At 33.8% G+C, this 112,701-nt stretch overlaps 6 protein-coding genes, 1 long non-coding RNA gene, 1 other non-coding gene and 1 pseudogene across 11 annotated transcripts in view; 5 read left to right on the top strand and 4 right to left on the bottom strand.

Moving 5' to 3' along the window:
- Positions 1-4,744: 4,744 nt before the first annotated feature.
- Positions 4,745-5,529, bottom strand: LOC122282432. The gene is made up of 3 exons (XM_043094385.1): positions 5,412-5,529; positions 5,092-5,296; positions 4,745-5,009 (listed from the first exon to the last, which is right to left on the bottom strand). Exons 1-3 carry the CDS (start codon positions 5,527-5,529, stop codon positions 4,745-4,747), a joined length of 588 nt encoding a protein of 195 aa, XP_042950319.1.
- A 195-nt stretch (positions 5,530-5,724) lies between these two features.
- LOC122282433 lies at positions 5,725-6,588 on the bottom strand. Its single transcript, XM_043094386.1, has one exon. The coding sequence runs from the start codon at positions 6,586-6,588 to the stop codon at positions 5,725-5,727; it is 864 nt and encodes a 287-aa protein (XP_042950320.1).
- Positions 6,589-19,055: 12,467 nt separating this feature from the next.
- LOC122281610 (BTB/POZ domain-containing protein POB1-like) lies at positions 19,056-23,977 on the top strand. 2 transcript variants are annotated; one of them, XM_043093268.1, is made up of 6 exons: positions 19,056-19,889; positions 21,821-21,942; positions 22,023-22,086; positions 22,201-22,480; positions 22,937-23,285; positions 23,319-23,977. In XM_043093268.1, the coding sequence occupies exons 1-6, from the start codon at positions 19,739-19,741 to the stop codon at positions 23,742-23,744; spliced, it is 1,392 nt and encodes a 463-aa protein (XP_042949202.1). In that variant the 5' UTR covers positions 19,056-19,738; the 3' UTR covers positions 23,745-23,977. The 2 variants fall into 2 exon arrangements, with proteins under 2 accessions (XP_042949202.1, XP_042949201.1); XM_043093267.1 differs by having other exon boundaries at positions 19,058-19,889; positions 22,937-23,977.
- Positions 23,978-34,294: 10,317 nt separating this feature from the next.
- On the top strand, positions 34,295-36,583 carry LOC122281611. Its single transcript, XR_006230266.1, has 2 exons — positions 34,295-35,716; positions 36,351-36,583. It is a non-coding gene; the product is annotated as an uncharacterized LOC122281611 (long non-coding RNA).
- Positions 36,584-40,793: 4,210 nt separating this feature from the next.
- LOC122282434 lies at positions 40,794-59,592 on the top strand (annotated as a pseudogene).
- Positions 50,911-51,018, bottom strand: LOC122283563. The gene has a single exon (XR_006230962.1). It is a non-coding gene; the product is annotated as a small nucleolar RNA R71 (small nucleolar RNA).
- Positions 59,593-81,299: 21,707 nt separating the features above from the next.
- LOC122281340 lies at positions 81,300-83,363 on the top strand. 3 transcript variants are annotated; one of them, XM_043092743.1, is made up of 7 exons: positions 81,300-81,656; positions 81,756-81,925; positions 82,035-82,137; positions 82,295-82,411; positions 82,667-82,669; positions 82,813-82,936; positions 83,007-83,363. In XM_043092743.1, exons 1-7 carry the CDS (start codon positions 81,372-81,374, stop codon positions 83,144-83,146), a joined length of 942 nt encoding a protein of 313 aa, XP_042948677.1. In that variant the 5' UTR covers positions 81,300-81,371; the 3' UTR covers positions 83,147-83,363. The 3 variants fall into 3 exon arrangements, with proteins under 3 accessions (XP_042948677.1, XP_042948678.1, XP_042948676.1); XM_043092742.1 differs by having other exon boundaries at positions 81,303-81,656; positions 82,499-82,669; XM_043092744.1 differs by lacking the exon at positions 82,667-82,669.
- Positions 83,364-84,262: 899 nt separating this feature from the next.
- On the bottom strand, positions 84,263-89,819 carry LOC122281338 (uncharacterized protein At5g41620). The gene is made up of 3 exons (XM_043092741.1): positions 89,213-89,819; positions 86,712-86,837; positions 84,263-86,066 (listed from the first exon to the last, which is right to left on the bottom strand). Exons 1-3 carry the CDS (start codon positions 89,597-89,599, stop codon positions 84,552-84,554), a joined length of 2,028 nt encoding a protein of 675 aa, XP_042948675.1. The 5' UTR covers positions 89,600-89,819; the 3' UTR covers positions 84,263-84,551.
- An 18,704-nt stretch (positions 89,820-108,523) lies between these two features.
- The window catches only part of LOC122280354 (cation/H(+) antiporter 18-like), a 6,141-nt gene continuing 1,963 nt past the window's right edge, over positions 108,524-112,701 (top strand). The window contains exons 1-3 of the mRNA XM_043091209.1: positions 108,524-108,728; positions 110,828-111,092; positions 112,145-112,701. The exon at positions 112,145-112,701 is cut by the window's right edge and continues 445 nt beyond it. Coding sequence (XP_042947143.1) covers positions 110,889-111,092; positions 112,145-112,701 — 761 coding nt within the window. The 5' untranslated portion in view covers positions 108,524-108,728; positions 110,828-110,888. The remainder of the gene's footprint in view (positions 108,729-110,827; positions 111,093-112,144) is intronic.

A 112,701-nucleotide genomic window follows, 5' to 3' on the forward strand; every position in this document is an offset into this window, starting at 1 on the left:
CCGAGCCAAGAAGGGTGAGCTTAGCCCAAAAGGAAGCAGCAAAGCAGCATGTGCAAGACATGGGTCTTGAGTCACGAGGCCTGACACCACTACTGGCCGACAACCCATGTACGCAGCACAGGGTCAGGGACAACCCTTGCCCCTGAACACCAACGACTGGATAGACTTGGAAGGTGGGCGCATCAGGCCGAGATCATGCCGCATTTAATGAGAGGTGGAGACAAGCATGCCAAGACATGAACCTTGGGTTGTCAGCAGTTGCCATGATCATGCATGGACGGAGTGGTGGAACCAGGAACTTTTATAAGGGCGTCAACTTTTTTATTGTGTGACATATTTATCTAAAATAAAAAAGGAACTAAAAATTTATTTATAAAATGCAACTATATATAAAATTAGATCTTAATAATTTGTTACATATACAAAGAAATAAAATTCTAAAAAACACAACTTAATATATGTTTCAAATTTCTGACGATAATGTTTCATAGAATAATACTAATCTATTATTATTTTTGTAATTAAATATTTAGAATTTATTTTCTTCATAGAAACTATCAAGTAATCTTTCAAATGTCATCTTCAATTCTAGTTTACAAGTTAGTTTGTTGCCCAGATGACTAACACAAGAGGGGGGTGAATTGAGTTGTATTAAAAAAATAACAATTATAAATCAAATATATAATATAAAGTATAAACAAAATATGAAATAACAATAAATATAAAGAGTAAGGATAAGAGAGAAGCAAACTCATAATGTTAATGAGGTTCGGCCCCACTGCCTACGTCCTCGCCTCAAGCTACCCCTTGAGGATTCCTAAATTCACTATTCAATCTCCTTCAGGTGGAGATAGAAACCTATTACACCTTTGAACAACACCGCTACAAAGGATCCATGTAGAACACCCTCTACACTTGCAATCACCTTACACGTGGTGATTCAACTATTTCCCGTGTAGAATACTTTCTACACACACAAAGGTTATACACACCCTTTTTCTGATATAAGAGCTGATAGTGGGTAGGTTATCAGAAAACACTCCTCAATGAGTGAAATAAGAACAATACAGCGCAAACTATATCTCTCAAAATCAACAAGGATTAAGGCTCAATGCTTAGAAAAGAGAGAATGAAAGCTTTGAATGAATGTTGTATGCTCTTGGTGTTGTAAATGTGAAGCTCTCAAATGATCTATTTATAGGCATATGAGACTTCATATTCAAATTTAAAAAGATTCACATGTCAAAGACAACATCATTCACTTTTTCAAAAAATTCAAATAAAAGGTTCTTCTTTTTCAATTGTCAAAGACAACATCATTCACTTTTTCAAAAAAATCAAACCTAATCTTTTACTTTTGGCATATGACAAAATGAGCACATTTTCCTTTTCAAAAAATTCAAACCTAATCTTTTACTTTTTGTATATGACAAAATGAGCACACTTTACTTTTCAAAATTTTCAAACAAAATCATCTACCGTTTGTATAAGTCTAAAAAAGCATCAATCACTTTTGAAAATATTCAAATAAAATATGCACATGTGAAAGATGACAATCAATCATCTTTAATATTTTCAAAGTTCAACCCTTTAATCAAGGCATGCACATGCAAAAGATAACAATCAATCATCTTTCAAAATTTTCAAATTTAATTTTCAAAAAAATTCATGCACATGTGGAAAATGTATTTTAATGCTTTATGATAAAATATTAATTTTGAGCATTAATCCTAATTTCGAATTTTAAGAGATTTACAACATTACTCTATAACTTTAATGTGAACTTGTTTCCTTCTTGTTCATGCTTGGTTCTTTGATGTGCTTGATTCCATTGTGTGAACAACTTGAGCTTGAAACTTCTTTATTCTTTGAATTCATTTGTTATCATCAAAATCCATGTGTAGATTTATAATCACATGAAACTTGAAACCTTGAGTTCAACAATCTCCCCCTTTTTGATGATGACAAATACTTGATAGAACTTGAAACCTGTATTAATACTTAAGCTCCCCCTGAAAATATGCGTTAGTTTTTCAAGCAAAAATATAAATATAATTCCAAACATATATAACAAGTTTAGCAATTTAAACAATCTTAATGTTTTAATCTAAAACTTCTCCCCCTTTTGGCATCATTAAAAAGGATCGGCAGCAAATAAATGGACTAAAAAAAATGATGCGTTTAATAGTCACTGTAGATAGTTGAAAAAGGAGCCGTCCGTGACCCGACAAATGCTGCAAAGACTCGAGGCCTAACTCTATGAATTTAGTGCGGTTAGAGATTTAAACAATCGTCTGATGTTGTTGAAAAATGTGATTGAAGGCTCTGAGTTGCTATAAAAAAATGATCATTTTCATCTATCGGATGCCAAAAAAATAATTGCTTCTTGACCTGAGTTCTGCTTTACCACAACGATAGAATGGCTGAGCAATTCTCTTCCACTAATGTTCCAGACTTGAATCAGGAACCCTTGACGCATCAATCATCAATCTTCTCTCCTGAGGCCGTCAATACCATGATAGGAGCAGTGAACCGTTTTTCTAGTAAGGCTGATTCTGAGATTATTGCAGAATCAAGAATGCTCAGTAGTCAATATGCTGCCTCTGTTACGATCTTGTCTCGAAGGTTAATGGCGAGGGTGAGTGAGATTGATCATCTTAACATGCAAATATCTGAGTTACGACAGAAGCTTGCTAATAAGGATAGTGAGAATAAAAGGCTAAAGCAAGAAAACCAAGAGTTGAAAAAATTTGTAGATTGGTATACTCATGATCTGCAACCACGAATAGAGGAGCTGGAACGAGAAAGGGTTCAGATACAAGGTCAACATCGGCAGATAACAGCAGAGGTTCATCGTTTACTAGAAAAATAGGGACAATCTACTGTTAATCACGTTGGGTTAGTAAGAAAACTTTTGACAATGTGTGTCCAGCATATCTTGTATTTCTTTTGACTAAATAAGATTTGAAGAGACAATAGTTTGTCTTATTCTTTATGCTATCTCTATAAAATCAGTCCTGAAGTTCATCTAATCCGCATTAAGTTTTCTTCTCATATCTATAACTCATATGCATTCCTTCAACATTCTCGTTTTAAGCCTTCTATTCTTTTCTCAATGGCTCATTCTTCTAACATTTCTCTAGATCCATCCATGAGGCATTCTGCATCTCAACCTCCTGTTCTTTCTGCAGCTGCCATTGGTGCCATGTTGCAGCAAGAAAATAATAATCTGACTAATAAGTCAGATTCTGATGCTATTTATGACTTGGTGAGTCTTGGGACTCGCTACTCTTCCTCTATTGTTGTTTTTTCTTAGCGGCTACAAGCTAAAAATCATGAAGTTGAAAAGCTCAAAGAACAAATTGTTGTACTTCAACGAATTGTTCAAGAGTCTCACACAAGGGAAGGAATCATTCGGCAGAAGAATAAATAGTTGAAATCTTTATTAGATTCTTCATTCCGCTTACCAATTCCCATGGATAAGAATGACATGATATTGTATGAAGAGAATGAGCGTCTCAAACATGAGGCTAAGAATCTCAAGTTTATGTAAAAGTATTAAAAAATCTATCTCTATTTTTATTGACTCTAGTCTATCTTTTAAGAGATATTCATAGCATGCATCATACTATTTCTCTTCTGATCATACATAATCTATCTTCTGGTAAAGGCTTTGTGAAAATATCTGCTAACTGATCGTGTGTGTTTGTGAATTCTAGTACTATATCGCCTTTCTGCACATGATCTCGAAGAAAATGATATCTTATTTCAATATGCTTAGTTCTAGAATGTTGTATTGGGTTCTTTGAAAGATTTATAGCACTTGTATTATCACATTTGATTGGAATGTGATTATACTTGAGTTTAAAATCTTCAAGTTGTTGCTTCATGTAGAGAACTTGAGCACAACAACTACCCGCAGCAACATATTCTGCCTCAGCAGTAGATAGTGCAACAGAATTTTGTTTTTTACTAAATCAGGAAACTAATGCATGACCTAAGAAATGGCATGCTCCACTAGTGCTTTTTCGATCTGTTTTACAGCCAGCATAATCTGCATCTGTGTAGCTAATTAGATCGAAAGATGTGTGCTTAGGATACCATAACCCTAGGTTAATTGTACCACTAAGATATCTAAAAATGCGCTTAACTGCAATTAAATGTGATTCTTTTGGAGATGATTGAAAGCGTGCATATAAGCACACACTAAACATAATATCTGGTCTACTGGCTGTTAAATATAATAAGCTACCAATCATACCTCGATATATCTTCGAGTCAACTGGCTTACCGGATTCATCTTTATCAAGTTTAGTTGATGGGCTCATTGGTGTTCCAATTTCCTTAGCATTTTCCATCCCAAACTTCTTCAGTAATTCCTTAATATATTTTGATTGATTGATGAATGTCCCACTTTTTGCTTGCTTAATTTGCAATCCGAGAAAGAATGTAAGTTCTCCCATCATGCTCATCTCAAATTCTTCCTGCATAGTCTTAGCCAAAGTTTTGAATACCGTACCGGAAGTCGTACCGGTCAAAGCATTGAAACGAAATATTTCGGTACCGGTACCGTTTCGTGTACCGTTTCGGAATAGTTTATACCTGAATAAATTATATATGTATAAACATTTACTATATTCCAAAATAACAACAAAATAAGTCATAAACTCAATACTTCTCAATACAAGTCTTAAGTTTTAAGATACAAATTAAATAAGTTCTTAATCCAACCATTAAAATAAAATCACTCATCCTCATCAAAAAGACAATAAGGAGCAAGATTCGACATGTTAATCAAGATATTTTCATCAACGTCACCACCGTCATCAACATCAATACCAATATTATCAACGTCTTCCTCATTTAGTGAGGTTAATGGCTCCTCAATACTTGCCCAATCCAAATCTTCTCCATCAAGAAGCTCCGATTCTTCACCCACCCATTCGTCCATCAAGTCAATGTTTTCAAGATTGATTGGATTTAAAGCATCTCTTCCATTTTTTATGCTCCTGTCAAAATAAAATCAAACATAATTGAAAATGTTATATTTATTTTCAAAAGTGAAAAATATTAGTATTAAAAAAAATTTACCTCTCTCGCAGCTTCAAGTTATAACGAACAAATACTAAGTCATTCAAACGTTTATGCACTAATCTATTTCTCTTCTTCGAATGAATAAAATCAAATGTGCTCCAGTTTCTCTCACATCCAGTTGCACTACAACATTGACTTAGTATTCGAACAGCAAACTTTTGAAGCGTTGGAACCTCACAACCAAATTGGGACCACCATGCAACTATAACAGTAATACAATTATAAATTATTAATTAAATGCAAGTAAAATAAAATGAGATAAAATTTAAAGTACAAAGTCACACTATTTAACAAATGATATTGATAAATGATAATACCTGGATTAAGCTTATCACGCTGGCGGATTGCTAAAGAATGTCCAAACTCACCTACTGAAGTCCTATACAAGTCAAGTTCTTCAATGATCTTGTCTTGATCATCAGGATCGAGTTCCATCTTCATAACACAACTATTGAAGCCTTTTACAACATCATTTTTATTTTTAAAGCTGGGGCTATAGAAAATTCCAGGGTTAAGAACACAACCCGCCGCATGTAATGGACTGTGAAGCTGCTTATCCCATCTAGAATCAATGATCCTGGTGAATGGACTGAATACACTGACTTTGTTATTGCATCTTGCTTTTATGTTCTATTTGGCTCTTTCCATTGCATCATACAAGTATCCCATTGCCGGCTTCTCATCCCCGTCAACAAGTCGTAGAACACGAACCAAAGGCTCACTAATTTTAACAATAAATTGATACTGAGCCCAAAACTCTTTATCTTCTAAAACAATCCCAGCTATCTCCTTCCCTATGTTGCTCTTAGAATAACTTGACCCCATCCATTTATCACACGTAAACATTTGTCTCAATTCTTTCTTAAATAAGAGCAAACATTGGATACTTAAAAAATTTGTCGCAAACCTTGTAACTGCAGGATGACACAAATCATGACCTTTGGTGAAATCTTGTCTCATCAATGCCAAAACCCAACCATGGTTATATATGAACTTTGTTATCTTTTTTGCCTTTTTTATAGTATCATCAATAATGGGAAAATATCTTGGATCACAAAAATTTTCCAACATCAAGTCTATGCAATGAGCTGCACAAGGGGACCAGTAGAAAGAGCCATACTTCTGCTGTAACTTTTTTCCTGCAGCTTTATAACTTGCATCATTGTCAGTAATGAACTGCACAAGATTCTCAACTCCAATTTCTTGAACAACCTCATCAAAGATCTTAAACAATGTTTCAGCATCTTTTCTAAGGCCAGATGTATCAACAGACTTCAAGAACATTGTACCTTTCGGACAATAAACTAGAAAGTTGATTATTGATTGTTGCTTCTGATTTGTCCAACCATCTGCCATTAGTGTACAACCGGTCTCAGTCCAAACCTTCTTAATTTGTTGCAAATAATTTTGAACCTCATTCACAGCCATCTTTAACAAATTTCCCCTCAACTCATATAAAGAAGGGCCCTTGAATCCTGGCCCAATGGCAGTCATGGCATCGATAGCTGGTTGATAAAACTTGAATTGAGCCGCATTGAAAGGCAGATTAGAATCATACCACTAGCGTGCTACAGCCATTTTTGCTTGTACAAGCATCTCATTCGAACACATAGAACTCTTAATCGAAGGTTGGGCCCCAGGAGTTGTTCTTGGCGCAAAAAATCTACTTAATCCCCCCACTGACTTTCCAGTTCCAGATTCTCTTGACTTCCCCTTACCTTTTGAAAGCTGAGACTGTTCCTCCATGCTATTACTATCATCAATATCATCAGATATTAAATCTATATCGCCTCCAATCTCTGAACTTATTTTTCTTTTCTTTTCTCTGTTTTTTTCATTTCATCAAGCAACTCCTTCATTTGCCATTTTACATCTTTAGATACCTTTTTACATGCTTCTACATTGCCTGGAATCCCAGCTAGATGATACTTCAATCGAGTGATCCCGCCACCTCTAATTACTTTATTACAATATAAACATTCAGTATTATTTCTTGCCCCTGGCACTACACGTGCATGGGCTCATGCTAGATCTTCTGATCTTACAGGAGCAAGTGTTGAAGATGCAGCACCGGTTGATTGACAACTAGACATTTTTATACTCCTATATAATAATTCATAATTCAACACTTATTTAAATTCAAGTGTTCAATACTTAATAAACTTATATCACATGAATGATCATTATACAATTAAAATTAACAATAAATTTATTGAATTCTCTACAATTCTCTACATTCCTAAAGAGCTGGCAAGAGATCACTTTATTTACAAGTCTAAAAAGATAGGACATGATTTATCATCATCGTGTAGCATATACTCCTAGCCTCCAATTAATATGCGAAAAATACATTTCATGCAAATAAATTGTTAGTTGTTACATAATGTTTAAGACTTTAAGTATCTGTCCTGCACCATAAAGATATTTTATGGCATTTCTATCAAAAAAAAAAATATATATATATATATATATATATATATGACATTTCTTTCAATGTAAGATTGATTCACTAAAAAAATGTTAGGCGAATATAGTATATACAGCATATACATATATTGCCTATATATATAAAATAAATTGAGAAAAAAGAAAAAAAAATATTCTGTGGGAGTAGAGAATCAAATATGGTTGATGATAATTACTAAACCATTAAATGTTATTTTTTTTTAATTTCTTATGCAGATTTAAATAAAAAAAATTCAAGAAGTTGAAAGATGAAATACCTTAAATTTAATCACGAAAGATCAAAAGGTGATGTCGGAATCCTGATTTTTGACATGCCACATCTTCATCAGTTTATCGTTTTTCTTCAGGAATTCGAAATTCCAAATGGCCAACCAAAACAAGTGAAAACCAGAAAATCAGAAATTCCCACTAAAGAAGTGCGTACTGCGTAGGCCAGGAAGAGGGAAAAAAAAGAAAAAAAAGAAAAGAAAGAAGAGCACACAGCAACGAGATCAAAGAAGAGAATAAAAGATTAAGATGATGAAATTGAAAATGACTTCAGTATTATACTAACCAGATGCAAGTGCGCGCGGCCAAAGAAAGAAGAAAAGAACCAATTCAACCAGATGTCAAAAAGTTGGGAATCTGGAGTGCGGCGGCAAAGAAAGATGAAAAGAACAAAAAAGTTGAAAAACCCTAAGTAGTAAATGGGATTAAATGACATAAATAACCCTGAACTTCTAATTAAATTACAAAAATGCCAAGACTATAAGAAATTAATCTGTACCGGACGGAATCTATATTTCGGCCGAAATTCTTTATACCGGTCGAAACAGTCCTGTACCGGCCGGTACACCCGGTATTTTTACCGGTATGAAATATACATTTTCCTGTACCGGTTTCATGACCAGTACGGCATATTCCGGCCGGTACGGTACGGTACCAAAAACACTGATCTTAGCAAAAACTTGACACATATTTTCATTAGTAGCACCGAATATTATATCATCAACATAAATCTGAATCAAAAGAATATCATCATTTTCATATTTAATGAAAAGAGTTGTGTCAATTTTTTCTCTTGAAAAATCCTTTTCAATCAAGAAACCACTAAATCTTTCGTACCAAGCTCTAGGAGCTTATTTAAGTCCATATAGTGCTTTTGTGAATTTGAAAACATGATTTGGGGAAATATGATTTTTAAAACCTGGAGGTTGCTCAACATATACCTCTTCATTTATAAAACCATTTAAGAAAGCACTTTTAACATCCATTTGAAAAAGTTTGAAATCTTTATAACAAGCACATGCAAGTAGCATTCGAATAGCTTCTAATCTTGCGACAGGTGCATATGTCTCATCATAATCGATTCCTTCTTCTTAATTAAAACCTTGGGCTACAAGTTGAGCCTTATTTCTAGTAATGACTCCGGACTCATCTTTCTTGTTTCTAAAAACCCATTTTGTTCCAATAATAGTATGATTTTTGGGTCTAGGAACAAGTGTCCAAATATCATTTCTTTCAAATTGATTCAACTCTTCTTGCATAGTTAGTGTAACAGCCCGCTAGAAATTCAATTGTGAAATTTCTATTAACTTTAAGAACCTCGTGAAAACCCCATAAGTTTTCACGAATCCATTAATCATATAGGTTTTTGTCTAATTACATAGTTAGTGTTATTATTTACTATGGTATCAGAAGTGTGTTTTTGATTATTGGAGATAGTTAGAAGTGTCAAAATGTATTATGGTTTGTGCCATTAGACTCGGAGGGTTATTTAAAGTCTTATGGCGCAATAACATTTTTTCATATTTTCGGTCAAAACGTCTGTTTAAAACTGTAGATATTATTGGATAAAAAGAAATATCTTGAGGTAATTTTCATGAATATTATTGGGTAAAAATATTTTGAGTTGATTTTTATAGATATTATTAGATAAAATATTATGAGATAATCTTTTATAGATATTTTGGGTAGGAGAAAACTACACTCAACTCTCAACTCCAGCCTCATCTCTTCCATATCTCATCCATAATTATCTCCAGCCACCTCTCCCCACGAAATTATCTAATTACACCTTCCAATAAAAGATTATCAAACACTCTCTCTCAGACAGCTTTTAGGAGGTCTTTTGCACGCCCATTTCGAAGCTGTTGTAAGTGTTTTATCATAAAGTCTCCTTCATATAAGTTGTTCCTTTTTTAGTCTAGTTTACATGGATATCTTATTTGCCCCATTTGAAGATCATTTGGTCAGTCAAATATTGTGTAAACTATAGAAAGGTCATTCTGGGAGATAAACTGAAGAATATGTTATAGTTTGGAGTTTTTGACCAAGCTAATGGATAGATATTGGTCTGAAATTTTTATGGAGTATTGTTAACATGTATATGTGACTATTGGTTGAGGATTTTTGCATGATTAAAGGTTTTGATGAAAGATTTTCTTAGATTTAGAAACTTAGAAACTGGAAGAAGAAAAACAGTTTCTGTTTTGAGAAAGTTTAACTCTTTGGTGGTCTAAACCTATTCTAATGACTTTGATAATTTTATTGGAGGATCCTAAACATCTTATATACATGTTATATTATTATTTTGAAGATATTTGATGTTAGTTTCAAAGATATGAAATTTTATGCAAAGAGATATTCAGATAAGCCAAAGTGTGGATATTCTTGGCTAAATTTATGTTTTGGTTAATTTCTAACCATGTGATCTTGAATTAGAAGCTTGTATATGTTTTAGGACATCTTTTTAAACCATGTAATGCTTTGGTTTGAAGATCATATATTTATAAGTCATAGATCAAGAGATTTATCAAAACTAGTTGAGGAAAAAGTTCCTGTTTTTGGACTAAGTGTAAAACCAAAAACTCCAAATGTTATTTTGTGATTTTGGTGACTTTAGTTTGATGATTTAAAGCATGGTTGATGTTAGGATGATATTATGAATATGTTAGAAGTAAGATTTGATTTTTGAAATTCTTGGAGATGTTTTGATTTAAGGTCAAAACTTGTGATTCAAGTGCTTGGATCTTTTTACAAAAAAATTTTGGTGTTGATTATTAGATTTTTCTAAATGGATGTTTTAAGTATGGTTTTGAACTTAGGATTGGAAGATTTTTGTTGCAAAATTTTGGTTTAAGCATGAGTTTTGAAGTTGGAAGGAATTGCAACAAAAATAAAGGGAAATGGCCTATAGATGTTTCGACCATAGTGTGTTCTTCATAGTTGTGTTTTGTTTTAAATTTTTCTGAGTTGATATTTAAGTTTAGGACAAAATTTACATGAGGAATGTAAATTTTGGAAACTTTTAGAGTTAGTATGCAAAATCCTTAAGTTATGGGTAAAACGGTCATTTTCCCACATGTAGAGAGTAAAATGAAAATTTTACTCTTTAAGTTAGTATTTTCCATATTTCAAATTATTAGTAATTTAGTTCTAACTTTTAGAATCACTAATTACAGTTCCTCGTGATCGCACTTGAAGTTTTATAAGAAACGCAGAGATCGAGGTAAGTTAGCTTTTAACTTACTAGCAGTCTACTGTGTATGTGTGCTAAGTAAAGGAACTATAGTGTATGTATGTATGTTATCATATATGTCATGCCATGCCAAGTTATCACGTAATTATCTATTATACAGAATTTATTCTGTCATCAATTTTTATCTGTTACATAATATATTCTGTCATGTATTACTGTACATTACAAGTACGTCATGCTAAGTATGCCATCTATTACATGTATGTCAAGTCATGTAATATTCACTGTTGCAAGTATGTCATGTTAAATATGTTGTCTATTATATGTTATGCCATGTTACGAAATGTTTCTATCTCAAGTTTGGTCATGTATTCTAAGTTATGTTCAAGTCACGTTATGTTACGTCAGGACTTCAGTCCTTTCGTATTCCAATCACATTTCATCTTGAGTACATTATGATGTGTAGAATACATGGGGCCACAACAACTGTGGAGTATGTATTTAACTACAATTGTGATGCGTAAAATACATGGGGCCACAACAACTGTGGAGTATGTACTTTTCATGTTAAGTCAAGTTTGTGTAGAATACATGGGGCCACAACAACTGTGGAGTATGTATTTTTAATGTTAAGTCAAGTTTGTGTAGAATACATGGGGCCACAACAACTGTGGAGTATGTATTTACATGTATAATACATGGGGCCACAACAACTGTGGAGTATGTATTTTTCATGTTAAGTCAAGTTTGCGTAGAATACATGGGGCCACAACAATTGTGGAGTATGTATTTACACGTAAAATACATGGGGCCACAACAACTGTGGAGTATGTATTTTTCATGTTAATTCAAGTTTCAGAGCAAGTTCATGCTAAGTCAAGTTTCAGATCAAATTCATGTCAAGTCAAGTTTAGTTCATGATTCAATTTAAGCTATGTCAATTATGCTATGTTGTACGCTAAGTTATACTTTAATTACTTATGAATTTGATTATGCATTTATGCTTTTACTGTCATACATGCATCATTAGTCTGTATGGAAGTTTTTTGTTAACTTGCTGAGATTTGTAATCAAATCTCACTGTGGTAGTCCCAACTACCATTCCCCCCGAATGGTAGATCTTGTTACAGGACCTGAAGGAAGATCAGGAGCTGACCAACTAGATACAGTCGACTGAACGACGGTGCGTCGTTAAGGTTAATATAGTAGTTAAATTACTACTTGTACGATGGAGTTGCATCTCCAGTACTTTTAGATCATAACTATTTTGGAATAGTTCTGTGATCTTAGTTATTCAATGTATCTTTATATATGAAGTATGTTTTAAGTATTTGGGATATTTTAATTTGGTGCATAGTATTGCTAAAGAAAAAAATTATCCGCTGCGAATATTGCATAATGTTAGATGCATGTTAGGATTATTGCATCTTATATGTCATGAACGGGGGCAGGTAACCTTGTGTTGCATGTCTCGACGCTTCAAATGTCCGTCCAATCCCAAACGGAATTTGGGGGCGTTACAGTTAGAATCCAAGATTATCAAGAAATGCATCATCAATATTTTTGGGTTCAATTTGAGATAGAAAAGCAGTATGATTGCAAATATTTCTAAGAGATGATCGAGTACTTACACCTTGTGAAGGTTCTCCCAAAATTTGTTCCACTGGATGATCTTTCACAAATTTCTACTATTTGGTTGCATCTTGTATTAAATTTTGATGATCTTTCCTGATGGCTCCATGTTGAACTTCCTCTATTGTTTTCTCTTTGTTGAGATTGAGACTTTCCGTATTATTTATACTTCATGTTTCTTCATCAATAGATTTCTTGGAGAGTGAAGAATTAGATTCATCAAATACTACATGCATAGATTCTTGTACAGTCAAAGTCTTTTTATTGAATACTCTATAGGCTTTACTATTAGTAGAATACTCGAGAAAGATACCTTCATCAGATTTTGCATCAAATTTGCCTGAATTATCCTTGTCATTCAAAATAAAACATTTGCATCCAAATACATGAAAGTAACCAATGTTGGGCTTTTTCTCATTCCAAAGCTCATAGGGAGTTTTATCTAATTTAGACCTTAGCATAACTCTATTTATAACATAACATGCAGTACTTACCGTTTCGGCCCAAAAATAACTAGGCAAGTTGTTCTCATTGAGCATTGTTCTTGCCATCTCTTGAAGAGATCAATTTTTCCTCTCTACTACCCCATTTTGTTGAGGAGTTCGAGGAGCAGAAAAATTATGCACAAAACCGTTTTCATCACAAAATGTTTCAATATTTTTATTAACAAACTCTTTTCTCCTATCACTTCGGATACTTGAAATAGTATAACCATTTTCATTTTGAATTCTCTTGCATAACTTGGTAAAGACATTATGTGCCTCATCTTTATGAGCAAGAAAGATGACCCAAGTATATTTAGAGAAATCATCAACAATAACAAATGCATAATATTTTCCTCCTAGACTTGCAACTCTATTTGGTCCAAAAAGATCCATGTGTATTAGTTGCAATGGTCTAGTAGTGGAAATATGTTTCTTAGTTTTAAAAGAAGTTTTTGTTTGTTTACCAAATTGACATGCATCACAAATTTTGTCTTTAAGAAAATACGTTTTTGGTAAACCTCTCACAAGATCATTTTTTGAAAGTTTGGAAATAAGTTCCATGTTGGCATGACCTAATCTTCTATGCCATAACCAACTAGTTTCATTTTGAACTGAAAAACAAATAGCATCTTGTGAGGTAATTTCTTCAAAATCAATTGTATAAACATTATTGTTTCTAAAAGCAATAAAACAAATATTACAATCATGATCATTCAAAATAATGCACTTATCCATTTTGAAAGTAACTGTAAATCCTTTATCACATAATTGACTTATGCTCAAAAGATTATGTTTTATACCTTCAACAAGTAGAATATCTTCAATTATAAGAGAAGATTCATTACCAATTTTACCTATTCCCACGATCTTCCCTTTCGAATTGTTTCCAAATGTCACGTGTCTTTCTTCTTTAGATTTAAGATCAAAGAACTTAGTCTTGTCTCCCGTCATGTGTCTTGAACATCCATTATCTAAAAACTATTTGTTTTTGCTTGTGGAAGACTTCATGCATACCTATAAAAACAATTAAAATGATTTTTCTTGGTACCCAAGTTCTTTGGGTCATTTATTTATTAGTATTAGAAGAAACAAGATTTTTAGGTACCCATATGGCCCTAATAGTTATTGTATGATTTCTTCTAATAGGACAAGTATGATAATTATGACTATTTCTATTACAAAAATTGCAAATAGCATGTGACATATATGAAAAACTTGAATGATTATAATAATATCCTTTTTTGACAAAATTATTTTTATGAAAAGAATTTTGAATATTAGTCTTTGATGTAGAATGATTATCAAATAAATTTTTATAAGGTTTGTATTTTTGTTTTGGCATATATCCCAAACCTGCCTTGTCAAAAACACATCTTTGACTACCAAGAAGTTTTTCAAAATTTCTTTTTCCATTCGTAAAGTTTTCAACAATATTTTCTAAATCGGTTTTCTTCTTATTCAATTCAAGATTTTCTTCTTTCAAAATGATACTTTCTTTTCTTAAAATTTCAATTTCGTTTGTTAAAGAAGAATTTTTCTTTTTCAAAGCAGTATACTTGGTACCCAATTTTTCAAATTCCTCATATACCTCTTCTAAAACATTTTGTAATTCTTCATATGAAGGATCTTCAATATTATCAAGATTTGTTACCTCAATGTCATCTTTAGTCATAAGACAAAGATTTGTTGATTCTTCATTGCTTGCTTCACTATCTGAACTACTTGAATCATCATCCCATGTAGCTTTCATTGCTTTCTTGCCCTTGTTTCGATCGTTCTTTAGCAGAGGACAATCTGGTTTGATATGACCAGGTTTATTGCATTTATAACAAATTAAAGTGTCATTTTTACCTGAATCTTTCTTGAAAAACTTTTTGAAAGATTTCCTTGGAGGAGTTCTATTTTTCTTCAAGAACCTCTGAATTCTTCTTGTTATCATCGCAACTTCTTCATCTTTATCCCCATTTTCCTCATCTTCATCACTTTCACTTTCATGAGCAACAGCTTTAAGTGCTATGCTCTTCTTCGGCTTTCCTTCTTCTTCTCCTCTTTTCAATGTGTACTCATGGGTGATAAGTGACCGATGAGTTCATTGACTTCGAGCTTCTTGAGGTCTCTAACTTCAAGAATCGCTGTCACTTTTGATTCCCATCGTTTTGGTAGAGAGTTGAGAATTTTTTTTACTATCTCCACCTTGGAATAAACTTTGCCAAGAGCTGTCAAGTTGTTTATGATGTTAGTAAAACGAGTGTGCATACTAGAAATAGATTCATCATCATTCATCTTAAACATTTCATATTCATGAGTAAGAATATAAATTTTTGATTCATTGACTTGCGAAGTTCCTTCATAAGTAACTTCCAAGTTATCCCAAATTTCTTTTGCCCTAGCACAAGTCATTATTCTATTAAACTCATTTCCATTGAGAGCATTAAATAATAAATTCATAACAGTTAAATTCAAAATATAAAGTCTATCGTCTTCACGATCAAACTCTTCTTCTTCCTTTTTGACCTTTACTCCATCAACCACTTTTGTTGGAATATAAGATCCATTTACAATACATTTCCAGATTTCTCGACCTTGAGCCTGAAGGAATATTCTCATTCTAACTTTCCAGAATGAGTAATTATCTCCACAAAAGAGTGGAGGCCGGCTGCTAGATTGACCTTCACCAAACAAAGCTGAAATGTTAGCCATAAAATCTTAACTCAAAAGATAGTTAGTCTTATAATAGAGTTCTTAGCTCTGATACCAATTGTTACCTAGATGACTAACACAAGAGGGGGGGTGAATTGAGTTGTATTAAAAAAATAACAATTATAAATCAAATATATAATATAAAATATAAACAAAATATGAAATAACAATAAATATAAAGAGTAAGGATAAGAGAGAAGCAAACTTAGTATGTTAACGAGGTTCGGCCCCACTGCCTACGTCCTCGCCTCAAGCTACCCCTTGAGGATTCCCAAATTCACTATTCAATCTCCTTCAGGTGGAGATAGAAACCTATTACACCTTTGAACAACACCGCTACAAAGGATCCGTGTAGAACACCCTCTACACTTGCAATCACCTTACACGTGGTGATTCAACTATTCCCCGTGTAGAATACTTTCTACACACACAAGGGTTATACACACATTTTTTCTGATACAAGAGCTGATAGTGGGTAGGTTATCAGAAAACACTCCTCAATGAGTGAAATAAGAATAATACAGCGCAAACTATATCTCTCAAAATGAACAAGGATTAAGGCTCAATGCTTAGATAAGAGAGAATGAAAACTTTGAATGAATGTTGTATACTCTTGGTGTTGCAAATGTGAAGCTCTCAAATGATCTATTTATAGGCATATGAGATTTCATATTCAAATTTAAAAAGATTCACATGTCAAAGACAACATCATTCACTTTTTCAAAAAATTCAAATAAAAGGTTCTTCTTTTTCAATTGTCAAAGACAATATCATTCACTTTTTCAAAAAAAATCAAACCTAATCTTTTACTTTTAGCATATGACAAAATGAGCACACTTTCCTTTTCAAAAAATTCAAACCTAATCTTTTACTTTTTGTATATGACAAAATGAGCACACTTTACTTTTCAAATTTTTCAAACAAAATCATCTACCTTTTGTATAAGTCTAAAAAAGCATCAATCACTTTTGAAAATATTCAAATAAAACATGCACATGTGAAAGATGACAATCAATCATCTTTAATATTTTCAAAGTTTAACCCTTTAATCAAGGCATGCACATGCAAAAGATGACAATCAATCATCTTTCAAAATTTTCAAATTTAATTTTCAAAAAAATTCATGCACATGTGGAAAATGTATTTTCATGCTTTATGATAAAATATTAATTTTGAGCATTAATCCTAATTTCGAATTTTAAGAGATTTACAACATTACTCTATAACTTTAATGTGAACTTATTTCCTTCTTGCTCATGCTTGATTCTTTGATGTGCTTGATTCCATTGTGTGAACAACTTGAGCTTGAAACTCTTTTATTCTTTGAATTCATTTGTTATCATCAAAATCCATGTGTAGATTTATAATCACATGAAACTTGAAACTTTGAGTTCAACATAGTTTATAAAGTTTCATGCAAAATCTAAATATTTTCATATGACATTAAGCATATAATGTTTTAATTGAGACATTAAATAATTTTTTTTATTCAAAGAAGTCTAGAGGATAAAATCTCTTAACTATTTTTCATGTAAATTTTTAACATTAAATAATTTTTCTTATATTTTCACTTTGAATTCTATATTAAGAAATCTAATATTGTATAACAAAAAAAAAAAAAAAAAACTTAGAGATCCATACTAATAAGTTTATTATTTTTTCTAAACTAAGTTTTAATTTAATTTTGATGAGACCACATCATTGAAAATAAATAATATATAGAAATTATACAAAATTTTGAAATTATAGGAAAAAAATAGAGAAAGACATTTCTAAATATATTGAGATTTTAGAAAATTTTAAAAAACATATAGGGATTGTAAGTTTTTTCAGGCAACTATTTGCTATATTTATAAAGTTATAAATAAAACATAAGATATATTTTGAATTTTTTATAGGCTTAGGAGGGGCCATGGCCCCCCTTAGAGTATCCACATTGGTCTATGCACATGTATATGCAAAGTCATATTTGTATAATATAAGCATAAATCCATCTACATTAGATTATGCATATTTAAATATTGCATATATATGAACAATACATTTACATGTTTGAAAATCTATTATTTACTCTCTAAAATATATTTTAATAATTCTTTCTCTCTCCTCCCGTTATTTTTCTACATATTTTACCTTTATATATTTTACTACATATTTTACTCATTCATTTTCTAAAAAATTTTTTACTCAAATATTTTATATATTTAAACATCAAACCCGTGCACCTCTCTCTCAAAGGTTCTGAATACATATATTAGATGTTAATGAAATTTATTTAGGTGCTAATTAGATGTATTAACCCAATACATAGAAATTATAAACTCTATTAAAAAAATAAAAAAATAAAAATAAAATAATAATATTTTATTATTATTTTATCTCAAATTTATATAAAATAATATGAAAGTTTTGCTTATATAAAAAATTTAAATCTCTAAAAAATGTAATTTTACATATATATATATATATATATATATATATATATACATAAACCAATATAGAAGCTCTACGACATAAGGTAGGTCCGTCCTAATTAAGACACAAGGTACGTCTGTCACTGCATGGTCGACCCGTCGCGTAGCAAAACATTAGAAGAGGGCACGATCTAAGTACGGAGCCACATCCCACGATCAACTTGCCAGATACCGCCCCTAATAGGTATCTATAGCCGCTCATGGGAGGACTCAACTTAACGTGCTTAGTTACACAATAAAATAGATAAATATTTTAAATAGTAATAAATAAAATATTATTATAATATAATTTTTAAATATTAATTTTATATTAAGATTTAAAGAAGTAAGATTATTTATTATATTTTATATTAAAATTTAAAAAAAATATAATGATAAATTGAGATGAAATGAAATTTTTTATTTTAGTTAATCAAACAAGGCCGCAACTTCCATTTCAGCTCCTCTAAATTCTTAGAATTCATCGACTTGAGAATGGTTCTAAATCCCCTCCAGAAAATGTATTAAAAAAAATATTTAATTATAAATACAACTATATATTAATATGTGTATTAATTTAATGTGATTGATCAAAAAGTAAATTTTATTAAAAATAGTGTTAATTTAAATTTTAAATATGAATGAATCGGTATTGATATGCAGATTAATATGAAATATTACTTTTATGTAATAAAATTAAAAATAAAAATAAAAAAGAGACTCGCAGCATGTACAGTCACGAGTTCTTCCTTCCTTCACTCAAGATTCTCTGCACTCTTCTCCGGTTCTTGACATTCTTGGACTCAAATTCAAGACGCAAGTCTGCTTCTCTCCCATAAAATCCCGTCAATATCTCTACGAATCCAAATCCACAAGACTCGTAACTTTTTTCTACCAGACAAGGTAAACAGTTTTCGTGATCTTCAGAGAAAACGTCCAAAATGAAAACACCTCTTTTCATTTATTTAAAGGGAATTAATACTATCTCATTTAAGACATTCTGGGATTTGATTTACTGGGATATGAATCCGGAATTTTCTATTACCATATTCAAGAAAGAAACTTCAACATCCCCCATTTAATATATATTTAAAATTATTAAAATTAACCGTATTTATTTTATATTCTAAAACCCATAAATTATTTACCCATCTCAATACTCAGAACTTGATATTACTTTTACAGTCTCATTTTGTTATGCTATTTATTACAATTTCACCATTAAAGTTCTGGACAGAATGAGAACTGAGAAAGTAACTACTTAAATGTCATTAAATTTTCTCTCTTTTTCCTCTGGACGTGTGAACTTAATGGATGTTTCAACCAATGAAGCAAAACTATTGTCAACACGTTTAGCATTGGTTTCTTTGAGTACTTTTCAATCGAGGGTTTTCTAGGGTCTGGGCGTGCGGGATTCGAACAAAGACCCGCTTGATTCCCGGACAATCATGGACGACTCGACGGGTGGGCTCGCCAACGGCTCCGGCACGAACTTCGCGTTCGCCTTTAACGACAGCAAATTCTCCGATCGCGTCCTGAGGATTGAGATTATTCGCGATTCTTCTGTGTCCACATGGGAGGATATTATGAAAGAGACTGGTATGCGAGTTTCTTTTATCTTTCTGGGATGTTCTGTGTGTGCATGTGGGTTAGTGGTTGTAAATTTATTGTTAATGCAAGTGGGTTCTGTTTGGTTGACGACTAAATGAAGGATTTTGAAAGAATATTTGGGTTTTTCCGTTTCCTGTGGTTAGGCTATTAGATGAATTTTGAGTTCTATTTTGTAGTTTATAGTTCCCCGAGAAATTTCTATTTCAATGTGTTTGGATATGACACTTACCACTTTAGATATCATTTTAGAGGATTATATGGTTCATGATTGTACTTTCATTTGATGCACACGATAAAACAATTGTATCGATGTTATGATGATGTTGCTATCGAGAGAAGACAGACTGCTGTTGTAAATGTGCAACATTAGCACGTGTATCCACTGCCATACAACGTTGTAGAGCCTTTGAGCCAATGGTATGCATGTTCAATACTGAAATGCGGTGGCTGGTGATAAGTTATGAGCAAGCAGTATCGCTGAACTGGGATGCATTTCCCATTATAATTTCATGCTTTGGCACACATGATTTTAACTGTGGGATTTATCTGAAGTTGTGATTGTGATTTCTACACAACAGACTAGTATTGTAAAATGGGCGGCATTTCCATTGGTGCCGCAGGTAATATCGAAGAACCTTCTAACCCATTGTATGCATTTTGAATTTAAAAATGCTGGGCTGGGGATTTAGTGAATGAACTAGGAGCCGAGCCTGATTTGGAATGAATACTCCATCATCATCATCATCTTCATCGTCATCATCATTATTTTAATCTTGGATGGATCAGATTGCCTTAGGGTCTGAATGCAGATGCTTTACTAAAAGTTTGATAATGTAGGGGCAGCATGCATGAGAACATGATGTTGTTGAAGTATTTTCTTTTTCTCTGTGACTTCAGTTGGTGGCATCTCTTTCATAGGCTTTGCATAGTTTTTGAAGGATACACTAGGCTTTAATGCTTTCTTGCCGGCTATTGGGATCATTATGCTTTTTATTCTATTGTGTTTGGGGTAAAAGGCTGCCAATGATCCTCCCTTCACTACCCCCGAATGTTGTAGTAACTGCATAATTTACCATGTTAGGAAGTTACATGCGTCTTACCACTGTATTGTGTTTGCTGACCTTATGAAGCTGGGTTGAAGAAGTGGTAGAAGAATATTGTTGTCCCAAGGAAAGCCCAAGCCACATCTGGGCTTATACTCCAAAAAGACTAGTCAAGATTTTTGTTGGAGTTCCTTAGAATCGTGATACAACCTATTTCCATATGAGGAACCTATGTGAAACTTGGCAATAAATGCACTTTTACATACTCAATCACCTTTATCAGACTTTAGCCATCCAATGTGGGACTTAGTGCCCATGCAATGGGAAGAGCTGGTTTTAAACTGTAACATGCCAAATACAGAGGATAGTTTGGGCTATGGAATTCAAGATGAGGAAGCAACGATTGCGGAATTACCTTCAGGTGTTGGGATTAATTGGAATCACCATGGTATATCTTGTATCTTCAATTATCAGTTTCTACCAGAACTTATCAAAAAAAAAAAAAATCATCAGTTTCTTTATTTCTATTTAAACTTGGGACCTTCTATTGGTGTAATATGGAGAACTGACCAGGATTATTGTGCATATCTCATTATTCCTCATACCCATTTTCTTCCTGTGTTATTTCTCATCAGAAAGAAAAAATCATTTGTGCTATTCCCTTTATCTAGAAATTATCTTTCCAATTTTATATAAGGAGAAGATGAAGTGGTGTTTATCTCCTACTTATTAGCTGCATGTAAATTTACATTTTTTTTTTTTTTTTCCATCAATTTGCATGCGTGTATGGTGGTACATATGCAGTAATTGCAGCAGCATGTAATATCGAATATAAATAGATAGTCTTTTGGTTTTCACTCTGTTAGATCCTTGTAGATGATGAAGCTGCACCTGGTAAGGATTCATTGTGGAGCATGGACCGTGCAACAGTTCTTAGAGTCAAAACCTTACACATAAGCTCTCCAATTTTAGCAGCAAAGAGTCCATTTTTTTATAAGGTGGAGGGAGTCTTTATCTGGTTTTGCTGCTTTTGTTCCTTTGATAATTTTTCTCACTCGTTGATTTGTGCCTCTTGTAGTTTCTTTCAAATGATGTTAGAGAGTCAGAGCAGCAACATGTAACTCTACAGATTCATGCATCTGGTAATCACACAACTTTCATTACGTTTTATTGTCTACTTGTGTGTATCAGCTTCTCCATATTACAAGTCAATACTAATTAATTACTGTTTCTTTCTTATTATGTCACTGGAGCAGAGGAAGCAGCCCTCATGGACCTTCTTAATTTCATGTACAGCAATACTTTGTCAACAACAACAGCTCCTGCACTGTTGGATGTGCTGATGGCTGCTAACAAATTTGAGGTTGAATCATGCTTGAGATATTGTAGCCGGTTATTAATGAACCTGCCAATGACTTGCGAGTCTGCATTGCTTTATTTAGATCTACCTTCTAGTGTTTCAATGGCTGATGGAGTTCAGCCATTGACTAATGCAGCAAAACAGTTTCTTGTTGTACGCTACAAAGACATAACCAAGTGAGTTTTTCCTGACATACTTTCTTTATGATTGCTTAATCCGTGAAGCTCCTCTCTGGTTTATATTAGGTTCATATGGTAAAATTTTGTTTGGGCCCATTATTACTTAGACTGTAAGACATATAATGTCTCTTTTCCTCTTTTCTTATTTTGTCAATGATTAGGATATTTGATCAGTCTTGTGAAATAGTGCCTGCATTTTATACAAGAGTAATGCTACTCACAATTCCTTTTACCATCATCCTCCCACTATCTTATGATGTGTTAATAAATGATTGAAAACTTTTTGTTATGTTCCACTTGTGTGCTAATCATTTAATGCTACATAAGGGATGCTAAGAGGATGATGATGAAAAATATAATTTTTCTTTATATAATATTCAAATTTCAGTTGTGGCGACTTAAATTCAAATCAAAGATATGAGAAAAAAGTGATTGTTTTGCTGCATGTTCCAGGTTTCGTGATGAGGTGCTAAACTTGCCCCTGGCTGGTATTGAGGCAGTATTGTCCAGTGATGATCTCCAAGTACCTTCAGAGGATGCTGTATATGAATTTGTGCTGCAATGGGCTCGAACTCATTACCCAAAACTTGAGAACCGAAGAGAGATCCTTGGCTCACGGCTTCGTCACCTCATTCGTTTTCCATACATGACCTCCCGAAAACTAAGGAAGGTTTCTACTTGCAATGACTTTGATCCTGCCCTGTTGACAAAACTTGTGCTTGAGGCTCTCTTTTTCAAGGCTGAGGCACCGCACCAGCAGCGCTCCCGTGCTGCAGAGGCCAGTGCCACCTGTCGGCAATATGTGGAGCGGGCATACAAATATCGCCCAATCAAGGTGGTCGAATTTCAACTGCCCCGTCAGCAATGTATTGTTTACCTGGACCTGAAGCGGGAGGAGTGTGAATGTCTGTTTCCAGCTGGTGTTGCTTACTCACTGCCTTTTCAACTGGGTGGGCGATGGTTTTTCTTGTCAGCCCACTGCAACTTGGACCAACGAGGCTTACACAGCTTTGGACTATTTTTGGTGATTCTAGAGAAGCGATCAGTTAGTTTTACAGTTGAGTATGAGTTTGCAGCGAGGTCCCAGCCAAATAAGGAGTTTGTAAGCAAGCACAAGGGAAATTGTAATTTCGCAGGAGGGAAGGCCGTCGGGTATCAAAATCTGTTTGGAATAACCTGGACGGCATTCATGGCTGATGACAGCCTCTATTTTATCAATGGTGTTGTCCATCTAAGAGCTGAGCTTACCATCAAGCAATGAGCCCTCTGCCCTTTAATTTTAGGTCTCATTTTGGCTGTTAATAGTTGCATTATCAGAATAATAAATGTTCGTTCCTTCTCAAATGTAATGTTTTCTTTGGAAGTCTGAAACGAATACGGCCAAATATACTCGCTGTAAAGAGACGTGGATGGGCCTACTCAAAGTAAATACTCATAGGGTAGTTCACCTTAGAAAAGCAACTATTTATTTTTGTTTCTTAGGATCCCCCCCAATATCCCTTGATATTATTAAATTTTTATTTTTGTTTTATTTTTAATCTTTATATATTTTAAAAAAAGGGACATATTCAAATGATATCTTGTCAAGCAAGGGGCATCGGCAAGGACATCTAATAAGATCTGGTTTGGATACAAGAGTGATCTTTAATAATTCATCTTCTCTAATTATCATAATTTTTTAAAATTTTTTTAAAATTTTAATAATATTTTATTCAACTTTCTATCTCAATTCATCAATTCATTGTCCGAATGACACTCAAGTCAGGATTTTCTGTTTTAAGAATCCATGAGTTTGTTTTCCTAAAGTCGACTCAACATTTTAGTGATTCATCACTTGGACAAAGTCATATTTGGGCATTGATAAAAATCGCACTCACAACATTTCAGATCGTTTCCAACATCACATCGGGTTGCGGCCGTTTATTAATTTAGGTTGTTTTTGTAAAGAGATTTCCATTCCCAAAACTTGGCTTTTACACTACATGACTTTCCATCCAAATGCCTCCTATTATATTTTGCATTTTTGTAATGTTCACTCATGGTGTGTTACGTTTTTTTTTTTGGATAGAAAGAGTAATTTTATTTCTCAACAAGTCTTACAACATCTCTTGGGATACAATTGATTGGATACAAAATATAATTTCTTCCATGTTTATAAGATCCTCTTGTAGAAATAAAGCTTCCCAAGCAAAAACATCAGCTGCTTTTATTGCAAGCCCTTCTAGTGTGTTTAAGAGACCAACTTGCAAAAGAGTTAAGCAAAGCTTTGGTGTCTTCTATTAACCAACCTGCTTGGCTCCAATCTGTATGTGCACTTGAAAGACTATTCACCACTTGTAAAGCATCTACTTCTAGAATGAGAAAATGAACGCCCATGTTTTTACAAAAGTTGGTTGCCATAATCACTGCTATAGACTCAGCCACTCTTGGAGAAACATCTACATCTCTAGGAGCACAAAGAGACCCAATCACCTGCCCTCCTTCATCTCGAATAATGACCCCAATGCCAATTTTTCCCATTTCCTTATTGATTGCAGTATCCCAATTAGCTTTAAAAACTAGTTCAGAAGGCTTCATCCACTTTTGTTGAACATGTGAATACTGCTGTTGTGGGGGACTGATGTGGGATTTGAGCATGTTGAAAAGAATTTCAATTCTCCTTAGCCTTGATCTGTATAGTTGAAGGATGATCAAACTTTTTGCCATGAATAACATCATTCATTCTCTGCCAAATTAGCCTTAATGCAATTGCTGCTATTTCAAGCTCCTCTAGCTGAAGAATAGTGCAAAGTCTGCTCCATATTTCTAGAAAAGAGGTGCTATGGAATACCATCTTTTGAATCTTTATACTGCATTGACTTCAAACATCCTTCGCTCCTTCACAACTCCAAAGAGCATGACCCACTATTTATGAAGATATCTTACAAATAGGACAAAGATCTTCCTCTACAATCTTTCTTCTACACAAGTTAGAAACTCTAAGTAGTGCATTTTTGCAAGCCCTCCATAAAAATATTTTAACTGCACTTTGGACATTCATCTTCCAAATTGTCTTCTACACTCATGTGTGTTATGTTTAGTAAAGCTTTGTTAGTTACAAGTCAGTATCTAAAGATCATAACCACATCATTTAACGTGCATGGGACCATTACAATTATTAAAAACAAAACAAAACAAAATACAGCACTCTTTTATACTTACCGATGTGACAAGTTTTTAAATAAGTGACATGTTTTGTATGTCAAATAAATATGATTAGAAATAGAATTTTTCTGTATTTTATTTTGTGTTCATGCTAACTATGTAGATAACCAAAACCTCATATTTTATATGGCACTTCGCTAATCTCAAGACTCGACTTAATAAATTAGAGGAATTCTGTAACTCTATTATCAAAGATTTGGCACGCCAAGATAATTCAATTCACTCAACCAATCGATGTTGAATGTTATTCTCCTCTAGTACTTTAAACTTCCAATGCACTCATCAACGTCTCGTCACCTGCATATATAGCCTTGATAATTTGGAGATCTTGATTCTTAACTCAGAAGGCCTAAGGCTATGCCCATTTTATAAAATAATTTTTATATAGTAACCATTTCTTGGTATTTTTCCGCCATAAATGAGAGTTTATTAATAAAATTAGAATACTGTCTTATTCTCTAAAAAAAAAGAAAAAAAGAAACCATTTCTCATTACGAAAATGAAAATGTATTTACTAACGGAATGCCTAGCACACTATGAAAAACAGTCCAAATAGATTAGAATGCCGGCTTGATGTATTAGATTGAAAAACATTTTTTCTATCGCAATTATAAACTATATCTAATATACAGTTATTATATTTTTAAGTTAGTGTATATGTGTAGATTATACCATTCACATAACTTAAATAGTATGATTTAATTTATAAGATTTAAAATTTAAAATTTATCTTTTAAATTAAACTATATCATGTAAACATTTTACTAGATGTGTTCTACACATTGACTTGATAACATGAATATTGTCTAACATATTCCCTCAAGTTATATATAATTATTTGTTATTTTTCTTACCATACTCCTCTTGGACAATGAGACATTATAATAATGCATCCTATAACATGGCGTTCCCTTTTCTTGGAACATGATTCGTGCGCACGGAAGAAACATTTTCGAGATAATCTTTTTCACCTTTGTAACACCTCAATGGATGATCCAAATTACATATTTTATATTTTTAAAAGATCAATCAATAATATAATTAGAATTTAGAACCTCATTGAAATATTATAAAAGAAAAATAACTTCTTATTCCAAATAATGTAAGATCTCATTTACCATCTATTTTTATCTTTATTATATAGGATATCACAATTTACTCTTCTTAAATTACCGACGTCCTCATCCAACCTATCTATCAAGTGGAACGATGCAAATCTCACATTTTTTATTGGAATAAGCTCTGATTCAATTTATAACACTCAAATGAAAGACTCAAATCACATAATTTATACTTCAAAAAAATTCGTTAATAATACAATTGAAACACTATTGAAAGTTTATAAAGAGTCAAAACTTCTCATTTTTAAATAATATGAAATCTCATTTATCACTTGTCCTTATCATTATTATATAGGATATCACACTATTCTCATACCTTAAATCCTTAAAAATGAGAAACAGTAGCCATACATCACCATTATATGATATCAAATAATTCCTAATGCAGACTTTTATTGGGAATAATTCATCCGATAATTAAAATATTGATTCTGATTTGACATCTAAGAAGGGAAAAAAAAGAAGAACAAAGAGAAAAAGGGAGAAAAGTAGACCATGTTCGATCCAGATACTTCTTCCGACCGAAGTACAAGTTCGTTATATAATATATATACCAATCTTAAATATTGATAAATATATGACGATGGTAAGCAACACTTTTCTTTTTTTTTCAACGTGAATCTCTCCTTTATTTATTACTTATTTTATTCATGATTTGTAATAATATTTAATTATCATTATCAGTGGTTGAACAGCACAAAGCTGCTAAATTCTGTTTGCTTTAATTCTTAAACAATATTGAGAAAGTACGTACCAACTGTAATGAATCATTAATTTTTGCTAATGTTCTGACATTCGTTTATACTATGCTACTTGTCTCCGGCATGAAGAATTCAAATGACGCACCATACCAAGTTTAATCGAGCTTTTTGTAGCATAATTAAGCAGCTAGGGCATCTTGACAAATACTGGTAACTGATTTCATGGACAGTATTTATGTTCTGTCGAAATAGAGCTTCGAATTGCATCTTTAAAATATTCATCTAGCTTTTTCTCCGCTCTCTCTTTTATTTTCTCGGCAATATAGGAATATATTTTTGAGTTATTGTATTAATAAGTTGGTGCTCACCATTTATATGGCAAGATTTCATTTGCAATAAATTTGATCTTAAAACTTATCTTGTATATCAAGTCATTCCAAATCAATTATATAAAGAATGTGTTCTTTATATCGACTTGTAAATATAATTTTTTTATATTTATATGAGCATTAAGGGCATGTTTGAGATTGTATTAGGAGTCTAAGTAATTAAATAACTATAAAAACTCTTTAATAAAAAATTAAATTATCAGAGTGTTACATATTAAAATATATATTTTTTTAATTTTAATAAACTAAAAGGTATGTTTGATACTTTTTCTAAAAAGGTAATTTTTTGGATAATGCAAAATGTTTAAAATTACTGTCAATGAGCGAAAATATCAATGTAACTTTAAAATAATTACAACATTTATACTTTTAAGAATATAGTTATAATATTTAAAAAATCAAATAATTGTCTTTTCTATATCAAAAAGTAATTTTTTAACTTATTTCTAAACAAATGTAATATGTTTGTAAGTGTTTTAAACATATAATTATTAAATAATAAATAATGTTTTAATAGAAAAAATTATTATTTAAACTATAAACCCTAAAATAATAAATTATATTTTTTATCGCAATTTCAAATATACACTACACTAACTTAGATAGAATTATCTAATCGCCCTAAGGTAAGAGTTTTTTAACATCAAGCTGCAAGAGGCTCAAAGCAAGTTATTCTCCCTTCAGCGAGAAATATGTACGTATTAAATATAAAATTGTTGGAGAGAATGAAAATCGCGTAGCCAATACTATTATTGAGTCGAATGACACCACCCTCAAATCTCCCAACCAATAAGGAGTATTCCTTCGAAAATAATTTGCCTAATTAAAAATAATAATGAAGATCGCATAAACCGTAAATGAAGATGGAGTTTTCAAGGCAATAGGTCCCCTCCCAATTATTCACTACGATAACCCACCTTTTTTTTTTTTTTGGTAGGCCATCATTTCCCAGTTTTTGAGCCGAAGTTCGTGAACATGATCAGACAATAAGATCGACATAAATAATATCCCGCACAAAGATACAGGCATTATTGACCATTAATATAAATATATATATATATATATATATAAATTTTACTCATATTTTTATATTACACATAATCTTTTTAATTTTTTTATTAAATATGTGATATAGAGATAATAAATAGACGAACTTGATTATTTAGTAAGAATAAAATTAAAAAAATACAAAAATTAAAAATAAATATAATATATTACATGTAGAATAATGAATAACAAAGCTATTTATTTATATATTTGAAATAGTATTATTGACTATTATTATACATATCAATAGATATTCATAAAATGCTTCTATTTATAAATTAACTCATTTAATTTAAATTCATCTCAACAACTAAAAGCAAAGGCAGTATTAAGTGAATAGATCGCAAATGACTTATAAAATAGACATATATATTAAGAATAAGAAAATTGATATTTATAGTTATGAAATATATAATTATTGTATAATTTAAAAAAAAAAAGAATATATAAAATTTATATAAAATAATAACTTAGTTTTTAAAAGCGAATGTGTAATATTTTATAATTATACGTAATATTATTTTAAGAAATAAATTTTTTTAACACTTGTGCATATCATTGCTCATCTATAAATAACTTAGCAAAACCGAATGGAACAACCTGATGAAAGCATAAATTGGACTTCGAAAATCGTGAACGTGCAAGAAATTGAGTTGTTCCTAAATAGCGCAAATTAAACACGACTTATGGAACTATACAATGAATTGAAAGAAGAAACTGCAGATGATCATCAAGAAAGACGACAGAGATCGAGACCCTCGGAGCATATATCTCCAAGCGTAGTAGGTACCGCCAGCTAGAAGTGCGAACAAATTAGAAAGAGCAGGACGGTGATCTAGACCATACATACCCCATGTGGGCAAGCAGCTATATGGAGAATTCCGGCAAAACCCAGTCATAATTATGACAGGGACGGATTTACAAAAATAAAATGATAAATAATGGACAAAAATAAAAAAGGAACGTACAACTAGCTAGCTAGCTGTGTGGAAACACAAGGTCATTTCATGGGACAACCCAATTTTGTCTTAAATATTATCTTATCAGTCTGGATTTGACTTGCTTTGGGTTTTTTCCTCCCCCTTCTCATCTCTCATTTCATCTGTGCCTCACTTCTTTAATTGATTGCATAGGTAATTGTATCTCTGCTAATGCTGACGCATCTTGTCCGCTGCCCACCCTCTCCCATCTGTCTTTGTTTTTCTTTTTCTGCACCCGTTTTCAGGCCAACCAAGGGGTTCCTCACATGCATATAAAATCTTGCAATGATTTTTTAACATGTTAAAAGCAAATATTAACAGGCCAAGGAAATTATAACTGCAATGAATAAGAGGCCATTTTTTAATCTTTGCCCTAGCTTCCTTTAGCTAAGCCACGTACCTCTATACATCTTTCTGAGGGAAAGGAGATATCGTAGAATCTGCTCAACAGCTCCATTGAAACTTTTTCCAGCTATGTACGTACTGAGAAAGTAAAAGAACAAAATGATGAATAGCAAAGAACGAAATTGGAATCTATGACAAGATAACATGATGATATTTTTGTTTTTCATATAAAATCTTAATCCAAGCACAAAGTAAAATATTTCTCAGATTTGGAGCATGATAAGTTCGTTAATCGGACAAAAAACGTATCTCCTTTTTCTGGTGCGTGAAAATGAGGATTACCATATCAAGTTGCTGCACTAAAAGTAAAATAATATACATATATATCAAAGAAATAATATACATATATATCAAAGAAAAACGCATGATAGATCTAAGTAATGTAACAATTACGGTGTACTAGAAAGATAGATTGACAGATGAGAGAAAAGATGTGATTGGACAAATGGAAATGATAGGATTAGAGTATTAGTATTGACTTCATTAATATATTTTTAAATTTTAATAAATTTATTTAAAATGAATCTATATTAAATTTATTAAAGGATATTTATAAAGTTTTGAAATATAATATTTGTTGTTATTTCTTTAAATATGAAGGTCTATTATTCTATTTTTATCTTTAAATTAATATTTTATTTTAATTTTAATAAATAATAGTTTTATTTTATTTTATTTTAAATTAGTTGGAAATCAATTATTTAAGTATTAAATTAACCTATTAATATTCATATAGTTGGTATAATTATAAAATATGAAGAAAAAAATTAAAAAAATTATTATTAAAAAAAATTATATTATTATTTTAATAAATATAATAATTAATTTAATATGAAATTATAAATATAAATGCTTTAAATTTATAAAAATATTGTACTTCTTATCAAGTTAAAGATAAATGTAATGAGTACAGTGAAGGATGGAGAAAAGGGTTTCCATTTCTCTCTGCGTAGAGTTCATATATAGCCAGCGACCTTTTAGCTTGAGAGGACTTCGATTTGATCAGTAAAGTGATTGAGAATCTGATGAGATAGTATACAAAACTTTCCCATTGCCATCATAGTCCCATTGGCTCTTTCGTGGGTTACCCTATCCCTCTGTCTGTTTCCTACCGCACCCTTCTTAGTTGATATTTTGCTTTTTGAGGTAAGAATGCTCTGTGCAACTTAATAAATAATATCTACAGTTTTAAATGTATAAATTTCGTATAATTATTTAAAAAATTAATAAATATAAATTTATATAAAAAATAATTTTTTAATAATAAATTTTATTCTTTTTTAAAATAATTATATAATATTTATGTACTTCATAATTATATATAATATTATTCTATATTCATTAATTAACTAATATCCTTCGAAAAGATCTAATTCTTATTGCGCAAGGTGTATTGAATGGTCCAGCAACTCCGACAGTTTCGCTCAAATGCAAAAAAAAAAAAATAAGAGAGTAATGTTATTTATAATATTTTTATATATTTTTAATGTATTTTATTAATATAATTAGTTGTATTAATTTTTTTAAATATACAAATAATTATATTAATAAAATATATAAAAAAATACGTAAAAATAATTATATATAAAATTTTTAAAAAATAAAATCACAACTTATCGGAGAAGTAAGGCAAATTTATGTGATTAATATCTTAGTATTATATAAAATTAAATTTATAAATTAAAAATTAAAATAGATCTCTAGATGTACTTTATGTTAAGGAAAGTTTTATCATTTATGCCACGCTAAACAACTTCAAAATTTATAGATTGTATGAACTTCGGATCAAGAGAAATTTTTAACTCAACTTATTTATTTTATTTTATTTAATTATTATAATTTTTCTAAATTTTTATATAAAATATAATAAATAATTTCATTTTTTAAATTAAAGAAATAATTTTTATTTTTTATTTTTTAACTTTTATATCATTTAGATTGTGTTTTAGTATTGAGGTAATCTCAAATATTTTATAAATAATATTAAAATATTAATAAAAAATAATAATAAAATATTAAATAATAATAAAAAATTAAAATAAAAACAAATAATAAATAATTGTAACTGCCCTTAGATACTGTTTGGCCACACAAAATTCTCATTTCATTATTACAATTTCCTAAATTTTTATATAAAATATAATGAATAATTTAACTTTTTTTTTCTAATTTTTTAAATTTTAAAATAATAATAATATTAAAATATAATTTAATCTTAAAACTTAAAATTTTTATATTAAAATCCTAAGTGATAAAGCAGAACCTTAATCTCAACTCTCTCACTCATTCACTTCTACAAATTCGCGTATAATCGCTTAAGTGTCTCTCTTCCTCTTGACATGCACGGATACATCACCCATTTGTATCGTGGGTCTTCTAGTGTTTTGCCAGATAACGAAGGTAACTAGCCATCGTTATAATTAAATTAAAGCTTAAAGTTGTCAGATACATGGTTTATACGTCGCGTCTAATTTGTTTTGATAAATGAGATTAAATGAATTAAGATTAAAATTAAAAGTTAAGTAAAATATTATTAAAATATATATTTTTATATTAAAATTTAAAAAGAATTAATTATTTAATATTATTTTTATATTATAATTTAAAAAAATTAAATTATTTATTTTATTTTATATGAATCTAATTTGCGTTTGGATTATAACATGACATGAGATTATTTTACATAAAAAATAAAAATTAAATAAAATATTATTTTATAATATTATTATTATTTTAAAATTTAAAAAAATATTTATTATATTTTATGTGAATATTTAGAATATTTATATTAATGATAAGATAGGATGAAATATTATAAAAAATAAAAAATAAAAATTAAATAAAATATTTTTCGAGAGTGCGGTGCACGAGATCGGAGTTTATTTTACAAGAATGGGTCTAAAAGACCTTGCCTTGAAGAGATTTCCCAACATAACAAAAAAAAATTAATTTAAATTTTTTAAATTTTTAAATAAATTAATATTAAAAAATTATATTATAATAATATTTTATTTCACTTTTAATAAAATATCTCATCCCATCTTATATTAACCATCGAATCCACTCTTTTGACTTATACGAAAACTATGAACTGGGGGCGGGGGATATATATATGTTCCAGCACACTGGATGCATTTCTGGACTGTTTATTTGACAGGTTTCAGTGCATAGAACGTGACTAAGAACCTAACAAGTGTGCTCATAGATTAGAGAGTAATCACAAAAGATTGCCTTCTTATAGACACACAAATCGTTCCGCTGGACAATAGCTAGAGTTCCTACCTGTCCAATATGTTGTAATATCGTTTTGTTTCTTTCTTTTTCTTTTTGCCTTCCACCGAAGTACTGTTCCTCAGGGCAAGCTACACAAACCCTAGGAATTATAGGGTTAACACAGGCCGGAGTTTATCTAGGGTTTTATTCAGCAAAATTTGCAAACGTAAATATCATTATAGCCAGCGGTTCCATTCCAAACGTCAACCTTCTTTAGCTTAGTCAACAAAGGCATCTCTAGGAGAAGGCTGTATGCGGACGCAAAGATGTTTTGCATCACAACTTTTATCATAAAAAAATATGCTTGTAATTAAAGCATTTTCAATCCTACTAACAGCTTATAATATACCTAAGTTGCCACCAAACACGGAGGAGAGTGAACGGGGGATACCCTACGTACTATGATAGACTTATACACTGGAGGCCCAATGACAGAAAATATATTTTTCGCTTCACAATCTCAAGAGAGAACAGTACTACTGGTTTGAAAGGAATTGCTTAATTTGCCATTTCACTGTGCATGTGCTCTATAACTGAGTAAATCGCTGCCTCCCCTTGTACCGAATGCCGTTAATTACGATTATTAACGCTGGCTTAGCATAGACAAATACCTATTTTATATAATTTCCCAGGCTTAATATTGGAAGTTGGATAAAAATTATGGCAAAGGAATTGATTATTTATATATAAGAGAACTGTTGTACATGACAACGTGAAAGCAAACAAGAATATGAATAATTCCTTTTTTATTTTTACCCCAATTTTTTATACCGTTAGTTGGCTGATCCAAGCCTCTATGTTCGCACATAGCTTATATATACATGGATCCATTCCTCCGCCCATCTATCCATAAAAGCCGCTCGCTTTGTTCGGTGGGTGATATCAGAAGCTCTAGATCCTTACATCCTCCATCGACCTTTCGTGATCCTGTTCTTCTCTCGAACAGTCGCTGTCTTCTCTTCTATAAACGTGTGTGCGTGCCCGTTTATTTATTCATTCTGTATGTGGGTTTTCTATCTATGTGTTGGCTAGGGTTAGGTTGTCATTGACATGGCCAATCTTCACTTCCGGTCTGAAACCTGATGGATCGACCTGTGCATCCTGCATCTTGCACTCGAGGGAAGATATACTTACATTTTCGTTAAATTGCTACATGTTTTCTTGTCAATGATTAAGGTTTAAGAGAGCTTTCTTCAGTCCACTCATGGGCGGCTGTAGGGTTTAATTAGCTGCCGACTCATTCATCCAAATACTGTGTTAGAAGGCGATCATACCCAGTAAATGAGTGAATGACGCGGGAGACAAATTAAATCTTAAGCTTCCTGTACTTGGACTGAAGGGAGCTCCCTTTCTCCTTTTCTTTGCTCTGTCGGTTCAAATTTATTTATATTAACAAATTAATAATTAAATACGAGTGGTTTGCTTTGTTACTGCTAAAGATCACCAATTATTTTCACTTTTGGAACACAAAGTACGCTTCTGGTGATGCTGAGTTAATGTCACATACTACTAAGTATACAAATTAACCAAATCTTTTTGTAAGTTCCACATTAAGACTATCATCAATTTAAGTTTTTAGTCGTTAATTATCTTATTTGGTAATCCTGCAATAGAAAGATCAGGTGATTTACCTCTGAAAATCGTCAACAAAGGTATGTTTGTGCAGACTGCAGATCGAGAGCCTTCTCGCCCTTGTGCGTAAATGACTGGTTTTCCTTGTCTTTTCTCTCTTTTGATTATCATTAATTAAGACTGCTTCTGGTAGGGTTAGTTAGTAAGGTATTCTTGTTCTAGCTATCTTTCTCCCAAAAAATATACCTCGGAACTATTCTATGAATTACTGTTTTGCTTTTAAGTTTCGTTTACTGTTGTGAATATAGACTTGGGGTTCAGCCAAGGAGCAATTAACGCTAATGGATCGTATTTACGAGGCAGAGCTCGAGAAGCTCGTTATCTGATGCTCTATGGCAACAGCATGCGTCTTGGGTCTTGCTCTCTCACTGCAACAAGTTCCTAGACTTTTCCCTAACAGGTTACAATTAATTACCCAAATATCCACTCAAGTTCCAGCAACGGTGGTGCAGGAACAAGTTCCAAGGATTTCATTCGCACAGTTTGTATATTATCTTCTTTAATTTTCTTGTGCGGTTGGATTGTTGATCAACAAAAGTTGATGGAATAGATCAAGAATCTTAAACGTCTGGTCTCTTAAGATATCTCCCATGAATGATGAGTTCAAAGCTAGTTTTTCATTTGTATGAATCATAGTTGGGATCATCTTGCGTAACTCATGAGAGTGCAAGCAAGATTTTGGCCAGATTTGAGGAAAGTAGGTGTGTGAAACTCATTTTTCCGTAACTACTCCCACCCTTTTGCATATGGTGTGAGCCACAAAACAAGTTGTACTATGATATTCCAAAGCAAGTCTTTCCTTTTGCTTTTTGGTTATATTTTGTACGTTATGGTACACCCTACTAATAGATTCAACCTGTGTTTGCATAAAGCGATGTTACAACTTATATTAGAAATATTCAATAAGCTGAATTCAACGTAAACACTTTCAGTTTCAGTTTGAGGAACTAATTGAGTCTGATGAATATATCAATAGCTATTTCTCGTTAGTGATTAAACATTATAAGTATTCGTGCTCCTGTAGTTTTCATGAGATGTAACAGATTAATTTTGCACAAAATCTACATATAGTTCTAATGTAAAATATATTTCTCATATTCGCTAAATGTTTGCAGTCTGTGGAAGTATTTTCGTATCCTCGGCGACGACCTTTTTTGACTGGAGGAGACAACAATCTAACAGCGGTACCGGACTCTCGGCGCTCTCTGTGACAACGACTATTGAGCTTTAGGATTAAGCCACAAGCTGCCAGAGATTGATAAGGATCCTTAAAGCATTGTTATTGGATTATGTACATATAAAAGATACTGAATAGAAGATGAATTCAGAATTTAGTTATTCTATTTTATATTAGTCTTTATATTGAAATAGTTATTTTTTATTGAAATAGTTATTTTTTGATTATATAATAATAAAATAATATATTATAAATTTGATTTTAATTATTTACATTAAATTTTTATATTGTATATTTATTTATTTATTATATACTAACGAGCAATTAATAATTTAAAAAATATTTAATTTTTTAATTATTAATTTAATTTAATTTATTATATAATACTATTTAATTTAAAGAAATTTATGAAAATTTATGGATATAGATGAGAAAAGAGTTATAAAGAATAATAAAATAAATATTTAGGACATGTACAATAGATATTAAATTTGGTCTTTTTTAATAATTACTGTAATTAAAAGTTATAAAATTTATTAATGGTTAATTCATTACAAGTGAATTTTTTATTCTATAACTAAAAAAGTATACTTATTTTTAGATATAGATAATCTAATAGACTGCATCAAAATATCTGAAAGAAAAAAACACATTTGGGCATTGCTGAGGCATCCCGATCCACATAAAAGGAAGAGGGAATGATTATCACGTAACAGATTTTACAATATATGATGCATAAAATATTGTGTAAAGCAACAATATTTCCGAAGAGGATTTTAATGTAGAAGTCATTTAAACCTTTCCCCTTCGCCAAGGTCATGGCATTGGCAGACATAGCTAGCTGCAGTAATCGCCTTCTCCCCCTTGTTCCATTGTCGAAACAAATCTCTGACATGAATTAAAATCCCAATCCCGCTCCAGGTGTTACTAGGAGTACGCCCTTTTTACCTCTCCAAGCTTACAAACGCTGCAAGTTTTGGATACACGAGCCTCACCCGTTACTCTTTTCCACTTTTTTCGAAGTCCAATAAAGGGCTCTTTTTCTCCTGGCATGATTAAATCGAACAAGTGCCATTGCTGTTTTTGTTGGTGTTTCTGATGAAATGGGGAATTTTCAACGCGTCAATGCACGAGTACTGGTCCTGAGAGTGATTCATTAATACATATTCGTTCTCAATGTTGGTATTTGACAATCTGATCAAGGAATTGTGAATATGATATTAAAATCACCGTGTTGTAAAGTTTCACATCCTTTATTCTCTGGGACCTGGATGTTCCGACCCATTTGGAAAAGGTTTAAACTAGTGTGATTTAATTGGAGTATCTTCTTCATCATGTCTTGTCTAGCATAATCTTTACAACATCAAACAAGAGTTTCTCGGGGTTGTAATTTGGCTGACTTTTTAAAGAAGCAATTTGAACGTTGAAAGATTTGATAAATTTTTAATGATATGATATTATCTTGATTTAATTTTCATAATATTTAATATATTTATCAAAATATTTATCTTATTTTATTTCAATAACTTGATAAGATAAGATAAATTATCTTTTTCATAAGCAATGAGTTTTTATATATGTATTATATTTAGTAACAACCGAGAAAGCAAATCTCCTCAAATTTATTTTCCTCTTTTTTCCTTCTCCATTTTCTTTTATGTTATATTATATTTTCTATCATGGTATCCTATGCTAATGTTAGGTTCGATCTCGTGGACTATTTATTCTTTTGCTAGGTTTACCTTTTACAAAATTTTCTTCGCTATTCAATTATGTATTGTCTTAAATCAATGCATTTAGAGTATTTCTATTAGTTGTGAAATTTTTTTTATTGGGTTTTGATTTGATGTGAGTATTGTTTAAAACCCTAGATCCAATTTTAGGCTTTTAATTTTAGTCCGATGGTTGACCTAGGCCATATATTGTCTATTGTTGGACATTGCTCCATATTTGATATTCCAATTGTCTACCACTTCGTCACTAGCATTATCATCTCATCGATGATCAATTAATGAATATAAAGGCTACTTTCTTATTTCAAACTCAAGATTCCAAAATTTTATGCCTTGAGTTTGAGGAGAATGTTGAAGATAATTTGATTTGATATTATATATTTTCATTTGATTTTTATAATATTTAAGATATTTACCTTATTTCTTTTCAATGTAATTTTCCTATAAATATGGATGTATGTCTTGTATTGAGTAACAATTGAGAAAGTAAAGATGTAGACCTCAAAGTAACAATGGATGGATGTATGTCTTCTTCATCTTTTTTTGTATTATATCTTTTTTCTACTATAGTATCAGAACCTTGGCTAACGTTAGGCTCGATCCTGTGGAATATTTATTCTTCAGCTGGCTTTACTCTGACAAGATTTTTATCCCCATTCAGTTATGTATCATCTCAAATAAATGAATATAGAATTTCTCTATTAGATGTGAAACATTTTTTATTGAATTTTGATTTGTTGTGAGTATTGTTTAAAGCTTTAGACCCAATTTTGAAATTTTGATTTTGGTATAATTGTTGACTAAGGTTATATATAGCCCATTGTTGGCCATTGCTCCAAATTTGATGTTCCAATTGTCAGTCACTTTGTCACCAATGCTATCATCTTATCATCGATCAATTAATGAATATGAAAGCTACTTTCATATATCAAACTCAAGATGCCAAAGTTCTAATCTGCCTCGAGTGTGATAGGAGATGTTGAAAATAATATCAAACCAATAATTTGATTTGATATTATTTTGATTTGATTTTCATAATGTTTAAAATATTTACCTCATCTTATCTCAATGTAATTTTTTTTTTTTTTAATAAATATAGATGTATGCCTTGTATTCAATAACAATTGAGAAAGTAAAGATGTTAAAGTCTTTTTTGCTCCTTTTCTTTTCTCCATCTTTTTTTTTAATATTATATATTATTTTCTATCATTGAAGAAGCGTCAATTGAGTTAACGATCAATACAGATAATTATTTTAGATATTCAGCTTAAGAAATAATATTCCAAATATGTTTCTCTTTGCAATAGAAATATCGGTTACAAATAGATTTTGTTTGTTTCACAGATGAGATGAGTTGAGATTAAATTTAAAAGTTGAATAAAATATTGTTAAAATATATTTTTAGTATTATTTTTATTTTGAGATTTGAAAAAATTAAATTATTTATTTTATTTTATATGAAAATTTAGAAGAGATGGAAACAAACGAGGAGGATTTACATTATAAGCAATGTACGAGAAAAGAACAATCACGTTATTTTTTTGTGCTAATATAATACTAGATACAATGTTAGAATATAAAAATTTTGGAATCTGTATGTTACATTTGAAAAATAGTAAGGCCTATAATTAGAACGTGAGATTTTTCAATTGAGTTCGATCCAAATTATTTTCAAGTTCATCCTATCACAGTACAAAACATTTCGCTCGATAGCACCAAGTCTCCACTATTAAGGTGAGTTATTTAATAAAATAAGAAACTAAAAAAACACATTATCTCTTAGACATTGTCCATAGAGTGTGTCATCTGCTCTGTTTTAGACGGAGTATGGAGTTTGTTCACTTTGTCTTGGACAGAGTTATGTTGTCTCTCAAATTGTAGATCTGTAGAAATTTGTAACAAAAACTAAATTCTGTCAGCTAATATTGTGTATTGAAGAGCTATTAATTTTATAGTTAGCTTGTAACGTATGTTTCAAGTCCAATTTGTAATATCTGTTATTAATGGATGTAGTATGATTTTATTAAACAAAAAAAAAAAAAAGATGAGTTATTTAATAGAAGCAGTTAATACACAAACCAACTGTTTTATGATATAAACTTCAATTTCATAAGCAAACAACGTAAATGTGTGCATCAGTCTTGAGTGTGGATCACAACACATGATTTCCTCCCTTATTGCTTATTGCTCCATCGTTAAATACGTAATCCAAACGACAAACAAGATTTTTATGGACATATAATATTTTATATAAAGCTATATAATCCATTCACGAAGCAGCACGGAACTTCCAGAGTGAGAGCAAGAGGAGAGGGGCCGGCCATTTTCCATTTCAAGCTGGCTCTGGCAGGCTGTCTATATTTTCTTATTCTCCTCAAACATTGTTTAACCCCAAAAGAACTCAATAGCATGGAAGTTATCTGTTCTTCTTCCAAGATCTCTTTTTAATAACCTGAATAATTTGGCGACAATAGCAAAAACTTTAAAATAGTTAAAGATGGAGTTTAGCCGCCGAAGCTACACAATGTGCACAAGGGAGATCTAGAGACATAACAAGTTTCAATGCATCTTCTATAAATACTTCACACATTTAGTTTGATATTAAGGCATTAGCTTTAACACTTGGGTTCATCTAAGTTATAACACCAATGGCTAAGGCAGGGTTAATACATGTTCTTCTGTGCCCATTGTTACTTGTAGCTCTTCTGCAGAGCTGCCATGGCCAGGAAAGACAGATTGGTTTTATTAGCCTATTTATTAGATTTTGAATGTAGAAACTAAATCAACATGAGATGATCTTATTCAAGTCATTTGTGTTACTTTTAGGTCCACATTGTCTACATAGGAGAACTGCCTCAAGGAGATTTTTCTGGTGCATCAACCCACTATTCCATGCTAGGAGTACTCGGAAGGTTACTTCTTAAATGCTTTAGTTTTGCACAACTTTCGTAGTTAATTAACGATGTATGCCTATACAGATAGTTTTAGGAGTTTAATTCTAATTGTACTTCGGAACCATGTGAGTTAAAAAACAATTAGTCGATTGTCGAAGCTTGTATATAGGTTGCTAAGGTCAGGAGTGCCTATACAATCTTGAGCTGCCAAGTGTGAGCACTCATGTGACGTTTTTAGCATGCGTACTTTGGTCCTTCTAATCATCATGATTGCTATATTATTGAAGATAAATGCTAGATACACCTGTACGATATGCAAATTCAGCTCTCTGGTTTTTGAAAAAAATGTGGAATCTATAGTTACAAAGTTAGTTTTTTCACTGGAATCTCATATTTGCTTTACTCTTTTTTAAAAGGAAAAGTTTATGAAGCTTACACGCCTTAGATTGTAAAAATAATTTTCAAAAAAAAAAAAAAAAGAATTAACAAAACAAAATTACACATGAGGATATATATCATTCCCTAGTACCAACCGGAAATAACTTTTACTTTGTCCAATTGAAGTACTTCATCTGCCAAAGAGTCACTAATCTACAGTTATGGGAAGAGTTTTAACGGGTTTGCCGCTAAATTAACTGATGATGAAGTTGCAGAGTTCTCAGGTGAGAACTAATGCAAACAAGTCGCAAGGAATAAAACCATGTTAACATGAGTATGCTAATGCTATGGGCTAAAATTGATCGATGTTTGCGGAAATGGAAGATGTAATTTCAGTTTTTCCACACCAAAAACTAAAGCTTCACGTACACTACAAGGTCATGGGACTTCATGGGTGTCACAAAGCCCAAACGCAGAATCCCTCGAGAAGGAGATGTCATTATTGGGCTCCTAGACACAGGCCAGTTTTTCTATTGAGATCGAAACAGTTGCCACCAATATGATTTGCGTCAATAACCAACGTACGCTATATTTCAATAATGAGAAGTGTTTTTTTCACGTCTTTCGTGGTGTGCAGGAATCTGGCCAGAATCTGAGAGCTTCAGTGATGAAGGACTCAGCCCTCCACCTAGTAAATGGAAGGGTGAGTGCCAAGGTGCCAACTTCACCTGCAACAAGTAAGCTCTATTTCTCCTCAGTACTTAATCGAGCTTTAATTGGGCCTAAACTCCATTAGTGAAAATTATTAACACCACAAACAAGTCAGAAGAAAACTTACCTTGTGAAGAACCAAACGGCTACCTCCCATACAAAGAACCAACGGCTACAAGCAAGATTACATCCACAAATTATGGAATAACCAGCCCATCCTCCAGATCATCCAACGACTAATATATTTATTATAATATAATTACTTTCCTTTACCGTATGTATCCTAGGCCTCCAATCAGTACAAACTCTCATGTATTGATACAATATACGAAGTGTATAAATACAATAAGACTCTCAAAGACTCTCACGGTTGAAGAGGTTTTACAAAAGCTCATTGTTGTAATTGTTTTCATGGTACCAGAGCCCTTGTGAGAGAAGAGAGTCTTCCTCCCATGGCCACCATCGCTTTCAATGTACGTAACTTTGTTACCTTGCGATTAAATGCCACCAATTATCCTCTTTGGCGAGAACAAATCCTGGCCTTGGCTGAGAGTCAAGACCTTATTGAGCATCCCACCGATGCATCTCCACCCATTGAAATCATCACTGCCAGTCAATCAGCTATTGGTTCGAGCAAAACCGAACCTAGTCCTGCCTTCCTTCAATGGTGCAAATCGGACCGACTGCTCCGTGGTTGGATTATCGGGACACTATCTGAGGAAGCTCTTGGTCTTGTTGTAGGCCTTGATTCCGCCCATCATGTTTGGGTGGCTCTCAAATAGGCGTATGCTCATGATTCCCAAGAACGGGAATTCCATCTTACACAGCAGTTAACATACCTGCGCAAGGAACCGTCGACACCGTTGGGTGACCATCTTCGCACGTTCAAAGGCTTGTGCGACAACCTTGCTTCCATTGGACGTCCTGTGCAAGACAAAATGAAAGTGTTCTCTTTACTGAACAGTCTCGGCGCCAAGTATGAGCCCTTCACAACGGCAATGTTGAAACCCCCCATGCCCTCCTACGCCGAACTGCTTCCTCTGCTCCAAGGGTATGAAATTCGCTCAACTCTTCATGATTCCACTAATAATTTTGCTTTCTATGGACAGAGACATTTGAAGGATTACCGAAACAACAACCGATCTCAGAATCGGTCTTTCTCTTCAAAGGGTCGAGGGTTTCAGCCCTCTAACCAGTCCGTGAGGCCTTCCTCTGGAGATGGCCCTCAAACCGTGCGTTTTGCACCAAATCCCAGTGGGTCTAACCCACGTGATACTCATGACCAACTCCCTAACAAAGGCCCCACTTCTAACTGTAATGAAAGCTGTCAAATTTGTGGAAAAAAAGGCCATGTTGCTCTTAAATGTTGGAATCGGTTCAATCACTCTTATCAACCTGAGGATATTCCTCATGCACTTGAGGTGATGACTCTTGAGAATTTTTCTCATGATTCTGAATGGACGGTTGACACCGATGCATCTGCTCATATGACTGGCGACCCAGGTATACTTGAAAATTTACGTCGCTATTTTGGTAATGACGCTGTTATTATTGGAGATGGTAGTTCTCATGCTATTACTCATATTGGTGATACTTATCTTGATAATGGCACTACTAAAATTAAATTATATGATGTTTTATTAGTTCCTGCATTGGCCAAAAGTCTTTTATCTATTGGGCAACTTACCACTGATTATCCTTATAACTGCGAATTTTACGGTGTTGGTTTTGTTGTTAAGGAACGGGAGACCAACCGCGTCCTGTTGACCGGACGTCGGAAGGGTAACCTCTATGTCGTTTCTCCTCCGTACGAAGCTCACTTTTCCACTCGATTCCAACGTGTCCCTGAAGATGTTTGGCACCAGCATTTGGGACATCCCCAGGCATCTTTTTTACAAGTCTTAAAATCAAAAGGCCTTATTCAAGTTTCTGGCTCTTCTTAAAATTCTTTTTGTGATAGTTGCCAATTAGGCAAACTTTGCAAACTTCCTTTTTTACCATCTACCAATATTACTCATAATGCATTTGATAAACTTTATTGTGATTTATGGGGTCTAGCTCCTGTAGTCTCTGTTGGTAAATTTTCTTATTATGCATGATAGTTGATGCTTTTTCTAAATTTATGTGGTTTATTCCTCTACGCAAAAAATCTGATTTTTTTCTCTACATTCTTACTTTTTGAGAAATATGTTGAGCGACAATTTTGCAAAAAAATTAAAATTTTTCAAACTGATGGCGGTGGTGAATTTGCTAATCGCCAAGTTACATCCCATTTACAAAAACAAGGTATTATTCATCAGTATTCTTGTCCTCATACTCCTGAACAAAATGGTATGGTTGAACAACGCCATCATACTATTCGTGAACTTGGGATGACCATGCCTTTTCATAGTAGCGTTCCAAAACGCTTTTGGGTTGAAGCTTTTGCCACTGCCACTTTTCTTATTAATCGCCTTCCTTCCACCACCATTGATTTGCAATCAACCTTTTCCATCCTTCACGGCACCTATCCTGACTATAGTTCCTTACGTGTGTTTGGCTCAAAATGTTTTCCTTACACTTGGGATATGAAAAAAAATAAATTTGATCCTAAAACTTTACCTTGTGTTTTTATGGGATACAGTGATAAGCATCAAGGTTACAAATGCTATCACCCTCCCTCTGGTCGTACATTCATCTCACGTCATGTTGTGTTTGATGAGTCCACTTTCCTTTTAAACACCCTGGTAACCTTCACTTACCCTCACCTACTGAGCCAGTCCTCTCCACGTTTGATATGTGGATCACTCCTCCTACCCCTTTCTCCAACTCCACCATACCCGAAGTTGGTCCCACATCTCCCATAGCTGCGGATATTCCTCTTCCATCCACTTCCGCCCCTTCCCCTACACCTGCATCACCCACCATTAGTGCTAGTAGCTTACCTATATCTACATCTCTATCCTCTAGTACTGACGCCACAGTACCCCTGCTACCCACTGATCCTTCCACCACTTCATCAGTGACCCCTGCTACCACCATTGTCACACAGTCCAAGTCTGGCATTCGCAAGCCTAACCCCAAATATGCCTACTTGCATGACCTTACTCCCATTCCGACTGAGCCTAAATCCATTCGCTCTGCTCTCAAACATCCTGGTTGGTTACAAGCAATGCATGATGAGTTACATGCCTTATGTGTGAATAACACTTGGACTCTTGTCCCTCGTGATTCTACTATGTCTGTTATAGGTTATAAATGGATTTTCAAAAGCAAACTTAAAGCTGATGGCTCCTTGGATCGGTTAAAAGCTCGTTTAGTAGCTAAAGGTTTTCATCCAGAAGACGGCATAAATTACCATGAGACCTTTTCCCCTATTATCAAACCCAGTACTATTCGCATTGTTCTTACAATTGCTCTCATTAACCGCTGGAGTGTTCGACAATTGGATGTCAAAAATGCGTTTCTTCACGGTGATCTTCAGGAATCTATTTACATGGAACAACCTCCAGGTTTTATTCATCCAACTCATTCTTCTTATGTTTGCAAATTAAATAAAGCTCTTTATGGTCTCAAACAGGCTCCCCGTGCTTGGTTTGACAAATTTAGCAGTTTTTTATTAACTCATGGCTTTCTTTGTAGCACTGCTGATTCTTCTTTATTTGTTTGTCATTCCTCGCCTAGTACTCTTATTTTACTCTTATATGTTGATGATATTTTATTGACTGGCTCCTCTATTGTGTATCTTCTTGAATTTATTTCCACTCTTCATAGTCACTTTGCCATGAAAGACCTTGGTCCTCTTCACTATTTCCTTGGCATCCAAATCAGTCCTACCGCTGAGGGCCTTACCCTCTCTCAAACCAAATATGCTCTTGATATTCTCGAACGAGATAAGATGCATGACTGTAAACCTATGGGCACTCCCATGATGCCACGGACCAAAGGTCTTACCTCTCAGACACCCTTCTCTGACCCAGCTCACTACCGTAGTATTGTTGGTGCTCTACAATATCTTACCCTTACTCGTCCTGACCTCTCTTATAGTGTGAATTTTGTTTCTCAATTCATGCATTCACCTACTAAAGCAAATTATAAAACGGTCAAGCGTATTCTTCGGTATTTAAAAGGCACTGTAGACCTTGGTCTTCATTTTAATTCCCATTCTACTCTTGATCTCTATGCCTTTTCTGATGCAGATTGGGCAGGTTATCCTACTTCTAGACGCTCCACCACTGGCTACTATGTCTTTCTTGGAAGTAACTGTATCTCCTGGTTTGCAAAAAAATAACACATAGTCTCTCGATCAAGCTCTGAAGCTGAGTACCTTGCAATGGCCCATACAATTGCCAAACTCACTTGGATATCGTACCTATTACGTGATCTAGGCATTCAGCTCACCTCCACGCCGTTGTTACTCTGTGATAATATTAATGCTCTCTACATGACTATTAATCCTGTCTTTCACGCTCGAAACAAGCATATTGAAATTGATTATCACTATGTTTGTGAATGTGTTGCTCTTGGACTTCTTCACACTCGGCATGTCTCGGCCTCTAATCAACTTGCCGATATGTTTACCAAACCGCTTGGCCGCCTTGCTCTTATTAATCTTCGGACCAAACTTGGCCTCGTCCCTCGGCACCGTTTGCGGGGGCATATTAACACCACAGACAAGTCAGAAGAAAACTTACCTTGTGAAGAACCAAACGGCTACCTCCCATACAAAGAACCAACGGCTACAAGCAAGATTACATCCACAAATTATGGAATAACTAGCCCATCCTCTAGATCATGCAACGGCTAATATATTTATTGTAATATAATTACTTTCCTTTACCGTATGTATCCTAGGCCTCCAATCAGTACAAACTCTCATGTATTGATACAATATACGAAGTGTATAAATACAATAAGACTCTCAAAGACTCTCACGGTTGAAGAGGTTTTACAAAAGCTCCTTGTTGTAATTGTTTTCAAAAATGAACAAAAGAGATCATGAAAAACATTTTCAAACTTTTTTAGGATTGCATTCACATACTATTATATATGAAGATTGTTAGTACTTATAGCAGAAAACCAACAACGAAAAAGGGAACCGTACAGAAACTGACAATGCAATATATATAGTCGATGCATGCACCCCAAGATTATCTTAGTTCATTATAATGTCATTCATCTAAGTTAGAAGCTCACAAAGATTTCTTAAACTCACAGCAAGATCATTGGAGCCCGTTACTACAATAGTGAAAACTCCTTCGACAGCACTGATCATTTTAAATCTCCAAGGGACTCTGAGGGTCATGGAACCCATACTTCCTCAACTGCTGCAGGAAGGGAGGTAGTTGGAGTGAGCTACTTTGGGCTAGCCGAAGGAACCGCAACAGGTGGAGTCCTTGGCGCAAGGATTGCCATGTATAAAGTTTGCTGGTCATTTGGATGTTCATCGGCAGATATCCTGGCAGGTTTTGGTGATGCAATAGCAGATGGAGTAGACGTTATTTCAGTGTCCCTTGTTTCTGACTTTCCTAGGCAATATTTTGAAGACCCGATTGCTATTGGATCTTTCCACGCAATGAGAAAAGGCATTTTGACCTCAGCTTCTACTGGAAACTCAGGGCCTTTTCCATCAACTGTCAGCAATTTCGCACCTTAGATACAAACTGTAGCTGCTAGCACTATTGATCGAAAATTTGTTGCCCAAGTTGCGCTTGGCAACGGACAAGTCTACACGGTGAGTTTTCCTATGGTATTGAAGTTGTTTAATTCAAAAGGGCAATCCTCACTAATACCGTGCATACTAATCCTTTGAACGATATAATGAAGGGTCTCTCCATTAATAGTTTTGATCTCAATGGAAAATCATTCCCCTTGATTTAGGGTGGAGGTGCTGTAAATTACTCTACAGGAGTTGATACAACAATTTCAAAATTTTTCTTTCCTGGTGCACTAAATTGACACAAAGTTCAAGGAACAATCGTCTTATGTGAAACTATCGACGATGGCCCCGGCATTTTAATAGCCAGCACCGGCGTTTCAATTGCCAATGGTGTGGGAACCATTATGGCGAACTCATCCATCAAAGATTTTGCCTTCAGTTACCCACTACCAGCAACAGTAATCAGCACAAAAGATGGCCTCAAATTTTTGGACTACATCAAATCAACAGTATATAAATTTCTATACTAATTAAATCTCTCCTTAAATAGAATCATAACTTCTAGATTCTTACACCATACTAATGAAATTATGCAAACCCTTGATAGAAACCCAATCGCAACTATTTTAGTCAGCGAGGCATGGAAGGACGTAATGGCACCTTATGCTGTATCGTTTTCTTCCAAAGGACCAAACCCCATCACCCCAGACATTTTCAAGGTGGTTGATGGATTTAATACCTAATGTACTAAGTTTTTTGCACCTTTCATTTATTTTGAGAACTCGCATTGATATGCCAACAATCTTGTCTGAATGATTTGTAGCCGGATCTCATTGCCCCTAGAGTGGACATTCTGTTAGGAATTCGGATCTCCCAAATTCACCCCCTTAAAATCTACCATTTGTAGGAATAACAAAAAAAAAAAAAATAGAGAAATAATAACAACACAAAAAATTTACGTGGAAATTTCAAAACAAGAGAAAAACCACCAGACCCAGAGAAGAAAATTCACTATGTGAAAAATTGTTACAATCACATAATTTTTCTCCTCATCCCAAACACACCCACAAAACTACCCCACTAGTAAAACTTTACACTCTTCCCATTTTACAAAAGGCTAATAGAGGTGATGAGTGTGCGAAAATGCACTCTATATACCCTATTATTGGACTAAAATGCTAAAATGTGAATAAAAATCATAGGAATTAATGTGTATTCTTAAATTGAATTTCTATTTATGTTGGGATACTCCTAAACAGTTTTTTTATGTCTAATTTCAGAGTTTATAAAAGAGCAAGTCAAGCCTAGTCAAATTCAAAGGAGGAAATTCATGGGGTTTGAGAGCAATTTGGAAGAAAAGAAAAAAAAAAATCACAAAATGAAACCACAAGAAGTCCAAGTCCGAAATTCGCTAGGAGACAGTCTGGACATACTTTAGTCTTTTAACTGTATCTTTTCAGCCACATATTGTATTGATGCGATTCTTGATGCATTGGAAAGCTATCTTAAAGGGCTATAACTTTGTCTCTAATAAGGATTTTCAAATTCAAACTCCTGAAAGCCGTACATGACTGCCAAGATAAGTCCTAAAATTTAGGCGATTTTTTTATGCGGAAATCAAGAGGACATTAGGGTTTCTTTCTTACCCTATATAAGCATATCATTAGCACGAAATCGAGAGGAGGAAGAGGCACAAGAGGCAGATCTGAAGAGAGGATAAAATCACTTCCATGGTCACCGTTCGCTTCAGTTTTCTCTGGAGATTTTTGTTGTCCATTATATTTATGGGTAACTAAATTCTCAAGTAGGGTTAGGGATGAACTTGCACATTAGATGGTATTTCTAATTTATTGTTAATTCATGTATTTGATTTTCAATTTCTAAAACTCTTTTGTTTTATTATTCTCAATTCATTGTTGATGTTTTCTTCTCCGAATAATCATAGAATTTATTCTGTTTATAGATTCAGTCATGCTTTTTCTATTGAATGGATTAGTTCTTTGATTATGTTTGGATCAATTATTTATCTATATTGATTTAGTTTTTTGCTACAATATTGCTTCCTGAATATATTGTCGTCATTGGATTTTATCAATAGGGGTAGTAATTCACGTTTTTTAAAAGTGGTGAATGTTTTTTCAAAGGGTTACATTTTATTTAAGTTTGGTTTATAAATCTATACCTTCCGATTGGAAATTGCGGGAATTGAGTTCCTAATTGAGTTATCCAATGAATTAAGAATAATTAAAATACCAGATTTGTGCAAGGGATTCCCGACGCTCTACTGTTTGTCAAATTTGAGTACTTTTTCTGTTAATCTCTTTGCTTCACTTTAATTTACATTTAAAATTAATTTTTGTTTTCTATTACTTATTTAATATTTTTCTTTAGTTTCTTTGTTTCTCTTGCTATTCTTTTAATTTGTCTCCCTGTGGAATCGACACCCCAAAGCTGTGCTACAACTACCGCGTTATTCTTTGGGCGTAATCAAATTTTGACGCCGTTGCCGGGGAGACGGTAGAAGAATTGTGAGATAGGTTTTCTTTTCAACAGTTTGTAAAGGCGGTAACTTCGTTCCCCCTTTTAGGTTGCTGCATCTTTTTTTTTTCTTTTTCTTTTTGTAGTTTCTTTTAGTGTTGCGTTTTTCTCTACCTTGCATGCACAGGTATAGAAACGCCTTTAGTCGGTTTGCTTGTAGACCTGTGTTAGAGTCTGAGTTTAATTTTTCTAATCATTTGTTTGAAAATTTTTTTAATTCTGAGAAAATGAGTGAACATGAAGATCAACCCACTAAGACCCTTCAGGATTACCTCCACCCTACACGCACAGCCACACCAACATGTTCATGTTTCCAGCTAATACTCGTCAATTGGATTTTAAAACAGGGATGATACAATTACTCTCTACTTTTTATGGCTTGGAAAATGAAAATCCATATGTGCACATTAGGGAGTTTGAGGAAGTAGTTACGACTTTTCATAGTCAAAATGCAACTGATGACATTGTGAGACTTAAGTTCTTTCCTTTCTTTTTGAAAGATAGAGCTAAGAGTTGGCTATACTCATTGAGACCACGATCTATTGGGTCATGGAATGAGATGACTCAGGTCTTCTTTAATAAATACTTTCCCCAACATAAGACCAATGCTTTAAAAAGGTAAATCTCCACCTTTGTACAAAAGGACAGTGAGACTTTGTATCAGTCTTGGGAGAGATTTAAGGAGCTATTGAGTATGTGTCCTCACCATGGGTATGAGAATTGGTGCTTAGTGTGTCCTCATCATGGGTATGAGAATTGGTGCTTAGTGAGCTATTTTTATGAGGGACTTACACCTAGAGAGCGTCAATTTGTGGAGATGATGTGTAATGGTGAGTTCTTACAGAAAGATCCTGATGAGGCCATAGAATACCTCAATGAGCTTGCTGAAAAAGCTCACACTTGGACTGGACCTAGTGCTACTGAGAGCACAAATAGGTCACGACCTGTAGGAAACCTAAATGGTGGTGGAATTTACCATCTCAGGGAAGAAGATAACCTAAAGGCTAAGGTTGAGATGCTCACTAGGGAGCTAGAGGTGTTGAAGAATAAAAACTTAAACCCAACACACATGGCTAATCATGCAGAGTCTTTTGGACGATGTTTTGTGTGTGGTGGGGTAGATCACCTTGCCCAAGAGTGTCCCACATTTGCTGAGATGAAAGGGATGTATGAGGAACAATGTAATGCCTTAGGTATGTACATGAAGCCTGTTGCACCTTTCTCTAATACCTACAATCTTGAGTGGCATAATCACCCCAATTTTAGCTGGAAGTCTGAAAACCAGCCGCCTGCACAACCCCCTAGACCATATCATGCACCTTCATCTTCTAAGAGTCCTTTAGAAGACACTTTGCATACTTTTATTGAGGCACAAAGTAAAACTAATCAAAAGTTTGAATCTTTGATTATGCAGGTTGTTGAAGAAAACAAAGAGATAAAGAGTCATATATCTAAGATAATGAGCTCTTTGAGTGTAAATGAGCGTGTCAAGTTTCCTTCTCAAGCTCAATCCGCACCCCAAGGTCAGCATACGACACAAAAAAATTTAAAAGAAGTCAATGTCATTATGACAAGAAGTGGTAAGTCCTTACACATCCCAACAATTGATAAGCAAGAGGATGTTGAAGAGGAACAAAGCAATGATAGCACCGAGTTCCCCAAGGATGCCGAGGTAATCAAGAGTCTAGTTAAAGTACCATTTCCTCAAGCTTTAAAATCTGGTATGCGAACTTTGGATCCTAGTAATGAAATCTTGGAGAACCTCAGGCAGGTAAAGATTAACCTTCCTCTTTTGCATGTTATTAAACAAGTTCCCACTTATGCAAAAGTTCTTAAAGATTTGTGTACAATTAAGAGGAAGCACCATGTTAAGAAGACAACATTTCTGACAGAGCAAGTTAGTGCTCTAATTGAGCAGCGAATTCCTCCTAAGTACAAGGATCCTGGTTGTCCAACCATTGCATGTAATATTGGGAATCATGAGTTTGGGCAAGCCTTGCTAGATCTAGGAGCTAGTGTTAATTTGATGCCTTATTCCATTTATTTGCAACTTGGTTTGGGTGAAATTAAGCCTACTTCTGTCGTGCTTCAGTTGGCTGATCGTTCAATTAAGAAACTGAGAGGGATAGTTGAGAATGTTTTGATCCAAATTGACAAGTTTTATTATCCTGTTGATTTCTTAATTTTGGACACCCAATCAGTTGTTGAGTCTAACTCTAAAGTTTCTCTCATATTAGGTAGACATTTCCTTGCTACGGCTAATGCACTTATAAATTGCAGGAATGGGTTGATGAAGTTATCTTTTGGAAACATGACCATGGAGGTCAACATTTTCCATATTGAGAAGCAGCCAACAGATGACGAGTGCCACCAAACGTATATGATTGATGCACTCATAGACAAGGGAGTTCACATAACTCATGATTTTGATCCCCTTGAATATCCCCTTGCGAATTATGAGTTTAATACATCTGTTAGTGATTCAGCTGATGTTATTGATATTTGTGCTGTTTTTGATGAAACTCAGGATTATGGCACACAGGTTTGGCAATAGAAATTTGAGGAGTTGCCTAAGAAATGTGGAAAACAGATTCCTGTAAGTATGAAAGCACCAAGAGTTAAATTGAAATCTTTGCCTAAGTCTAAAGTCTATAAGGTTAAAATGAAAACGTTTCATGATAAAAATATTCTTAGGAAGATGTTTAAACCTAATGACCGAATATGCTTATATGATTTTGGATCTCACAAGCACAAAGGAAAACTTTGGTTTAGGTGGACTGACCCATTTCTAGTGAAAAATGTTTTTGTAAATGGGGTGATAGAAATAGAGGATCCTAAGAATGGTCGGATCTTTAAAGTAAATGGTCAACGCCTTAAAATATTAATTGATAGGCAAGTTCCGGAAGTGGAAGACATTCCACTTGTGGATCCAGTCTATCAACCTTGACCACACCACCAAAGTATGTGTTTCTTTATTTATTTTGTTTTGCTTTGTTTTGTTTTTATTTTTTCTTATTTTCTTTCTTTTCCTTTTTGTTTGCTTTTGTTTTCTTTGTTTTTTGATTGCAGGATAGTTTCATTTCGTCATTTCAGATTACCATCTTTGGTGTTTAGGGAGCTACCCACGTCACTCATCAGGTGTATTCTACCATTTTCAGTTACTCCCCATTCAATTTTGGTTCTTAAACATTGAGGACAATGTTTCATTTAAGTTGGGGGATAATGGTGCAAATTCAGTATTTAAAATGCTTGTTGGAACTCTGTGGCATATTTTCATATGTCAATTTTTTTTTTTAATTTGTATCATACGTGCATCATTTTCACATGTGTACTCGTTCTTATTCATAACCATCTTCGTGAATTCACCAAACCCACCATAATCATTTTTGCTGAAGCATTCACAGAACCTTTAATGCACTTATCCAAGTTTTGTGGTAAGATGGTGGTTTGACACATGTAGCTAGAGAAATCTTTTGCTTAAGTATTCATGTGAGTTTGGAGAGGATTGAGAGCATACAAATGCAATAAATTGTGATAAGCGTTCATTGATCTGTTGAATTGGGCACTTCTTTTGAGAATATCATTACATGGTTTGCGGTACAATGGTGGATATACTTGGGATATGACGAATGTCAACTTAGGATTAACGTTTGAGCCTTTCAAGCTATCCTTTCCATCATAGACCCCTAGTAGCCAACTTTGAGCCAATAAACACTTGTAGCTTTTTCTTTTTATATGCCCATATCATCCATGCCTCTCCACATTGGAGTATAACCTATACACAGATTTTCTTACCCTTTTTACTTCCAAGTGTATACTAGGTGTGGAATTTGTATTTTCTTTCTTTAATTTTATCATTTTTAATTAAGAAGAAGAAGAAGACGACAGAAAAAAGAGAAGAATACAAGTTGCAAAGTGTTCAATTGAGTGAGCTCCAAAAAAAAAAAGTTGGTAGAGATGGAAAGAATACAAAAGTGGCATGTGTTTGTCCATCAAATTGTTGAAAAAGAAAAGAGGAAGAAGAAGGAAAAGCATTATTATTTGATGATCTGAAAAGTTGGAGAGTATATCAAGTGAGAAGTGTGGTCTATTGAGATATTTAATAAAATTCCCTTTGTATATACTTGGAAGTTTTTGAATCCCTTTCATCTTTTTTTTTTTTTTTATATAACCCCAAAACCAAGCCACATTACAACCTTTTTTGTTGACCATTCTGATTCTAAGTAAGCTGTTAGAAAGATTGATGGAAGTCTCATTTGTTAGTGTTCCTATCATAAGATCAATATTTGCTTGTTGCTTATACATAATTGCCTAATTTTCCATGAGAGTGTGTATACACCCATTGTCAACTCCATAGAGAGAGCCTTTACACGAAACACTATTATATCCGTGAGTTATAGAGTTGAACCTTTTGCTTAAGATGTTCTTGATGTTGCATGTGTCAAGGTTAGTGGTACGATGGTTATGGCTTGGAGAACACACACACACTCTGTGGATTGCTATAGGTGGATCTTGATGGGTTATTGGATTCCTTAGATTGTTTTAATATGTGAATATGGAAAGTGTGACTTGATGGCCTTTATGTGTGATTTTCTTTGGTCTCTTTCGTTGTTTTGACATGAAAATTGCTAGGGACTAGCAAGGAGTAAGTTGGGGGGTATGATGAGTGTGCGAAAATGCACTCTATATACCCTATTATTGGACTAAAATGCTAAAATGTGAATAGAAATCATAGGAATTAATGTGTATTCTTAAATTGAATTTCTATTTATGTTGGGATACTCCTAAGCAATTTTTTTATGTCTAATTTCAGAGTTTATAAAAGAGCAAGTCAAGCCTAGTCAAATTCAAAAGAGGACATTTATGGAGTTTGAGAGCAATTTGGAAGAAAAGAAAAAGAAAAAAATCTCAAAATGAAACCACAAGAAGTCCAAGTCCGAAATTCGCTAGGAGACAATCTGGACATACTTTAGTCTTTTGACTGTATCTTTTAGCCATATATCTGATTGATGTGATTCTTGATGCATTGGAAAGCTATCTTAAAGGGCTATAACTTTGACTCTAATAAGGATTTCCAAATTCGAACTCCTGAAGGCCGTACGTGGCTGCCAAGATAAGTCCTAAAATTTAGGCGATTTTTTTATGCGGAAATCAAGAGGACATTAGGGTTTCTTTCTTACCCTATATAAGCATATCATTAGCACGAAATGGAGAGGAGAAAGAGGCACAAGAGGTAGATCTGAAAAGAGGAGAAAATCACTTCCATGGCCACCGTTCGCTTCAGTTTTCTCTGGAGATTTTTGTTGTCCATTATATTTATGGGTAACTAAATTCTCAAGTAGGGTTAGGGATGAACTTGCACATTAGATGATATTTCTAATTTATTGTTAATTCATGTATTTGATTTTCAATTTCTAAAACTCTTTTGTTTTATCATTCTCAATTCATCGTTGATGTTTTCTTCTCCGAATAATCATAGAATTTATTCTGTTTATGGATTCAGTCATACTTTTTCTATTGAATGGATTAGTTCTTTGATTATGTTTGGATCAATTATTTATCTATATTGATTTAGTTTTTTGCTGCAATATCGCTTCCTAAGTATATTGTCGTCATTGGATTTTATCAATAGGGGTAGTAATTCACGTTTTTTAAAAGTGGTGAATGTTTTTTCAAAGGGTTACATTTTATTTAAGTTTGGTTTATAAATCTATACCTTCCGATTGGGAATTGCGGGAATTGAGTTCCTAATTGAGTTATCCAATGAATTAAGAATAATTAAAATATCAGATTTGTGCAAGGGATTCCTGACGCTCTACTGTTTGTCAAATTTGAGTACTTTTTCTGTTAATCTCTTTGCTTCACTTTAATTTACATTTAAAATTAATCTTTGTTCTCTATTACTTATTTAATATTTTTCTTTAGGTTCTTTGTTCTTCTTGCTATTCTTTTAATTTGTCTCCCTGTGGAATCGACACCCCAAAGCTGTGCTACAACTATCGCGTTATTCTTTGGGCGTAATCAAGAGGAATTTAATTAAAATTAAAAATTACTAGATAAGCTTTAAATTGGTGCACTTAAACTAAGAGGCTAAGCCTCTTATTTATAACTTGGCCTAATGCTTCTTTGTTTACATCCCACCGGTGTGGGACTAAAAATGAGCAATTAGTCAACAATCTCCACCTTGCGAGTTTGACTGGTCTCACAGCCAAGCTCCACCTCAATGAAGATATTCATAGCTTCCATTATCATGCTTCACCATAAAAGCATACCCACTCAGAATAAACCAATTCCAAACATTTCACTTCTGCCTATGTCGAAAAACAACCTTGCTAAAAATTATGGTGTAACTTCCATGTTTGGCCCTCTTGGAAGTTCATTAGCCATCGATATAAATTTCCACCACACACCCTGCATCAATGCCAAACCAATGCCTGTGTGCAAACTTTTGGACCCACTAACATTAACACATCCTCTATCATGACAATTTTGAGAATTAGCAGCATGTCATGAGGATGTACATGTCTCCTTTTAAAGATCAAAATCTTCCACGGAGAGAAACACAACATTAGCATCATTTCAAGTATCTCCATTTACTGACTTGGAGCTACTTGTCGAACCTGCTCCAGCTTTTGGACAATTTTTTTTGACGTGCCCAAATTATCCACACTCCCAGCAGACTACTTTCTTCTTCATGGAGTTCTTCATCTTCCCATTTCCAGCTACTACCATTACTATATTCTCAAGTGGAATGTTATTTCCACTATTTAGTCTTCTCTCTTCAGAAAAGATTTTACTGATAACATCGGAAAAAATTATTTTTTCATTCTCATGTATCAATATAGGTTTCATGTGCTCATAGGAAGGTGGAAGAGACTAGATGAGTCTCAAGGCTTGATCCTCATCATCAATTTTAAATCCAATAGATTTTAGCTCAGCGACAATGCCATTAAGAACGATTAAATGACCTGAAATAGTTGTACCTTTACTCATCCACAGTGTATGAAACTGCTCCTTCAGGTGTGCACGATTTGAGATGCCATTCGTTTGATACAACTCTTCAAGTTTTTTCCAAAGTTCCTTTGCTGTAGATATTCTATGCACATTTGCAAGAACATTTTTGGCCAAGTACAGATGTATTGTACTTGATGTTCTCAAATCCAGATCCTCCCAATCTTCATAGTTCATTTTAGATCTGCTCCTTTCACCAGTCACACTAGTACTAGTGCTGACTTCAGGTGTTGGTCTGCCCTTCAATGCCTTGTGTAATTTTGATTGAATCAAGATATCATTGACTTGTACTTACCACAAGCCAAAATTGATTCTCCCATCAAATTTCTCCATCTCAAATCTGACAAGATTTGAAAGCATACTTCCTGACATTACTTAGATGAATTTACTGTAAAAATGAATAGTACCTCACTAATTCAGTTCATAGGAAAGATTGGAGGATTACAATGGACACACTTAAAATTTTCAATCTTCTAGACAGAACCTCCTTAGACTGTACGTATCCACACTACCACACCAAAACTCTACCCCACAAGAAGAACCTAGTGGCTCTGATACCAATTGTTGAAAATTTAGACCTCCCAAATTCACCCCCTTAGGATCTACCATTTGCATGAATAATAAGAAAAATACAGAAATAAGAACAACACAAGAAAAGATTAGAGGGTCACAATGGACACACTTAAATTTTCAATCTTCTATACAGAACCTCCTTAGACTGTATGTATTCATACTACCACACCAAAACTCCACTCCACAAAAAGAACCTAGTGGCTCTGATACCAATTGTTGAAAATTTGGACCTCCCAAATTCACTCCCTTAGGATCTACCATTTACAGGAATAACAAGAAAAATAGAGAAATAAAAATAACATAAAAAATTTACGTGAAAACTCCAAAACAGGAGAAAAACCACCAGACAAAGAGAAGACAATTCACTATGTGAAAAATTGTTACAATCACACAATTTTTCTCCTCACCCCAAACAGACTCACAAAGCTACCCCACTAGTAAAACTTTAACTTTACACATCTTCCCATTTTACAAAAGATTAATAGAGGAATTTAACTAAAATTAAAAGTTACTAGATAAGCTTTCAACTAGTGCACTTAAACTAAGAGGCTATGCCTCTTATTTATAACTTGGCCTAATGCTTCTTTGTTTACATCCCACTAGTGTGGGACTAAAAAGGAGCAATTAGTCAACACATTCTTGCTGCTTGTTCTCCCGTGACACCACCTTCCATCGACTCTAAGGACACCAGGAGTGTTAAATTCAACATAATTTCCGGCACATCCATATCTTTCCCTCATGCTGGTGGTGCAGCTGTTTATGTTAAGGCTGTCCATCCAAACTGGTCCCCTGTCGCCATTATATTAGCCCTCATGACCATAGGTGAAGTATCAAATAATCCGAGTTCATTTTAGAAACATGACTAATTAGTTTCGAATCATTTCCTAGCCCTCACAATAAATATAGGAAAAAACACCTACTTTCTACGATCGACGGACTCAACAGACCTTCTTTCTACTGATTGGTTGGAAATATAAGAGTTATTGGTAAATAGCAAATTAATTACATTGGTGTGGTCTTCATTTGATCAGGCCAAGCTTGTTATATTTCTCTAAACCTATTTTTCTCACGAACAACTTACATCGTGGACCCAGAGAAGCATGAAGACCTTGAATTCGCCTATGGATTAGGTCACATCAACCCATTGAAAGCCATAGACCCGGGGCTCACCTATGATCATCTAAGGTAGACTACATTGACTTTCTTTGTAAGCAGGGCTACAATACCACCACGTTAAAACTCATCACAGGAGACAATAGCAATTTTTGCACCACCACAATGCCTGGAAGAGCTTGGAGCCTCAATTATCCCTCATTCTCCATAGCCGTGGAAGATGGTTTGCCAATTAGAGCTATGTTTAGTAGCACAATTACCAATATTGGCCCGCCAAACTCAACCTACACTCTCAGTTGGTACATGCCTTCCTCTTTTACTGTTAGAGTGGAGCCATCTGTCCTGTTATTCTCTGCCATTGGATAGAAAAAGTTGTTTACTGTGATGGTCTATGGCCCAAATATTGAACAACAACCGATCACATCAGGGGCTATTATATGGACTTATGGGGTTCATGTGGTGAGAAGCCCACTTGTGGTTTACACAATTCTCCTTGGTTCTTCATTCTCCTTCTCCACTTCTCTGAATAAACCAAACTTCAAAGGCTCCTCCATGTATCGCAATAGTGGGATACTTGGCGGCCACAAGTAAATTGCTCCCGGGTTTTGTATTCTCCTTCTTCACATCTAAATCAAACCCATATTTCAAAGGTTCCTCTATGTATAAGAATGAATACTTGGCCACAAATAATTGAGCCTATATAATCTTTAGTTTAGCCGTTGTTAACATTTATGATGGCTTTTCAACTTTGTATTGCCTTCACAATATTGAAATGATGGTCAAATAAAACCGCTGAATGTTCTTGGCTTCTCTCTCTCTCTCTCTCTCTGATTCAAGTTTCTGCCATAAGTATTGCTGACTTTGCTTCACTTTAATTGCAATAACAAAATGCGCATAGATAAAACTCTTGCATCATTTCAAGCGACAAAGAGAACAATTAATGCAGGTGTATATAGAAACCATCCATAATTCAAGCAATCCATCTGCTCAATTTGCATGTACACAAACAAAAATATCTTGCAAGCTAATTAATCAGAAGCAAAACCTTCAAGATCTAGATAATTTGCTTAAACACAGATTTACATGCTACCCATGTATAGTTGTCGTGTGTTTGATGAGAAATTCCTAAACCATTATGGAAATATCAAATCTGAGATTAACACGTTATATGGTCTTAGTAATCCGCAATGTTTTCCATCTTTGCGTACAAAAGATTTAATGCTAACATATCTAAGAATACCATTTTGCGCAGATCCTTTGAAAAGTCTTAACAAATCACACCAGATTTGTTTATTTTATTCAAAGACAGATGAAAGACACAATGACCTTGCTATTAGTCTAGAAAGACCCGACGAATATTAATTATATATTGATATGGACAGTACTAGAATTATTAGGGGTCCAATGATAGGCCAGAATGGGTGATTTCAAAATACCCAAAACTTTTTACTTGCTTTTGTGCAGAAAATTAATGGTTCTTTTTGGTTATTCTCAAAGGTTTAAAGAAGTATTCACCATCTCATTCCCTTGTGGCCAAGATGCAAAGCAGTAGCACAAGTCAAGCCAAGAAGCAGAGCAACAGCAGTAGCAGACCAAGTCACTGTCTGAAGATGATGGAAAGACTCCCACTACACTGCTGCGATAGTGGAGGCAGTTGGTTAGAAATGTTTTCATACATGCATAGAGTACAACACAATGTCAGAATTAGTTGTGCTTTTTGTTGTCTTTTTTTTTCTAATATGCCGCAGTACACATGAAGGAGTTGTATATATATACTGCATTTTTGTATTCAGTTTTACTCAATGAGAAAAGAGCAAGATAGTTCTTTCCATTCCCTCTTATCTTCACTCTTTTAACATGGTATCAGAGAGGGTCTAGCGATCTTCTGTCACCTCATCATCTCTCAGGATTTTTCACAAACACCTTTGCTGCATATAACTTTTCCCTTCATTTATCATCACTAATGGCAGAAACTGAGCCCTCTACTCACAATATTCCCATACCTCCTACAGAAGACCCAACGAAACCTTTCTACCTTCATCATAGTGATAACACTCATACTATAGTTATCCCACCTCCACTCACGGGATCAAACTACATCTCATGGAGCCGTTCTTTCACCCTAGCCATCTCAATCAAAAATAAGTTGGGCTTTCTTGATCGGAGTATCCCAACTCCAGAACTAACTGACCCTCTATACATCCCCTGGTTACGCTGCAACAATTTAATCCTTTCATGGATTCTTAACTCCATTTCGAAAGACATAGCTTCTAATGTCTTTTACATCAGCTCTGCAAAGGAAGTTTGGGAGAAGCTTAAGACACGTTTTTCTCAACCTGACAATGTGAGAATATACCAGTTACAGCAGCAACTGGGAACTATTATTCAAGGAACACAATCAGTTAGTGAGTATTTCACCCAACTCAATGCCGTTTGGGAGGAGCTGCGCAACTACAGACCATTGCCATGCTGTTCTTGTAGACTCTGCACATGCAAGGCACTCAGCTCTGTTAGTGAGGTACAAATCTCAGATTATGTTTTCAAATTTTTAATGGGTTTGAATGATTCCTATGAAGGCATCAGGGGACAGATTCTACTTATGAGTCGTATTCCCTCTTTGGACAAAACTTTTTCTATGATTTTGCAAGAAGAGAGACAAAGGGAAGCACGTGCTATAGTGCTACCCATTGCTGAACCTTCAGCACTAGCAGTTGTCAACAATCAAGCTAAGAGAAGAGAAAAGTCTGAAATTACCTGCCAACATTGTGGGAAAGTTGGTCATGCTCGGGACAAATGCTATAGGCTTGTTGGTTTCCCACCAAACTTCAAATTTACAAAGTCCAAACCAGGATATTCTGGCAGCAATGGCTTACCCTCAACTCATTCAGCAAATCAAGCCTTCTCTCAAGGGATTCAAGTTCAACAAAATGATGAGACACCACAACTATCATTGCTTCAGGATCAAGTTCAGAAACTCATGGCTCTTGTCAATGGTGAGACACTACAGCTCAATCATGGTCAACCATCTTCCTCCCTAGCACCTGAACAGTCCAAACCATCTCACAAACACCACTCAAACATGGCAGGTATACCATCCTCACACTCTACAATTTTCTCAAATTTTGATCAAGGTCATTCTAGTCCATCTCTACATTCTGTTACACATTCAGCACCTTGGATAATAGACACTGGCGCCACAGATCATATGATCTGTTCACCTTCATTATTCACCACCATCACTGGTACCACTCAAGCCCAAGTCCAATTACCCAATGGTGCTAAGGTAGTTGTCACACACATAGGAACTGTGCAACTCTCAAATGAAATCATACTCACAAATGTTCTTTGTGTCCCTACCTTCACTTTTAATTTATTATCTGTCACCAAACTCACTCACAACTCTCCTCTATGCATTGTGTTCTTGCATAATCATTGCTTTATACAAGTCCTTTCTTCATGGATGACGATTGGACTTGCTAAAAATTGTCATGGTCTTTATTACCTTCTACCCAGCTCTCTCGGACTCAAGATTTTCAGCTCAAACTCTAACTCTCTCATGGCTCAACCGAACTCTCGGGTCTGCCATGCAATGAAACAACAAGAGTTTGATGTATGGCACTTTAGACTAGGGCATTTGTCAAATCAAAGGATGAATCTAATTCAATCCTCGTTTCCAGATGTAAAATGTAAAGACCAAAGTCATTGTACTGTCTGTCATTTGGCTAAGCAAAAGAGAACTCCATTTCCCATAAGCACTACTTGTTCTTCTTCAAACTTTGACTTAATACATTGTGACATTTGGGGTCCCTATTCCCAACCATCCTTGCAAGGACATCAATACTTCCTTACCATTGTTGATGATCACAGTAAAGTAACATGGGTTCACTTAATGAAATTTAAATCAGAGGCCAAACAAATTCTGCAATCCTTCATTAAAATGGTAGGCACCCAATTCAACTCCAAGGTTAAGCAAATTAGAACAGACAATGGTATGGAGTTTCAAATGCCAGATTTTTTCAATGACAATGGGATTCTCCACCAAAAAACATGTGTCTACACCCCACAACAAAATGGGGTTGTGGAAAGAAAACACCAACATTTACTCAATGTGGCTAGAGCCTTACTTTTTCAAGCTTATCTTCCATTAAAATTCTGGGGTGATGCTATATTAACAGCCACTTACTTAATCAATAGGATCCCGACCCCCATTCTGAAAAATAGAACTCCATATGAAATTTTGTTTGGTTCTCAGCCTTCATATGCAAACTTGAGAGTTTTTGGTTGTTTGTGCTATGTGTCTACCCTCAAACATAATAGGACCAAGCTTGATCCAAGAGCTAAACCATGCCTATTCCTTGGTTACCCAGCTGGAGTAAAAGGTTATAAGGTCTATGACTTAAATACTCACACTACCTCCATTTCTCGGGATGTGATCTTTTTGGAATCAACCTTTCCTTTCCAAAAATCTGATTCCACCACTGATTTAGATCCCAACTCCTCAAGTCTCACATTGCCACCACCCCTTCCAGACATTTCCTTTCCTTCCTCTACTCTTCCATCCCCTCCCACCCAAACCTCTTTTGTTGATGAACCTACTGAACCCGAATCTAACACCCCTGAATTCTCTTCACCTTCACCAAATTCTTCTACATCTTCTCACTCAACACCTACTGATTCAGATTCTCTTCCTATTGATAATGCTCCTCCTCAGCTTGTTCCCCTTCGGAGGTCTGATCGAGTTAAACATGCACCATCATATTTGCATGACTACCATTGTGCTGCTGCCTCATCACAAGATCACATGCCTCATTCTTCCACCATTCATCCACTTGCTTCTCATCTTTCATACAATCATCTTTCACCTTCTCATAAGTCTTATGCATTGTCTCTTTCACTTATCCATGAGCCGAAAACCTATGATGAGGCTATTGTTTCTGACCATTGGAGAAAAGCCATTCAATCTGAACTTTCTGCCCTTGAAGCTAATGGTACCTGGACCATCACCTCCTTGCCACCTGGACAGAAAAGCATTGGCTGCAAGTATGTTTTTAAGACTAAGTTAAAATCTGATGGCAGCATTGATAAACACAAAGCCCGCTTGGTAGCTAAAGGCTACACTCAAAGAGAAGGATTTGACTATCAAGAAACTTTTAGTCCTGTTGCTAAACTCACTACAGTGAGATTATTCTTATCTTTAGCTGCTGTCCATGGTTGGCACTTGCACCAACTTGATGTTCATAATGCCTTTCTCCATGGTGATCTTGATGAAGACATATACATGGACATTCCTCCTGGTTTTCAGCTCAAGGGGGAGTCTTATACCGAAGGAAAGAAACTTGTATGTAAGTTACACAAGTCCCTTTATGGCTTGAAGCAAGCCTCTAGGCAATGGAATTCAAAATTCACCTCATCTCTCATTTTCATGGGTTTTCATCAATCAAAATCAGATTATTCATTATTTACTAGAAATGACAAATCTGGTTTTGTGGCTCTTCTTGTATATGTGGATGATATCATGTTGGGAAGTAGTAACTTGGCAATCATTGACTCCATCAAAAATCATCTTCATACTCAATTTAAGATTCGAGACCTAGGAACTCTTAAATACTTTCTTGGGCTGGAAATAGCAAGGTCATCTGCAGGCATTCATATTTGTCAAAGGAAGTACACTCTAGAAATTCTAGAGGATGCTGGACTACTTGGAAGCAAGCCTATTAATACTCCAATAGAGCAGAATCACAAGTTGTCTCATTCTTCTATGGATTACTTGAGTGATGTTACAAGCTATCGTAGATTGATTGGGAGACTCATCTACTTGTCCATTACCCGGCCTGATATTACATATGTAGTCAATGTTTTAAGTCAATTCATGGATAAACCTACACAAGAACATTTGCACACAGCCCATAGAGTACTTAGATATTTGAAGGGGTCGATTGGGCAAGGTATTTTCTACTCCTCTAAGTCAGATACACACCTCAAAGCTTATAGTGACTCGGATTGGGCAGCTTGCCCTGAAACACGAAGGTCAGTGACTGGTTTTTGTGTATTTCTTGGAGACTCGTTGATTAGTTGGAAGTCAAAGAAACAGCCCACAGTGTCTAGATCATCTGCTGAGGCCGAATATAGAGCATTGGCTCACACGAGTTATGAAATTGTTTGGCTCACTTACTTGTTGAAAGACTTTCACATGCATCAAGAAAAATCAGCTCTTCTCTACTGTGACAGCCAATCGGCAATTCACTTGACTAAAAATCCCATCTTCCATGAGAGAACTAAACATGTGGAATTAGATTGCCACTTTGTTCGGGAAAAAGTCTTGGTTGGGATCATAACTATGGTTCATGTGGCATCAAAATTTCAGTTGGCAGACATACTTACTAAGGCATTATCATCTTCTACTTTTCATTTTCTGTTATCCAAGATGGGTGTTCTTAATATCTATATATGCCCATCTTGAGGGGGAGTCTCAAAGGTTTAAAGAAGTATTCACCATCTCATTCCCTTGTGGCCGAGATGCAAAGCAGCAGCACAAGTCAAGCCAAGAAGCAGAGCAGCAGCAGCAGACCAAGTCACTGTCTGAAGATGATGGAAAGACTCCCACTACACTGCTGCGATAGTGGAGGCAGTTGGTTAGAAATGTTTTCATACATGCATAAAGTACAGTACAATGTCAAAATTAGTTGTGCTTTTTGTTGTCTTTTTCTTTCTAATATGCCGCAGTACACATGAAGGAGCTGTATATATATACTGCATTTTTGTATTCAGTTTTACTCAATGAGAAAAGAGCAAGATAGTTCTTTCCATTCCCTCTTTTCTTCACTCTTTTAACAGTTATCTTTAATTTTGTTTTTCCAAAATTAAATAAAAGTATGATCTACTCAAAATTTGTCATTTTAACGATCTTAAGGTACCTACTATTTTCAAGAATATTTTTTGAATAATCATAAAACTATACCATTATCTCATCATTATGTTACTAGGCTAATGCGGTTAGGTATAATAATCCTTAATCAGTCATTATAAAAAAATTCAAAATCTAAGGATAATTAAACCCTCAACAAAGTAAGAAAATAGTAGTATACTAGTATGTTTAGCTTTTAGAATTATTCTAACTATTTTTAAGTGAGTTTTCAAGACTTTATTTGATCATTTTCTACACTATTTTCTGTTTTTATTAAAAAAAAAAAAAACTCGTCTAAATTGTGTACACATCTCTATAAGAAGAAAGCTAGTTATCTAGAAATTAATTGGTATGAGCAGGGATGAAGTCAGGATTATAACTTTGGAAGGGCCAAGTATTTTAGGTTGGAACCCTAGACTTTGGCATGAGACCCGTGGGGTACAAAATGGAAAAGAAGATAAAAAAGAGGAAAGGAAATTATACTCTACCAACTTCGTTTCCAGGGGATCTCCTCGAAGGGTCAGACATTGATGATGCACTAACTGTAAGATGTTATTGCCTTTATCTTCTCATAGATTTTGTGGTTCATGTTTGGTTATATCGAAGGTTTATATCATGACTTGTCTCTTACAGAGAATTCGTTCTTCAGAAGTTTCTGTGGAACATAGTTATAATTCAAAATATTTAAAAACTCGTAAGATTCTAAATGTTGAGACCACATCAAGGAATCGGATTTCCATCAGAGAGATTGGAGCAACTCCATTTTTCCATGCTAATATCATATTAGTAATATGTATCTCCATCGTCCTGTCCAGCAGGTATATATTTGAAGTGGCTGCATCATTGCAAGCAAATGCACCATGCCTCCACACCCACCTAACCATAAGCTCACCACTATAAATAAAAAAGGAATTTTGGTGGATTAAATTACACTACTTCGATAGAAAATTTGAATCATGGATTGTGTTTAAATGTACAAGATGAGAATTCTATAAGCCAGCAAAACAGAGTGGCTCTACTACCAAAAAGACCAAGAAAAGAATTGATGTCAGCAAAAGAGTTCGATGCCTAAATAAAGCTCTTAGTTGAACTTATTTCTTAAGCCACTTAAACTGGTTCACTTAGGCCTAACATGTGGCCTTTAGATGCTAATACTTTGAAAGATCACCTTAAGATACTGAATAATGATTACCAAAAATTAGATGAATGTGCCTGTATAGTGAGACAAACGGTATTACCCCAACTAGAACTTATGATGAAGTAGTTTTCCTAACTGCTTATCCCAATACATTGGCGAGGCAGAAAAGAAGTCAAAACAATTTTGTACTACATAAGTGAATGATTGAAAGCCATAAATCGAAAACATGACCAAACTTGAGCGTAACATATTTTGATTACAGAGTGTAGACATTCGAATTACTTTGAAAGTTGTAAAAGCTCATTTTACCAATCTGACTCTATCCCCCTAGATTCTCTCTACACAAAAATACCTCACTGGTTCCTCACTGCCATGAGCCATCCGGAGACACCTCTCCTTTCTCGCTCTTTTCCTTTTTCTTCTATACCATTGCTTCTCCTTGATATTCCTGTGCACTACCAAAGTTTCCATCCCACTAGTGCACAATTTCACGCCCCTCACATGTACATACCATCTTCAAGCACCTGAGTTCAAGGAGATCAAGGAACTTCATTCAAGTTGCCAAGTGCCAACCACTCCTAAATCCAAACCCAACTTCATTTTTCTACAAATTGATAACATTCAAAATTCAATTGAAGAGGAATTACGCAAAGAAGATATGGAGCCCGATAATTCTGCACAATTAGAATCTCATCAAAAGTCAGTGCTAATTTTCATCCTTCTATTTTTTATATTTGTTACCTTGTATAGAGCATAGTGTTGCCTTGTATAGCTCAATATACGAATCAATCTTATACACAGTTTATTATATATCCAACATGACTCCCACGTTTTCTATGTGGTGAGATTTCTCATTCCATCGATATTTTATTTTCTTCTTGGTATCAGAGATCCCAAAATCTGTGAGGAGGGCTCTCTTCTTTTACCTGCAAACATGTCTTCCGTTTCGCTCAATGTTGGCAACTTTGTCACATTAATAAAGCTGTGTTTGGGTGTTGAGGATACTCAACACTTCTCAACATACTTCACTACTATTCATTACTTTATTATTACTTTCACCTACTTTTTACTGCTATTCATTACTTTTTACAACTATTTAATATTTTATTATTAATTTTTACCTACTTTTTTACTATTATTCACAATATACCTCAACACTTCTTAATACTCAAATCCAACCTAAGGCTCAAGTCTGAAAATTATCCTCCCTAGCGTGAGCAGGTTTTTGCTTTAGTCGAGAGTCAAGAGCTTGTTGGCTATCTTATGGGTGATATTGCTACTCCTGCTACTGTACTTCTAGTTCCAGAGGGTTCAACTGCTCAACCTGTGTCTAACCTAGAGTTTCAGAAATGGAAAACAATCGATCGTCCACTTAGAGGCTGGATCATTGGCACTTTATGTGAAGAAGCTCTTGGAATTGTCATTGGATTGGATACCTCAGCACAAGTGTGAAATGCTCTCAAGGAAGCTTATGCTCAAACCTCTTAGGAGCGCCAGTTTCAACTCACACAACAACTTACCTACATGAAGAAGGATCCTGACATGTCCTTAAATGATTATCTTTGCAAATTCAAAGGTGTGTGTGACAGCTTGTCTGCCATTGGTTATCCTGTTGCTGATAAAACCAAAGTGTTTTCTCTACTCAATGTCTTAGGAGCACGCTATGAGCCATTCACAACTTCAATGCTCAAACCTCCCATGTCGAGTTATGCTAAAGCTATTCCCTTACTACAAAGCTACGAGACACGTATCAACTTGCATTCTGAATTTTATGGTCAAAGAAACAATTCAAAATTCAACAATAAGGGGCCTTGGCAATCAAGTAATTTCTCATCTAAAGGCAAAGGGTTTTCTCCTGCTAATCAAGCTACTGTGAAGACAAATATTCAGGGCTATGCTGCTGTCCCTACTAACAACTCTCATGAGTCCAACCGAGATCTTCTGTGTCAAATTTGTGACAAAAGAGGACATACTACAATTCGTTGTTGGCACAGGTTTAATCATTCAATTCAACTTGAAAATTTGCCAAAGACATTTGCTGCTTTGAACCTTCATTCAGAGGCTAATAATGATGAGTGGACCTTGGATACAGGAGCCTCTGCCCACATGACATCTCATGAAGGTATTTTGCACAACCTACGCCCTTATGTTGGGTTTGATCATGTTCCAATAGGTAATGATGATTTTTTAGTCACTACACATATTGGTGATGCAACTATTGGTTTGGGTTCTTCCAAGATGATTTTACCTGATGTCCTTTTAGTTCCAGATCTAGAGAGAAATCTTTAATCCATTGGCCAATTAACTACTGATTATCTAATAAATTGTGAATTTTTTGATAAGGATTTGGTGATAAAGGATCGAGTGACACAAACGGTTCTCATGAAGAGCATCAAGCAGGGTAATCTCTACATCATTCGGTCTTCACCATCTATCCTTTTCTCCATCAGATTTTGAGCAATGATAGAGGAATTGTGGCATTAGAGGCTCAGGCATCCTCAAGAAGCTGTTGTAGCCAATCTTTGAAGTACTGGTCTTATTAAAAGTTTATCCAATAAGTTAGACACTACTATATGTGAAAGTTGTCAGTTAGGGAATATGTCTAGACTTCATTTCTCAGTTTCATCTACTACTACTTTTGAACCCTTTGAAAAGCTTCACACTGATCTCTGGGGACCTGCACCTATTTCTTCTATTAATAGTTTTCGTTATTATGTTGCAATTGTGGATGACTTTACAAAATTTATTTGGCTCATTCCCTTAAAGCAAAAGTCAGAATTTCTTGCTCAATACTTACTATTTGAGAAATATGTGTCTCGGCAATTTGGCAAAAATATTAAAGTGGTGCAAACAAATTGAGGGGCGAGTTTATAAATCATGGCTTTCTTAAACATTTGCAAAATTCTAGTATAATATATCAAGTGTCATGTCCTTATACACCTGAGCAAAATGGATTTATTGAAAGGAGGCACAAACATATTAGAGAATTGGGGCTTACCGTGATGATCCATGCCAATATTCCTAAGTGTTTTTGGGTAGAAGCCTTCACTGCTGTAGTGTTTTTAATTAATAGGCTTCCTACTATTACTCTTCAATGGGAATCACCATACTATATGCTTTATCACAAGAAACCAGATTATGGATCATTTCGTGTGCTCGGTTCAAGATGTTATCCATATGTGGGACCAAAAAACAAGTAAGTTTTGATACTAAATCACTTCCTTGTGTATTTTTGAGATATAGTGATCGTCATAAGGGATATCGGTGTTACTATCCACCTACACAACGGACTTTCATTTCACATCATGTAGTATTTGATGAGGGAGTTTTTCCATTTAAACCATTGATCAACATTCATCAATCACAGCCAGAATCTATGGTAACCATGTTTCAAGAGTGGTGTTCACAGAGTCCTTCTCTAAGTACCCAACCTTCCACATCAGCTCATCAAGCACAAGAGCCTCCAACTCCAAATGCTCCATTAAGCAAGTCAATTATTTTATCTAATTTGTTATCTGGTGTAGAAAATTTGGATATGACTCCCACACCAAATCTGGTGTCCGAAACTCCAGCTCATCATGATGAAGATCATGCTATTCCTCAAGTTCTTGTCTTGCCCACACAAACTCAACATTCACATGAAGACACTGTCCAACCTGCTGCTTCTCACATCATGTAGACCCGTGCCAAGTCAGGCATACATAAGCCGAATCCTAAGTATGCTCTGCTACTATTCCAAAAGAACCTCGGACACTCCCATCGGCTCTTAAAAATCTAGGATGGAAGAAAGCTATGGATGAGGAACTAGATGCCTTGTAGCAAAATAAAACTTGGTCACTCGTTCCCAAAGAGACCACAAGGAATGTCGTTGGCTCACAATGGGTGCTCACACCTAAAATTAATCCTGATGGCTCCTTGCAACATCTAAAAGCGAGGTTGGTAGCTAAAGGATATCACCAAGTGGATGGGCTCGACTTCACAGAGACATATTCTCCCATTGTTAAGCCAACAACAATCAGGATTATTCTCACTTATAGTGATCTGAAATTGGAGTATCAAGCAGCTTGATGTAAAAAACTTTTTCCTTCATGGTTTCTTGTCTAAGAAGATTTTCATGGACCAACCTCCTGGGTTTGTGAACGTTGATACCCCAGATCATGTATGTTTACTTCATAAAGCCATTTATGGATTAAAACAAGCGCCACGAGCATGGTTTGATCCTTTTAGTTCTTTTCTACTTGAGGCTAAATTCTTTTGTAGCACAGCAGATCCAAGTATCTTCATCAATCATTCTGTTAATGGTACCTGGGTCCTACTTCTATATGTAGATGATATTATTCTTACAGGTTCATCGGATGAGATAATTGATCAGTTCCTTGTTGTGTTACACACTGAATTTGCAATGAAGGATCTTGGAAAGCTTCATTATTTTTTGGGCATTGAAACCTCTCATGTTTCAAATGGTATTGTTCTACACCAGTCCAAATATGCCATTAACCTGTTGGAATGTGCCTTGATGGATGAATGCAAACCAATTCCCACTCCAATGACTCAAAAATTCAAGACAGTCTAGGACTCCAATGCATATCGTGATTCTCATCATTATCGTTTTTTGGTTGGTGCATTACAATATTTAACACACACGAGACCTGACATTTCTTTTAGTGTCAATTATGTCTCAGAGTTTATGCATGCCCCAACACAAGATCATTTCACCATGGTACGGAGAATTCTATGTTATGTCAAAGGGACTATCAATCATGGCTTACATATCCAAAATACTAGCACACTAGACTTGTATGCCTTCTCTGATGCCAATTGGACTGGATGTCCACAAACTAGACGTTCCACACTGGTTTTTGCACCTATCTTAGCAATAACATTATTTCTTGGAGTGCAAAAAAACAAACCACTATCTCACGCTCAAGCTTCGAAGCTATATTTACAGGGCCATGGCACAAACTGCTGCAGAACTCACATGGATTACCTTTGTTCTTCGTGATCTTCATGTTCCCTTACTGAAACCACCACTTTCATTCTGTGATAATCTAAGTTCTTTGTTCATGACAGTCAATCATGTGTTTCATGCTCGCAGCAAGTTTATTGAACTAAACTATCACTATACCAGGGAACAAGTTTCTCTTGGATTGTTAGTTACTCGTCATGTGTCAACTCCTTCTCAGACTGCAGATGCATTCACCAAGCCCCAGACTAGAAATGACTTAGAACTATTGAAACACAAGCTCTGCCTTCTTACCATGCACAGTTTGAGAGGGGATGATAACATTCAAAATTCAAATGAAGAGGAATTACGCAGAGAAGATATGGAGCCCGATAATTCTGCACAATCAGAATCTCATCAAAAGTCATAGTGCTGATTTTCCTCCTTTTATTTTTGACATGTGTTACCTTGTATAGAGCATAGTGTTGCGTTGTATAGCTCAATATACGAATCAATCTTGTACACAGTTTATTATATATACAACATGAATCCCATGTTTTCTATGTGGTGAGATTTCTCATTCCATCGATATCTTATTTTCTTCTCAAATACCAACCAACTTGAGCTTTTGAGCCTTTTTTGTTGAATCTGATCATAGAAATAGCATTAGAATGCTTGTCAACATGCTTAAGATGTAGCCTTGTTGAACAATGTTTTCTATAAAACAACAATTAAAGTCTTTGGTTCATGATCCTGAATATCCAAACACATATGTGAAACATTTGAAAAGCATTTGCATAGTTTCAGGAGCACTTCCACCAAATGCACCAATGAAAAACACTTTTCATATAAAAGTATAGAAGCCAATATTCACAAAATGATAATTCCCAACGTCTGAGGCAGACCCTCATCCAATCCCATACTTCCAAATAGGAAGCTTTTTTAACCTTTAAAACTGCCAAGCCATGCAGTAAATCTGGGAAACCTACGAGAAGAGTTTAACAGTTTTTAAATGTGTGTGTGGACCATTTGACCTTGCTTCAAGAAGCTTTGCTTTCAAAGTGTTCTCCTTTAAGCCCGAAGCGCATCAAGATCAAGAGATGCAAGTTTTTACATCCATTGTCGTACTGGACTTGCCTGATTCCTCCATCCAGAGTTAATGCAAGAAGCCTCGCCATAATTACTGTCAATTATTCAAGTTCCCACCATCCAACCATGGGAGTTAACTTCTTATTAGGTTATCAACCATGAAATTTGGATTTGTCTCATGACTTTCATTGGGTTTATTTCTATTTTGGTAACTGTTGTCTTCAGTGGCTTCACAAAGTTGAGACTTTTGGGATATGCTTACATCAATTGGCTTCCCTTCTGTAGTTTTACCTTGTTTTGAATCCACTTCCAGGGACTTGTCAATTGTATTACATGTCATATCATAGCCCAAAAGTCACAATCTATTCTTCAAACTTAACGTGCAAGCTGGATGGAGTACGGCTTTGTAACCATCTATGAGAGGTGCTTTTTCTTCATGTCATTTCATTTCACTGCTTCATCAATATGAGTCATGACCACCTAAAGCTTTAGGACGGTGCACTACTAAGAGTTACCATTAGGTATAATTGGTCTTATTTTTTTATTTTTTTTACATGTATTTTTTTAATACTTTTAAATATATTTTTAAAAAAAAATTCACAACATCATTAAAAAATACTTTCTTAATCACGAAATTAAAAAATGAAAAAAAAAAGTCAACCGTAGGTCGGAGCGGTGGGACTATCATTTTCCAAAGCTTTATCCTCATTTTTTGAGTCATTTTTGCTCAGTTTTTTCAGCTCAAAACAATGTGAATCTGTAATGACCTGACCCATCGGGCCCATACCCAAGCCCTTAGATACCCTATTCTTTTTTAGTTTTTTGTACTTATCCCCCTTCTTCTTCTTCTTCTTCTTCTTCTTTTCTTTTGATAGGGTATCTAAGGGCTTAGGCATGGGCCCGATCGGAGGGGGGAATGAATGTAAAAAAGTAAGTTGGTGTTACGATGTTTCTGACGTATGGTTGTAATAGTGTGAAGTGTGTTATGGCAAAAGTTAAGCGAATCCAAGGAGTTTGGGATAATATTTTGGTGTAGTATTTTCGGACATTGTGCTTGGTTCGTGATAAACCCATGGCCCCATGACGGACTATTTTGGTTATGTGCTCGTATTAAGCTATAGTTCGAGATATGAAATTTGTTAATTAGTTTGGTTTTGTACTGGTAACGGTTTTTAACATGTTAGTGATATTTTTTTGGATTAGGTTGTGATACTGCTAGTGTTCGGGTTCAAGGCTTAGATGGTACTTTCCAAAAGTTATATAAGTGGTGTTTCTATGCTAAATTTCACCAAAAACTGACTGAAATTAATTTTATAAAAAAACTTGCATATTTGGTTATAAAAACAATCTTGGTTATTTTCAGCATTATTCTTTGTATTTGAACATGAAAATCTAATATTTATCATGACTAATGTATACATAAGTAATTTTTGTACTCTGTATCTCTACCGCATGATATGTGAATATGAAATTTGAAGTTTTGATCCAATTCTATGATGAGTCATGGTACTCGGACCCCTCACATATACCATTGACAGTTATTGTTTAAGTTGGCCAAAACACGTGTTGACACATGATTAAGTGGTATATAAAAAGAAAATAAATAAATTGCACCCCAAGCTCTAAGACAATGTCCATTTCTCGTTTCTCCTCCTCCCCACCATCACATTCACAGCATGAAAATGCAACCATTTCCTTTGAGAGAGGAATATTTATAATTAGAAATGATATACAAAATGGCTACATAGGGAAAAAAAGGGGGGGGGGGTTCAAGAATCATACATCCTGAAAGATGCAAAGAGAAGAGTAACTGTAACAGCCCGCTAGAAATTCAATTGTGGAATTTCTATTGACTTTAGGAACCTCGTGAATAGTCTATAAGTTTTCACGAATCCATTAATCATATAGGTTTTAGGCTAACTACATAGTTAGTGTTATTACTCATTATGATATCAGAAGTGTTTTTGATTATTTGAGATAGTTAGAAGTGTCAAAATGTATTATGGTTTGTGCCATTAGACTCGGAGGGTTATTTAAGGTCTTATGGCGCAATAACTTTTTTTCATAATTTCGGGCGAAACGTCTGTTCAAAATTGTAGATATTAATGGATAAAAATATCTTAAGCTAATTTTGTCGATATTATTGGATAAAAATATTTTAAGCTAATTTCGTGGATATTATTGGGTAAAAATATCTTGAGTTGATTTTTGTAGATATTATTAGGTAAGAGAGTCCTACACTCCACTCTCACTCCGGTAAGAGAGTCCTACACTTAACTCTCACTTCGGGTAAGAGAGTCCTACACTTAACTCTCACTCCAGCCTCATCTCTTCCATATCTTATCCACAAGTATCTCCAGCCACCCCTCCCCACGAAATTATCTTCATTTATGCTTTCCATTGAAAGAATACCAAACACTCTCTCTCGGACAGCTTTTAGGAGTTCTTTTGCACACCCATTTCGAAGCTTTTGTAAGTGTTTTATCATAAAGTCTCCTTCATATAAGTTGTTCCTCTTTGAGTCTAGTTTCCGTAGATGTATTTTTTGTATCATTCCATGGTCATTTGGTCAGTCAAAAGTATTTTTAACCATAGAAAGGTCATTCTGGGCGTGAATCTGGAGAGTATGTTATAGTTTGGAGTTTTTGACCAAGCTAATGGATAGATATTGGTCCGAAATTTTTATGGAGTATTGTTAACATGTATATATGACTATTGGTTGAGGATTTTTGCATGATTAAAGGTTTTGATGAAAAATTTTCTTAGATTTAGAAACTTAGAAACTGGAAGAGGAAAAATAGTTTCTGTTTTGAGAAAGTTTAACTCTTTGGTGGTCTAAACCTATTCTAATGACTTTGATAATTTTATTGGAGGATCCTAAGAATCTTATATACATGTTATATTATTATTTTGAAGATATTTGATGTTAGTTTCAAAGATATGAAATTTTATGTAAAGAGATATTCAGATAAGCCAAAGTGTGGATGTTCTTGGCTAAATTTATGTTTTGGTTCATTTTTAACCATGTGATCTTGAATTAGAAGCTTATATATGTTTTAGGACGTCCTTTTAAACCATGTGATGGTTTGGTTTGAAGATCACATATTTATAAGTCATAGATCAAAAGGTTGATCAAAACAAGTTGGAAACAAAAATCAATAGAAATAGCATATGAGAATTTCGGCCCTATGGAGTTTTAATAGTTGTGATTAGTTTTAAATTTTTCTAAATTGATATTTGAATTGAGGATAAAATTTATATGAGGCATGTAAATTTTGGTGACTTTTGGAGTTAGTATGCAAAATCCTTAAGTTATAGGTAAAACGGTCATTTTCCTACATGTAGAGAGTAAAATAGAAATTTTACTCTTTAAGTTAATATTTTTTCATATTTCAAATTATTAGTGATTTAGTGCTAACTTTTAGAATCACTAATTACAGTTCCTCGTGATCGCGCTTAAGGTTTTAATAAGAAACGCGGAGATCGAGGTAAGTTAGCTTTTAGCTTACTAGCAGTCTACTGTGTATGTGTGCTAAGTAAAAGAATTACGGTGTATGTATGTATGTATGTTATCATATATGTCATGCCATGCCAAGTTATCACGTAATTGTCTATTATACAGAATTTATTATGTCATAAATTTTTATCTGTTACATAATATATTCTGTCATGTATTACTATACATTACAAGTATGTCATGTTAAATATGTTGTCTGTTATATGTTATGCCATGTTACGAAATGTTTCTATCTCAAATTGGTCATGTATTTCAAGTTATGTTCAAGTCACGTTATGTTATGTCAGGGTTTCAGTCATTTCGTATTCCAGTCACGTTTCATCATAAGTACATTCACTTTGTGTAGAATACATGGGGCCACAACAACTGTGGAGTATGTATTTAATTACAATTGTGATGTGTGGAATATATGGGGCCACAACAACTGTGGAGTATGTATTTATACGTAGAATACATGGGGCCACAACAACTGTGGAGTATGTATTTTTCATGTTAAGTCAAGTTTATGTAGAATACATGGGGCCACAACAACTGTGGAGTATGTATTTATACGTAGAATACATAGGGCCACAACAACTGTGGAGTATGTATTTATACGTAGAATACATGGGGCCACAACAACTGTGGAGTATGTATTTTTCATGTTAAGTCAAGTTTATGTAGAATACATGGGGCCACAACAACTGTGGAGTATGTATTTAACTGCATTGTGATGTGTAGAATGCATGGGGTCTCAACAACTGTGGAGTATGTATTTACACATAGAATACATGGGGCCACAACAACTGTGGAGTATGTATTTTTCATGTTAAGTCAAGTTTGTGTAGAATACATGGGGCCACAACAGCTGTGGAGTATGTATTTTTCATGTTAATTCAAATTTCAGAGCAAATTCATGCTAAGTCAAGTTTCAGATCAAGTTCATGTTAAGTCAAGTTCAGTTCATGTTTCAATTTAAGTTATGTCAATTATGCTATGTTGTACGCTAAGTTATGCTTTAATTACTTATGAATTTGATTATGCATTTATGCTTTTACTGTCATCCATGCATCATTAGCCTGTGTGGAAGTTTTTTGTTAACTTGCTGAGATTTGTAATCAAATCTCACTGTGGTAGTCCCAACTACCATTCCCCCCGAATGGTAGATCTTGTTACAGGACCTGAAGGAGAATCAGGAGCTGACCAACTAGACACAGTCGACTGAACGACGATGCAACGTCAATGTTAATATAGTAGTTAACGTAAATTACTACTTGTACGATGGAATTGCATCTCCAGTACTTTTTGGATCATAATCATTTTGGTCTAGTGTTATGATCTTAGTTGTTCAATGGGTCTTTATATATCAAGTATGTTTTAAGCATTTGGGATATTTTCAATTTGGTGCATAGTATTGCTAAAGAAAAAAAAAATTATCCGCTGCGAATATTGCATAATGTTAGATGCATGTTAGGAATATTGCATCTCATATGTCATGAACGAGGGCAGGTAACCTTGTGTTGCATGTCTCGACGCTTCAAATGTCCGTCCGATCCCAAACGAAATTTGGGGGCGTCACAGTAACACCTCTTCAAAAAGAAGATGCACTTAAACATATTTACCCCAACTCTGGGAGATATTTTTAACCATTCAATTAACCATGTTTTTTGTAAGCATACTTATAGGTTCGGAAAACCTTAGTGCTTCATAATTAGCTTACACAGATTTGGGGATTTAGGGTTTCACATATTGGATCTAGGATTTCACATGCTTGAACAAGACAGAGTGTTTCACAGAAAGGTCCTTTCAAATTTTTTATTTTTGATTCATAATGGTTTCAAAAAGGATCGAGTTGTTCGGAGAAAGGAATGGATGAGGGGCAAGTTGCCTGGAAAATGAAGGGGGAGTTGGTTCAAACGATGGAGAAAGGTTGGAGAAACGAGGGGGGAGTTTCGGTTTCATTTCTTCTCTCTCTCTCTTTTCTTTTTTACAATCAATTATACAATTGGCAAGACATGTACTTGAGTTTTTAAATCAGCCACCTCAAGTGGTCCGTTTGAGTGGCATACATGAGGGGTTGAGTAGCATTATTCTTTTATGATGTTATCTGTTTAGTATACTATTTCAGTTATTGCATTGTATTTGAAAAACCCTAATGTATAAGATCTTATTCTGCTATGATTTCTGGCCCATCATGGGATATAATAGTGGCCTTTGATTTTTGGCCCTGCCATGGGATATAGCAGTGGCCTATGATTTTTGGCCTTGTCCGGGATATAATAATGGCCTCTAGCCTTGCTACAAGCTATAATAGTAGTCTCTGGCCTACCACGGGATAAAATAGTGGCCTATGTTTTAAGTGCACTCACATTGGTTATAAAATAGTGCTTTGTGTTCTACATAGCCAACTGTAGATATGCAAAACCCTGCCACAAGAATTAAACATGACCTTTGTTTTTGTTTTTGATGTTGTTTCAGTACGCTTGTACTACCTAAGATCTTTTGTATATATTATTATTGAAAAAGAAATGTTTATGAAAATATAACCGTTATTTTTTATAATTATTTGTTTATACTTTCTGCATCTAGCTTATATTTATGCACTAGCATAGGTTCATTGCTTATTGAGTCGATAAACTCACCTCTTTATCTCCTCCATTTGTTTTTTCAAATATTTGATAGTTGTAACATTTGGAATAGATGGCACGTGATAAGATTACAAGGAAAATGTGAGATAAGTGCTAGGTGGCATAAGTGGATTAGTTTGAGTTAAGATAAATTTTTTTAGTGTTTAGTATATTCTGTTTGGAAGTTTAGGTGTCGTTTGTTTATCTAAAATATCTCATCTCATCTCATTGTTACAACTTTTACAAATTTCTACATAAAATATAATAAACAATTCAAAATTTTCAAATCCTCAAACAAAACTAACATTAAAAAATTATATTATAACAATATTTTATTCAATTTTTAAAAAAAGTCTCATCTCATTTGTATAACCGCTCCGTTTGGTTATACAAATGAGATTAAATGAGATGAGATTAGATATTTTTTTAAAGTTGAATAAAATATTGTTATAATATAATTTTCTAATGTTAGTGTTGTTTTGGGATTTGAAAATTTTGAATTGTTTATTATATTTTGTATGAAATTTTGTGAAAGTTGTAATAATAAGATGAGATGAGATATTTTGGATAAACAAAGTTGAAATAGCCTTTTTCAAGATAAATACCTAGATAACTCTAAGGGCATGTTTAGACAATTGAGGTATCTCGAAATTTTATAAATAGTAGTGAAATGGTTTAAGTAAATATTTTTTTATTAGGTTTTGGGAAAAAAAAATTGAATAAAAATATTATTAAGTTATAAACCTGTTTGAATATAATTGTTTTAAATATTACTTTTGTCTTGAAGTTTGTAAAAATTGTGTTAATTTTTATGTTTGAATAATAATTAGGAAAAAAAATTGAAGTTTTTAAATTAAAAAAAAAAAAATTTATATTTGAGTGATGTTTGAGAATAAGAATTTTGTGTCGTAACAAGACCTAAGAGTATGAAAAATCCACTTACAAGTGATCGTCGCAAGTCACTTGAATCGGTTCCTTTGAATGAGGCTTTGAGTGCATCTTTGGACCTGGGTGATGAAGAAGATTCTTTAGGCAGTGATTTTGTCACTTCCCATTCTCGGGGGTGAAACCTTTAACTCGAAATCCACAAAATATTAAACTTAGATACAATAATCCTCCAACATCAAATGTCTCAATAATTCTTCCAAACAAAATATACTGTCCACTGTTGATTTTTTTTTTTTTTTCCTTTTCTGTGAAAACTGTGTTGAGCTTGTTGCGTCTGCATTCATTTATCAAGCCATGGTTTAGATAGATAGAGAATCAGACAATCACGGTCAGCCCTTCCGGCCCAATCCTAGTCAAGTTTTTGTTTTAAAGCATGCGCCTCTTGCTCATAGCCTTTAATTTTCTAAGCAAACATTTCCAACATTCTTAAAATTTCTCACAATTTCATTTCTAAACACCTATCAAATATAAAATACTTTACTACTTCAAATTGTAAATTTGTCATCTAATCACTGCTTAAACACAAAAATTAATATAACTTTTACAAATTTCAATACAATTTTTATAAACTTAAAAACAAAAATAAAATTAAAAAATTATATTCAAACAAATTTTTAACTTCATCTATTCCCTTTCACAAACTCCAATTTAGTACTTATTTTAAAAAATATTTTTATTCATGTTTTTCTCTCTTATTGCCTAAAACTCAATAAAAAATTTTCATTCAAACCACTTCATTATTATTCACAAAAATTTAAAATTCTTTAAGCATCAAAACATGCCCTAAATGAATATCAACCAAATCATTGACAACCAAATGAATATCAAACAATAAACATGCCCTAAAAATTGCAACTAGATTTTTCCTTAAATTCTCAGTTGATAAAGAGAACCTTGATCTCATGTCACTTGTAGGCCATATTATACCATTCCTTTAGGATGAACGCTTTCCAACCCATCAAATTATAGAATCATAACCAATAGTAGGACTAAACAAGTTTTTATGCTGTTAAGTAATTTGTAGTTGAGTTGCAATGGAATTAGATTTTGTGATATCTCTGTTGTTGTTTTTTTTTTACTTTTCCTTGGCTTTTTAAGGTAAAGTTTCACTATTTTTTATAAAATGAGTATTTAGAGCATATTATAACAAAACCTTTTTTTTTTTTTTTTGGGCTCAGTGTGCGACCTTTATTGGTACCGTATTCATCCACGTAGAGAAACTTGAGATGGGGAGCTCGGTTTTGGGAGCGAAATTGCTAGAGATGTTTGAAGTTGGGCCCTGTGGAGATGCTTACCAGATGGGAATGTTGATAGGCCAGAGGTTTTCTAGTCAAATACGGAGTAGATTGGCCGGAGACCTCGTTCTACGGGACCAACTTCTACCTTTTGCCCAAACCCAACAAGCACAACCACTTCTCAAAGCACTCACTGACAATAATCGAAAGAAGTTTCCAAAATATTGGGATGAGCTCCTTGGGACAGCTGAGGGAAGCGGAGTGCCTGTTCTGGATGTAATTACACGACTTTCAAACTAATACAACAGTTTTAGTTTGGTTATCCAACTGTAAATGTATATTAAATGCATTGTGGTTGTTCATGTCCATGTGCAGCTTATACTAATCAACTTCAGGAAAGAGATTGTTCCCTTTCTTCCAAAGACTTCAATAATGTCCAATATTGCTGATACTGTAGATGATTGCTCTGATGTTCTTATCGTTAGTGATTCATTGGCCCTGGCAGTACACAACGAGGACGCAAATTTTGCTCTAGTTGGCCACACGTATTGTTTACTATGTTCCATCATATATTTTAGGCTTCAAACAAGCTTAGTTGAGTCTGTAAAATGAGTGATTTCCGCAATTTGTAACATTTATTTTCTGGGTCTCCAGCTATTTGATAAAAGGTACGCTTGCAAATGGACTGTCTTTCGTTGCTTACACATATGCAGGAGAGCTCCCAAGCTGTGCCTTTGGATTCAACAGTCATGGATTGGTAAACATTCCTTTATTCATTGAGAACATGTTTGAGACTGATTTCTTATAATGTGAACTACTATAGTCTGCAGAGTGTTTTAACTTTATCTGAGTCAGATTTGACCACTTTCATCATACCTTGATCATATATATGTAAATACTTCGATAAATTTCAGGCATTTACATTAAATTCAGTACCCCCAACTCAAGAGGAGATTATAGCCGGTGGCATTGGACGGAACTTTGTTTCCCGCGATCTCCTCGAAGCATCAGACATTGATGATGCATTAACTGTAAGATGTTATCGCCTTTATCTTCTCATAGATGTTGTGGTTCATGTTCAATTATGGAAGGTTTATATCATGGCTTGTCTCTTACAGAGAATTCATTCTTCAGAAGTTTCTGTGGGACATAGTTATAATCTGATTGAATTAAAAACTCGTAAGATTCTAAATGTTGAGACCACATCAAGGAATCGGATTTCCATCAGAGAGATTGGAGCAACACCATTTTTCCATGCTAATATGTATCTCCATCTTCCTGTTCAGCAGGTATATATATAAAGTGGATGCATCAATCCATGCCTCTAAACTCACCAACCTAACCATATGCTCACCACTACAACTAAACAATGAGTTTTAGTGGATCAAATTACACTTTGATTGAAAATTTGAATCATGGCTTGTGTATAAAGGTACAAGATGAGAATTCCATAAGCAGGCAAAACAGAGCAGCTCTGCTACCAAAAAGATCAAGAAAAGAATTGCTGTCAGTTCTTGGAGATACAGACGATCCAAAGTACCCCATCTACATGACAGGTAAGTGTGAAGAATATTTGAATACCTTTGCTGGATACTCTCTTGACTACTCTTTATGCCATATTCTCAGGTCCAACACTTTATACACTATGTACGGCTGTAATTGATCTGGATGAACAAACACTATCAATTATTGAGGGGAATCCAAAGGAAGAGGAAGTTTCTCATGTATTCATTATGTCAGCAAAAGAGTTCAAGATGCCTCAATAAAGCTCTTAGATGAACTTATTTCTTAAGCCCCTTCAACTGGTTCACTGAGGTCTAACATGTGGCCTTTAGATGTGCTAAATACAGATAACCTTGAGATCCTGAATGATGATTACCAAAAATTAAGATGAATGTACCTGTAGAGTGAGACCAAGGGCACTACCTTTCCAGGGATCTTATATTTGAAGGGACCGTCCAGTTCAGCTCCTATTATCATCAATTTCGTCATGTTATTTTTATGTCGGTCACTGTGGATTATGGAAGCGAAAGGGTATTCTTCTGTGGACGTGGTTGCTGTGAAAATGAAATACCAGCTAAAATGTTCAACCTTGGTGGAGGCGAAGCATTTCTATCAAATTTATAAGCTTATGAAGTGGTTATCCCAACTAGAACTTACATTTCGAGACTAGAAAAGAAGCCAAAACAATTTTGTACCACATCCGTGAATGATTGACAGTGATAAATCAAAAGCATAACCAATCAGATTACTTTTGAAAGTTTTACACGCTAGTTTTTCCAATCAGATTCTATACGCCTCGACTCTCTCTCTCTCTCTCTCTCTCTCTCTCTCTCTACACGAAAAGACCTCACTGATTCCTCGCTGCCATGAGCCCTCTGGAGGCACCTTCCCTTCCTCGATTTTCCTGCATACTGCCAAAGTTTCCATCCCACCAGTGCACAATTTCACGCACCTCACAATTCACATCTTCGCACTAGCTTCCACCGCCTGAATGTAAAGAGGTAGAATGTAAAGAGGTAAATGTACTTCGTTCAAGTTGCCAACCACTCCTAAATCCAAACCCCACTTCATTTTTCTACAAATGCCAACCAACTTGAGCTTCTGAGCCTTTTCTGTTGAATCTGAACATAAAAATTGCATTCAAATGCTTGTCAATATGCTTAAGATGTAGCCTTGCTGAACAATGTTTTGTACAAAACAACAATTATTAAAGTCTTTTGGTTTATGATCCCGGATATCCAAACACGTGGGAAGTATTTGGAAAGCATTTGCAATAGTTTCAGGAGCACGTCCACCAAATGTACCAATGACAAACACTTTCCATATAAAGTTATGCCGTGTAAACGAGGGACATAGCTATAAGTGATCACTACCAGGGATGAGTGAATAAAGTTTGAAAGTAATTACTCAAATTTGTAATGGGTCTGGAAATTCTGACATGTAGCTCTATAGTAACATTACACTCCTATACAGACTTGAATTACAAAACTACAACAGAGAAGACGGAACTATGATCAATAACAAGGTGAGACTCAAAATCAGAAAAAGTATAGTAGCCAATATTCACAAATTCCCAACCACCGAGGCAGACCCATCCAATCCCATACTCCCAAATAGGAAGCTTTAGAACCTTTCAAACCATTAAGCCGGTGAGTATATCTTGGAAACCTACGAGAAGAGTTTGAAAGTTTTTAAACGTGCACGTGGACCCTTTGACCTTGCTTCAAGAAGCTTTGCTTTCAAAGTGTTCTCCTTTAAGCCCGGAGGCAATTTTGAAGAAGGCTCGGGGGCTTCAAGATCAGGAGATGCAAGTTTTTCCATCCATTGTCGTACTGGACTTGCCTGATTCCTCCATCCAGAGTTACTGCAAGAAGCCTCACCATAAGTACTGTCAATATTCAAGTTCCCACCATCCAACAATGAGAGTTGACTTCTTATTAGGTTATCAACCATGAAATTTGGATTTGTCTCATGACTTTCATCGGGTTTATTTCTATTTTGGTAACTGTTGTCTTGAGCGGCTTCGCAAAGTTCAGACTTTTGCAATATGCTTACATCAATTGGCTTCCCTTCTGTAGTTCTACCTTGTTCTGAATCCACTTCCAGGGAGTTTTTATTTCCATTACATGACATAGCCCAAGCCATCTGTTCTTCAAACTTAACTTGCAAGCTGGATGGAGTACGGTTTTGTAACCGTTCATAAGAGAGGTGTTTTTTCTTCATTTCATTTGATTTCACTGCTTCATCAATATGACCAACTAAAGCTTCATCCTCATGTGTTTTTAATTCATTTTTGCTTGGCTTGTTCAGCTCAAAACAATGTGAATCACTGCCTAAAGAATCTTCTTCATCACCCAGGTCCTGAGGTGCGCTCAGAGCCTCATTCAAAGGGACAGATTCAAGTGACTTGCGACGATCCCTTGGAAGTGGATTTTCCCTCTTAGAGTTATCAAGGCGTTTAGCTTGAAGAAAGGTTTCTATTTCAACGCTTAACTTGTCCACTATTGATTTCTTTTCTGTAAAGCCATGTTGAGCTTCTAGTTGCATCTGCATTCGTTCATCAAGCCATGATTCAGATAGATGGAGAATGAGACGATCACGGTCAGCCCTTCCAGCCCAATCCTTGTCTGATTTCTGTTTTAAAGCATGCACCTCTTGTTCATAGCCTTTAATTTCCCAAGCAAACTCGTCACAGAGGTGTTCCAATAATGTCCTAGATTTTTTCTCTCTTTCCAGCTCTTTGAGAGCAGTAGAAATAGAAGATTTCACCTCAGAAAGCTCCCGAGCCAACTTTCTATGAAGACTCTCTGATCTTTTCCTTAACTTCCTCTCATCTTCTAGCTCATCTCTCACGGACTGAACTGCAGCATGGATCCTTTCCTGTTCCTTACTCTTCCTAACTAGCTTATCTTCTGCAATTTGCTTCATCAAATCATCCATCTCATGTCGACCAGCTTGCCTATCTCGCATCAACTCTTTGATTTTGAGACGGGATTGGTCCAGCTCCATTTTCAATGCTTTTATAAATGACATATTAGACACATGCTGTTCTTCCAAGCTCCAGATCCGATTTAACACTTTGAGCAGTTCAGTAGATGTTTTAAGATTATACTGTGATTCACCTTCCCTTCCCTTAAAATCCAATGAACTGCTAGGAGTGACTGCAGGGTTGTAAGGTGCCACCTGCAAGAGAAAGGAATGTGAACCAACAAAAAAGTTACAGTGGAGAAAACCGATCGTGGAAGGTTAAGCAATTATGGGGCATTGAACAACAAAAGGCAATGGTACTGGGACTGACGATCAAGAAGAGAGCATATCCTGTACACATTGTGAATACTGTAATGCCTAGGAAGCCAACTGTGTGTAGATCCGCTTGACTGATATTCATAATACAATTTAGAAAAACTTAAAAGCTCTGTATGGTAACAGAAGCCATTTGACTTATCAAAAACATGTAATACAAGTCATTCGACTTAAACTCACAGCCCAAGGGGTATGTTTGGCATCACTTCATTCCCCAGATACATCTTTTGCTCCCTTCAGTGACGCAAACGTGTGGGTTCTTGATATTTCAAGGAAAATGCATGACTCCATATTTTTTCATATAGCATTCAGGGGAACAAATATGTGAATCTGCTATGTGCCTGATCAATTGTGTAGGACATATCGTAGTCACTCTGCCTTGTTCTGGATGCTTAGTAGTATTGCCTCCAGAAAAACCAATATTCAAATAATAACGGAATAATCCTTTTACAACACCTATTTTTCCCTTGAAATTAAAGGGAAAGAGCATTAAGTTGAATATGTCAAAAAGATCATGATGCTTACCTCCATCGAACTACCATAACTTGCGGGAGATAAAGGCTGCAAGGTATGATTGTTCCTTCCAATGGCTCGATGATGTTGCATCAGTGATGCAGCAATATGCCGCCTCAAACTGCTTGCACTCCCTGGCTGGCATGGGTAATCAGATATCAATCAGTTGTGAAGAGAGAACTTGGGCATTTGAGGTCCATCCTCTATAGGAAGTATCCATAACATGCACAGAGTTGACCAGGTATGTTCAAGAATTGGTAGTGCAAGATGACAAAGATAAAACACCCCTACCATAGCTCAGTTTTAAAAAGTTTGAATTGTTGACATACTAAACAACAAAGATATTATTATTTGATTATCCATGGAGTTGACCAAAGACATGGTGGCACAGTCGGGGTTGAAGAATTATGTAACACTTTCAAACATTCAGATTTCATTACCGAAGTCCAACTCATGAAGAGCTGGTCGAATTGGGAGAAGCTGTATGTATTATTAAGGATCAATCCAGATACATAGTTTAATTAGTAACAGTAATTTTTTTTTTTGTTGATATATTAGTAAGAGTAAAACTTCATTTAGTTAAATTAGAAATCATCTCCGGACACAAAATTAAACTTCAATTTTCTTAGCTTCAGTCTTCAGATGTGAACCGATTTCAAGATGTAAAATATATTCTAAAGTTGAATCAATATGAAGAACATTTTTTTTTATAAGTAATCAATATGAAGAACATAGCTGCTCTCACTTGGTTTAACATGGCTGGAAGGTATTGATTTATTCTTGGTGGGTTTTCTTCACTGGCTCTGATCAAGTTAGCTTGCTTGCAAAGCTTGTCCCACCCCTGGCCCTCATTTTATGGGAATGCTGGTTTGTTAGAAATGCAGCCAGGTTTGATGACCACTAGATACGTGGATTTCATTGTCAGAAAGGTTGTTCACTAGCTGCAGGAATTCAATTTCTTATTGAAGCCTGTTAACTTGTTTCTAGCTTGAAGCCTATTGCTCTCAATTTGCTTTATAATCCAAAACTGGCAGGAGGATCAAGGAAGCCTGTTTTGGCTAAATGGCGTCCTCTGCCCATTGGCAAGCTTAAGATGAACTTGGATGGGGAACCTAAAGGGAATCCAGGCTTTGCTGGTTGTGGAGAGGTGATTCAGTCCCATTCTAGTTCTTTCTCTTTTTTTCTTTCAATTTTTCTGTTTCTTGGGTGAGGAAGCAAATATATATAATGAGTTGTCTGCTTTAAATATGCTCTACTACTCTATTATCAGCTGAATGAGTAGGATTTAATTGTGGAGTCTGATTCATTAGCAGCTGTAAATTGGCTCAAAAATGGTACTCAGCACTGTTGCAGATACTAAGAGTTGTGGGATGATATTTTGCAGCTTTGTTCTCAAGTGTCCTTCTCAAGATTTTTCATGTTTATAGGGAAGGAAATGAGTTAACTAATGGACGGGCTAACCTTGTTGCTGCTGGTACCACTGCTTCTTTTTCTTCAATTCTCAGTTTCCTCAGCATTTGATGGGAATCTTTGTGCTCGATAGATTTGAACTTCCTTTTCGACAATACAACAGTTGTATTCTTTATCATGCTTTTGGATAATGTTTTTTTATTTGATCTTCTATATAGACATTTTGATGATATTGGCTTTCCACCACGTTAAAGTGACATTTTCAATGCACTTTGCATTCTCAAACTATCAAAATTGACATACTGCTTCCTCTTAGGATCTGACCATCAAAATTATGTCACGTCACCTATTTTAATGGTCAGAATTAAACTTGAGTGTAGTCAATATTTTGTAGTTGAGTTTTGCTATATACAAGCTAATTTGCGTACCAATCTACTGCCTTCATATTCAAAATTCAAATTAGTATCATTTTCATTAAAGTCTAACTTTCTTACCAATTACGTTGGATGGGTGAGTGTATTAGTGCACAGATTCATTTATAACCAAAATTTTCTTTTGTGAGTTTAGGGGCATTAGGTGTAAGTTTTGGTAGTTCGGGGTTTTAAATACAACATCTGATAGCTTGAGAGAGCTAGTTTTTCTTCTAAAAAAATCAATCAGGCAATCTTACCAGTGGGCTAAAATATAAGGGACTCGAATCCTATAAACCCACGATGACAATTTTATCACCCTATAACCGAAGAAACCAGGAAAGAAAATAAGACTTTCCTCATCAAAACCCTAACACTTACCTGTCCACCAAGATGAACAAACTAATCTGTGAATAAAAGAGTGGCGCTAGGCTTTGAACAAGTAAAATATACGTGATGTAAAGCATATATACAAAGAAGAAGAAAATGACAGATTTAATAATTACGAGACATTCTAACAAGCAATTATGACTGGCACAAAACTCCAATAATCATTAATGAGCCAAAGACGTGAAGAACAAAGACTCCCCCGCCCAAGTACAAAACTAGGTGTGAAGGGGGGAGAAAGGTAATCTTAAGCAACCAGAATCACTAAAGCAGAAACTTCAAACCTAGGGAAGAAAAAGAATATACCTGGTCAGGAGAACTAGGAGAATTGTCAGCCAAAAAGTGGGAAAGGTCAAGACCCTTGTCCTTGCTCGGCTTATTATAGTGGCGGTGTTGGTGGCGGCGCAGCCTGGAGTCAGGAAGAGGACCACCATTACTGACGCCCCGGTGCATTTTAGATGTTGGAAAATAAAGGTACTGGAACTCCCAGAGAGCCGCGGCAAGCTTTCTAGCAGAGGGAGGGTAGCTCTTAATGATGGTGTCATGGGCAGGAGGAGCCCAAAGTCTCCAAGAGCGCACTGGAGTACATGGGCCCCCTCTTTTCCCTATCAATACTACCCCTCTTCTCAACTTTTCTCCCAAATTTTCCTCCTTTTCCGCTCCCCCTTCCCCACTTTTCTCACCTCTTTCCATTATTTTTTTCTCTCTCTCTACGCTCGAGATGGTTCTTTCTCTCTCATTCTTTATTTACTATGTTTATTTTTTCTGTGAAGGGGTTTTTGGCCTTTTGCTATTCTCGTACTCTGGTTATGGCGTGTATTGGTTTTTCTTCACTGCTTCTTCTCCAGCTGCGTTGTTGATCTCCATGGCCAAAGAAGATCGCGAGAATTTGTTGGATTACCCGTCGTGCATTTACTCACGTCACCCGCCAAATAGGTAGCACCGGTGCCAAAAGATAAATGGTGGCTTTAAAAATAAATTTACATAACTGTAAATTATTTTTATTAGCTAATAATTTATGAAGTTATTTTTATAAAATACGCCGACACTTGTAACAAAAATATTTTAAAGTAACGAAATAGTTGTGAAGTATGTAAATATCGTATAATATTTTTAAAAATGTAAAATTTATTATTAAAAAATTAATTTTTTTTATATTAATTTCGTATTTAATTTTTAAAAAAAATTAAATAGTGCATACGTATTTTATTATTGTAAATATTATTTTTTAATATCTTAATATTCTTTTAAAGATTTTTTTATTCTTTATCACCCATAAACACTATAAAATCATAAATTGAACAATAAAATGAGATCGTTGAAGAATAAATACTAAAATTTAGTGACCAAAATTGTGTGTGACTATATTAGCAATATTCATATAATAATAATAATAAAGATAAGTAATAGAAGGTGGATTCTGACATGTAGACGACAAGACACGAACGTGTGATATTTTTTTGATTGATTGCCATATCTGATCCCTAAAGGCCATAGACTATCATCTAAATGTAACCTACTACTCACTAAACAACTTTAGATTATAAAGGCAAAAATTAAGTGTATGACAAATTTGGGTTTTCGTTTCAATGTGACATTTTGTTGTCATAATTCATCACTTCATTTAAATAATAACTAAAATCATAAATATTTTTAAGGTAAATATTTATATTCTCAATTAATTGAAAAAAAAAAAAAAACAAACAAATATTGATCTGCCTGCCATTAGTTTCCGTGCCGTGTTGGAGCTTCAATACGTGGACCGTTGGATCCAGGGGTGTAGCACTGTAGTAGACTAGTACGACGACTCGCCGTTTACAGTACCTGTCAGGAACATTTTTAACTTTTCCTTCACTATCGCCGTTTGTACAGTCAAAATATTCCAATCACTTCTTATGGTAATAATTTTTATATAGCTATTAAAAAAATATATATATATATATATATAATATAATAAATAATTTAAATTTTTTCAGAATTATAATATTAAAAAATAATATTTTTAATAATATTTTATTTAAAATTATATTATCTTATCTCACTATTCAAACCATATTTTACTCAAGTTACTTACACGACTCTCTCTACTCCTACCTAACTTGTCATTTTCATTTTATGAAAGCTTTCTCAATTTTGGTGAGCTATGGCGGTAAGTTGAGATCAAAATTAAAAGATAATTAAAATATTATTATTTTAATATTTAAAAAATTAAATTTTTTATTATATTTTATATAAAAATTAAAAAAAAGTATAATAATTAAATAAAATAAAATGAGATGTATTGAGATCAACTCTAAATCTAAATGAAACTTTTTTAAATTAGTAATGTGCTTTCGTTAATATTGAAATATGTTGTTTTTTTAATTAATTTAAGTTTTTTGTTTTGTTTTAAAAAAAAAAGACATTTGTAGTTTAGCTCTAAGTCAATATTAGAATCTTGGAAATAAGTAACCAAAATGTTATTTACACTAATAATTTTATGCATACTTGCTGACGTATCAATTATAAAAATAATAAAAATTTTAAAATTTCAAATTTCAAATTCGAGTTTAAAAAAATTCATAAAAATAAGTCGAGTCCTCAAATACGTGGATAAAATTATATATATATATATATGTATATATATATATATATATGTATATATGTAAATTTACGGAATAACAAGTAATAGTAAGGCTCAAATGATGAGGAACTCAGTGCAAGCAATATGGTCAAAAAGCTTGAGTTGCCCTTTTTAGAATTTTGCTATATACAAACGTAGTTGCATACTGTATATCAATATTGATTTATTTATATTTAAAATTTAAATTAACACTATTTTTAATAAAATTTACATTTTGATCAATCACATCATATTAATATACAGATTAATGTATAATTATACTTATAACTATATTTTTCCCCTTTTTTTTTTAACTTCTGTATAGACGATGATTAATCACTATCTCGTGTTTTGGAAGAAGAAGAAGGAGAAAGAATGAATATATATTGAGGGTTGCCTCCGCTGGGCTCCATTGATATTGAAAAGACCCTATTTTTGACTGTTTTATGCCATATTTAGGTCAATTGCTTCCAGCTGGAAAAATTCCTTTTTAACTACAAATCATGCAGTTATCACGGCATTGACAACTCTCTAGTTTTTTTCTCTCTTTTTTCAAATTATATTGAGTTCGACACTCGAAGAACTCACTGTGACATGAAAATATGTTACTGATCATTACTTTTTAATAAGAAAAATTTTATTTTTTTAAATTATTTCAAGCATTTTTTTAAAATACACACAAGTTTTAAAAAATAAAAACTTTATATACAATTACTTTTAAGTACCCATCTTTAATATTCCTAGTAGGATTCTTTTTAATAATTATTATTTACACTTGTCTCAATGTGATATAAAATAATTGATAAATATTTTAATAATTTAATACCCCGTCATGAACTGACAAGAGAACGAGCATTCAAAAAAAAAAAAAAAGGAAAAGACATGGATCCCCATCTCCCTGCACTGCCTTGTAGGTCTACAAAATAATGAAAACAGGCTGGCTCGCAAAGACTGGGAAAATAGAGTTAGTAAAACTGGGCCGGGAACATGGAGGGGCCCGGCTAATGCTTGCGGTATCCACTGGGCCCATTTTTCTATGGCTTCGAAGGCAGTAAATAAGGACACTTTAGCCGTTCATGTCCATGACGGTGGGATCTGCAAATTGGGCTAATTATACCATGTCTAGTTGCCTCATAAATCCAATCTACTTTTTTTTCTTTTTTTATTTTTTAAGTAATGATCAGTATAATTATAAAATATACAAACCTCATATAATTATTTTAAAAAAGAGTATAATTTATTATTAAAAAATTAATTTATTTCCATATATGTATCATATTTATTCACTTATTTCAATATATTTACATTGCATTTATATATTTACGACCGTAATTATATTTGTTTTTATGAGCCTGAAAAAGAACCGTTACTACAAAATACTACAATTTGATATTACATTTTTAATTAATTTTATAATAAAAAATATTTTACAATAAAACATAATGAATCAAATTAATTTATAAATTTATTTTTATAAGCTCTCAATGTACTAAACGTTTCTCTTTGTAAATAGTTAGTAGCATGAAGTTCAAAGTAAGCGTGAGCTCTTATTTTTCACAACTCGACCCATATCATGAAACGGGTGTGAGTTTTTTTCTATTATTTAACGTGGAAACTGATCCTTCATTTACATAGTTAAATTCAATGAGAATTTAAGCGACGACGTTTTGTAGTCGGCAATGAAAGTTGAGCTCATATTGTCAGAAGGTCAATGATTCTGACAATATTCTGTAGACAGCAATATATATCATCAGTGCCAATGAATTACGAGATATTGATCATGATCATGGGTATGTACCTCGATCATGACAGTCGTGCAGCATCGCAAGAATCGATGATCATGCTTTCCAAATAATTCAGAATTTGTAAATAGTAATTATGATCTGTGTATGCCCTAATTGCCTCTTCGAATTTTGGAGGAAGCACTATTCACTCCCGATCAATAAGTTGTTTTTGCGAGGCGTCACAAATTTCTAAATCTATTAAAATTAGTTTAAACTATAATCTATTTTTTTACATCTATTTTACTATTGTTTTATTTTTTTATTATTAATTAAAATTTTAAAAAAAAAGTCTCAGATCTTAATGGTATGTCTCCTTTATTTTTTTTTAAATATTAGTCTATTGTTAAAAATTTGGTGTCTAAATCTGTTTTATGTTGTTTATGTAATTGGTATGTTCCTACAAATTTTAATGAGACTTTTGAAGTGCTTATTCCTAAAAAGAAAAAATTTGAAACTATGAAGGGTTTTAGGCCTATTAGCTTATATAATATGGTTTATAAGATCATTGCTAAAGTCATTGTTAATAACTTTAAAATCATCTTACCAAAGCTAGTCTCAGATTGTCAAAGTGTCTTTGTTCCAGAATGCTTAATAATAGACAATATGTTGGTAGCATATGAATCTGTCCATGCTATAAAGAATAGAAAAAGAGGTCATAGGGGAGTGATGTTTGCAAAATTAGACATGAGTAAAATATATGACAGAATAGAGTGGTGTTTCTTAGAGCAAATTATGTTGAAACTTGGTTTTCATCATCAATGGGTAAGACTAGTGAAGTCATGTATCATATTCTGTTGAATGGGGTGCCTACCTCTTCTTTTGTGCCTTCCTGTGGTTTGCGGTGATTCTTTATCACCTTGTTGGTTTTATGCACTAAAGCTCTATCATCTTTGTTAAAGTATGCTGATAATTATTGGATGATTAAGGGTGCTAAGGTATGTTCTCGAGCACTTACTATTAATCATTTATATTTTGCAGATAATAATTTATTATTTTGCCAAGCCACTTGTGCTAAAAATAAGGCCTTGAGACATCTTTTGGCCTCTTATGAATCTGTTTCAAGGCAACAATTGAATTTGGATAAAACTGAGTTACTATTTAGCCCTAATGTGAGAGAGGATGATATTTCAGCTATTATGGCAATTTGAAATGTTTCTCATTACATCACCATTCTCGTATTTGGGGCTTCCCTCATTTGTTGGGAGGACTAAAAGTGCTACTTTTCAATATTTGAAAGGAAATGTGTGGGGTAAGGTTCATGGGTGGAAAGAACAGTTATTATCTCAAGTCGAAAGGAAAATTTTTATCAAAGCAGTGGTTCAAGCATTACCAATATATACAATGAGCTGCTTTTTGTTACCCAAGTGAGTCTGTGGTGAGTTGAAAGCTATGCTTGCTCGCTTTTGGTAGGGACAAAGAAATTCAAAACTTAAGATGGACTGGTTGAATTGGAAGCAAACGTGTGATTCAAAATTTAAGAAGAGGGATGAGTTTTAAAAATCTGAAAATGTTTAATTTGGCTCTACGTACTAAACAATGGTAGAGGCTGTTAACAGAACCTCAATCTTTGTTGTCATGGTATTTAAAGCCAAGTATTTTTCTAATGTGAATTTTTTGCATGCTAGTTCACCAAGAAAGTCCTCTTATGTTTGGAGGAGCATTTTTGCTTTTAAGAAGATTTTGTGTTCTGGCTGTATGTGGAATGTTGGTAAGGGTGACAAAGTCCGTATCATGCTAGATAGGTGGCTGCCAATGAATGTTCAACTGCTACCTCAATCTCCTCAGCATAGCATTCAATCCCATACCACTATTGATTATTTATTAATGCAAAATTTATCCTTGTGGAATAGGGAATTGGTGTTTTAAATTTTTCCTGCAAATGTGGTTATCTCTATATGTTCCCTTCCTTTGCTATCCAGACAGGAAGATGACAGAATCATGTGGTTGGGCAATAAGAATGGGACATACTCTATAAAGTTAGGGAATTATTTAGCTTTAAACTTGTTCTCACTAAATGATGGACTGAAAGCTCTCATTTAGAAGCAACTAATTGGTTTTGGGGAAACTTATGGAATGTAAAGCTAGTTAGAAAAGTGAAGAACTTTGGATGGGGGCGTGTAAGGATAGTTTACCTACAAAACACAATTTGTTGAAAAAAGGAATTTTTTTATTCAGCTTGATGTGTTCATTGTAAGCTATGGAAGGAACATGTTTTTCATGCTATTTGTGGATGTTCGGTAGTGCATGGGGCTTGGGCAGCCCGCTATCCACAGATTCTACATTATTTACATCAGGCTGGTAGCTTTTCAGAGTTGGTTTGGGTATTGATGAAATTTGATCCTAATTTAGTTCCTATATTTATTACCATTTCATGGGGTGTTTGGAAATATAGGAATTTAAAAAAATTTCAGAACTTTGATTGTTGTCTTTTTGAATTAATTGGTAATTTCCTTGGGTATGTTGAGAGTTATCTTCATCTAAAGAAATGTCGTGTAGTGTTGTATAAAGAAAAAGGTGCTCTCTTGAAAAGCTCGTACTCAAGGTAAGGGGAAGCTTAATTTTGATGGAGCTTTATTTCATTCATCCGCATCGACTACCATTGGTGTTATTTTACGAGATGATCATGTGGATGTTTTGATGGTTGTAAGCTGTAAGGAGCATGGGGTTTTTAAAGTTGATGATATTGAAGCTTTAGCAGTTTTGAGAGGTTTGCAGTTAATACTTCATAATGGTTTGTCGAATCTGATTTTGGAATGTGACTTGCTTATTATTGTTGAAGCTATTTGTTCCAGTGAAGCTAACTTTTCTAAGCAAGAGACTGTAATCATTGAGATTAAAAACCTTTTTTGGTGTTTGAATTCATCTGAAGTTCTCCATGTTGGTCATCAAGGGAATGAGCTGCTCATCCTCTTGCAAGACATGCTTATTTTATTGATGATATGTTGCAATGGTGGTATTCATGTTTAGAATTTATTCAATCTAGAGTTTTTTTAGATGCTGCCATGTAACTATGTAGGGTTGGATTCTTTATTGTCTCTTCTTTAAGAATGAAGTTCTATTGTTATTATTGATAAAAATAAAAATAAAAATCGTCTCTCGGACATTTATTTGTAGGTGTTGAGTTTTCTTTTTTTATAAATAGTGAGATTGAGTCTTTGTTTAGGTAGAGAGTATATTATCTTTTGGACGTTTTTCTATAGAGAGCATTAGTAATAATGAAGACCAGACCAATTACAAAAAGAAATAGTGTACTAATAAAATTTCAGATTCATTGTTTTGGTTTATGATGTCACGTTTGATATGAAGACATCTCAAAATGTATCTGATCATATATGTAAGTTTTTTTGATGAATGAATGATGATAATTTTCTTTAAAAAATATTTTTATTAAAATTAAGATTTTTTTTACAATTTTTATTTATTTAAACACCTTCAATTATGAAAGATATGACATATCGCATAGATTTTACTGTATTAAATATAATTATTGAATAATATTTAATATAGTAATATTCATATTGTACCTAACTTCGCTAGCTAACTTACTTTCAAGTATACAACGTACTGTTTGGACAAAACGTGGCATCCCCTCCCATTCCATGGTAGATTTAAAAACATGGCCCAATCAAGGATAGAATTGAAAGAGAGAGAACCCAATGATGATTCAAAAGAAAACGTTTGTTAAATACAGAGTCAAAACATAGTTCTCAACTAACACGGAAAATTAAAGAAAGCTAGCACTTAAAAATGCGTGTAATGATGACTCACGACCACTGGATGAGAAGACCATATCTTTTGTCCCGGTCCTGATTGGGAACGTGGCTTCGTGGGAGATGAAATGGTGGTTAGGTGCTAATGCGTGTGGCATCTTACGTGTAAATCATTTGCAAGCCAAGCTACGCTAAAGGTTTCTTTCTGCTTTTTTAAGGTAGGGATCAGCAAATCCCGCCTCCATTTCTCCAGATGCATCCAAAGGCTATACAATATGCATGCACCAACTATATTACTATTTTCATGAGAGATTTACGTCTGATTAATTTTTCATATAGTTTTAAATATTTGATAAATATAATATAATTATTTTTATGTACCTATTTCTTTTTCTTCTCTTTCGTCTTAAAAATGTAATACCTTATATAATAAGAATAGAAATAGATAATATATGAGATTCTATATTATCTGAAAATAAATAATTATTACTCTTTATAAAGTTTTAATAAGATTCTACTTATATAATTGATTAATCATTTTAAAATATAGAACATGTGATTTGAGCTTTCCATTAAGCAGTTACAGAAATGATTATTATAAGAGGTGTTCATTGAATAATGAAATGAGATAAAAATTTCTCAAAACTTTTTAATTTTCTTTCCAAACATCACTCTTGCAAAACACTTTTCAATTTCAAATTCTTGATCTTTTCATTTTATCATTATAATTTTTATAAATTTCAAAACAAAATGTAAAAATCAATACAATTTTTTCAAACTTAAAACAAAAATAATATTAAAAACTATATTCAAATAATCTTTTAACTTTATAATATTTTTATTCAATCTTTTCTCTCTTCTTTTCTAAAACTTAATAAAACTTCTTAACTCAAATTATTACTCTACTATTTATAAATTATTTTACTATTATTATTCATAGAAGTCTAAGATAGTCAAAGTATCGAAAATGAGTCCTAATAAATGTTATACAACTCTATTCAGAATGGAAGACGCACTTGCTTATTTTTGGGGAAAAAGGTTCTTCCATCAATTGATTAACTCCACTACTTTAAAGTAGCGTTTGTAATTATTCGGTATTATTTTAGTGTATGGATGAGTCTGTGCCAAAGGAAAAGATCAAGGCCTTAATATATAGATAGACATATTATATACATATATATATATATATATAGAGAGAGAGAGAGAGAGAGAGAGAGAGAGAGAGAGAGGTGCTAGGGTACATAAATTTCTACATCTTTTTTTTTTTTTTTAACTTAATAGTGTAAACTTTTTTTTTCTATTTTTCTCAAAATTTTTAAACCTATTTTAAAGATTTTAAAAATAAAAAATCATAAAATTATTAAAAAATATTTCTTTAATTATTAAGTTAAAAAAATTCGATTTAAAATAGGGTTACATTTTTTGGATGCCCCAATCATTTCTTTTATATATTTATATAAATATATGTATTTATATTGAAGTCATTTATGCGTTGTCCTGCCACATTCATGTACAATATAATATTTAGAGGATTCGCCACATTGTCACTACTGCCCTTTCCGTTTAATTATTCATGCAGTTAAATGAAATGAAATAAGATATTTTATTAAATATTAAATAAAATATTATTATAATATAATATTTTAATATTAATTTTATTTTAAATTTTAAAAAAATTAAATTATTTATTATATTTTATATAAAATTTTATAATATTTATAATAATTATATGAGATAAAATAGTTTAAATTTAAATATTCAAACCAGTCTCTATGAATGCAAGGTGATTTTCTCAGAAAGCACAAACTCGAAAGTGAAAGTCAGCTTACAAAAATTACATATATATATATATATATATATATGTATATAGTTTAAGAAGTGGAAACCTATTTATATATTAGAAATAACCTATATATTCTAGCTGCTGACTAATCTTAGAGAAAAAGCTACGAACATAATTAATGGAGATGGAGGTGCTGATAAATTTATAGCCCATTTTCTTGGACAATGATGGCATTCCAACTTATTTATCATCGGTTTACTGCTCACAAATATAAAATAGATTTCAGAATTAGAAATTAATTCTTTATAATACTGTTTCGTCCCTTTTATTTACTTTTTATTATTATCTATTAGTTATGTTGTGAAGAGATTGTACACGAGTTGGTGATCTATCATTATTCTTTCTTTAATTTGCTGAGAAGAGAGGCCTACGTAGTCTCAAAGAATAAGCATCAATGGAGGGAGGGGCTCAGGGGCCTCCTCCTCTAAGGTTCAGTGCTTTTGCTGAAAAAGTTTGTTCATGCGCTTACTGATTTTATATATATATATATATATATATATACACACACACACACACACACTGAGTCGGAGTAAGTGTAAAGACATTTATCTAATTAGCTGAGACAAATTTTTTAATAAAAATAATATGATTTTTTACAAAAAAAAAATTAATTAATATATAATTTAATACACAAAATTAGAATAATCAAATTTTAAGAAATATCTTTAGATAATGATAAGTTAGTGAAATATAATGATTATATGTTTTGATAGATTATAAAACAAAAAAAAATTTGTTCAAAATAGACCATAGTTTAATACAATTTATAGAGTAGAGTAACATGAACAAATTAAAGTCTTATTTTTTTTTTCAAAAGTAGAATAGACAATGCAAATGTTTTTTCAGCACACGAAAATACTACTTAGCTTGTTTGGGGGATAATTGATCATTATATGTCTTCTTTTATGGGATTAATTGAGACTACATTCAATTTTTTGTGATGCTGTAGTTTGAGTTGATCAAGGTTTGCACCAAGTTGAATCACCTATTTTCTTTGTGAACTCTGTGTTGCAATATTTTCTAAATATGACAAATGCTCTTACATGATATGAATTTAATGCGTGTGTATAGTCAATAAAAAAGTTGTACTTAGTAATCATGTGATTACAATAACTTTTGTTAAATAATCGCCACTTATAACAAACAAAAAGTGTATTCAATTATGAGTATAAATTTCAAAATGTTATTTATTGATCAATCTCAAATCGGTTTTACGTTTTCTAATACTGAATTAGATCAGTTCACATATTATATATATTTTATTAATTTTTAATATTATATATAATATATTTTATATTATATATACTTTTTTATATATAATTATATATGAAATAATATATTATAATTTATAACATAACATTTTAATCTTAAAAATTAACATTAATTTGATCATATATTTTAAATATAATATATATAATATATACAAAGGACGTTTGCCCAAAATATTATTTTTAAATAATTAATATTTTTTTTATCAAGGAAACTTTTTTGATTAATAATGTAATACTTTTAGAAAAAATATATATATAATTTCTAGCATCAAATGGTAAGATAGACTTAAATTGGTTTTAAAATATTTAAAATTAAAATCTTATTATTTACTATTACATGTGCTCTTAGGTATGGTTGGAAACAACAAATACGTGAATAAAATAATAATAATAATAATAATAATAATAATAACCTTGAACCAAAACTGTGTATCGCAGGAGATAAACCATTAATAATAAAGTAACGTATATAGCACGTTTTCTTAGTTTAATAAAAATATTATTTTTAAAAAGTGATATAATTTTTATAAAGAAATAAAATATTAAGGTTTTTATAAGATATTATTATTTGATTTTAATGTTTCATAATGAATTTAAATTGATAAATAAATAATATTTTATTGAAATAATTGTATTCGTAAATATAGTTGGTAAATAGATTTAAACTTAATTATTTTACATTTATCTTTCTTTATATAAGGAATGAATAGAAAGTTTAAATCACAATATAAATTTATATATAATATAAATTATAATTTATATAAAATATCATATATATATATAATAGAATATAGAATATATAGTTATATAATTTATATATATAATAGAATATATATATATATATCTAATATACCTCATAAATAAATAATCATCAATGTATGGGTTCCAGGATTAATGTATGCTCCATGAACTTTGGTAACTATGAAATTTATTCATAAGTGATTGGGAGAGATTAAAAAAATAAGAACTTTTAAGAAGAGAGAAAGAGCTATTTTAATTTATTCATGTAACTAACGACGTTAATTTTAATGGTAAAATAACAAAAACCATTAAACCAACAAAATTTCGTTAGATAGTCACTTTATATATATATATATTAAATACATTTTATTGCCTAATAAATTTTTAACATATTTCTTTTGATAAATACATTAGTAATATTAATATACTTAATTTATTAAACTCAGAAAACCGAACCGGAACTGCTAAAATCGAAAGTATTAGTTTAAAGAAATAATTGGTGCGTAATCAATTTTATAAAATATAAAACCAGTATTACTGATTAGGTCTTAGATTTTGTCTAAAACTAGATTAGACCAATTACACCTTTAAGCTTAATTCTACTCCCTATTTTATGTTATTTAATATTCTAAAACATTTAACTTTTGTTAAAAAATTTGATGATGAGTTAAACGGATGAATAGAATTATATGAGTTAAATGGATTAATAAAATTTTACATTCACATAACAAAATATTTAACTAATTATAACTAAAATTGAGCATAATTTCTTATATATCATTTTTTGTTAATACGTAGCTTCAAATACTAGAATATTTACTTGTAATGTTGAAGGATAATTTACGTGTACTTATTTTTATAGCGTTACTTATTAATATTTATTGATTTAATATCCGGAAAGCAAAACAATTAATGCCAATAATTCGAAGATAAAATAGTGCTTATAACCACTTTCTAGGAGAAAAAACAATATTGATGCTTTTCATCAAGGATGCGAGGAGGGGGCCGGGGGGTTGGGGGGATGTTTATTACCGCAGCAGTACTGTTTATCAATGGTGTAAAAGTTACTTTATTACTATAGCTACTACTAGATAGCCTCTTATTATAATATATATATATATATATAAATAAATATAATATGACCCCTTAAATGTTGCTAAAGCAAACACACCACCGATGTATAAAAAAAGAAAAGAAGGCATATATGCCAGCTAGGATTCTTAGACGATCCGAGATTTCTGTTTAGACATTTAGGGGGTAGAGATAAAAATTTTGAGTTTAAGATGAGAGTTTAAAATATTAATTTTAGTAATATTATTGTATTGGAATTTGAAAAAGTTATATTGGAATTTGAAAAAGTTGAATTATTTATTATATTTTATATGGAGATTTAGAAAATGTGTAATAATGAGATGAGAATTTTGAATTTGAAATGAGAATTTTTTATTACCAAGCCTGCTGTGATGACCCGCTTTTAAGTGTATTTTCGCTGAAGTATTTGTTTTTATTTAATTAATATACTAGTTATTTTATTTTAATGTATTTGCGTTTTTAAAATTGGGTTTTAATTTAATTTAATTTATTTGAGGTTGTGTTTTATTTCTTTAAGCTGTTTAGTGGTTTTAATCTTTTTGGCGGTTTGTTTCGTTTTCCCGGAGTGAGGATTGGACCTCATCTCTTTTCACATCTTTTTCCCTTTTTTCTCTTTTTCCCTTTTTCTTTTTCCCTTCTCTTTCCTTTTTCCTTCTTTTCTTTTTCTTCTTTTTCTTTTTCTCTCTCCTCTCTCCCCGATTCGGACCCCCCCGAGCTCTCTCTCTCTCCTCCCTCTCCCTCACGCCGGCGCCACCTTCTCTCTACCTTACCGCCGCCGTCCGGCCACCAACCGGACCCCCACCGGTCTCATTCTCTTCCTCTCCCTCCGGTGCACCACCCCTCCAAAACCCACCCCCAACCGGCCGGCCATTTGGCCGGAAAAAGCTTCCAAAGGGCGCACGGATTTCACTCCAATCCGCCGCCGTCGCTCCACCTCCGGCCACCATTTCTTCACCACTTCATCACCGGTCCCTTGCCGTCCTAACCCACCCATTTCCGGCCTCCAACGACCACCGGAGCAGCTCCCACGAGCTTGTTTTCCGATTTGCCATTTTCGGCCATTTCCGGCCATTCCGCCGCCACCCACGGCCGTCCGTCACTTCCAATAGCTTCACAACCACCTCTAGACCATTCCCTATCAATCCCGTGTCCTAGTTTGTCCCCGTTCAAAAGTGGGTTTTTCAGACCCACGGCCACAGTGAATTTTCACTGTGACGTTGCTGTTTTTCCGCCGTTTGCAACGCCGCTTGTTTTCTAAAATTGCCATATAGCGCTGTAAGTATTTTCCAAACCCTATTTTCAGATTTTAATATATATTGCTCATTCAAATATTTTACTGTTGTTGGTTGTTGATTCCGGACTGAGTCCGAGGAGTTTCGGGAGTCGGATGGATGGAGGACGGAGTTGTCTGTGTAATTGATTATGTTGGTTGGTTATTTTTATTATGCTTTGATTTGGCATTTCATGGTGCATGCATGTGTGTTTTTGTTCACGTGTGAAAAGCCTGTGTATTGGCGTGAGTGGTTTTACGGGTGCGTGTGTATCACGAGCCCAAGCCGGGATGGGTTATTATCTCGGTGGAGCTCCTCTGGTCACTCGGGAGCGGAATAAACTGAGTGATGTCCCCTGAGTTGTCGAGAGAGATGACGAGAGCGGGGCTAGGGGATGCTTGGCTACGAACGCGCCGGGCGCGAAACCGGGCATCGCCCTACTCACCGACTCCGTGGCCCTTTGCTGGCGAGGGCTAGAGGATGCTTGGCTACGCACGCGCGGGAGGCGCGGAACTGGGCATCGCTCGTTAGGTGTCACATGCGTGGTGGTACTCTACGGTGTGACACCGGAGCCAGGGTGTGCGGGTGACCCCTAGGGGAGGTCATGGTGCATACGGTTAAAATTGGATAATGGTTTGTGAGGCCAAATGGGACTTTTGGCGTGGGCCAGATGGACTTCTGGCGAGATATTGGGCCGGATGGACTTCCAGCGAGATATTGGGCCAAATGGACTTTTGGCGGCCAAATGTGGCTTTTGGCGTGTTTTTCGGAAAGGATATGTTTTTGGGCCAAATGGGTTTTTGGCGTGTGTGGAAAACTGGTGTTTTTGGGCTTTGTGCATTGGGCATGTTTCATGCATCTTGTTTGAGTTATATGTGTTTTTATCTGGTAGTGTTTGGGGTTTTACTTACCTGCGGAACCATTTGTGGTTCCGTAGCTTTTGGTGCAGGAGTTGAGGATGAGGAGGAAGAGGTTGAGCCCGAGGATGCGGCTCCGCCGGGTTGCTGATGCTATCTTTTATATTTGTTTAAAACTGCATTTGTGTTTTGTAATATTTTTATCTATGTATGTTTTAAACAGCTTGTATTACGTTAAGAAATTCTGGTACTTAGTTATGACTTTCTTTATCCGCTGCGAGTTTCTCTGTACACATCTGTTGCCTTGCACACACTCGGCACCCGACGATGGGATGGTGACCCGGGTTGTCACCATCCGGACGTCTCAATTTCCCCGTGTTCGGGCGTGGGGATTTTGGGGGCGTCACACCTGCGGGAAGCATTTCACACCAATAATTTTAAAAAATAATTACTGTTTTAATTTTTCTTTTAAAGTTGAATATATGGATCTCACAGCCAATGGTATTTTTTCAAAAAAAAAATTAAAATATAAACAATATTTTATGCTAACTGATAATATGTTTAATATTAGATTAATGCTAGGTACAAACCTAAGCTACTTTTTTTTTTTTTAATAGTAGGTCTCATTAATTTTTTAAGAATTTATATAAAAATTCCCTTCCTTAAATCTATATCTAACATTTATTAAAAATCTTAAATCTAGATTCTAACTCCACGGTTTGACTTAAATTCAGTTAAATAATTTAAGAGAATGCTTTGTCCACAGAGAAAGGCCATCGAATAAATTAAGTTAATTAAGTTAAATGATATATGTAACCCATCCTAAAATTGAATGTTATCATTCCAATCAAGATTAAGTTAATTTAAGTACTATTCTACAATGGATAAACCATTCAGGAGACAAATGATAAATTTTTTTTTTAAACTATACAATAAAGAAAACAAGAATGAAAAAGGATGGATTACAATTTGGACCAACTTTAATGGACTTCGAAACAAAGTTTTGAATGCTGTACCGAAAGTCATACCAGTTAAGGCACTGGAATGATATATTTTGATACTGGTTCCGTTTCATGTACCGTTTTGGAATAGTCGATATATAAATAAATTATATATAAAAATTATATTCCAAAATAATAGCTTATATATAAATAAATTAAATATAAATACATATATATATAAATTATACATAATCTGATCTGAATTGAGGGTAAAAAAATGAGTTTGCAGTTTGAAAAAATGAAAAAAAAAATTAAAAGAAAAAAAAGGTAAATGCCGAAATATCGAGCAGTAAGGGCCGAAACAGTCAAAATCCTGTCCGGTATGAAACTATATCCTTCTCTGTACTGTCTAAGTCATGGAAACTAAATATTTCGACCGTACCAGCCGGTATGGTATAAAATTCAAAACCATGCTTTGAAATATGTGATGGTTATGAAGGTCACAATCTTTTTTCTTTTCAGCTACAAAAGTCAGAGTTGGTGGTAGCAATTATAGCAATCCAATGTGTGTGACAAGAAAAGCTGCCAGAAAGAGTTGCATGCGAGGATCAAGCGCAATTGTAAGTTACATATGAAGACCACGTGCGGTAATTTTTATAAACCACCATTATCCTTTGAACGATTAGAAGTATGCGAGTCTTCTTGTAATGCATGTATTTTTCAAGAATTGTCTTAAAACCGTAAATCTTAGTTTTTCACCTTGAAGGAAAAAAAAGAAAAAAAAAATCATGGAAGGAGAGGGAGGCTTCCTCCTCCTGGTTAGGTTTATAATTTTAGTTTTTTAGACTTTTGAAAAATAATTCAAGTGGGTTTTTGAGAAAAAAATATATATACCTGGATTATTTTTTAAAATTTTGATATAATTTAAATGATGTGTAATGTGTACTTGTCATGAATTGATAATAATATCGATCGCTTTTTATTCCTTCAGAAATAGGAATGAGCATTTTCATTCCCTCAAAAATACGAATTCTCGTTCCTCATTCCGCGAACCAAGTGCAGCCTTAAAAATATATTTTTGGCAAGAAAAAATTTAGTTAATAAGCACAATTATGTATTAATATATGTATCAATTTATTATGATTAGTTAAAAAATAGATTTTATTGAAAATAATACTAATTAAAATTTTAAGTATAAAGAAATCAGTATTAGTACGCAGATTAATATGCGACTTTATTTATATGTAGTAAAACTCTTTTGACAAATATAATAGCCAAGCCCATCCTTAAGAAATGTGTGATGATTTTAGGGACCAACTATATATTATATATATGGAAAATGTTACTTGCTTCCATGATTTTATTCTCTCAAAGTTACCATCTGAGTATTTAATTTTTATTTTTTATTTTTTTTATCTAAGAGCTATTAAATATTTTCATGTTAGATAAGTAAAATAATAGTGAGATGAGTAATTATTTTTACGAGTCTCAAATATACAAGTCGTGTACAGTCTATTTGTAAAAAAATAAACTACACCATAAAAATGTTTAAGAAAAACATTTTCTTTATTAGTGTGATCCATTTTTTTTTTCAAAAGGTCTGTAGAAGATTTGTTTATTTAGAACTTATACATGATATTAATAAGGTAAGATAGTGGTATTGTAGTTTTGAGTATTCTTATTTAGAAAATAAAGTCTAAAAACTTGCATGAAATGAGAGGATAAATACTAGTTAAAACAGACAAATCACATCATAATACTAGAATAGACAGAGATACATCCTTTCAATCATCATCTTTTTTTTTTTTTTTTTTGTTCTTTCTTGGTTAGGAAAATAGTGATATTTGGGTAAAACAATGGATTAAAATGATACTAATTTGATAATTGTATCACCTCATATCCTCCTTGTGTGCCTCTTACTTTTGTTCAGAAGAAACAAATATCTTACGCCATGGCTTTTATTTTTCACTAGTCTTAACAAATTTTCTAGAATATTACGTATAGTCTTCATTTGAGGACTCTAATATAGATTTAAGTAATTTTATATTTAAATTTTTTTAAAAATTATAAAAATATTTCTCATAAGATGATATTTTTCTCATTTAATAAAAATTTTGCACATACAATCTTCACTTAAGAACTGCAAATAAAATCTCTTTATTTTTTAGTTTCAGAAAATAGTGATGCTTCACTTGCTAGTCTTTTACAATGTTTGTATACATTTAAGATGAAAAGTATATATGAATCATAATGTTTGTTATCTTCTTGGTCTCTTTGTGTTTCATTTTTTATTTTTTTCTCTCGAACATGTGAATAAAAAAATGAATAATGTTGTGAGAATTGTATATTTATTTGAAAAAAATAAATAAATATGAGATTTATATAAAAAAATTAATTTTTTAATAATAAATTTTACTTTTAAAAAAAAATAATTATATGATACTTATATACTTTATAACTGTTATTAAAAATAAAAAATAGGACATTAAGATTTTATTGATTTTGATGGAACAAAATCGAATTTAAAAAGACGATATTTTATTATTTCCCTCCAATCCATCGGATTCTTGAGGCTTTGACTTTTTTATTTTTTATTTTATTTAGATTTGGTGTCGACTCTTTGAAAACAGAGGAACCAGGAAAGTATGTGCCTAGATGTGGCAATTTGTGATACGACTTGTTAATCTAATATGAATACGATACGATAAAAGTGAGTTTGGGTTTAGTCTTATCAGATTCGGATCAAAACGGATCAACCTGTTAAAACATGATTGCTTAACGGGTTACTAACGGATCAACCCGTTTTGACCCGTTAAGCTTAAATTGATTTTTTTTTTTTTTTCCTTTTTCAAGTTTTCAATCTTAAATTTAATTCAATTGTAATGTAACAAAAATAGTTGGACTTGTGTAGAACCGTAGGTGTTCTAATTATGCACTGCAGCACTATTAGTTTGTTATTTTGTTGGGACTTTAATTTTGATATATTTATTATTTAGATTGTAATTTGTAGTTGTAGTTAGTTTTATATTTTTTTAGAGACATTGTGATTTTAATATTTATATAAAATTAATCAGGTTAAACAGGTTAATGGGTCGTGTTCGTGTCTATACGGGTTAAACGGGTCATAACGTGTCATGTCGTGTCGTGTTAACTTTTTCTTAAAATTCATTAACAGATTATAACGGGTCGTGTCGTGTCAATCCGTTATCTTAATGGGTCGTGTTAGGGTTTAGAATTTTGACACGAAATCCTTAACGGGTCGTGTTTGGGTTGACCCATTAGTTGTAATACACATGTCTCAACACGACACGAACACGACCCGTTAACACGATTTGACACCCTATACGTGCCTATGTGGAATGTCAGGTGTTGCCACATTTACCAAGATGTCCATTGAGCCAAGAGAGCTCTTGTGGCTAACTTAGTAATTTAACGGTTGCACGTTCATATATGTGTTCGTTTGAGCAATTGAGCATCAACTCTGTCCCCTACTCTGTTATTCGAACTTTTGGAAAATATCTCTCTATAGGCACAGAAACACATCCGTTTGATCTCCCGATCCGTTCTCGAACGAAAATTCTGAGAAATTACACTCAGGAGTCCCACAAAATCTTCTCGGTGGAAATGCAGAGACGATTATTAAGGCTGTTAGACTGCATGCACGTTGCAGTACTACTGTGCAATCAGAATTTTCGCGAAGGAAGATCCAGGTGACTCGTCTCTATCTTTTTTTCGCATGTGTTTGGATGCCGAGAAATCTTCTGGAAAACGAAACATGGGATATATGGCCGGTCCTTCTAGGTTTTCCCTTCTTTTCCCGCTTTTTCTCGGCAACCAAACCAGTGGCAAGGCGTTTTGTTCGTGGTTTTTAATCTGTCCCATTAAATTTGAAGTGGGTATCATAAAGTCCCATGTTTTGTGGTTTTCCTTCACCTGGGTAAGGAGTGGAAAATTTCCATATCGAAACGATACGGTTTCTGACCACAGAGAGAGCACCGCTAGAAGTTGTCAATTCCATGAGGTACAGGGACATTAAAGTCCTTGCAAAATCTATCCTCCCCTACTCATGGCATTCAACTTCAGCGATGGTTGCGTGGGCTATGCGTAAAATTCCATAGTCACCTCCTACACAAATACATTGTCAGCCATGTGTGTCTCATCACTTTGAATTTTTGAATTTATTTTTTCTCCCTTTGTGTCAAATGACAACAATGCCAGCATCACCGATGGGTTGGTGTATTTTTAACAACAAATATTTTAAATTATAAAAACATTTTACAAAAATAAATTTTTACAGATTGATATAGTTCGGTATCATTCGTTTAATTATAAAATTATTTTTATTATTTAATAAATTTAAAATATTATGTTAAATTATATTAATTTATAAATTTATTTTTATAAAATAAGATAAGATAATAAGTGGATGGCTTAGTTGGATTATCAATAGCTGGGCGCTTTCCACGCGTCAGATCCCGCGGAATTATAGTACTTCCACTTCCACCTATGTTCTAATATAACATAAGGCCCTTTTGTTAGTTGCCATCTACCACTTCCACTTGATTGCCTTTTGTTTTAAATTATAAAATACAGTATCTTTGTTTTTTAAAGAAAGTGTTCCCGTGTCTCTTATGGGGTCGGACTGTTCCTATAAACAATGGTTTTAGGAGAGGTACCCATGTTAGAAATCAGCTTTCCTCGGATTTGTTTGGTTGCTGGCTAGAAGTCAATAAAAACAACATTTTTATTTTTATTTTTTTATAATTATTAGTTAGAGGTGCCTCATGAATGTCTTGGTAGGTGGGTCCATCATATGCTATTTTGATGTCCATTTTCTTTGCCCAAATATGGGATCAACGATATATATAGCATGGTTTAATGATACTGCAGTTTATGATGATATTTGTGTTATAAAATGACCGAGCTTCTTGTTGGAAAAAAAATTAAAAATAAAAATAATTGTTCCATATTTTCAACCATCTATGCCGACAAATGCCACATCTACGGATTTACCGACTCCGTACCTGGCAACCTCAGCTACCATATATATATAAATATATATATATATATATATATATATATTTTACCTATTTGCTAGGAATCTAGTACTAATAGTGATTAAGGTTTGGTTTATTTACACAAAAATGTTGGTTTGCATGGTGAGATGTCAAATTTTTTATTTTAGACGAAAATTTGAAATATTATTTTTTAATATTATTATTATTTTAAAATTTAAAAAGGTTGAATTGAGAATTTAAAAAAATTGAATTGTTTATTATATTTTATGTGTAAATTTGAAAAAATTGTAATGATAAAACTAGATGAGAATTTTACATCTCATCCCACTTGCCAAACCTGTCCTCATCTAATCTCATCTCATATAATTATTATAATTTTTTTAAATTCTTATATAGAATATAAGCAATAATTCAATTTTTTAAAATTTTAAAATAAAATTAATATTAAAAAATTATATTACAATAATATTTTATTCAACTTTTAACTAAACATCTTATCTGAATTGTGTAAACAAACTAGGCCTAAGTTCTCTTTTATTTTTGGCAGTGGAAAAAAATGATTTTATTTCTTGTTTTGTGTTTTAATTGAAGTGGTGCATCATTTTTCTCGATCTGTTTGGGTCCACCTATCTCTTTTTTTATTTTTTATTTTATTTTAGGTGCATGAACTTGATATTGCCTCTGCAAGTTTTGGGCGTGAGAGGATTGTTCTGTACTCTTTCCTTGTACGTACGTTATAAAGAGAAAATTAACTAATATACATATATATATGGGTATCTCAAATCACGCAGGAACTAATTATCTTAGACGCTGGGTTGGAATATTTGCTGCAAAATAATAATAATAATCAAGATGGCTAGCAATGCTACGGTACTGTCGAGTCCGTGTCCAGGGCCGATGAAGGCAACGTCTAATGGGGTGTTCCAGGGGGATAATCCTCTTCATTATGCACTCCCTCTGGCCATCGTGCAGATATGTCTTGTTGTCACCCTTACACGCATTCTCGCTTTTCTTTTAAGGCCATTGAGACAGCCTCGAGTGATTGCAGAGATTGTTGTAAGTTCCCGTTCTCCATTATAATTCTAGACGGCCACGTATTGCCAATATGCACAAAATAATTACATGTCTTGGAATTTTAAGAGAGATTTTTTAAAATTTGAAAAAATGGGATGTCGTAGTTCATTTATTTTAATTAGAGAGGACTTGAGGAGAACCTAATGATCATAATGTGGTAGCCATTTGCTTTATGAGCTCGTAGTGAAGGTAGATAAAGGGCTTAGTGATGTAAATTTTCTGAACTTTGTGGTGCTCTTTACGTCTCTAGTAACTTCCAATATGATCTTCAATTATTGCTGTTTGCGTAAAACTGGATTGACGATCAATGGTTCTAGCTAGGAAAGTCGCACCACTATAAATAATGCTTGCAGCACAATCCATTGGTAACAGTACTTACTTCGATCTATTGCTTTCCATGATGGCCGGAAGAAGTTTCTTGTTGGCATTCGATTCATAACCACGAACGGATGTCGAATCAAACTTGCATACACCGGTAAAAACAGTCCCAAGTATGTTAATTTGGATGTGAAATTTTTTTAGATCAGTTTTCGTAGATGAAATAAATATTTTTTTTGATACATATTTTAAAAAAGCATAGCATATATGACCAGCCTATCGCCCGTGGCATAACACTTTCGCCACCCAGATCGGGCTATATGGCCTATGCACCGTCCATGGTGGCCAATTACTAGCTAGCAGTGGTCACTACGAAGACCAAATCGTACTGGAGCCACCCATAGTGGCCAGAAAAGGGTGGCTTGATTTGGGCCTCCTGTGGTCACCGGAATCTGGCCACCCCGTGGTGGCAGCCACCACTACGTGGTGGTTGTCTAATTTTTTTAATTTTAACGCCATAGATGTTGGATGTTTAGGAATGAAAATACCTTTTGACTTCAGAGAATCGAGATGATTTTGGTTGCCAAACATCATTTTTAAGAGTCATAACTTAGGTTCTACAAATTAGGTGGTTCCATCCTCATCTTCTTTAATTTGCTTAATTGCTGCATCTTCATTTATGATGGAGAGTTTAAATCTTGTTGCCTTCTTGGCAGGGTGGAATATTACTTGGCCCATCCGCTCTCGGTCGTAACGAAGACTATTTGAATGCAATTTTTCCATCTAGAAGCCTCGTTGTGTTGGATACTTTAGCAAATCTGGGTCTCCTCTTCTTTCTATTCCTCGTTGGCCTAGAGTTAGACCCAAAGTCCCTCCGTCAAACCGGAAAGAAAGCTTTAAGCATAGCTATTGCAGGAATTAGCCTTCCCTTTGTATTAGGAATTGGAACGTCATTTGTCCTCCGAGGAACTATTTCCGAAGGTGTAAATGGACCTCCGTTTCTTGTATTCATGGGGGTGGCCCTTTCTATCACTGCCTTTCCTGTTTTGGCCCGTATTCTGGCTGAGCTCAAGCTATTGACCACTGATGTTGGCCGCATGGCCATGTCCGCGGCAGCAGTCAATGATGTGGCTGCATGGATTCTACTTGCTCTTGCCATTGCCCTCTCTGGCAGTGACCACTCTCCCCTCGTTTCATTGTGGGTTTTCTTGTGTGGCACTGGTTTTGTTCTCTGCTGTGTATTCATTGTGCCGCCTATCTTTAAATGGATGGT

Source organism: Carya illinoinensis, chromosome 11 (genome assembly GCF_018687715.1).
Source record: "Carya illinoinensis cultivar Pawnee chromosome 11, C.illinoinensisPawnee_v1, whole genome shotgun sequence".
NCBI classification, from domain to species: Eukaryota; Viridiplantae; Streptophyta; class Magnoliopsida; order Fagales; family Juglandaceae; genus Carya; species Carya illinoinensis.

What these genes read in the sequence shown, in the direction of transcription:
- LOC122282432 (XM_043094385.1), bottom strand. Translation starts at nt 5,529, where the DNA reads ATGGAACTCGATCCTGATGATCAAGACAAGATCATTGAAGAACTTGAC. An exon ending in GCGTGATAAGCTTAATCCAG is followed by an intron (nt 5,297 to 5,411) that starts GTATTATCATTT and finishes TTACTGTTATAG; the next exon opens with TTGCATGGTGGTCCCAATTT. An exon ending in AACTTGAAGCTGCGAGAGAG is followed by an intron (nt 5,010 to 5,091) that starts GTAAATTTTTTT and finishes TTATTTTGACAG; the next exon opens with GAGCATAAAAAATGGAAGAG.
- LOC122282433 (XM_043094386.1), bottom strand. Translation starts at nt 6,588, where the DNA reads ATGACTGCCATTGGGCCAGGATTCAAGGGCCCTTCTTTATATGAGTTG.
- LOC122281610 (XM_043093267.1), top strand. Translation starts at nt 19,739, where the DNA reads ATGGACGACTCGACGGGTGGGCTCGCCAACGGCTCCGGCACGAACTTC. An exon ending in GGATATTATGAAAGAGACTG is followed by an intron (nt 19,890 to 21,820) that starts GTATGCGAGTTT and finishes AGATCCTTGTAG; the next exon opens with ATGATGAAGCTGCACCTGGT. An exon ending in AGAGTCCATTTTTTTATAAG is followed by an intron (nt 21,943 to 22,022) that starts GTGGAGGGAGTC and finishes TGCCTCTTGTAG; the next exon opens with TTTCTTTCAAATGATGTTAG.
- LOC122281340 (XM_043092742.1), top strand. Translation starts at nt 81,372, where the DNA reads ATGGGGAGCTCGGTTTTGGGAGCGAAATTGCTAGAGATGTTTGAAGTT. An exon ending in GCGGAGTGCCTGTTCTGGAT is followed by an intron (nt 81,657 to 81,755) that starts GTAATTACACGA and finishes GTCCATGTGCAG; the next exon opens with CTTATACTAATCAACTTCAG. An exon ending in ACATTGATGATGCATTAACT is followed by an intron (nt 82,412 to 82,498) that starts GTAAGATGTTAT and finishes TGTCTCTTACAG; the next exon opens with AGAATTCATTCTTCAGAAGT.
- LOC122281338 (XM_043092741.1), bottom strand. Translation starts at nt 89,599, where the DNA reads ATGGAAAGAGGTGAGAAAAGTGGGGAAGGGGGAGCGGAAAAGGAGGAA. An exon ending in CTCCTAGTTCTCCTGACCAG is followed by an intron (nt 86,838 to 89,212) that starts GTATATTCTTTT and finishes TACCCATGCCAG; the next exon opens with CCAGGGAGTGCAAGCAGTTT. An exon ending in GTTATGGTAGTTCGATGGAG is followed by an intron (nt 86,067 to 86,711) that starts GTAAGCATCATG and finishes TTTCTCTTGCAG; the next exon opens with GTGGCACCTTACAACCCTGC.